Here is a 144,179-nt window from a genome sequence, read left to right as displayed (position 1 = left end):
CATAATTCTGATGTTGGTTCTCTTGAAGTTGTCCCAGAGGTTTCTTACGTTATCTTCAATTTTCTGGATTCTCTTGCCTTCTTGCTCATGCAGAGGAGTGCCTTCTGGCTCTTTATGTTCCAAATCTTTGACTTGATTCTTGCTATCTTCCATTCTGTTTTTAGGACTCTGTATATTATTTTTTATTTCAGACAATGTATTCTTTATTTCTTGTTGATCCCTTATCATTTCTTGTTGATTCCTTGTTAATTCTAGTTGACCCCTGAATTATTTTATGTTCAAACAGTAAAATGATAGGAGGCTCTATCTCTCTCTCCCTTCCTCTCTGTAAAAAATCAGTAAAATATATTAAAAAAAAAAAAAAAAAAAAGCGAACGTCTATCTCATTTAATACTGAAAGCTCTAAGGAATATGTTTTTAGAGATGAGGAAACAGTCTTAGAGGTTGAATAGTAGTTGACATAGTTGAATTTAGACTCGAGTATCTTAATCTAGTAGGCAAACTTTTTCAGCACCCACTCTTGAGTGCTTATATCAATAGTCTTGGGTATAGAATTAGGGAATTTAAAATATCTGCTGAAGTTGGCAATAGGTATTTGTTGTTCAAGAAATGATTTGAGATGAGGGCTGTGGCATCTTAACATCCTTAAAGCTTTATCACATTTTGGCCATCCAGCTGTTCGTATGTAAAGCAAACCATATATTTGCGGCTCTCTCACTTGGGAGCATGCCAGCGCCTTTCCCTTCCCCTTCTCCACTCCCTCCACTCTTCCCCCATTTCCCCGCAGGCACATTACCTTTGCCTTTCTTTCTCCTAAGCTCTAAGGGCTCTTCCTGCCTCTGTAACTTGATTCTTGAGCTTATGCAGTCCAGCTGGCTCACTTCTACCTATGTAGCTTTCTAAATAAACTTTTTCTTATAATTTAAAAAATTAAAACAGCAAGCCATGTATTTGAGTGTTGTTTTTAGCAGCCATAATATAGAATAGGGTTTTACAACCTTGGCACAGTTAATATTTCAGGCCAATAAGTCTTTGTTATGGCTGGCTGTTCTGTGCATTGAAGGATGCTTAGCAGCATCCCTGTCCTCTATTCAGTTGTCAGTTGCACTCCCCATGTGAGAACTGAAATGCCTGCAGGTATTGCCAAGTAGGTCCTTGGCGGGGCAATAATGCCTTTAGTTGAGAACTGCCAGTGTAGGGAGATTTGGTTTTTTAAAAGTCTGCTGTGTAAGTAAAAACTTTTTGTTGGTGTTGCAGGGCTCTGTTGCAAATAAGTTCTACGTTCACAACGATATCTTCAGATACCAAGATGAGGTCTTTGGTGGCTTTGTCACTGAACCTCAGGAGGGTAAGTTACTTGCCTAAATTTTTTTGATGGCATTAATTGACCTGAAAGAATATGGGTTTCATAAATGTTTTCATTATACTCTGTATTTTTCATTAACAACTTGAAATTATCAAGATGTATGAATATTAGTAGAAGTCAGAAGTAGATAGGCAAAAATAGAAGTAGATAGCAAAAATAAGTAGCATTTTTTTTTTTTGTCACAATTGCCACAGAACATTGAAGTCCAAATGATACCTGCATTGTAATGAGATGCATTATAAGAATGGAACCTTAAGTTTAGGGAATACAGATCTTTCAGAATGGACAATAAACATGCCTGCCTTTGTATCTGGAAGGAGACACTGTTTTCTGAAGTTGTTAGCTCTGTAAATGTTCTTAAAAGATAGTATGGAACAAAGGATAGCCATTGCCTCAATTCTAAGATGTGTAGAGACACAAGAGACATATGGAGAATTGTCTCATAATTTCTGTATGGCTGAGAGGATTCTAAGTGCTTTATATTTATTATGTAATCCTATAGCCTTTTAGATAAGTATTTTAGGCACTGTTGTTCCCATTTAATAGATTAGGGCACTGCAATAAAGACAGGTAATTTTCCCGATGGCATATTGCTGCTTTGGTGGTACAGTCTGTATTGGATTACTGGCAATATGACTTCAGATTCCATATTCTTAACCCGACACTACAGTGTCCTTAAAACCTTTGCTATGATTTTACTAAATTGCCTTATTTTCTTGACTTTTTAAATATATATCTGCTTTTTTAAGTCTCCCTTTTTTATTATGATGAACATTGTGCAAGAGAATTTATTTGTGAATTAAGTAAGCACAAAGTGCTTCACGTTTCTTTTCTCACTTAGAATCTGAGGAAGAAGTAGAGGAACCTGAAGAAAGACAGCAAACACCAGAAGTGGTACCTGATGATGGTGGAACTTTCTATGATCAGACTGTCAGGTAAGGAAAACCTTTTCTGTCCAGAACTGCTTGAGAATTGGGGTTGTTTGGTCTTTCCCTTTGTTAGAGGGCAGTCATGTAATCTCAGAATTACCTCCGGAAATGGTGATAATTTCCCAACAGAAAGGTTTTACTTTTGGTACCTTTGAGCTTCCAAAAGTCTATAATGTGTTCAATATACTTTGCATTATAAGGACTATTTAAATAGTACCTACCAGTTGCTTTTTGGCTAAGTTTTTTTCTGGGCAGAAGTATAAAAGAGTTGGATACATCCTAGCAAACCACTGCATTAATTGCTTTGGGGAAGAGGATGGCTATAAAGTTACTAGGACTTGTTTAGAGATTAGGCATAAATAGAAATTCAGACATGATTTGTAGCAGTAAAGAATATCAATAATTAACTGAGACAATAAATGTGCTACGGTATCTTATGTGTTTTTTTAAAATCTGCAACCAGAACAGAAATGTGTTCGATAGGAATAGAAATTACTACAATATTTGTGTTCCCACGTGATACCAGTAATGTTAATATTCAGTGCTTAAAGGATATTTTCATATGTTTCTTAAGGTGCACTGATGAACTTATCACAGTACTCACCTGCGTTGCTGGTTGAAAATGACTTATTCTACCACAAACCTACTGAGTTAGAATTTCAGGGGAGAAAACACCTACAGCTTTAACAAACTAATTTATGTGAAAGTTAAAGAACTATTATTCTGAATCATAACTAATGTCTTTTTTACCTATTTTATTATGAGGTTTTATTTGTGTGGTAAAATCACATAACAAAATTTACCTTCTTAACCATTTTAAGTGTAATGTATAGTAGTGAAAACTATATGCACATGGTTGTACAACACATTTCTGGGAACTTTTCATCCTACAAAACAAATTATCTATTGTTCAGCTCAACTACCCTTGCCCCCTCTTCATAACCTATTAGAGTTGTGTGATTGGAAAATTGTAATACTAGTTTTGATCCATTTTTATGCATTTGCTTATGAGAATTGAGCCAATCTAATTGTAGTTAAGGTTTGCTCATTGAGTCCTTTTCTGTTTGTTTTTAAAAATAAATATTTTAATAATTTCAGAGGGGAAGGGAGAGGGGGAGAGAGAGAGAGAGACAGAGAGAGAGAGAGAGAGAGAGAGAGAGAGATAGATCAGTTATGAGAGAGAATTATTGATTGGCTGCTTCTGCACACCCCTTCCCACCCCCACCCCAGCCTCTGGGGATTGAGCCTGCAACTTGGGAATTGAACTGTGACCTCCTGATTCATAGGTTGACACTCAACCACGGGAGCCACACTGGCTGGATTCATTGAGTGTTTTTCTTAAAAATTGCCTTAATACTCAGACATATATTTCTTACTTTTTTTTTTTTTGGTTCAGGTCTCTATAGTTAATAAATACTTGGGGATTTTTTGCTAAATCAGTGTAGGCAGAATGATAGTTCTCAAATTTTTCTGTGAAAGCAATGACTTGGAAGAACATTTAGAGGAACCTGTTGCTGAACCTGAGCCTGATCCTGAACCAGAACCGGAGCAAGAACCTGTATCTGAAATCCAAGAGGAGAAGTGTGAGCCAGTATTGGAGGAAACTGCTCCTGAGGATGCTCAGAAGAGTTCTTCCCCAGCACCCACAGACATCGCTCAGACAGCGCAGGAAGACTTGAGGGTGTGTAGCATGTCTTTATTTTTATCCTCATTTACTTTTTAAATCTCTCTCTGGTTATGCTTAGTTGACTTCTGTATGTGCATTTTCATATTGGTGGCTCAGGGAAATTTCTTACACATTGAGCTATGCTTTTAGATAAGGGATACATATTGCTTTATAAAAAAATCAAAAGTAGCCGAAACCGGTTTGGCTCAGTGGCAGAGCGTTGGTCTGCGGACTGAAAGGTCCCGGGTTTGATTCCGGTGAAGGGCATGTACGTTGGCTGCGGGCACATCCCCTACTGGATGTGCAAGAGGCGGCTGGTTGATGTTTCTCTCGCATCGACATTTCTGGCTCTCTATGTCTCTCCCTTCCTCTCTGTAAAAAATCAATAAAATATATTAAAAAAAAAAAAATCAAAAGTAACTTTTCTTTCCCATCTAAGGAATCTTGAGTACTTTTTGTACCAGAAATTTCAGGTGTTATTTTATCACCATATCAACAACCCCTCATCTTTTTAACACTTCATCTTTTAAATTGCAGTTTATTATAATAAACAAGTAGTTATGTGTCTTCAAAAAAAATCTAACACAATAGATTTTCCTCCCTTTTTTGATGAAATATAATTGAGGATAACTTTATGGTAGGAGTAGAAGCAAACTGTTGAAATGTAACTACTTTCCTGATGAGAAACCTGATTTCAAAATATTGAAACTTTTCAGTAACTCCTGCCACATCAGGATGATGATAACTGAACTCCTAGAACCTTTGCATTTGGTACTCTGTGAAGAAATATGTTTTTAGTGCCTTGCAGGTAGAAAAGTAGGTTGATTGGATTGAGAAAGAATGATCATTTGTTAGGTGGCTGTTGTATTAATTCTGGAGAGAGAGAAAATGAATGATATTTTGGACTTGGGATATGGCAATGGAAACGGAAAGAAGATAATTAGAAAGAAATGAGTTAAATAACAGGATTTGGTGATTTTTATATGGATAGAAAAAGGGTTTAAGATAATTCTAAAGTTGATAACATTGGGTCAGTGTTTGTATCTTAGCATTTCTAAGAAATTTTAGTACTAAATCTGTAAATGGGTAGGGGGGAGGGTAATCTCAAGATACTTATAAACTACCCTGCCTATGAAAATATGACTCATATATCATGTACAAGAAATCAACAACTAATGGCTTTAATATATGGTATAATTAGCTGGTATTGGTGTTTGTTATTTTAGACATTTTCTTGGGCATCTGTGACCAGTAAGAACCTTCCACCCAGTGGTGCTGTTCCAGTTACTGGGATACCACCTCATGTTGTTAAAGTACCAGCTTCACAGGTAAATTTCTAATTCAGCTTGCATATTAAGGCGAATCTATTTTAAGACCAGAGGAGAAGGGTAAAAGATAGTTTCTAATGATTTTTGTGTGTGAGAGAGAATTGTCATGTTCTCGTTTAAACCTTATTGTTAGCTAAGAAACCTCACAAGAAAAAAGTAAGCATGCTTTGTTTTTACACAAAAGTTAACTTACAAATGTTTCAGCCTCGCCCAGAGTCTAAGCCTGAATCTCAGATTCCACCGCAGAGGCCTCAGAGGGATCAAAGAGTTCGAGAACAACGGATAAATATTCCTCCCCAGAGGGGACCTAGACCGAGTAAGAGCTCAGAAGGATGACTTTCTAGTTTGGGGGATTTTGATGTGGGTGCCTTGTGTTTTTTTGGGGGGGGAGGGTTGTACTCAATATTTTCTTAGATTTAAAATATTACCTGAGAGTTGGAATTACCTGTATTTAGGGTAAAGAGAAAACACTTGTATGGTATAGTTACTGAAAGGTGTCTTCCCTTGTTGCTTTTGTTTTCTCTTAAGTCCGTGAGGCTGGTGAGCAAGGTGATGTTGAACCCCGAAGAATCGTGAGACACCCTGACAGTCACCAACTCTTCATTGGCAATCTGCCTCATGAGGTCGACAAATCAGAGCTTAAAGATTTCTTTCAAAGTAAGTGATTGAGTTTTAAACACTAGATTCATCTAATGCAGCACTGCTCAATAGAAATAGAAGATGAGCCATATATGTAATTATTTAACACAAAGTAAGCTGTTTTTTAACATATAAAAATATGTAAGAGATAGTATACATTTTTCTATTCCCAGTCTTCAGAGTCATATGTTTTTACCCTTAATGCATGTCTTATCTTGAACAAGCCACATTTCATGTACTCTGTAGCCATGTCATATTGGCAGTGTGCGCGTATTTAAAAGAAATGTCCTAATAAGTTATTTGAGAATTTGTATTTCACTTTCAGGTTATGGGAATGTGGTGGAGCTGCGCATTAACAGTGGTGGGAAATTACCCAATTTTGGTTTCGTTGTGTTTGATGATTCTGAGCCTGTCCAAAAGGTTCTTAGCAACAGGGTAAGCATCTTTTTTTGTTTGTTTATAAGCATGTGTGTTGGCTCTTGGAATATTTATACTTATAACTATGTCTGATATATAAAATGCAATTTATTCCAACACGTTTGGGTAATATATTCTATGATGTTGAACCCTTTGTATCAGAGGAACTGCCTGAGAGTTTAGAAAAACAAAGCTTCTGTCTAAATAACTTAGTTTTTCAATAAGTGAATGATGAGAATAATTCCCGATTCACTGAGAGTTATGCAAATTCCTTTTCTTGGTGGTGGCTGGCTTCTGGTGTAGAACATGAAATGCAATGTTGCATTTAGCTAAGATAGCTTAAGAGCCTTTTAGCTAAGATAGCTTAAGAGTCTTTTATTCCAAGACTACCCAGCCTGTTTACCCTGGGTAGTCTTGGAATAAAACTGCTGCCTGGTTATAACTAGGAGGAGCTTTGCCTTTTATTGTATAAATTGTCTGGGTTTGGAGTCACATTACCTGAAACCACTTTTACTAAAATTCTGTTAGTCTGCCCTAGCCAGTTTGACTCAGTGGATAGATTGTCAGCCTGTGGACTGAAGGGTTCCTGAGTTTATTTCCCTTTAGGGCCCATGCCAGGCTTGTGGGCTCAATACCCAGTGTGGGGTGTGCAGGAGGCACTCAGCCGATCAGTGGTTCTCTCTCATCATTAATGTTTCTCCCTCTTTTCCTCTCTGAAATCAATAAAAAAATATTTTTTTAAAAATCACTGTTAGTCTAATTACAGAGGGATTTGTAGAAACGGAATTGTCTGTATAGTTCTAAAGAACTTTTCCCTTCCCCTACATCTTTCATTAGTAGCAAAAAATACTTTTTGTAGCACCAGTACCCTGTTTCCCCGAAAATAAGAAGCGTCTTATATTAATTTTTTCTCCCAAAGTTGCGCTAGGTCTTATTTTCAGGGGATGTCTTGTCTTTCCATGTGCTAGGTCTTATTTTCAGAGGGTGTCTTATTTTCGGGGAAACACGGTAGTAGAGAAGAACAAAGATAATTGTTAACTTTCTGAGATGGGTATGGGAACTTATAAACATCACTTTTTAAAATTTGAGGTAAAATTCACAAAACTAGTCTTACTTAAAAAATATTTTTATTGATTTTTAGAGAGAGAGAAAAGTAGAGGGAGAGCGAGAAAGAGAAACATCAATGTTTGAAAGGAACATTGATCAGCTGCTTCCTGAAGGCCCCCTCCTGGGGATCCAGCCAACAACCCAGGCATGTGCTCTGATGGTGAATCGAACCACCAACCTTAAAATCATCAACCTTTTGGTGCACGGAGCAATGCTGAACCACCTGAGCCACACTGGCTCATCTTAGTTTTATCTTTATTTACTTATTTTTAAATGTATTTTTATTGATTTCAGAGATGAAGGGAAAGCGAGATTGAAACATCAGTGATGAGAGGGAATCATTGATTGGCTTCCTCCTGCACGCCCCACACTGGGAATCAATCCCACAACCGGGGCATGTGCCCCTGACCGGAATTGAACCTGGGACCCCTCAGTCCACAGGCCAATACTCTATCCACTGAGCCAAACCAGCTAAGGCTTGTTTGTTTCTTTTAAAAAATTATTACTATTATAATTGACATTCAATATGAGGTGTGCAGTATAGTGGTTAGACATTTATATAATTTACAAGATACCCCCTATAACTTTATTATAGTACAGTAACATTTATTAACACCTATCTACTTTCAAAACATTTTCATCAGCTCTAGCTAGTTTGGCTTAATGGGTTGAGCATCAGCCTGTGGACTGAAGGGTGTCGGGTTTGATTCCGGTTAAGGGCACATGCTCATGTTGCAGGCTCTATCCTTAGTAGAGGGCGTGCAGGAGGCAGCCAGTCAGATTCTCATCATTGATGTTTATCTCTCATCCTCTCCCTTCCTCTCTGAAATAAAAAAAAAGGGAAGAAATCAGATAAAAACATACACAAAAAAAAGTTCAAACATTTTCATCAATAGTAAGTCCCTTACCCATTAAGCAGTCTCTTCCCTTATCCTCTCTACCCAGCCTCTGGCAACCAAAAATCTGCTTTCAATCTCTGCAAATTAAAACTACAAGTTTTATTAACCATGTAATAGGAATGTTGTACATCATTATTTCCCAGAGGTTCTCCAGAATGTTAATGGCTATATGCTGCAAAGTTTGATGTAGTCATAATATTATGTGAGCCTTAACTTCTAGGTGTACATTATCTTGAGTGCCAGTGAGATGTGTACATTGAGTCTTCTATTTTGTAAAGCATCTCCTGCATAACTTTGAGAAGTGAGAAAACTAGCTTATTATCTCAACAAGGCCACAGAATATTGAACCTATCTTGTTTTCCCGAAAATAAGACATCCTCTGAAAATAAGACCTAGCGCATGGAAAGATAAGACATCCCCTGAAAATAAGACATAGCACAACTTTGGGAGAAAAAATTAATATAAGACACTGTCTTATTTTCGGGGAAACAGGGTAGAAATCACCAGTAGTCTTTGTGGCTAAATCCATCATTGAGCATACAATAGGTCTAGTGGTGCAGCCTTTAATTCTTTGTTTCCTTACAGCAGGGGTGGGGAATATTTGGCTCGTGGGCTGTATAAGGCCCGCAAAATTATTGGTTTGGCTCTGCCAAGACATTAGGGGTGAGTAAATTAAATTTTTGACTAAATATAGCAGCCTGATTTATAAGTTGGTAATTTAAAAAATATATATATATTTTATTGATTTTTTACAGAGAGGAAGGGAGAGAGAGAGCTAGAAAGGTCGATGAGAGAGAAACATCGACCAGCTGCCTCTTGCACACCCTCTACCGGGAATGTGCCCACAACCAATGTACATGCCCTTGACCGGAATCGAACCTGGGACCTTTCAGTCCGCAGACTGACGCTCTACCACTGAGCCAAACCGGTTTCGGCTATAAGTTGGTAATTTTGTATGGCCTGTGAACGATGTTATAAATACCCAACTGGCCTTGAGCAGAAAAATGATTCCTCTCCCCCGCCTTGCAGGGTATGATATTCCCCGTGGGCCAAAGGATGTCAGACTTGATAACTGGCTTCCTAGTTAATTGCCCAAGATAGGGATTTGTTTCTTTTAATGAATGTGTGTAAGCAAGGGTGTCTTTATGTATAAGAATAGTTTGATTTAAATTGTCTCAGGAAAGGGTCGTATGTCTGATACCTTTTCATTCAGATTGCTTCTACCGTATAACTCCCAGTGATGTTTCCTATAACTATGTTTCAAAATATCCCAGCGCAAACCTCTGTCCTTTAATCTTTCAGACTTTAATAGATTTTATTTTCCCATTGTATCTAGAAGGTTGCTTGGAACCAGTGCTTCAGATTGCGTGTGAAGTGTTTTATATAAAAGTATTTGTTATTTATCTTAAGTGTTAAAATATAAATGTACAAATATAAATATATGTTTAATCAGAATTTAAAGTATAAATTAGAATTCAGAAAAGCCTTTTTTTAACTTTATACTTTCAGATTATGTCTTTGTAGTTTGGGAACTTCAAATGTGTTTTGATTTTTCCCTCATCTTACTGTATTGGTAGAAATCCCTTCAGTAATTTTTTATGAGTATAGAAGTAGCTTATATAAGCCTCATGACCATGGTATTTGACATGCTATTGTGTAGCATAGTGGTTCAAAGCTTATACTTTCCAGTCCAGATGGCTTGGTTTACAGTCCTCTCCCATCACTCACTAATGCTGTGGCCCATGAGGTGAGGGTTTCTCAACCTTCCTGGCCCTTAGTTTGCTGGCCCCTAAAATAGGTATAACAACAACCCTTCGAGTGTTTTGACGGTCAAATGAGAGTCATGTGAAGTCTATATACATGTGAAGTATATAGAACACATATCTGCAGAGCAAGTACTGTTAGATATTTATTTTTAAAAATATTTCAGCAAACAAGATTGCTAATGAAATGTGTATATTGAATTCATTAGAATCTGGAGTAACACTTTGCTCCTACTTTAGCTCTATTGAGTGAAAAGGAAAGCCAAAGACTTAGCGTGTATATATTTCCTTTTAATAAGATAATGTTACCTTTATTGTCCTCAGTATTTTCAGAATTCTAAGGCAAATAGCATTTTGTGAAAATTTTATATAAAAGGCTAAGTGTTGGTCAGTCCTATGGGTAACTGACGCATTGACTCTGAGGGGACAGACGCTCAACACAGGAGCTGCCATAATGTGCACTGGCCATTTAAAAATAAGAGACACCAAGGACCTGTCCCGGACAAACCCAACACTTGGCTTCCCCCAATGGGACACAGGCCTACCACCACCCTGGAGTGACACCCCACCAAATTGCAGCCAACGCTGCTAAGACCTCATGGCGCCAAATGCGGCCCACAGCCCAGCCCAGCCTGGAAACGGTGGCTATGGTAACATAAGTAATATTGCAGTACCCGGCTTCCTCTCCCTAGAGATTAGCCTCCTTGGAGTTTCTTCAGCCCAGGAGACTTGCTTTATAGCTGGGTGCAAACATTTTACAGTTTAACCAAATGTTTGTAAAGCGTTTTCCCATGCCACATCTCATTTGATCCTTAACAGAAGTCCTAGAGTAGTTAGGTAGGAGACTTGGTAGAATCCTATTTTTTTCCTTTTTTTTTTTTTTTAAAAATATATTTTACAGAGAGGAAGAGAGAGGGATAGAGAGTTAGAAACATCGATGAGAGAGAATCATCGATCAGCTGCCTCTTGCACACCCCCCACTGGGGATGTGCCCGCAACCAAGGTACATGCCCTTGACCGGAATCAAACCCGGGACCTTTCAGTCCGCAGGCCAATGCTCTTTCCACTGAGCCAAACTGGTTTCGGCCCTATTTTCTTTTCATTAGCAAGACACGAATAGCGATATTAAATATTTCTCCTAATTAATTTCTTCTCATTAATTTCCTTTCAGTGTGCACTAATCTGTGTTTGGTTACACTAGTATTTAGATAAAATTAATGCTTTTGAGATGTTTATGTATTTTGTATAAACATGTGCAGCACAATCTTCCACATTTGGTGATGGGGTTTTATTCTAAGCCTTGAAATTCATAGCGAAGATGAAATATTCTACTTATGTAATTCTTTGGGAAAATGAGATCTACTTTAATAAAGTACAATTAAAGAGTTACTTGTGCTCCTATGCTGTTTAAATGGACATTTTTGAACTTGCCTGCATACTCCTGCATACCAGATCACCTTTCTATGTTTTTGTTAATGGGAACATTATGTATTCTGCATTTACAAGTAAAACTGAACTGTGAGACGTAGGTGATTTGTAAGCTGCTGGTTCTGTATAATAGCTTTGTTTTAACCTTGCCAGTTGGTCGCTGGTCAGCACTGTGTGTAAGTCTTCTCACCTTGACTCTTACAGCCCATCATGTTCAGGGGTGAAGTCCGTCTGAATGTGGAAGAGAAGAAGAATCGAGCTGCCCGGGAAGGAGACCGGCGAGATAACCGCCTGCGGGGACCTGGAGGCCCTCGAGGTGGGCTGGGTGGCGGAATGAGAGGCCCTCCCCGCGGAGGCATGGTGCAGAAACCAGGATTTGGAATGGGAAGGGGAATTGCTCCAAGGCAGTGAATTGCTCTTCGCTGATTGATCTTCACGCAGCAGTACAAACCCTGTTCCTGCAGAATGGTGATTTCTTCAACCATCCTTTGGTATCTTGCAGTATGACCCTGGTCTCTTATAAACTGCTTAAGTTTGTACAATTTTACTTTTTGTGTTAATGGTGTGTGTGCCCTCCCTTTCTCTTTTCTCTCCTCACCTTTTATTCCTTCACTTCCAATTTTGTGGAATGATATTTTAGGAAAAATGGATTTTTAAAGAAGAAAAGAAAAAAAAGACTGAATTTCCTTGCTTTACTTTGCATATACAGACTGGATTTTTTTTTTTTTTAAACAGCCATTTCCCCAAAGGAATGTGTCGCTTATTACTGACATTTGGTATGTTTCATTCGTGGGATATTTCTTACATATTTTCTACATGTTTCAAAAGCCTTTGAGAAATACAGGATTTGATAAACATTTTGAAGGCAGGAAAACCCCCAAAATTGTTTCCTTTGAGAGTCATGACTACCTTCTGGTGTGGAGAAACTGCCATTGGAAAATTTGACAATTTTGATTCTCGCTGATATGGATAAAAACTGAATAAAAGATGTTAGTGAAGTTTTTTCTTTTGATATGTGATCACAAAACAATTATAAAATCCACTCTTCTTACTGTTGAAATTTAAATTGTGAGATAGGTTTTAAATGTCTAGAATGCAACTGATGTACTTTTCTTAAATTATTAGGGGTTATTTTGGAGTAGAATTTATTTTTATGTTTAATTTGTATTTGTTAACAACAGAAAAAAAGACAGCACCCTCCCGCCACAATCCGAATAACACAAAACCAGAGCAAAACTGTTGTGCCTTCTATTTATCTTTGATTCCGGTCTTGGCAATTGTTGAAAGAAAAATGATAATAAAAAATCTAGATTTTTTTTTTCAGGTTCACAGAGTATGTTGGGAATTGTGGAACCCCTCTTTCACTGTGCGTCTTCTGTTCACTTGTTATGCTGTAGTCTGAAATTGAGTCTCAAACTGGAATGCCTTGAGGACGGGTGCTTATGTAGAGGTTCTTTGACCTAAATAGCTCAGCATTTTATTTTGGTATCCAGAATTCTAATCAGCCCACAAGAAGGAATGCGATTTTCATATTGGACTTTCTGATATGCTTGAGTGTCTGCTAGTCTTTTTCCTTTAAATCATAGCCACTTGGTAAATTTTCTATTTTGTTACTGGTTCTCTTTTATGGATGGACATGCAATAGTTGTTTATTTGAAATGGCCAATTTTTATTAAAATATTTCTGGAAGAAAATTTAATCTGGCAATGTAGACTAATACTCGTTTTACATGGTATGCTGAATGCAATGTATGACTTGGGTGAAGGTTTTGTTCACACATTTGTGAAGCAAGCCTTGGTGTAGTATCATGTCATTGTTACTACCATGTTTCCCCGAAAATAAGACATCCCCTGAAAATAAGACCTAGCGGCAACTTTGGGAGAGAAAATTAATATAAGACACTGTCTTATTTTCGGGGAAACAGGGTAGTTGAAGGGCAAGAAGGCTGTCAAATTTAACTTATTTTCTTTTTAACAGTATTCCTCTTTAGGACTGTTGCTTGAGGATAGTGTGAGTAGGAATGTTTGTTTTTCTGTTATGGGAAGCTAGGCTTGCTGAAGGGGGTAGTCTTAAACTAAAATGAAATCTGATGTTATCAGTTGGTCCTCAATACCTCAAATATTTGAAAATTGGCAGCACCTCCTTCATATAAAGAAACTTACATAACTGAATCACATGGCTGTTTTGGTGTTCAGTTTAAATGATTATTTGGTAACCACTTCATTTGGCCTAGCCAGTGATAATTAGGAGAAATTCTGCTTATACTCCTGTAGCTTATATTAAGCTTGTGGAAAAAAAACAAACTTAGCCTGAGTTATTTTTGCAGTAAGTATAAAGGATAAATTATGGATAACCTATAAATCATTTTTCACGAGTGAATACTAAACCATGCATTTCAAAACAGGAGTTCTTTTTACTCAGGTTTAAGGGTACTAACTAGATGCAGTGATATCCAATTTGGGGCTGTTATATCCTAGAGGACATTGGAAATGTGTGAGATTTTGAAGGGTGTTGGAGGGGAACACTGCATTTGGCATTTAGTGAGTAGGGATCAACAATGCCACATGTTCTGTAAAAATGAAGCAACTGCATTAAAAACAGTTTCTACTTCTATAAATGTGTGATGGGCGCAGCGGTGGATTACAACTAGAGTTGAAGACTCATTCCTTTGCAATAAAGCTTCAGATAAATAAAAATAAATGAATTAGCAAATAGATAGCTCAGCAATTATAGTAACGTTTATTATAAGTTATCTAATTTTCCTTCATTTGTACCAAATGTGGTTTAAAAAGTTTTTGGAGAAGGTAGCATTATGCTGGATGCTGCTTGTAACTTGTTGCAGAGAGTTACTGTATAATCCCAGAAAACGAAAGTTCACTTCAGTAACTTCAGCTCATCAGAATTTGGGCGATTTTGAATAGCACAGGACTTTTATATATAGTATTTAGCATCATGTTTTAACACTATAAAAATCCTGGTATCTTTGTTTCCATTATTGCTGATTTAATAAACATGATACTGTAGAAATACATATATTCGCACAGGTAGAAAGTGAAAATAAAATAAAGCAAGATTTTTCTATAGGCAGCATTGGCTCATCATATTCAACCTTTTCACATTTTAAAATACAATTTTTCATTTCTAGGAATGGCCCAGGGTCTAGTTCTTTTCTACTGAGCTTAACACCCTTCACTTATCTACAATAGTATCTTACCTAGGTATAAGATTAGTTCAATGTGCATCTTGGTTTTTTAAGGCTTGTTGAAAATAAATACACCTTGGGTCTTAAAAAAAAGTACTTTTATTTGCTTTTACGGTGAGGTTGGTCTTGACTTGTGTATGCCTGTGTTCTCAACTTTTGGAGCTTTTGCTGTGGAGCAGTGAAAAGAATAATCCAAAAATAATTATTTGAGTAGGTTACTGCACAGTATTATTATAGTTGGTTTGCACTTTAGGTTGGAAAAATAATTTTCACTACTCTGGATTAGGTACTATTTTCCCCAAAGTAATAGATAAAGGAGAAATGGCATCAGAGCAGCTATGTGACTAGGCCTCCAAACCATGTAGCAAGGAGCAGATTGACCTCCGAAACTGATGCTTTTTCTCAAAAACCCAAATGCCTACATATGTACATTTGAATGACATATTTAGATACAGGATATGACCATATCTAGGGTCTATAAAACATTCATAACAAGGTTAGCATTTCTGTTCTTCATTTCCTTAGGATAAATAACAATTAAATGATTTGTATAGGGCTTCTTTTGATTTACAGTCTATTTGGTAATAATAATGACTTGTTTTTAGATTAATTTCTTACCTGGTTTAATAATACATTTAGTACAGTCTTGAAATCTGGAAGTGAATAATATTTTTATCAGCATAATCCAGGTGAGTTTTTTGCAGTTATGCTTTATGCTTATAACTGCCATCCTCTGATACTTTCTTCATCCCTTTATTTGAAAATCCTTGTATAGTGTAATGAGTTAGTGGAAAATGAGGCACTTTATAGAAAACAATTTGTTAGAATCTATATGGAAATAATCTTCCTATGAGGTTTAAAATTGTAGACCATTGTTTATGCTGAGTGGCTTTTTTCTTTTATGTAAATGGTTGCATTTGTCAAACCTACTGATCTAAAGATTATCTTTTATATTGAAGTTTTATTTTTGTGCTATAATACTTAAAATAATTTCTGCAGGAACTACTTACAGTTAAGCAATCTTGAACTTTGAAAAAGAAGCAACTTCAACATTTATTTGAATATAAGGTTCTAGCTAACTGCCTGATTATTAAAAAATGGGCATTAGATAATCATTGATAGTCTTTCACAAATGTTTAAAAACCTTAGGAATGAATGTTACCAACCTAGCAATGTCTTGTGTGGGATGAGGTTGTAGATTTAACTTGATGATCAAGTAAAATGTTGGCTATTTGGTACTAGATAATTAGGTAAGGATTTCTGCTTTAAATTTCCTCTTGGGATTTGCATTTGTATACTGTGATATTGAAGTTCTGGGGACCATAGACAGGCTTATAAATTCTTACTAAAGGGAAGATGGTGGCACCTGTTAGATAAAACTTTCACTTATATTCTTTTTAGTGACTATGTATCTAGCTCAGAATAATGCTGAAATTAGACCGCTTTGCTTGTGCTTTCATGAAACAGTCTCTCATCGTGGCCTGAATGAATAAAGAGTTGATTAGAGGTGGCCTAAAAGCACTAGTTTTATTTTAGTTTTGATTTACGCTAAAGTATGGCTTAGAATAAAGGTTGTTCACTTTTTGATTATGTGACGTATTTTGAAAACCTTGGGCAGTCTTTTCTCCAATTTCCACTTGAACCTGGTAGCTTTTTTTTTTAGTTCCCTGGGAAAAGAAAATAGTATTGGAAGTCAGTTCCACTATTCCATAAACCATGTGACCTGGCCAACTAGAAATTCACACGTTTCGCACTTTGAAGTGTGGCCTATGTCACAGATTCCAAGGGACTTGCATCTACCCATTGTGTCTTTTCTTAAAAAATAAAATTAAGGGATGTTTACCAAAAGTTTACTATTGAATTATTTTAACAAAAGTATTTTTTTGTAAACCCACTTTGGGAAGTTTGCTATACTTTTTGGTGGTAATTTCAGGGATGATCATATCTTATTTAATCTGGATACAAGCAATTTTATTGTTATAATTAACCATTTTGGTTACTGGAACTTTCCCCAAGCTTTTTAGAATCACCTATTTTACTTTGGATTTTATTTAAATTCTTAAATGTCTTTCTGAAGATTGTGTGTGTATACTGATTTAGCCCTTTTGAATGAAGACATACTGAGAAGCTGGCATAAGGGAGTAGGGAGAAGAAAGGGACTTCTCTTCCTTTAAAGATTCAGTGCATACTTAGATTGTAGAACAACTCTTGTTAAAAGTAAATTAATATAGGTAGTTGTTAGATTTTTGAAGATGATTCAGGTGCAGGTGGAACTTAGCTGTTGGTATAGGAATCATTTTGTGATTTATAAGAAAAAACCATAATTTTTAAATGAGAAACAATTGAATGTTTCCTGACAAGATTTCTTCTCATTCTGATTATTAGCACAAGAGACAGAAGAGCTCCTAGAATTCATTGAATTATAGAAAGCTGGAAAGGACTAAAATGATTTGTATAACACCTTCATTTTTCCAAAGATCTAGGTACTCAGAGAATTGATTATTGGTACAGAGTCCCAGATCGCCTTGTAGAAGTAACATGGAGGGGATTGCTAGTCCTCCCTAGGCTGGCTGAAAGTCTGGATATGGGAGAAAGGGTAAGAAGCCACATTTTACATGCTCACTCAGTTACTCCTCTGTAGCTCAGTTTTCATACCTAGGTTTACTCCATTTCCTTAGAACTCTCTTAATGCCCACTTCTACCAGGGCCTGTTAAAGGACATTAACGTGTTCCCCTCAGGGATGGGTTTACTACTAGCTGTCAGAAAGCTATTGGGTATCCTAATGTGTTAATAGCTGAAACTCAGCTGTAATTTTCTCCTAAATCTGTCAGCATTTTACATTCTGTACATTGTGGTGCTTTTCCACCTTGTATTGTTATAACTGTAAGCTCCTAAGGGGCAGCAATTTGGTCTTAGGCAGGTACCCTGTTCAGTGCCTGGCAGTGCCATGTGTGTATCAGGGTCCTAACCTTCCTTTCCAGTGATTTCTCCCATTCTTCGTGGAAGTGATGCTCCAGCCATCCTGAAATACTACTGGCTCCCCTGAGGCCAGGCATTGCAACTCCATGGCTTCAAGTCCCTCTCTCTTCCCTGAAGATACACTTGAATCTGCTTTCCCCCGTCCAGATCCCTTGTCATGGAAGTCATTTTTTGAAGATCCAGTTCAAGAACTAATTGTTCTTTTTCCTCGAGAAAATGTGCAACAAGCGCGGGGAACCTTTATTTGGTGGTTGATCTGGCCAGAATTTGAAATGAGGAACAACAAACTCATTCCCATCTTCTTTCCTTCCACATTGTCTCTCTTGTTCGACAGTCTGTCCCTATCTTCATTTTTTAAAAGATGTGTTCCTAGAGCACTTTATACCTTTCTCCTAGCTGAAAACTTAAGCCTTCAACATGGAATTAGAATGACCTGTATCAGTTTTACTACATCATTAGACCATGACTCCTAGAGAACAAGGACTGGGAAATTAATCCCTGCACTCCACCGAAGGTACAGTGACGAGGAAAGAGGCATTTAATGATGACTCGTTAAGTTGAATGAATTAATGTATTTGTTTTCCTTTTCAAAGGGGAGGTATGCTTAGAGCCAGGACTTAATTGAATAAATTTTAGGCACTATGACATTTCATAGTGGAGGGGATTGTTGGGAAATTTTAAGGGGGGGAGGGGGAGGGGAGACAGGAGGGAGGAAGCCCCTTGTCATTTTGAGGTACTTCCATCCTTGGCTTGACTTAAGTGCCCATTATATCTCAGGCATTTTGTTTGTACGTAGAAGAATTTTATGTGCCAAATTTAATTTTTCCCCCCACAAACCTACTCCATTGTTCTTTCAGTTCGTGTCATCGCCCATGCCCCAAATCTAAGTTGTCTGCTTCCCTTTTTCTTGCTCCCTACATTCAGTGTCCAGCTAAGTCCTATCAGTTCTACCTCAGCAGTCTTTCACATCTCTTTTTCCTCACTGGGATAATTTCAGTGGCCTCAGCTTCCTTGACCTCTTCTTACCCCAGCCTACTGATACCCCATGCTAGATTCATCTTACTGAAACAGCTCTATGGTCCCATGTATGTGTTCTATCTCCCCTGCTAGACTGTAAGCTCCTGATGGGCAGGATCTGTGTCTGAGTCATTTGTATCTCCCTAGTGCACATATCAATAAATATTTCTTGAATTAATATAAAGCCTGTTGTAAGTGAAATGATGATTTCTAGATCATATGTAGGTTTTCTGGGGTAATTGCAAGACTTTAAAAGTTCTCTAACATACAAAGTTGGTTGAATAATAACTATGGATTAACCACAAAGAAAATTTCAGAAAACTTTTAATTTTTTTTTCATTGGAATCGGCATGGATATGTGTTTATGGATGGTTCAATAAATATATTTTTATATACATGTATCACAGAAATTTTACATTCCATCTTCAAACTGCAGAAATAGACTTTTTTTTTTACAAGCCAAAAAAATAATTGCCATAACTTTTATGACTTCATGCAAAAAAGGGAGGAAGTAAGGGGCAAAGGGGAATAGGTTAAGAGTCCTGTAAGAAGTAAAAATTTTACATTAAGGAAGCGATTGCTTAACACGCTGCTTAAGGTGGTAGCCAAACAAATCCTTAACTGCAGCATTAAGGCCATACCAAGTTTATACATATATACAAAGAAATTTCCATATAAAAGACATACTGTCACATTTTCTTATGGGAAAGGATGAGGAGCTTTGTAATTCTGACCCAGTTTTCCAGGCCAAGTAATTGTTTAAGACTTCCCTAGGCTATTTCTTAGAACTCTCTTTTACTTTGGCTAACTGTCAGTTACTACTCTGGGCTTATGACTTTTGTAGTCTCTTGTGGAAGTATGATCTTGAACCTTTTCCATCATAGGTGATCAAGCATCTTGTAACTTAACTAATTCACACTGCCCAGTGCAGCATGTATTTTACATCTCCCTAAAGTATGGGAATCACAGGATTGTAACTTCAGTTGTCTTACCTGTAGCATTCTCCATAACCTGCACAGATATTGTCACCTGAAGAATTGGGTGCCTTTCTGTTCTTTGGGGTTAAAAATTTCGAATATAGTATAATGAAGTGTGAGGTTTCAGGTAACATACCCTGGAGCTCTTTAAAGTTATTAGAGAACTTTAACCCCACCCATTAACACATTTCAGTTGGCAGCTACCTTTTTGGAAAAAAAGGAGATGTAAAGTCACTTGCAGAATAATTCTGCCTAAATATCAAATCAGGTAGCTGTTAAGACAAAGGTAGGTCTTTTGTGCAGATACCTAAGTTAATGAGATGGAGCAAACATGAAGGGTGCGTCCTTTGGAGATGACTGCAGTTACGCAGGAGCCATTTGCTTTGGTGAGACGAGATCGGACGCTGGTTCTATTGGCAGAAACTGGCCTATTGTAGTGGATAATCTTGAATAAAAATAAAACTGATAAATCATGTAAGTAAAATACCCTTTTCCCCAGTGAATGAGTAAGATTTTATTTGATAATTTCTAACTCACTTTGGACTGTTTTAAATCAATCTAATTGCTTTCTCATTAATGTCTTAGCTGTAGTCCTGTTCATCCTGTTTCTAGGTATGCCTCCTGTGTGTTCACAACTATGGCTGCAAGTTAATTTGGTGTCCTCTCATGGGTTCCCTGGTCCAATCAAATTTGAGAATGAGGTCTCTGGAAATGGCCTTCCTGGGAGAGAGGACCAAACAATTTGTGATTTGGAAGCAGTTTAGTGTGTCTGAACACTTAGAAAGTGAGCAGTCACTGTCTTTCAATCATTCACCAGCCTCTCTCTGCCCAAATGACACTAGTTCTTTATATTGAAGTAATTTTCAGTTCTAGAGAAGTGATTTTAGCCAATAGGTCGATCATGACAATGAGATCCAGACGAGGAGACCTGGAACCCTTTGACAACCTTACTAGAGGACTTAAAAGTATTAAGGGTTTTATCTTGGTCACTTTGTGGTTCACTTTGTAGATATCAATATAATTACAGAAAGGGCAGATGGGTATTCTGTCCAGTTTTTCAAACTTGGGAGGCAGCTGAGGTCCTTGCTTTGTTTTGTCTTGAAATTAGAACTTACCTGCATAGTTTTCTTGGGTTCTTTTTGAGATCTTTGCACTATTGTTTGTCTAATATGCACAAGAATCACATTGGTAGGCATTTCATCTGTCCAATAGACCAGCAGGATGCACTCCTTTGGTATTTAACTATTGTTAGTGCTGAAAATACTATAATGGATTAAGTCTTGGAAAATAGAACTATTAAAATATGAAATAGTATGACAAATTTATGGTATAAATTTTAAGCTTTGAGATGCATTTTGGGAACACCCACTTTTAAAGCTTCTTACTATATTTTGGCTAACTGGCATGCTCAGAGCAAGGTACACATACCTTTGAATGAGGTAGAAATACCTAATGTGGAAAAAATTTGATTTTAGCAAATTACTTATTTGATATGTAAGTACCACTTTAAAAAAAAGATTTGGGCCGATCATTTACTAGGGTGGGTAATTAATGAGTTAAACCAAGAAAGGCAACTCTTTCTGAAAGAAACTTCATTTTACATACTAGCAATGACTTGATTAAAAACCAGTTACATTTGTCTTTTAAAAAATTCATATTTGGCTCTTTTCCTCTTCACACTTTTTTTTCCTCTGAACATATCTTCATGCTTTGACTAGGGAGAGACACTCTAGGTTGTGAGAAGTCATTTTAGATGCAGCTGAAAATAAAAAGGGTATGCTAGGCTATATTTTCCTCCAGGTCAGCTCTGTTTTCTAATTCAGAGCAACAGAAGGTAATAGTATTTGCACCACAAGCTCCATGCACTAAGTACTGGCTGGCTGACAAAAGGAAGCTCCAGAAGAAAGTTTTTCAGAGTCACAATAGACTAGCAATCTCAGAATATAATCAGGACTCGATTGTACTCTATTATCTCCTCTCCAGTGCCTACTGAGCACAACCTAAGTGCTTCCTATATGTTGGGGTGCATTAATGCCCTTAAAGATGTGACTTACTCTGTCTACTAAGATGAAGGAAAAGGTAAGTTCCCCCAAATAAGTATAGGAGAATCTGAATAAGGCTGGAAGTGTCAGCTGATGGGAAGGAGATAGAATGAACTCTCAGTCCCTGTGCTGTGCCCCAGGTCTGTCACAACTTTAAAAGTTGTTTCGGTGTACTCCATGCTATATCTGTGCCTACCATTCACTACACTTGAACCAAACGGATAATCACTATACCTTGTATGTGCCCTAGTTTTTTTGTTTTGTTTTGTTTTTACCTCCATGTTTTTTACTCCTGCTATTCCCTCTGTTCTTTAAGGTGCTATTGTCAAATGAGATCTCAGGTCTTGAAAGGCTCCATGATCTGTCTTCTGCATTCCCCATTAGTGATTATTTTGAAAGTTCTATTGTCCCCTCCTACATTGTAAGAAAAGAGGCTTTCATTCTGATGCCCTGCTTTTACACTGCAGTTCTTGCCACAGCCATTTCAGAAACAGCAGGTAGATGGGTGATAGGCAGGTGTAGGGAGGCTAGTCCTGGCTATGACACTATGGAGACCTCCTCCCTGAGCTTCCACTTCTGATGTGCACCCTAAGAGGCTGAGCTGCTTTCTCCATGCTGAGACATTTTGAAAAATATCAAGGCAATTAATTACAAAGCAGTTACCTTCATACCCAGTGATCCTGACGAGGTCACTCAACAGGCCATTCAGAGTGCCCTTTGTCTCACCAGCATGCAGAGCTATGCAGGTCTGGCCCTGGCCTTCAGAGCAGTGGCCTACCTATTCTGGCATTACTGCTGAAGCTCATGGTCCTGTTCTGCCAGAGGCCAAGCTTCTGGATGCAGGCCGAGAGACATGGATAGGCCAACCCAGTCCTGGGAACTGTAGTAAGCAGAGGCCTTGTCCCGTGAACTGGTCTGGCCTAGTTTGTGCACATCAAGCTACCTAAGGGATTGTTAGTTCAGAAGCAAAAGGATAGACAAGCAGCAGCTACTACTTAAAATAAAAAAAATAAAGTTCTCACCCAAGAAATAGATGTGAGAGGAACATGGATTGGTTGCCTCCTGCACGCACCTTGACCAGGACCAGGGCCAGGGCCAGGGAGAAGCCTGCAACTGAGGTACATGCTCTTGACTGGAATTGAACCTGGGACCCTTTGGTCCACAGACTGACACTCTACTACAGCCAAACTGACGAGGGCCTGCCACCACTTTTAATACTCATTTCAATGGCATCTCATACAGAGGTGCTCCCTCTTTACCTGAACACTTGCTTGGGGGAAGTAGTTACTCATATTTAAAAAGGTGAAACCACAATTATATAAATCCAGATAGTAAACTGCTATGGGAAATAGGAGTCTGAGCTCACCTATCCTGTTCTCCAAGAGAGGTTCCTGTGAGACCCAGTTTCTCACCTCCGAATTCTTCCTCTGGTCTCTATTATCACATCTTCCTTTCCAACTCATATCCAGATCACATCTTCAAAAAATAAGTTCTCTCTGGTTCCCGTGCCTTGCCATGTTTGTAAGAGGTGCCTCTTCTTAGTTGAGTGATGTTTTATTTATTTTTTAAAATATATTTTATTGATTTTTTACAGAGAGGAAGGGAGAGAGATAGAGAGCTAGAAACGTCAATGAGAGAGAAACATTGACCAGCTGCCTCCTGCACACCCCCACTGGGGATGTGCCCACAACCCAGGTACATGCTCTTTACCGGAATCGAACTTGGGACCTTTCAGTCCGCAGACTGATGCTCTACCACTGAGCCAAACCGGTTTTGGCTGAGTGATGTTTTAAAGGGATTCCAGATATAGGGAGGTCCTCCAGAAAAGGTTTAGTCCTTACTCTTGATTTCGGGCAAATCTAGGCCATTCCAGGCATACACTGATCTCTCATGCAGGACTGTTAACAGAGAGTGTGTTCTCACTGTCCTCCAAATGCCATCGATAGCCACCTGCCTGCTGCTCATCCCGCTTGTGTTCTTCCATAACTAGTCCCACATCATGTGCCAGACACTGGATTAGTAGGTGCTCAAAGTTTATGTTGCTTTGACCAAGTTCTGAGAAGATGAAGATGGAGGATTGTCTCGTTAGGTTCTTGATCTAAAAGATGATGCATTTCCATTCTAGTACAAGATAGTATTCCTTGGTATTTAACAGATTATAGGAGTTTTTGTATACTTGAAAGTACCCAGGCCAAAGGCTCCATTTTTATTATGTTATAAGATTCAGTTAAAATGGACTAATCTCATGTATTCTGCTTTTTAATGACAAATTACATCAATTATTTTTATAGTCAACAATTTGGGGGCTAGGTGGGTGACTGAGGTCACGGGGTGAAATCACTTGTTGACAATCAAAAAACAAAGTGGAAGATGTAAACCTGTCAAGGCTATTTCCAAATCTTAGCTTCCCAAATCATGTCCAAACTCTGCAAGGCTTCGACTTGGGTTGGTAAAAGGATGTTTTGGAGCCTACTGTCCTCAACTGTAAAATGAGATATAAGATCAGGGCCATTGTGGAAATTTCGTTATTTAATTTAAAGACACACAGGAAGTGTTCAGTAACAGTATTGTGATAGTTCCGGTTTCTTCACAATCCATTACTACTCTGGTTGTGAGTGGCAAATATTCGCAGAGCTTAATATGGTGCCTTCTGTTCAGTGGGTGCTCACATGTCTGGGTAAAAGGGATGCAGGTGCTTGATCAATGTAACCAGGACTAGAATTTAGGTCTCTAAAGCGTGCCCAGGCATGGCAGCGAGCATGGAGTGTAGGGTCCTTGAGTTGGTCATGAGATGTCAGGGCGGTGGACTTGGCCTTTGGAGCCTATCTCAGTAAAGAAAGCTCTTTGATGACCTCTCCTGGCAAACAGGAAGAAGTGATGAGAGTCATAGTGATTGAGATCCTGAGAATGCTTTCCAGTTTGCAATGTAAGGGGTGGAATTAGCAGTCATTATGTCATTTTACCCGGACATTGGACCTGTGATGTGGAGATTACTGTCCCGGAACACATAAAGAAACTGAAAGTCAGAGAGGTAATGGTCTTGTTCAGGATAGTGTGCCTTTGGTAGCTGCACCTCCAAGCTAGTGCCCTTCTCACCATACAAGGGAACCTGGAATGGATTTAGAGGAAAGCTGAGAGGATGAGATGTAGAGTGGAGCCACTTCTCGCAGTCCTCCTACTTTTTTGTAATTAAAAAACAACTAGAAAAGTGGCCTTTTGAAAAACTTCACAGCTGGGAAAACCCTTCAAGCTTGACTACTGTTTTACAGATAGGAAAATTGAGGCCCGAGGAAACCGGAGAAAATGTGGAAGCATTTTAGATGACTATCTATATTAACACCTGGAATGCACAGTTACCATTTTGCTATATTTGTTTTATTGAAACAGCTATCCCTTTTAGAGGGCTCTTTTATTTTATTTACTTTTTGAGGTCTTTTAAAAACTATACCTGATTTGAATCTTTTTCAGGGGCAAAGGAGTGGCTAGCTATATGGTGACGGCAGGAAACGGTTTACAATATGGTTTTCATATTATGGAAAATATGAAATTCTTTACAGTGTTAATTTTAAGTCTTAATTTTTAACATTGGGAACAAGAAAAAAGTTTGTCTGCAACATCCTCATTAATTCCAGGGCCAGATGAAGGGAGACTGAAGGACATTTGTCATGTCACCCTATAGACATTTTAAAGAGATTCCGTTGAAATAGAGCATAAACACATCCCTGTTGGGAAAGACAGGAGCAGTGTTTTCTGATGACAAACAGTGTTTGTTGGAGCAACGGGAGTGTGGAAGCAATTTCAGGGTTGCCAGGGTGAGGTTTTGTTTGGGGGTGAGGAGTGGAGACAGCTGGAGTAGAGAGCGCTGGCCCAACTCCAGCCACACCTGCTATAATATTTTTTCTTTTTATTAGTGTAGCCTAATTAATGGTATGAATTTAGATTGGCCCTCACCTCCCCCAATGGTCTGGAGCAGTACCATTTTTTTCTGCCTATAACTACACCTATATTAACAGGGAAAATATTCTTTAATCTTGCTGAAAGTTTCTGGTTATATTTAAATTATGTCTGTTTGGGGGCTGGGGTCAGGTTGGGAGGAGACTGGAGTCATTGCAGTCATTTCCTGAGGGCAGTTTCAGAGGCTCTGCTCTGACACACTTCTCTTTGATTCTTCCAGAGGCTCTGGCAGAGCGGATTCACACAGGTGCCCTGGAAAGTGGGCCTCAGCCGCCACAGGACATGCCTGCTAAAATGCCTGGTGCAATGTCCTGGTGTTTGATGGCATTCGCAGGTGAGAAGCTAGTCTGAGAGGCAAGTCCTGGGTGCTGGGAAATACCTTGACTGATGGCAGGGAAGTGAAGACTAATCTCCTTGAGGGCCAAGACCCCTGTCTCAGCCTTTCCCTACCTGTCCTCGGAAGGCCTGGGAGGGGCTCTAAGTGTGACATTGAATTGGGGAAACAGTGAAGCATTTTATAACACACCCTTTCCATGAAAGTATCTAGAGTTTGGCTTCGAAAATTCTTCAACCCCCTCTTTTTATTTTATTTTTTGTTAATCCTCAACCGAAGATATTTTTTCCACTGATTTTTAGAGAGTGGAAGGGACAGGGAGAAACAGAGAAACATGGATGTGAGAGACAAACAGAGAGAGAAACATCGATGTGAGAGACACACTGGATTGGGCCTGCAACTGAGGTACATGCCCTTGACCAGAATTGGACCTGGCACCCTTTAGTCCGCAGGCCAATGCTCTATCCACTGAGTCGAACCGGCTAGGGCCAACCCCCTCTTTTTATAGGGCAGTAAGGTAGCCAAGAAAGGTGAGCCCAAGGTAGCGCCAGAACGAGGACCCTTTTCCCACTGACTTCTATCCACCTTGGGCGGCAGATGTCTTTAAATAGAACACTGGGTTTCTAAGGTTGTATAAGAAAGCAGCTGGATCTGAAAAATGCGGGCAGGCCAGGAACAAGGCAATGCAGGTGACTGTGAAGCAGCCCAGGTGTGGGGATGGGGACCTCATTAAGCCTGGAACCTGCATGTAGCCAGCAAGGACCTTTCATCCTCAGACTAGTTAGCTGGTTCTGCTCTAGCTGGTTATCGGCCTTATGTAAAATATCATTTTTGTTGCTGGGCTCTCTGCAGGGTATATTTTTGGCTCTCCATTCTCTATACTCTGACTTCTTGACCCAGTGTTCCCGTGGAGATTTTCAGAGCAGTGAAATTGCAAACTGCATGGGCTAGAGGAGGGAATACAAATCGCAGCCTTAAAACAAACAAGACAGGAGCTCCTGGCCCATTCTCATCCCCACAGAAATAAACCAGCATCCTCTGCAGAGGCCAGTCTCAAAATGAGATGTGCAGACTGATGAGACAGAGGAGATGCAGACAGAGGAAGGCGGTGGGAGGAGGGGAGCAACGGAGGAAGAAGTAATGGTTTGGATGCTGAAAAAGCCTTAATGATCCTAAAAATTATTGGGCAATAATTTCTACTGTGGAATTCATTTTGCTGTTCCAAAGAATGATAAAGCACCTTAATTATCGCTTTAAATAACCACACAGTTCCATCAAAACAGCATGACATAGCACCCACGTATGAGCAAACCCATCTCCTGCCATTGCTGTCTTTACAGCTTGAGAAATCCTTAAGGAAGCAACAGGATGAAAAATTGATAGAGGCATCATCTAGCCTGGGCCCTCATGATTCTAGGCCACTCGGGCCTGGGAGGGATGCTTGCAGGGCACCTTTGAACGCCTTGGTATCCTCAGATCTTCAGCGTGGACAGTCAGAAAAAAGTCAGTGCTTTCATTCTCTTACTATTGGGCTAGGGTGGGGAGGTAGCATTTCAGGATTTTTAAAAGTTATTTAAAAGCTATTTTTAAAAGTGATTTCTAGACTTGAACTAAAAGAGAGAAGGGAGAACAGAAGAGAAACACACATTGATTGGTTGCCTTCTGCACATGCTGTGACAACGTTCAGTCCACAGGCCAACAATATCCTCTGAGTCAAACCGACTAGGACTTTAAAAGTTTAAATCCATAGGGATTTCAACCTGTCTAAGGTGTTCTACCCGTTGGAATTTCAGGATACTGTGAGACCAAAACCTTTCCAACATGCGCTCTTCCTTACACTGATACAAATTGCTAAAAGTAAGCCAGCTCAACCAAGCAAGGCCTAGTTCTTTTATTCCTCTCTTTGGCCAGGATGAGCTCCTGTTTCTAGCTTCATGGAGCTGCAGGAAAAGAAGAGGTCCTTAATTCAAACTTCTAGAGTGGGTTTCTAAGAGAAGGAGCTTAGTGGAGCGAAAAGAGCTAAACTACAATATATCTTAAAAATCCCTTTCCTGCTTGTCTGTTTAGAGAATTTCTGGTCTGGTTGGTTTATGAATTAACAATGCTTTATATCATGGGTAGAGAGCCAATCACCCCTTCTCAACAGACCTCACCAGCCCCTCAGAGAAGCTTTCTGGTTAATCCAAGAAACGGAGCCCAGAGAGAAAGCTCCATCTTCCCACCTCCTTGCGGAGTTGGGTAGAGTGTGCAGCAGGTGCTGGTTGAATAAATCAGCTTCCCGAGGGGTGCTCATTGTCCAGGCTTGGGCTTCCAGCTGGACTGGGGAATGGCAGCAAATCCCAGATTTCCAACCAGTCCTGAAGCTGGCACGATTGCACCACTACCGAGCCCTCTGCTTGCCAGCTGTTCCTACTAAGGAGGCAGTTCCTGCAGACACAATGACAACTCCCTTCAGTGTTGCAATTAACTAAGGAATCTAATTTTCAAAAAGACCCACTTGTCAGTGATTGTATCACCTTAGCTGGGGCACCAATCTACTTGGCAACCTAACATTATAGAGCCTCATAAAGCCACCTCTTTTTAATGATGCTCATGAAAAGGGGGACTTTGAAAGAAAGGAACAATTCCTGCCATATTTACTTTCTCCCCAGTGTAAAAAAAAAAAAAAAAAAAGCCTATGAAAAATACTGGTGAGCTTTATAGGGGCATACATTTCTTATTTATCAAAAGCTTAAAAGAAGAAATAATTTGGATCAAATGACCTTTTGTCTTCCTAGACTTGAACTAAAATTAGAGTTATAGTTAAGGTATTTCTCATGGGCATGCACACTCAATTTTCTTTCTATTTACAGCTAATAGCGGACTTTTGAAGGTTTAAAAGGACCAGAGGGTGGCAGAGCTGAGCCATTTATTTTGGCTGCTCTTGAAACAAATGAGATACATTATAAACTAATAGGTGGGAAGTTACTGGTATTAATCTGTCTGCTTAATTGCTATCGCCTAAATTTGGCTCCCAGGAATAGCTGCAGTTTTGGGGGTGGGTGAAATCAACTCCTCTGTGCCTGTATAAATTCTCCCTTGGCGCATAAATACTGGTCTGTACATGTAAAGGGCTTGAAAACCAGTGAACCACTCATTGTACCTAAATCAGTTTCTCCCTCACAGTGGCACTTGGCAGGTGTAGTGCTAAGCCACGGTATCCTCAGAAAGTATTGTCCTATATGATGGAGCCACCTAAAAGGTATTTGGCCTGAATTATTTAGTTTGAGTTTCTATAATGATGAAGTTCATGTAGTTTATTGCTAAATCCTTAGCGACATTATACATTAATGAGAATATCTTCTTGAGCATGCGTCCTGCCTAGTTCATGATACTAGTTTTGACTTTATAATGGTTGATGTTTACCCCACCAAGGTTCCCCTTTGGTAAAGCAGAGCAAGAGGAAAAATGAATCTGTCAGTTTTTCAAAGGAGGGCAACAAGAATTGTGTGGGTCCACATATGTGTGCACATACATGTGTGTGTGCACTGGGGAGGTTCAGAAATCAGGGTGACATTAAACTGTTTGCTGGGTGAATGTCCCGAAGACCGGCTCAAGCACAGTTAGAGCGAGGAGGGAGTTAGAGGCTACCTATACCACTCTCCCCACATGCATTTAGAGAAAGCAAAGCTAAGTCATTTACCCCATGTCACCCAGCAGGTTAGAGGCAGGCTTAGAATTCAGGTTCCTTTCACTCACATTTGTTTTTTGTGAGGGATGCCATGTTTGGAATAATCTGAGAGATTCCAGTGACATCCCCGCTCTGTGTCCTAAGGAGATCATTCTGTTGTCTGTTGGATACGTTCTGCTAGAACTGACAGCTCCCGTGGGCAAGTTGGATATGGGCAGAAGGTCAAGGCCCCAGCCAAGGTTGGGCAAGTGGCCCTGTGATTTCTGTCTCAGGGAGATTCCGGACATGTCATCCAGGGATCCCAGTCTGAAATCTGTGGGTTCTGAGATTTGGATGGAGGCAGAATGTCTCAACAATTGGCACTGTCTCTAGTCCCCAACAGGGCCTGGCGCCTTCGTTGCCTGACTCACCCAGACTTCAGGCTTTCCGAATTCAGATGAGCAATGAGTAAAGTAGGCAGAAGGGCCTCTTTATTATTTTTTTCATTAGAAAATAATTTTTCTTTTAAATAAAGTGCTAAGTGAAAGGGGCTAATAGCCTCTTCAAAGACTCATGAATGGAGCTTTTCCCGCTCCCTTAAATAAAGTGAATATCGTGCTATATGAAAGGTGCTAATAGCAGTTCAAAGGCGGATATTCTAGTCTTGAACTAGTGGTGGTCCCAATCCCTCTATTTAACTTTTCCTCCACAGACACAAGTTTGTGGTGGGAAAGGATGGTCTTGGACGAGAGACTCCCCCACATGGCTTCCCTCTGTCAGTGCTTCTCAGAAAAGGATTCTAGGTTTTGCCCACATCACCCGGGGCTGGAACACATTCAGCTCTGGTCTGCACAGCCCGAGAAGGGGAGGCACGACTCACTGGCCTCAAAAGCCCCTGTAAACAGCTCTGTCCTCAAGCCCCAGAGCCAAATCCCTTTTTGGCTGCATAGTGCATCTCTTTTACTTAAGTCCTTCTAGATCCTTGTCTTGGCCTCTGCAGGCATCAGCGGTTGTGCCTCAGGGAACAGGAGAAGAGTCCGTACGGGAAGGTGCTTTAGGGAGGGGTTAGGCTCCCAGTGTCTCATCTGGGGCCTGCCCCGGGTTAGGGACACTCTTGATACAAGTGAAACCCCAAGCCGCAGTACAAACTGATTGTCCGCTCCGTCTCACCATCGACTGACTTTGAGCCAAAGCCAAGACACTAAAGTGCAAAGAAAGAAGTGGAATCGGGTAGCGGGGAAAAGCCAAGCCCAAGGTGCCAGAACTTCAGGCCTAGTGGGGTTGGCAGAGAGGGGCGGAGGCTGCTGGAGACAGCCCCTTTTTCCTCTGCAGCCCCCCTCGAGGCTGCCATCTGGGGGCAGCTGGGCCCTTCTGCTGGACCTCCCTCACAATCCATGTTCTAGTCTCTCTCCTTTCTTTCTGGGTGCTCTACCTATTCGGGGATAGGTCTGGCATGTCAGAGTTAGAAGGAAAGAGAAATAGTTGTCTAATTTTCCTAAATGTTAAAGCTAAACAAAGCACCAAAAAAGAAAGAAAAAAGACTTATAAAAATATAATGGGTCATCCCCCCACGCTCCCACATTATTTGCGGTACATGAAATGTCAAAAATATAATGATCAGACTTTCTACACAGTCCCATTTCTTCCCACCCGTATATATGTATACTGTAGCAGCTTCAGTTCCCACCTCTCCTTAAAACTTCACTCTGCAGAACCACCTGTCATAATTCATTCATTCCACCGACCCCACCTTCCCAATTATACAGCCATTCCCTATTCCAAAGAGGCTTTCCAAAAAAATAGACATTTGAAAAAGTGCATTTGTTCACACTCAAGTCTACTCACATTATTTCTTGAGATTATTACTTTTTTTTTTAACCATAAAAAAGATTGCATATTGGCAATATAATGAGAAGACCATGGTGGCATTTCTGGGTGGCGGCGGACAGTAAGAGGGCGGGTGCTGGAGCACAGAAGCGAGAGGGCGCGACCCTTAGCCTGAGGACTGCGCAGGGTTATCTGGAGTCTCCATCCTCGCGCCTCTGACACATCCCATCTCCTCATCACTCCCTTTTGCGCCCCACCTCTGCCCATGTCCACTGCCCACGCCCCGGCCACACGGCCCCGTGAAAGCAGAGGCGGAAGCTTTGGCATGTGACCGCCAGGGTGGGTGTGAAGACAGGCATGGCGTTTGGAGGGGCGCGAAGCGGCCACACACCGGAGCAAGCTTATTTGTGACTGTTTCCACTCGGGGGGAAAATGGTCCATCACTTCCGCGACTTTAACGATTTAAGCAGTTATTAGGCTGATAGGTTAAGAAACATCGTTTGTTCGTGTGGTTTTGCATTAATAGTAAGCATGAATATATATATCATATATTACATTGCTTTCCTTCTGCTCTGGGGCAGGCTGCACTCTCCTTTCAAACAGCAAAACTGCACAGCCCATCACAGCCCATGGACCGCCCCCTCTCCCCCCGCCCCTCTGCACCCTTCCCTTCCTCCCCCCCTCAGTTTCTATGTTAGAAACCCCCTCCCCCCAGCTCCCCGTGGTTAAAAAGAGAGTGCCACATTCTAAGACTTATGCATCACTGCCTCTTGCTATTGCACACGGTGCAGAGAGAGAGTGGGAGTCGTGTGTGCGTGCCCCGCCCTCTCCCGCCTCTTCTTCGCCTCTCAGGTGCCTGTGCTGGTCCCACCACCCGCTCCCAGCCTCCCCCGTCCCGGACCGGTCACTGGTTGTGGACGTCCTCCCTGCGGACGATCTTGTAGATGATCCAGTAGAACATGTTGAAGATGAGGAAGGCCATGGGGAAGCCGATGCGCGATATCTTGTCGATCTTCTTGGCTCTCTGGATGAAGAGTTTCCGCATCTCCTCCGGGGACTTGGACGGCGCAGGAGCGGGGTTGGTGGTGTTGTTGTTGTTGGCGCCCTTGACCGAGATGCCATCCTTGGCCTGTAGACAGGCGGGGCCCATCCCATAGGCAGAGAAGTTGAAGCGGCCCTCTCCGGCCTCATCCTCCTGGAATAGATTCATCATGGGGTTCTACTTAAAATAAGACAGGGGCTGGGCACCCTCCCTGCAAGGCACTCCCCTGGGGCCAGGCCACACCATCTGCACCCCTCTTTCCCTCTCCCCTGCACTGCTCCAGGACTCTGAGGCTTTCTGGCTGGCGGGGGAGTTACGCCTTATAGAGGGGCGCCGCTCACGTGCCTTAAACAGATGCAAACCAGGGGATGGAAAGGGGGCATAGGGTCCTGAGACCCGAGTTCACCTGTGAGCTCTGTTACCTTCTAACGTAGGACCTTAGGCAAGTCTCTTTCTTCTGTGAGTCTCAGTGTTTGTTTTATTGCATTTTTACCTACCAGTGGGGCTAAGAATCATCTCACTATCTCAAAGGTTCTTTTGGATGCTGCTTTATTGGAAATCCAGGGGACAATTTGGAGAGATCCCCTGCTTTGCTTCTGTTGCCTCTTTGCTCTCCTCCCCCATCCCATCCCCAGTTAACATCTTCTGGTGTGTGGGTGGGGGCAAAGGGGCGAATTCTCCAGGAGGGAGCTGTGGGCCTCATCTGCATTTCTTAAGCATGGAAGCCACAGTTTCTTCCCATTTCCATGTCCCCCATAGCCCTGGCGGCTGTGGCTCTGGGCCTGTGTCAGGTTTTCATTCAAGGCCCTTCATTGTTTGGCTCCCACTTACCTTTCCAGACTTTTCTCTCCCTGTGCACACCTGCCAGCATTGTGGCACTTCCTGAGTCATCCCTGTGCACCCCACCTCCCTTAGGCTCACACCAACACGCCTGCTGCCTGTCCTTCTCATCTCTCCCTTCCTGAGCTAAGTCATCTTGCCTGGACCAGAATCATGGAGCCCCACTGTCTGCTCTCATGGCCTGTAGCTTTGTGTCCTTTCCATGTGAGCTTTGAGGGAGGACCCTGTCTGCCTCTCCAGTCTCATCTGTGCCATTGTTTCTCGGGCATCCTGTGCTCTACTCGCCCTGAAACATTTCCATGGGATCGGAAATGCCACACTCACTCTCTAATTCTGGGCTCCTGCCCCATCTGTCCTCTCTGCCCAGGGCACACTCCCACCTCCAGTTCTGCTTCCAACTCCTTCTCTTCCACTGAGTTAATTCTTACTCAGAAGCCTTCCCTGAGCCCAGCAATAGGCTAGGAGTCCCTGCATGTTCTCCATAAGGTCCCTGAAAGCTGCCTCTCCCCACTCCTGGAAGCTCTTAACATGTTGTATTCCTTGATTGATGGCTACCTCTCTCATTAGACTGTAAGCTCCGTGAATTCAGAGTAAAGTCTATCACATTCATTAACCCCTAAACACTGAGTGAACATATGAACAGGGGATGATCACTTAGCTCAGAAACGGAGAGACGAGAAGGATAAGGGCAGCAGGCATGTTGGTAGTGAGCCCAAGGCAGGGAGTTGGGGCCGCACAGGGGCAACAGAGAAAGTGCATAAATAATACATGAGAAGATGTCAGCGTAGGTAAAGGCCAGTCCTCGCTACTTCCCACAACCACATCAAAATTACAACTAAATTACAGAACAACCATCATTCAGAACCACCTGAAAGCTGGCTGAATGGATGTCCTACAACTAGAAAAGTAAAAAAGCATGTTGAGACTGGTAGTAGGGGCGGAGGCATGGAATGGGCTGGTCCAGCATCCATGTGTACCATTGTTTTTCTTTAAACTGAGGGAGATCATCCCCTCAGAGGCCACTGTGAGAAGCAAGGAGTCCCAGGCCCACACTAGACCCCCCACTGAAGGTCCCAGAGCTGGGAAGAAAAGTCCCTGTAACTTCAGGCTGTAAAAATGAGCGGGGATTGTGGCTGAGGGACATGGAGGTTTCCTGAGACCCAGGTGTTTCTCTTAAAGGGAAAGGCATGAACTTACTTAACTCACTTCCTATGAGCTTCAACGCCAGGAGGCATTGGGAGATGTAGACACATACAGGGAGGAACTGGATTGTCTGGCATTGGGGCAGGAACTTGGGGGCAGCTCACAGGGGTCATTGTTCCTATGCTGGGACTTCCTCTGCCCCAGGGCTGATTAGAAATCATATCTGAGTCCCCATCAACCTGGAACACACTGTTTGCTCTGCCCTGCTGGTTCCCTGAGACCCCACTCCATCCAATTTGAAGCCCCAAGCAAGCTGTACACAGCAACTTTTCCATATGAATGGCTTATCTTGGCTCAGGCTTCAGACTTTGCTAATATCTCTCAAACAAGCTGCATTTGGTGTGGGCATGCCCCAAACATCAATAAAAGGCCCAAGCACTAGCTTGTTTTGCTTCCCAGCTAGGCCTCAGCTGGGCACTTCCAAACCTGATACAGATAGGAGGAATCTCCAGATCTCTCTGTAGCTCCTGTCAGGTAGCCTCAGGCAGTGGCTGACTTTGTACCTCCTGGGATGCTCCAGAGCCAGTGCACCTGATAGACAGCTTCAGACCACACCAGATTATAACTCTACACATCCATAAGCTACACTCAAGGGGCAGACCCAGTGAGCACCAAAGCCCCACTGAAACAATCCTGCTCCATAGGGGTGTCTCCTGCACAGCAGCTCTCCCACCGTAGTCACAGCTGGTCCTCACAGCCAATTGGCATGGAGGTCAAATCCTCCCAGTGACACCAACAGCAACCAAATGTGAAGATGAGGCTGGAGAGAAGAGTGGGCTCTCCGATCCTCCTGGGGAGGTAACTATGGATCAGGTTTGGGGCCAGTTTGCTCCCACAGGCTGCACGCTCCCCAGTGGCATTTGGTGGTGGGTGACTTTTCAGAGATGGCCTGCTGAATATTCCTTTATTTAGTCCAGGGGTCCTCAAACTTTTTAAAGTGGGGGCCAGATCACGGTCCCTCAGAGACCTGGAGGGCCGGACTATATGAACTACTAATTCCTACTGTAACACCTTGGCTGCGCTCACTGCCCAAAAAACCTGGCGGGCAGGATCAGACTCCTCTGTGGGCCGCATGTGGCCCGCGGGCCGTAGTTTGAAGACCCCTGATTTAGTCCCTTAGTGAGAGAATCTGCTCATGGGAGGATCTTTCCTGATGGCTCTTTCTTGGAGGTAGAAAGTAGAAGCCTGGGATGTGGACATTCTACTCTAAGATCTCCCCTCTAGAACCATGCCCACTGAAATAGTGCAGTCCTGCAGGAAACACCAATTAGCATTTCACAGCCTGCCATGCTTTGGGTTTTTAGCTAGTCATTATCTTGGTGCCATCAGCATTTGCTCCATCAGTTCTGTCTTTGGGTGCAACCTGATAATTTCTGCAGTGTTTTCACGGTTGAAAGAGTGACTGCCTATAGACCCAATCAGGGCTTTATTTATGGGAGAGGAAGCCAGGACTTCTATGACTTTAATTCCTGTTTCATGCCTGCCTTTTCCACCGAGAAGGATGGTCCAGCAACACAAGTATCACAAAACAAGGCAGCCACCAGCTGTCCCTCCTCCCTCGGGCAGTGACCCAAAGGCCTACCTTGTGGTGTCTTCGCTTCCTCCTGAACCGGAGCAGCTCCTTGTGCTGCCGAGACACGAAGTTGACAGCAGCATACTCAAGCAAGGCGGAGAACACGAAGAGCAGGCACACCGCCATCCAAATGTCAATGGCTTTCACATAGGACACCTGAGGTGGGTAAGAGGGGGGAGGACACAAGGGAGTGAGGGCAGAGGAGGGTGGAATATTGAGTGTGGTGGAATGTTTTCTGCTGCTCAGTAACTCCTCTCGTCCCCCACTGCTGTCCTCTCCTTAGCTGGGATATTAGGGTGGAGGTTACAGAAGAAAAAAAGAAAAACACATCAAGTAGACTGGGCAGAATATTGGGCACAATGGAACACGGTGCCTGGAAGAGTACTGGTGAGAGGAGGACGGTGGGCCCAGCATTAGTATTCTGTGGAACAGAATGCTGTGTTTAGTCTCAGGGAGAAGGAACGGGATGCCACAACTAATGTCAAAGTGGAGAATGACAGCAAATTGTGCAATAAGAGCTTCAAAAACTCGCTCCTCCATCAAAGCAACAAGAGAACCAGCAAAAATGGTCACAATAAACTTTTTTACAGAACTCTGGTAATTAGCCATTAGACCAACAGCAATCCTGTGGGCATTTATTTAAGGAAGACAACTGAATCTCAGAACAGCAAGCTTTAGAGTATTTTAAAAAGCAGTTTCATTGAGATATAATTTATATACTGCACAATACACACATTTAAAGTGTTCAATTCCATGATTTTTTTATACATTCACAGATAATGTGCAACCATCAGCACAGTCCATTTCAGAACTTTATCACCTCAAAAAAAACAAAACAAAAAACCTAGTAACTTTTAGCTGTCATCTCCCTATTGCCCCAATTCCCTTACCCCCAGTCCTAAGCAACTAGTAATCCATTCTGTCTCTATAAATTTCCCTGTTCTGGACATTTTATATGAATGGAATAATATGTGACCTTTTATGACTAATTTCTTTCACTTAGCATAACATTTTCAAGATTTATCCATATTGTAACATGTATTAGTGTCTCATTTAAAAATATATATTTATTGATTTCAGAGAGGAAGGGAAAGGGAGAGAAAGAAACATTAATGATGAGAGACAATCATTTATCATCGGCCTCCAGCATGCCCCACACTGGGGATCAAGCCTGGAACCTGGGCATGTGCCCTGAGTGGGAATTGAACCATGATCCCCTGGTTCATAGGTCAACACTCAACCACTAAACCATGCCAGCCGGGCAGTATTTCATTTTTAATGGCCAAATAATATTCCATTGTATTAATATACCACATTTTGTTGATCTATTCATCAGCTGGTGGGCATTTGGGTTGTTTCTACCTTTTGACTATTATGGATAATGCCACTACAAACATCTGTGTACAAATTTTTGTGTGGACATATGTTTTAATTTCCCTTGGGGCTTTGTGGCGTTTTAAATTGCCCCATTTCCATCCCCTTCCCTCAGCTCCATGCCTGCCTTGAAAACCAATGTCCTGGCAGCCACTGATGGGGCAGAGCAGAGTTGGAGCTTGTGTAAAGCTCCGTCTCCAGAGGACTGTCATTATTGGACCTAATGGGGGGCAGGCAGGGCTCACTGAAAATTGCTGGCCCAGTCTGAACAGCCTTTCCCTGGGGGCACTTGACGAAAACAGTGACAACTGTTAAGCATCAGGTAATTATTGAGGCAAACAATAGGTTGATCAAAAAGCTTAAACAGAAAAGCTAGGGGTGAGATGTCCATAGGGGGCTTGAATTTGTGTTATTCCTAATTCCATAATAATTATTCAATTAATGTTAATTTTTTTAGATGCCATAATATTATTGTGATCCCTATTCTTTATTGTCATAATGTGGGTAGCTTTCAAATACTTGAGCAAAAACTGTGCATCTCTCTACCTACTTCCCTTTCCCACCTACCTATCTATATATAGAGGGACAGAGATGAAGGCAATGAGGCAAAATGCTAACAATTGGAATGCAGGTAAAGGGTGTTATGGTGCTCATTGTGTATTATTTCAGTGTTTCTGTATCAAAACAGAATGTCAAGTGGCATTAATTGGACATTATGCTGCACATTGCACTTAGCATGAGGGAGCAGAAGGTGGTGTCTGGCATTGGGAGCAGTGCAGGATGTTGCTTCTAGTGTTGGATGGATAAAGCAGAATGTGTCTCCAACGACAGCGGGAATGTAGGCGGAAGCAGTGCCTAGCGTTAGAAGAGAGCACAGAAGAATGGGCACTTGGCATTCACTGTGAAGGGAGCAGAACCAAGGATCTCAAGCACAGGGGGACGGAGGAGTATGTGGTATTTAGCACTAAGAGTAAATGAAATAGAACATTATGTCTGATGTTACAGTGAATTAAGGGGAATTTGAGCTCTAGTGTTAATAGTGAAGGGAACAGAATGGTACATTTACAGTGAGGGCGACTGGAGGAGAGTTAGTGTCTGTTGTCAGTAATGAATAAAGCGGAATGCTGTGCCCAGCCTTGGAAGAATGGAGCAGAATGTGGTGTCTGGCCTAGAATGGATGAAGCAGAATGCGTACCTGGCATTACTAGTAAACGGAGTGAAATCTGTGATCTAGGGTTAATAGTGAATGGAATAGCATACTACTTAAGAGTTAATAGTGAATGTATTAGGAAGTGGTATTTAACATTAGAGATATAAGTATCAGATTAAGGTATGTAGAGAGGGTTAACATATCAGGCATAACACATGAGGCTGCTACCTTACAAAGGACCTGCTTGCAAGTCTGGCCCTTGGAGAACATTTGGGAAGTTGGATTTGGGGGTTGTTCCCACTTTCCCTAACTAATATGGGTGCTTGGACTGCTTGTGTAAACAACATGGTTTATGCTGAACATCTGTTTTCCTTCTGGGGGTCTTGAATTTTGTTATGTTCTAGGCACCCAGCATCCAGTAAAAACCTTCAATAATGAATCTTTAAAGAAAAATAAGTTTTTTATTGATTTTAGGGAGAGGAAGGGAAAGGGAGAGAGAGAAACATCAATGAGGAGAATCATCCATAAGCTGCCTCCTTCACGCTCCCTACTGAGAATTGAGCCCACAACCTGGGCATGTGCCCCAACTGGGAATTGAACTGTGACCTCCTGGTTCATGGGTCGAAGCTCAACCTCTGAGCCACACCGGCCTGGCCCAATAATGAATCTTAAATGAATCTCTAAACTTTCTGTCTCTCTGGGAAGAAACATTTCACACTTGTGCTGCCTTTTGTTGCTGGGGTAAGAGGGTGCTCTCTGTGGTCCCTTGTGGGAGGAAGGGGGAGAGCAAGGAAGCCTGTCCATGGATTCCTCCAGATTCTGCACATGTCACTTTCCTTGTCATCTAGCTGTGCATCCTGGATATACCACTGTAAGATGTCTTAGCCTTGAGTACAACTATATGCTGAGTCTTTGAGTGCTATCAAGTCTCTGAACATGGCGGTGGTCTTGGAGACTCCCAATACAGAGTATCTACATTAATGGTGAAAGGGGTGGAATGTTGTACTCAGCACTGAAAGTGAGTGGAGGAGTTGAGTGTTAATAGTAAATGAAGCAGAATGTGTGTCTAATGTTGGTAGAGAATGGACTAAAAGGTGTCGGGATTGTATTGAAAATAATGCTTCCTGTCGAAACCAGTTTGGCTCAGTGGATAGAGTGTCGGCCTGCAGACTGAAAGGTTCCAGGTTCGAATCCAGTCAAGGGCATGTACCTTGGTTGTGGGCACATCCCCAGTAGGGGTGTGCAGGAGACAGCTGATCGATGTTTCTAACTCTCTATCCCTTTCCTTTCCTTTCTGTAAAAAAAAAAAAAAATCAATAAAATATATTAAAAAAAAAGATAACTATCATAGACTCTCCTTAAAAAAAAAAAGTTCCTTCCTTCCTTCCTTCCTTCCTTCCTTCCTTCCTTCCTTCCTTCCTTCCTTCCTTCCTTCCTTCCTTTTGTGTTTGTTTTGAACATAATGTTAAATCTGGAGGAAGGATTTGGTGAATCAGAGTGCTGGACCCTGCCAAGTGTGGTAGATGAAGAAATAGTGACTAATTCCTCGTGCTGTCCTTATTGCAGGCAGGGGAGGGAGATGAGTGTCCTACTTGTCCAGGTGCTCTGTGCGCATGGGCAGTGGGACTTACCTTGGGCAGGGATGCTCGGGAGCCAGAGCTCTGGGTGGTCATGGTGAGCACGGTGGTGATGCCCAGGCCCACACGGGCTGGGGCAGCATCCATGTTGATCCAGAAGGAAATCCAGGAGAGGATGACAATGAGCAGGCTGGGAATGTACATCTGGATCAGGTAGTAGCCCATCTGTCGCTCCAGGTGGAACCGAGCCTCAATGCAGGTGAACTTACCTGCAAGAAATGGTAATGAGAAGGCAAAGTAGTCTAGTGGATAGGAACAACACTTTGAGGTCAGAACAATCTTGTCTATGGAAAATTGGGGATGATGATGAAGATGACAATAATAGTAATAATAATAAAATACCTACCTCACATGTTTACTCATATGGTAACTGTGATGAGAGAATGAGATGGCGCCTATAAAGAACTTAGCACAGTCCTCACACATCATTAGTGCTCGGGAATGTCAGTTGCGATCATCCTCATCCTCACTATTTTGTTGCAAAGAGTGGGCCTAAGTGGACCATTCTCTTTCCTTCTGCCAGTTTTCTTCCCAAAACATGACTGGATCCTGTTACTTCCCTTTGTAAAACCTTTCTTTCCTTCCTTCTCTCCTCAAACAAGAAGATCCCCATTACCTGCAGGGAAAGTTCAAACTCTTTAGTCTGTCCTTCACAATGGAGCTCTGCCTGCTTTTCCACCCCATGTCCCTCCTTTCTTTACCTTAATCGGGACCACCTACACTCCATCCCTTGCCTTGAGCAATTCCTCTGACACAGAGGTCCTCCCAATACTGGCTCTTCCTTCTGCCTTGAATTGGGTCCATTTTGAGTTAGGTGCCCTGCTGCCTGGAATAAAGACTATCTCCCAGCTTTCTTTGTGATGAGCTGGGGCCTAAGTTTAAGTTACTTTTACCCCAGGACTCACAGGAAGAAAGGGTCGGAGCCACTTTAATAAATATATAACCACTAGGAATAAACACAGAGCTCTGTCCATCATGTTGAAGCAATGACTGAATGGATGTTTGAGATGATCTCTGGCCCTGGTGGGGGCGGGGAGGTGGGACCTGCGGAGGGTGGCCCCTCACACCTACCTGTGTTGTAATGCTTGGTGCAGTATCTCAAGTCCTTCTCCTCCTTCAGGATAAACTGGGGCAGAGTTAGTCCATCTGCCACCTGCACAGCTCCCTGTTCCTGCCACTCAAAGATGAGGTCATTCATGGTATAGCCAACTGGGATGGGATCAGAAGAAGAAGGAGCAGTCACCACCTACAAGCACTTATTTGAGGTATGTCTGGCTTTAGGGTTAGAGAGAGAGGCACCAGGCACTTGAGGGAACTCATGAAACCATATTGCTTCTCCCCCTTCCTCCTCCACCTAGGAAGTTAAAACTGGTTTAATTGTTTATATTTACCCCAAACCCTTCTCTTTCTCTCCCTACAACTCCCAGCACCCTACCTTAGCGTGTCCTATTGCCCCTCCTTCTTACCTCCTGGTCAAGTTCAGTTGACATCTGCTATTCCTGCCTGTACACCATCCTTGCAAGCTCCCTCTTTTGCTCACAGCAGACTTTCCTCAGGAGAATGACTCTATGGGGTGTTTTTGTGGTGGGACTATCATTTGGGGCCAAACAGTGAGATGCTGACTCAACTAGACCTTTGCCCCAGGATTTTGGCCCTTGGGTGAGGTCTCAGGAGGCTCAGCGGTTGGCTGATGCTGATTGTCTCCAGAGGTGTTGCTCCAAGGGGAGGGCCCATTAGTTCCTGCTGCCTAAATGCTCTGCCCCAGTTTCTGTGCTTCTGGTTTCTCCTACAAGTCCACGAGGAACCTCCATATCTTTCCATTTAATTCTACCTTTAAAATGCATCTTATTGCTCTCTGGGTTTACAGTCAAAGAATCCAGCTACCTACCCCAGCTGTTAAAATCCTGGTTCACTTGATCTCCATAAAACCTTTCCCAATACTGTGCCTCCTTCCCAATCAGAAGGAGGCCCACTTTCAGCCACAAGGCCACCCTCTTTTCTACTTCTAATAGAACACCTACCACTCGCTGCCCTGTGTTAGCCAGTCATCTGTCTCCCTGCTGGAGGGAGCATTCCTGTAAGTTCAAGGACCATGTCTTATTCCAGATATTTCCCCATCACTCCCCGGGAGCATGTTCATGAAGGACAGGGGACAGTGCCTCTTTGGAGAATGCTGTTGGCTCCAGAGCTGGGCCTCTGACAATATAAGGGGAGTTATATTTCTGAAGCATTCTCTCAGAGCCAAGCTCCTCATCTGGCCTTTTGAGCTATTGCAGTAACCTCCTGGGGCCAGCGGTTGGGAGCAGCTGTGTGGGGATTTCTGCCAGTCCTGTGGGTGGAGGGGAGACTGGTTCTTTCTGGAGGTCTCACGTGAGAGACTCACAGCTTTCCAGTTGCATGATACATGTCTGGACGTCCATGGGGAAATTCTTCAAGTCCATGGGGCAGGCCAGCGTCAGGGTGATTCTGGGGAGAGAAGGAAGTTGAATGATGCTTGGTCCACAGACCAGGGAAGTTGTGCCTCCATGCTAGTTACTACCAGAAGCCACTTAACTTAGAGAGGTCAAGGGGTCAAGGAGGTCAGGGAACCAACATATGTACATTTCCAGGGAACCAACATATGTATATCTCCACACTTCAGATATGTAAATGGGGCAGAGAGATGAAGGTCACAGAATCAATAGAACATCTGTGTTTCCTTGGAGTCTGTCTGGCTCCTCGGGGCCTGCCGCTAGCAAGGTGCCCGAAGACCTGGAGGCTGGGGGCTCCCCCAGCCCTGCTCTTCTGCAGAGGCCTTGGGTCTGGACAGGGCCTGAATGATCCTCTGAGCAGCACCAGGCCTCAGGCATCCCCAGGTACACTGGCAGCAGGTGCTGCCCGTGGTCCCTGACTCCCCCCAGGTCATACCCTATGCTCATCAAAAGTTATTTCAAAAGATCCCTAAACAGTTGGTGTCCAAACACAGCTGGCTCACATCTGTGGGCTCCTGCTGGTGTCAGCTGGGAAGTGGTGGGCATCCCTGGCTTCTGGGCTAGCTGCTTATTCTGGGTTATTCAACCCTTGCAGAGGGCAGTCGCCTTAGACCCAGAGGAAGCCCCCTTAGCAGAGCCCGCGATCTGCTGCTCCTGCCGGGATACAGGCTTTTCTGCTTGAATGGCTTTGCCAACATCTGAGCACCTGCTGCAGGGGACGGAGAAGAAAGAGCCTTAGACCATCAGGCCAACTCCCTCATTTGACAGGTGAGGTGCGCAGGAGGGAAGGTAGGGAGGGGCTCGTGTAAGGTCACACAGCAAGCCAATGGCTCAGGCAGGATTTAACCAGGTCTGCCATCCTTGGGATGCTGAGCGTGGACACTGGCTGGCTGGCTTCCCAGCACTGCTGTCCTGAAAGGCACCGAGTTGGAGGTGATCACTCGGTGCTGGCACCCTGGCGGCACGTGGTGAGGCACCAGGGCCTGTGTGAACCTCTGCCCTCCAGCTCACACCCATAGCTCCCATGTGGGTCCCTTCAAGCACAAATTCGAAGCAAGAGGGGGGAAAGGAGAGGGGAAGAGAGGGGGAGATGAGAGAGAGAAGGAAAGAGGAGAAGGAAAGTGAATGCAGTTGATTTCTGAAGCTGAAACCTCCAAGATGGGGCAGCTGTCACACTGGGTTAATTTCCTGAAGTTGAATGACCTTGGGAATATCACTTTCTGCTGATTTGTTCCTCTGTCATGCTGCACTGGGGCCTAGCTTCCCAGAGACATGAAACTAGCCTGGCAGCAGCAAGAGCCAGGCAGGGTGACCCTCCCTGACTGCCAGCCAGCCACAGCCTTGGTACCATTTGCTGAGCCCATCCAGACTGGAAGGGTGGTGGGTTGGAGTGTGCTCCCAGGTTTGGAAGGCATCTGCCTCTGGTTCCTCCCAGCCTGCCCCTCTGTGGTGATACTTTCCCTGCAGAGATTTCTAAGTCCCCTCTCCCAGCCAGTCTGCTTTTTGGCCACATCTGAGGATTGGGACCTGTGCAGCCTCTCCTGTGAGACTGGACATTTAAAGTTCACCTTCAAGCCCAGTGGTTGAGCATTGACCTAGGAACCAGGAGATCATGGTTCAATTCCCAGTCAGGGCACGTGCCCAGGTTGTGAGCTGGATCCCTAGTAGGGGATGTACAGGAGGCAGCCGATAGATGGTTCTCTCTCATCATTGATGTTTCTATCTCTATCTCCCTTCCTCTCTGAAGTCAATACAAATAATTTTTTTTTTTAAAGCTCACCTTCTAATGGAAATGAAAAGGTTTAGTCCCCTGAGGAATGGGAGGATGGGGAGGCAGAGTCATTTAGGATCAGTGCTCCCTTTAAGCCCTTTCAAATAAAAACATCTTCATTCAGCAAATATTTGAGTGCCCACTGAATGCCACGACCCGGTTCTGAGTAGACATCAGATTATCTGTGGGAACTTTGCTAAGTACTCAACTTTCAGGTCCTCACTTGTCTAATCTGCAAAATGGGCACAATAAAACCTACTGCATTGGGTTGTGAGGAGGATTAGAAATCATCTGTGTAAAGTTACCCAGCTAGTAAGTACATTTCAGTGAATGGCGATCTGTAAGAATCACATGGACATTAGTCGTTTTCTTCATGTCTTGGGGACAAGATTGGGAGTTAGGTGGGGAGGGGCGGCAGGGGACTCTGAAAGCTTGCCTCTGACCAGTATCTGCAGGAAGCTGGGGAAGGGGGTCCAGGAAGCTTCCTGCAGATACTGGCCCCCTTTCCCAGCTTCCTGGACCCGGTACAAGGTAAGGAGGATGGGAAGCATTTCCAGAAGGGATGGAGCAGCCCTGACTGGTACTGGTGAGCAGTGCCACTGACCGGCAGGAAGTTGCTGAAGTTTTTCAGGTTTTATGCCTTTGCTCCTGCTATTTTTAAACATTTTGGTAAGAACATTTAACATGAGATCAACCCTCTTAACAAGTGTAGAAGCATTCAATATAGTATTGTTAACTATGGCACCGTGTTGTCCAGCGGTTCTCTAGAACGTATGCATCCTGTGCAGCTGCATGCTCCTGCTACCCATAGTTGCCTTTGAATTCTCTTTTTCTTTATCGAAATTCTGGGTAAGGGTAGGGGTCTAACTTCTCCCGGATGCTTCCTGGATCTCCCTGGTTAGAATAATAAAATAATAAAATACCTAGGACTTTGCCCGGTATTTTATTCTCACTTGCTGAGTGAACATTGTGGGCTGGCTCTGCCCATCTGGCAAAGGTGTCAGGTAGTCAGGGCCTCTTCACCTGTTTGACCCGCCTCTTCTGTCTGCTCCCAGAAGACAACGGGGCAGGGCAGTGCTGAGGATGGAGGCAACGAGCCGTGGGCTCACCTGATGCTGTAGAGAACGTTCCCACTGCGGGAGATCCGGAGCAGCTTGTTGTCCGTGGTGATCTCGTGGAAGTGGGCCCCCTTCTCGTTGGCGAAGAACAGGTCTGGTTTCCAGATGGAGTCCAACATGGACGGGTCCAGGTCCAGGGAGTCGTCGGGGTATTCGTTGTAGGCCAGCCGGGGGTCGTTCCACTGCTGCCGCAGGAAGATGTTGACTCTGTAGTCCTGCCGCCAGGGGGAAAAGGGTTAGGTCCTGGGTGCCAGCCCTCTGAGGCCCATGTGCTTCCAGCCTGTGTCCCCCAAACCCGCTAGAGGACATCAAGTCCATGCATCAGGTAAAAAACATCCCAGAACGTTCTCTAACTGCCCCATCGAGTATATTCAACTTGAGCTGAGATTCTTTAAATGTTATTCTTTCTTTTCTGAAGTTAAAAAAATATAAAGTTCAGGCTGATATAATAAGTGCCTGTTTTCATCCTGTTAGGTAAGAGATAAAGTTGAAGTCCCCCTTTTATCATCAGCCTGTCAGTGCAATAATTCTCGTGTGCACTCTGGTTCGAGAGCTGCTAGTCTAGACAGACTGAGGAGACAAGAGGAAAGCCTAAAAAAGCTGATGCCTGGAACTAAAGTCCTCAGTTCCCATTCACAACCCAAGAAGCAGTTAGTGGTAGGGTTACGTCTCCAAGGCTGGGAACTGGGTAATGAAATGAAGAAATAGTTGCAAAGAAAAGTTTTAAAAAGTGAGGCATTATACACCTGGGTCCCATGACTATCATGACACTGCAAGTAGAATTTTGGGTACATCTGAGTTTTCCCAAGAACAAGACCATAGTTCTCTCTATTGGATTCCCACAAGAGTTGAAAGTCCTCCAAGATGAATAACCTCTGGTCAAATCCAACTTTAAATGCTTTCCTTCGAGACCTGAGCTCCACTCATGAGCACTCAGTGCCAATCTGTCCCGGGAGGTGCCAGTGAATGAGATGTGCTGCGTCTCCTTTGCAGTGCTGTTCCTACATGCTGATCACTCAATCTGTCCTCAGCCGGGGTGAACCGAAACAAACCCTCCCTGCCCCCCAAGTTCTCCCCAGCACAGGCCTCATTCTGTTTGCCTACAGAAACATCAATAGCTTTATAAATGTTCCCAGGTATTTTACAGGATTGTTCTATAATTTAATTGAAGCCTCTCCCTCCAGTCCCATAGAAAATGACATTTAGTCTCATAATCTTATGTCTTATATGTCCCGTGGTGGAGGGAGACCTTCAGGCCAGATCTGGGTGTTGACAGTCAGAGACAGCTCCCGGTGTGACTCCCTCTGACCAGGGGGTTAGAAACAGCTCTCTCTCTCTTTTGGATTTTTAACAGGAGAGAGAGAGAGAGAGAGAGAGAGAGAGAGAGAGAGAGAGAGAGAGAGAGAGAGAGAGAGAGAGAACACCTATCAGAGTAAACATACTGTGAATAGTTAGGCAGAAAAAGCCTTCAGCCCCCAAACCCCAGCTGTGCTTTTGGTGTCCTTGCCAGTGACATGTCAAGTCTGTTTACGTGGCTGGAAGGAAGAAAAGAAGGTAGCATTTCTTAAAATGATCTGTTAGGCACAGGCGCTGTTCTAGATACTGTCACATGTTTAATCATCAAAAAACTCTTGCAAGTTAGACATCCAATTCCCATGTTGAGCAGGGAAAGGAAGCTGAGGATTAGAAGGGCTGAGAAGCTCGTCCCAGGTCAAGCCTAGTAAGTGGCAGCACTGGGCTCAGCATCCGCAGCGTCTGACCCTGAGTATGCGCACATCCCAGGGGTGGAGAGCGGGCTCTGTGCTGGGCTCTGCGCCTCCCATCCTCACAGCCTAGTGGATTCTGCCCGCTCAGCTTAGCCTCACTCCTGCAGGAGCCTTCCTGCCCTCAGGCTTTCCTGTTCGCTTCCTTTTTTGATCTCCCAGCAAAACGGAATCTCCCAAAACGTTTAATTTAGCACGTCCTCACTCTGTGTGTTTTATCTCCTCTCCTTGATTGGCAACAATTTGAAGGGATGGACTTGAGCTTCTATTTCTCTCGCACCAGCCCACCTACTCACCCAGTCATTTTCTAAGATCACACAGCAATTCAGGAAAGGACCGGGATTAGACCTGAATTGCTTCTCTGGGTCTCACTGTTAAAAAAGGAGTTAGGCCGAAACCGGTTTGGCTCAGTGGATAGAGCGTCGGCCTGCAGGCTGAAAGGTCCCGGGTTTGATTCCGGTCAAGGGCATGCACCTTGGTTGAGGGCACATCCCCAGTAGGGGGTGTGCAAGAGGCAGCTGATCGATGATTCTCTCTCATCGATGTTTCTAACTCTCCCTCTCTCTTCCTCTCTGTAAAAAATCAATAAAAATATATTAAAAAAAAAAAAAGGAGTTAGGCTAGCTGTTCTCTTAACAACCCTTCCAAATCTAATAGCTACGGTAATTGCTATAAGTTGTTTTTTTTTTTTTGTGTGTGTGTGTGTGTGTGTGTATGTAATAAGAACATTTAACTGAACATCTAGTAAATGCCAGGCACTGTTCTAGGCACGGAGAATATACAAGAAAGACATACCGTGTTTCCCTGAAAATAAGACATCCTCCGAAAATAAGACCTACTTACAGGTTTCCTTCCGAGTGAAATATAAGGCATCCCCCTGAAAATAAGGCCCTCCCTAGGCTAAACATGAGAGATTTGGTCCACTGATTCTGAAAGAAATGGAGTCACAAGAAATTCACCAGGAAATTCAGGAATTGGATTGTTATGATGATATTCCAGAAGATGATGACATGATTGTCATTGAATAAATGAGTAAATTCTTGATACTGTAGGATTCACAGTTTGTCTGGTTTGTGTTGACAACTACCGTACTACTGTACCGTATACAGGTAATAAATTTCCTTTATTTTCATTTAACAATAAATGTGTACCGTATTCTTCTTCATGGAAAAATAAGACATCCCCTGAAAATAAGACCTAGCACATCTTTGGGAGCAAAAATTAATATAAGACAACTGTCTTATTTTCGGGGAAACAGGGTATTTATGCAGACACAGAGCCTACAGTGTAACGTCTTCACCGCACTGAGGTAAGGGCTCAGGTGGGGATTAAGTACAGGGTGCTAGGAAGAGAGAGGAGACAGCCTCCTCATCTGGACTTAGGGGTGAAGGGCAGGGAAGGCTCCAGGAAGACATGGTATTTAAGGTGAGACCAGATATAGTTGAGCCTAAGAGGAAGGGCATTTAGGGCAGTTGGACCTGCTAGAGACAAAGCAAGAGTGCAGTTCTCTGGAAGAACAGCAAGTGAATGGGGGGGGGGGGGGGGAGATAAAGAGGGGAAGGGAAGCAGGCAGGGCTCAGGAGCTGTCTGAAGGACTTTGAACTTCATCCTGGGAGCAATGAAGCAATGATGAATTTTAACTATGGAGGGACATTATTTATGTTTTCATTTTATTGCTGATATTTCATTTTTATTTTTAATAGGAAAAGGACTGTACTTATTGATTGTATACATTTATTAAACTGGCATATAGTGGATACTTTAACATACTACACATCATTTAATACTCATGATATAATTAAAAACTAGCTTATTATTTCCATTTTGCAGTTCTTATTCCTATTTTACAGTTGAAGGCATTCAGGCTCAGAATAATTAAGTAATTTTTGTGAATTCATGAAGGAAATAAGTGGCTGGATTCTAAGCCAGATGCTTGCTGTTAGACTTTATACATGCATCATGCATTTCTCTTAGTCTAAGTATATGTATGCAAAACATATTTATAACACCCTTTCATGGACAGGAATAGTCTCTATTTTGTTATTACTGATATTCAAAAAATATTTACTCTTTCTTATTCCAAAAGTAATGCATGCTGATTGTAAAAATATAAATAGATACCACCTAAAAGAAGAAAAAAAGCCCCTATAGGGTCTCATTATGAAATGACGAATGAAAGGCACGAGCTGAGATCTGGAGAAGGTATCTGGGTGTCCTCAGGCAGCCACACTTCCCCTCAGCAGCTGCCATTGACTTCTCCCGTCTCGTTGGTGAACAGCAGTGGGAAATGCAGTTTGGGCGAGATCAATGTCATTGGTGCAATAGCCTGCAAGCTAACTGCTGTTTTGCTCACTTAGCCCTGTGCTCACATGGGTTGGTGTTTGACATGGTGGGGGCAGGGGGACAGTCCATGTTCAGGTCCATGGGCCAGAGAGCAACATTTGAATCCTCCACCTGAGAACCTTGAGCTCCACCCCCAGTAATGGTTTCTAGATTTCACACTCTCATCTAAGTCTGAGTTGGGAGGGATTGATTTCCTGAGCTCTAGCTCAACAATCTTTAGCACTGGCTCACCTTTCTTGCCTCTGAGATTCCCAGATGGTCTGATTTCTGGAAACTGGGCCATTGCCATGCTTGTAAGACCAAGGTGAAGCATTAACTAGTTCATTCTGACATTCATCAAATATTTATCCAGGGCTTTCTGTGTACCCTCTCTCCATTGTGTCTAATTTTGGTTGGATTTGTGTCCCTCCTGACCCCGTTGTATCTAATTTCAGATTCCAACCCTTCCCAGTAAACTCCTCTAAACTCAGCATTGTTGTGAAGTAGCATGCACAAGGTATTTTAGTAGGAAAGAGCTAAGAGCCTGATGAGTGTGTTGGTGGGAAGGGGATGGAAAAGCCATTGCCATCAGAGCCAAGAGGTATCACCCAACAGGTAGACAAAGAACAAGATTCTTACACCTGCTTAAGTCTCAGCAAGCACCTCAGGCCTCAAAGGGATGTCTCTTCTGTAACTCAATTCAATTCTATAGACATTATGCCCTGAGGGAAAACAGTGAGGGTGGAGGCACATGGTCTTGATTTCTACCCTCACTGACCTAGAAGTATCTAGCAGGCCAAGCAAGATATGGACACAAACATCTACCATGCAAAACTGAAAGTAATAAGGGTCATTGAGAGCAATACCTAACAAATGGAGATTACAGTGGTGCCTCGCATAAAGAACGCCTCGCACAACGAACTTTGGACAGGTTTTTCATGAAACCATCGGCCAAAAAGCAGAAAATGGATGAAGATGTGCAAGATTCGGTAGACTCTACTTAGTCTGTCTTAAAATTAAAAAAATGTGTGGTTTTTTTTTTTTTTTAAATTATGTTTTTAGATGTATATAAATAAAAATAATAACAAAAAATTTATCTTTTTTTATGTCATCTTAGCATATTTTATGCTACAGAACGAATTATTTTTTTTAACATGTATTGTTATGGGAACACGTGTTTCACATAACGAACTTTTCGCATAACAAACTTGCTCCTGGAACGAATTAAGTTCGTTGTGTGAGGCACCACTTCTTCCAGCCAGGATGGATGAATCTGGAAGAGCTTTTGGAGAGAAGGTAGCATTGGAAAGTACCCTATCAGTCTATTCCATCCCTCTGAAGTTAGCTTCTCTAGATCTGGTATTGTTCTGAGATGTGACAGTACCTGGTTTCAGCTGGAAAGAAGGCCAGTGATGTGTGAGGAGGTAATTCAAGGTACACAGAGGCTAAAGAACTATTTCTAACATCACACAGTTGGGATTTGAACCCAAAATGTTAATGTCAGAGCCCAAGTACTTAACCACTAGACTACACTACCCTGGATCTCCCAGAATTGCACTGAGCAACCATTTGATGATGCCTCAGTACCATTGGATACTGCCTCTGGCTGCTGTTATGTACCTTTGGATTTGTAGAGACCCACAATCAGCAGGTAGGACAAAAAACCTCTGGCCCAGGTTCAGCAGTTCATGGGCACTTCTACCCTTTCCTGAGCTGTCCCTCCAATTTGACCCATTGTCTGCTCTACACTGGAGTCCAGTGCTGGCCACTCCCCAGATCCTGACTCATTGCCTCTTTGGCTCTAGGTGCCTGCTCTGAGCCCTGAACTCTCCTAAGTCACCAGCTTGCCTGTGCATTCTCATTTGGATCTCACACAATCAGAGCTACATTTGTTGTAAAGAACTGTAGATGGTTTGGACCAGTGGAGCTGAGCATCTTTGTTTGTCTCTAGGGGATCACTAAAGCCCAGCGTGAGTTTAATAATTACATGAACATGCTAATAGCAGCTACTTTTATTGGGCGTCTAACACTTGCCAGAACTTTATATACATTCTATCCTTAAACCTTTCATAAATCCAACACACTGGGTATTATTACACTCATTTTACAGGGCAGGAAGTGGAAATTCAGAGAGGTTAGACAGAGGTTAAGCATCTTGCTCAAAGTTCCATAGCTAGTAGGCGCTAGAGCAAAGGTATGAATCCAGGAGTGGATAGCAGACAGACATAGTGCATTGTGTCCTACTGAACTCATGAGATAGGTTGGCTCATGCATATCCTGATAGTGCTAGGTGGGGAACTTTGCACTGGCCTGTTAAGCAGTGAGACGGATTCATAACTAGTTGCCAAAGGTGGCAAATTGAGTGGCGGATGCTAACCTGGAAAGAGGACAGTGTTGACAGTCCAGGAACCAGAGTAAGACACTAACAAATGTGGAAATATTGAAAACAAGATTGCTCTCCGAGAGTTGAACTAACAGCAGAGATGAGCGTGCAGGAAAGGAACTGGGCGAGGCTCAGCGTCCATCACAGGGACCTCTGTGCAGTCCATGATTGAGGACTGGCATGTGCTGTGATTTAGTAAGTGGAACCTTAATTGATTTGATTGTGTCTTGTTTAGAGGACTATTTTACACACATGTGGGAGACATTTATAAGTAGAATAAGAAAGGAGGAGCAGGAACCTGGCAGCAGCACCTGGGGAATAGGACCCCTCTGGGGCATACCAGCTTTGTTGTCACCGGAAGGAGGGTGTATGTGTGGTGAGGCGAGGATGGTATCTTAGACCTCTCTCTAAAACGGCCTGGTGAGTGTTCATTCAAGACTGTTTTTTTCCTCCAGGTCCGGGTACATCAAAACAACTTTTGATTGGCTCCCCTAATATTCAGAGAGTGGCCAGGGAGGGCATTCATGGAGGACAAGAGCATTCCTCTGATTAGAATGGGAAGATCTCTCATAAATGAAAAGGACCTGTAAGTCTCACTTACCTACTTCAGTCTTTTATGGGCTTGAGTGTCATGAGTCAGCCTTGCTGAGTCTGATCTGAGGGAGAGCCCCTGGGTTGTCATAAACGCATGCTGGTGATGCCTCCCTTGGTGCTGTCAGGAGAGAGTCACCCCGCAGAGGCTACCAAGTCTGCCTATGGTTTCGCTTTCTGCCTGGGACAGACGCTGGTGGCATTTCTGAGAGCTCTCTCTGTGGCCTTCTCTTAGTCTCCAGTTTACCAAGGCTATGAATCCGTCTCACTGCTTAACAGGCCAGTGCAAAGTTCCCCACCTAGCACTATCAGGATATGCATGAGCCAACCTATCTCAACAAGGCTTTGCGGAGTATTGAACCATATCAAGCTGGATGACATTTAATATAATTTTCTTTGGAATCCCCCAACCCATGAGTATAAGAAGTGACCTAGCATTAGCTGTGTAGAAAGACTGAGGGTGTCATGGAAAAAGCAGCCATAAGAAGGGATTTCATCCACAGTAGCAACCAACCCCACAGATTAACCAGGAATAAACCTAGCAAGCAATGTATGAGATGTATGTATTTAAAAAACAACAACTCTTCAACTTTACTGAAAAGAATAAGGGAATACCTACATAAATGGAGAGACACACCATGTTTATAAAACATACTAAAGATGTCACTTCTTCCCAAATAAATCTATAAACTCGGTCTCAAAAATTGGAGGCAATTTTTATAGGCTTTGACAGGTGGGTTCCAAAGTTCATGTGGGAGAGAAAATGGGCTGAAAAAGTCAAGAAGACCTTAAAATAGAACAACAGAGGACTATCTCTACCAGGCATAGAAATATAATGTGAAGCCTAGTAATGAAAGTAGTGTGGCATTGGTGCAGAAAGAGACAAACAGAGCAATGGGGCAATAAACAGAGACTAGAAACAGAGTAGGTATATATGGGGATTTATTTATTTATTTATTTTTATATGGGGATTTACTTTATGAAAAAGAGCATTTGAAATCAGTGGAGAAATAATGGCAACTTAAGAATGATATTGGAAATATTAATATATAATCAGAGAAAAGTAAACCACCACCAAATACTTTACAGAAACCTAAACTAAACCAAATGGATTAAGGAGGTACATGTTAAAAAATAATCTATAATATTGTTCAAACTGCCCAATAAACATATGCAAAGATGCTCAAATTCACCAAGAATCTGAAGTGAAAATTAAAAATGACTATGAAGTACCATTAAAAAACTTATTTGATAAAGTAAAAAAATAAATGGCGATATCTTGAGTTGGCAAGGGTAAAGAGAAATGAACGCTGTTGGGAGGATAGTAAATTATTAAAACTTATTTGGAAGTTAGCTGGGCAATAATATCTGTCAAAATAACGAAACGAAGTGCATGCTTTTATGATCAAGTAATTCCACCTCTGAGGAAATGGGCAAAGAGCTATACACAAGAAAATTCATTTGTAATATATATCCTAAGGAAATGGGCAAAGAGCTATACACAAGAAAATTCATTTGTAATAATGAAAAGCTACATAAGCCTGTAGGTCCATCAGGAAAAGGGTGGTTAAATACCATGAAATGATGTTCAGACCATGGAATTTTGCAGGTAGGCCATAAAGTCTGCAAACATAGATTAAAGTCATTTTGTCATATACTGAATATAATAATACTAGTAATTACCTATTATGTTTCCAAATTTGGTGGTGTGTGGAGAGTTAGGAATGAGGTATACCAACATGTAGTGAGGTGAACATGATGGAGGTAAAAACACCAATTGTACTGCTCCATCCTATTTCTACAGAGATGTGTGTGTCTCCACAATGTATGCACAGTCAAGGGGAGGCCTAGTCGGGTGCACACTGGGTTGTTTGTCTGCATTCCTACTTCTCTCTTTTATTGGACTTATTGCAAAGTTTGTGGTAATAACAACAACCATGTGCCAAATTTTTGCTGTCTATAAGCATACTATGGATAGGCGGTCACTATTCCCCAGGGTCCTGGCCAGTGTATCTGGCTCTGATCCAAGCTAGTCTGACCCCTGGTAAGAGGCTGCAGCTTATAACCTGATAATGGAAATACTGGGATTCATGCCCAGAGGACACCAATACACACACACACACACACACACACACACACACACACACGCCCTCTCATTTGTTTACATATCGTTCCACATGAATTGAGCGATATACATATCACACACTCCCATGCACACCGCACACGTGTATAGACAGACTCACACTCACATGTAAATTCTCTTTCACTTATTCACATGTATTTGAACGTATATTCACATGCACAGACACACACATAAATGCTGCCTCATGCTGATGCATACTTCACTACGTGCTCACATATTTGCAAATATCCACACACAATTACATAACGAAAATAGTACCATTCATGTACACTCACTCTTAAATCCTTTCTCATATTTTTACATATATACATACACAGATACATGCACATTCATACTTATACATAGTCACATGTACATTTATAACCAGAAATACACATACTTATTCCTATGCATGGCCATACACATTTCCCTTTGAGATTACATGTGCAAATACATTCAACCAGCATATACATATGCACATGCCTATGTGTACATTTGTACAAACAATCCCACAATACCCTCATGTGCATACATACTACTCAGACACATAGAGGCAGAAGTGCACACTCATAGTATGCGTGTCCAGACAAGCTGGTGGTTCCTGGAAGATTCTAGCTCCAGATCTTGCTCTTGGATACTGCCAGAGGGAGACTCTCAATCAGGAGCCCCTTCCCACCTCTCCCTCATTCACTCCTGTTCCAACTTCTTCCTTTGTCTTGCTGTTTAGACTTAAAAAGAGTCCCTGGAAAGGTCAGATGAAGGACAGGCAGCCTCAGCCCTCCGCTGGTCTAGAATGGATCAAGACCTTTGCTGCTTTGCTGGCTGCCTGTGTCTGCTCTCAGGTCTGGTGAACAAGGCCAGGCCTTGGGAAGCAGACAGTCAAGCTCGGGGACGCCAGCTGTTTATAGAGCTGCTGGCACCCCTGCTGCTCCTGCAGAGCAGATACAACTTGGGGAGGTCCTGGCACAGGATATGTCCACATTACCGGGGATCCAGGGTGCACAACCTGCTCTTCACGTGATTGGAGAGGTAGAGCCATGGCCTGAAACTGGGCCTAAACATGTCTGTTCAATAAGTTTCCTTTTGGCATGGACTGAAGGGTCCCTGGTTAGATACCGGTCCAGGGCACATACCTTGGTTGCAGGCTTGATCCCTGGTCCTGGTAGGGGTGCGTGAAGGAGGCAACCAATATATGTGTCTCTCTCACATTGATGTTTCTCTTTCTGTCTCTCCTCCTTCCTTTCACTCTCTTTAAAAACCAATGAAAAAATATCCTCAGGTGAGGATTTTTTAAAAAAGTTTCTTTTCAGCTCTAACTCTCTATGACCAAACTTTTCTGATCCTCAGTTTCCTTATCTGTAAAATGGAAATAACATTTCCTGCCTCAGGGGGGCTGTTGTGAGTCTAAAGGAGAGGGTATGTGCAGAAGTACTCCGCATACTCCTAGCACACAGCGGCGTTTAATGTGTGGTTGTTGCTGTTGTATTCGGAGTGATAAGGAAAGAGGTTCGAGAGGGAAAGTGGCCCACATGGTTTGGTTGGTGGGAGCTGGGGGAGAAAGAGCTGAAGGGAGGGTCACCCATGGCTGTTGCGGAGAGTACCCATTCCATGCTCTGGGACCTAGTGACCTTGCTCAAGTGATGTCACCACTAGTCATCAGATTCCCTTTCTGTAAAACAAAGAACTGACTTAGACGGTTTCTTAAGGTTTTTTTTTTTTTTTTTTTTTTTGCTAGTTCAGAGATTTTTAGATTTTTTTTTCTCCCCCTAAATTGTTTACAAAGCAAATGAAATACATATAGATCATTAAGAACCCAGTTTGGGGAAAATGGCAATACTGTGAATGTGCAAGCTGGAGAATGGCAAAACCTTCCTAATCTGGATTAATTTTAATAAGTGAGGGGAACCTGTCACCTGGACCTCTCCCAAGGAAGCACTTCATTGCCAGTCCTGCATTTCCTGTCTAAGATCATTTATCTCCCGGCACGGGGCTTTGTTAGTTATCTCCCTTAGAAAAGTTGAGAGCTCTTTGCAGTAATATGAACAAGACTCATTGGAAGCCTGAAGTAGCCTAGTCACAGGTGGATGTCCAGAATGGATGCTTTAGAGGAGTTTATGGAAGAATCGTCTATAGTACTTGGTGACTGGCTTTTCTCACCCTGCTCATAAAGAGGTGACTTTATTTTAATCCTCACCTGAAGATGTGTTTATTGATTTCATTTTTCCATTGGTTTTTCAAGAGAGTGGAAAGGAGGGACACACACACACAGAGAGAGAGAGAGAGAGAGAGAGAGAGAGAGAGAGAGAGAGAGAGAGAGAGAGAGAGAGAGAGAGAGAGAGAGAGAGAGAGAGAGAGAGAGAGAGAGAGAGAGAGAGAAGAAAGAGAAGAGAGAAATATCAATGTGAGACAGACACATCAATTGGTTGCCTCCTGCACGCACCCCAACCAGGGCTGGGATTGAGCCTGATACCCAGGTACATGCCCTTGACCAGAATCAAACCTGACACCCTTTAGTCCTTGGGTTGATGCTCTATACACCGAGTCAAACTGGCTAGGGCTATTTATTGATTTTAGAAAGAAATGAAAGGAAGAGAGAGAGAAACATTGATGTGGGACAACACTCCAACCAACTAAGCCACCAGCCAGGACATAAAAAGATGACTATAAATGACCTTTGCTATTTTCTCACAAGTTAAATCACTGTCTTCAAAACAAGCACAATGGATTATTTTGTTTTCAAGGACTGAGGAAAAATTTAAAGTATCATTGTACCTATTTTTAGTAATTAATGTAACATTTACTCCTTGTAGGAATTTGAAAAATATAGAAATGCTTAAAGAAGAAAATAAAATTATCCATCAATCTATGATACAGGGTTAATTGCTTTTAACATTTTAGTATTTTTACTTCTAGCCTTTTTTTAATCTAGTATAATTTATTTTAAACTTTCTACTATGGGACTTTTTAAGTACATACAAAAGTAGAGAGTAGAGTAGAATCAACCCAACATATCCATTTCAGCTTCTATACCCAGTCCTTTGCTATTCCACAGTTGCACTTGAACTTTACAAGTAGGTCTTTACGTTTTCATCTAAAACTTTAGCCCATTGCTATGATGTTGTTTTTGCAATCCTGGGTGTTTGGCATGTGCAGGCCCTGCTGGCTCTTTGGCCATTTTCAGGTATATGTGCTCACCTAAAACATGGCATAGGGCAGTAAAAATGTTCAGTCACTATACCGCCGGAAACCCGCAAGCATACCAGATTCCCCACCTCCTTGGGAAGCCCAATGCAGAGGGGAACTATTTCAGGGAGAGAGAGATGCCCCACAGGAAATGGAAGCTTGTGTTTTGACTCACTCACCATAGTTGTCTCAGCAATGGAACCAAAGCTGTTGATGAAAATGTTGCAGCTCACATTCACCGGGGGACCTGCCAATCAAGAGAGATACCTGCTTTAGCTCTAGAGTCATGAAGAAACCTACAGGACAGGACCTGTGCCTGAAACACTGACCTCAGGGATGGACCCCCCCCTCGGTGAGGTGCCCCTTGCTGTTCTCCGGCCTACCCCCAGCACCTGGGACTCCCAGCCACACCGCTCTGCCAGATTCCCTGGCCCCCGAGTGAGCACCAGGTACAGAGTACCAGCGTCTGAGCTGGGATGTACTTTCATTAACACAGGATGATTCACCTTCCTGCCATATGGTTGAAATCCCTTCCCCAAACCCCACCGGCCGCCTTCTAATTTGTGGCTGAAATGTATTTGAGGCTACAACATTTGGAGGCCATCTTGGGAATCACAAGGAACAGTGAGTTCCTTGCCTTGAACTTATGAACCAAGAATGATTGCCTGAAAAGGCGTTGATGGGAATTACCAGCTGAGAAATCCAGAGGGAACCTCAAGGGAAGTTCATAAGTCTTTGTTAAATACTTTCTAGGCAGGCTTTTTGAATCCTGCTGCAAAAGACAGGAGAGAAGTGGAGGAATATTTGCTTTTTGAAATCATATTCCTAGAGGGACCTCTGTCTAGTTGAAGCTAAATATCTTAATTTTATGCTATTAATTATAGCACTTAGCATTTATTGAGCATTACAGGTTTTGCTGCTGGGCTGGTTTTACTAACATGGATCTTCTTCTATCCTCTCAGTAACTCCATGAGGAGGCATGGTTATTACCTCCATTTTACAGATGAGTAAACAGAGGCTCAGAGAGGTTATTTGTCCTAAACCATACAGTTAGTAAATGGACAACTCAGAGTTTGAATTCAGATTTTGTCTAATTCCAAAGCGAATGGTCTTAAAGGCTGTACTTGTAAAAATGAGATTGAGAGAAAAGAAGTGGCATGCTCAAGGTCACATAGTGGGAGAATCCAGGATTTTAAGCACTGGGCATCCACATGAGCTGACAAGAGGGCCAGCCTAAATAATCAGAAAGAAATGTGAGACTGTGGGTAAGTGTGACATAAGCAGTAGGTTCCTGGGTACAATAGAAGTTCTGGCCCTAACCAATTTGGCTCAGTGGATAGAGTGTCAGCCTGCTGACTGAAGGGTCCCAGGTTTGATTCTGGCCAAGGGCATATGCCTGGATTGTGGGCTCAGTCCCCAGTAGGGGGCATGCAAGAGGCAGCTGGTCAATAATTCTCTCTCATCATTGGTGTTTCCATATCTCTCTCTCTTTCTTCCTCTCTGAAATCAATAAAGATATATATATATATATATATATATATATATATATATATATATATATATATATATATATATATATATATGTTCTGGAGACTGCAGTATTAGGGAAGATCTCATGAAGGTGATGACCTTGAGCTGATCTTGAAGGTGGGTAAGACTTAGATTATAGGTCATAATCCTGCACATGAAGATTGCAATGTGCAATCTGTGAAATTTTCAGGTCCACTTTCTTGTTGCTCCCCATGAGGGCCTGGGTAGGCAAGGCAAACTTACGGTCCCTGCTGTTCAGGTGGAGCACAGAGAGTCTTAGCAACTCACTTGGGCTGATTTAGCCAGCAAGTGGTAGAGCCAAGACTTGATTGAACCCAAGTTTCTGATTGTGGAAAGAAGGAGGCAGATATCCTTGTGTCCTGTTATCATGTTTTCTCTGTCCCCTTGAAAATGTAGCCCAAGTATTTCACACAAGGTCAACCATGATTTCCCTCTTTTCAGAAGTCTTGGTGTAGAGGGTGGGACTCAGTCTTGTGGTGAGAATCCAGGTTTTTCCTCCAGGGGAGTGTGAGGATCCCGGGGGTTTTGGACACAGCTCCAGTGCTCATTGGCTGTTTCACCTCAGGCCTGCCCCTTCCTAGTTCTGGGTTGCAGTTTTCCCATCAATCTGGGAGAATAGTTCCTTATCTGGGTAGTCACTCTGTGCCCCAGTGGTTTGGAATTCCCTATGGAAGCTAGTCATTCAACTTACAAGGTTATAAGATTTCAGGGCTGGGAGGTTTCTTAAAGGTCACCCGAACTGATGTGCAGCAGGCTGTTGGGAGGTAGCATCACCAGGAGAACTAGTTAAACTGCAGATTCTTCAGCCCAACCCCAGACCCAGGGAAGCCAAATCTCTGGAGATTAGCCCAGAATCCATATTGTAATGAGCTCCCTGGGTGACTCTATGCCAGCTACCCTCTCAAAGCTCAGAGCTCGAACACCTCCCGTAGTGGGAACTCATTTTGTCTTGAGTGGTCCGTTCCGTGGTGATACCTCTGTCTGCTAAAAAATGTCTCTTATGCTGAGTGGACATCTGCTTCCTTGTCACTTCCACCTAAACAAAGGCCCATTAGATTTTCTTTTTCTTTCTCATTTAGACTCAGACCCAGGTTTTTCTCTCATTTAGCCTCATGCCATTAAGATGCCCCAAAGAGTTACTGCCTGTGCCTTGAATCACGTGCACAGACTTTCCACCCAGCCCCTGCAGTGTCTGGTGCTGTGATTCCCCTATAAAGTAGGTCCTGATTTATGTGTGCGAGAAGGCGCCTGCCCAGAGGACCCCATGGGGAGGTGAGAGTCATTGACATACATCTGAAATGAAATTATCCTCAAGAAAATTACAATCTGGCTGCCTTCGGCAGCAGGATAATGTATATATTTCATTAAATATTAAAGTTTAATTTTGCTTTTGTGTACGTGTTTGCATCAGGCTGTGCCCCTGATCCTGGGAACCATTGTCCAACACAGAGCCGTGGAGGAGATGCAGACTATCAGAGCCAAAGGGGCCGCGGCTGCTGGATCATTCCACAGATGTGGAAACAGAGGCCCGGCAAGTGACTCACTCTGGGTCACACGCATCAGGTAAGTAGCGGGCTTCCTAGAACCCAGTATTCTTGCTCTTTTACTTCCAATTACAATTTGCATTGCCATTGTGTTCTGTGGACTGAGCCTGCTGTTCCACGTCTTCCCTGTCTTCAGGAGAGTCAGGAGCAGGCAACGTTTCTGGTGCTTGAAAAAAACTGTGGAGCTGTTAATCACTGGGTTTTCAAACAATTGCAGGCCTCTTCCTGTCGTGTTGGGTTCACAGAGGCCTTCTCAGGAGCTCTGTAGTTTGTGTGGGGCTTTGTGGAATCTTATTGGTGTCTGGGTGGAAGTATGAAGGGACCGTGGGGGTCAGGGGCTGGAGGTCCCCTCCTCATGCCAGTGTTTCAACCCTCAACACCAGGGAGAGAGAGAAACCTTGTTTCCAGCTCCAGCCTGGGTTCCGGGAAGCCGTACCTTGCTCAGAGCCCTACTCGAAGGGGACTGAAGGGGCTAGAGATGACACAGTGTCAGGAGATGAAGATGACCTAAGTCTGTAGATTTTTGGGCCCAAGTGTTTGGAGGAAGGTTTTCAGAGAGGGGAGAAGATGGACCCTGATTCACTGGGTGACATTTTTATTTCTTAAATATGTTCACTGCTAAGTAAGTAAGCCAGTAAATAAAAGAAAAAATGACTAGCACTAGATAAAGAACTGAGTAAGAGTAGCTAGCTGGGTTAAAGTTCCAAAGCCTTGACAGCACAGCTCAGGAGTCATTTAACTGCTCTAAGCCTTAGTCTATTTGCTTGTTGATTCATTCATTCATTCATTCATTCATTCATTCATTCATTCATTCACAAAAGGTTTATTGAGGGCCTTTTATGTGCCAGGTACAAAGGATAGCTAACACCTGAACCTGGGATGCATGCACATTCAATAAAGGAGTCCCTCCTTTCTCAGGAGAGCAAGACCATGGCACTCAGTATGGAGTTCTGAGAGTGTCCACTAGGGAGCGTAGTGGACTGGAATTCCTGAAAACTAGACACAGCCTGATGGTGGGTTCTCCAATGTGTTTGGTTTGGACAACGGCGTTTCTAAAATTTGCGACTTAGCTGTTTGTAAACTGGCTACCCACAAGGCATGTTTGGCTCACAACAAACATATTCTGTTTGAATGTACGTATTTTAGGAATCAGGGAACTTTGCATAAATCTCCATTTCTGGCTCTTCTCGGAATACTGGGTGACCTGGCAACATGGGGCCTACATTCCTGCTGGGTAACTGTGGGCTGGGGCTGAGGAGAGACTGTCCCCTTTAGAGGGCTGCACCTCTCTTTCTCCACCACTCCCTGTTGCCTTATTCCTGGCTCCCCTCACTCACTGAAATTACCTACCTAATTCCTGTAGGCATTTGAAATTGTGACTCTGGTTTAGACTAGAAAGTTCCAGAAATCATTTGTTAATCCCTGGTACCTTTCCAGGAGGTAAATTTCAGTTGGAAGCCTCTTATCTAAAAGAAGTAGAAGCGGACCGCTCGGGGAGAAGCAGAGTGGTCTTGGTCATTGTGCTCTCTGCTCCTCCCTTTGGAAGGGCAAGGTGGGAGCCCCAGAGCTCCCACAGACAGCTTCATCGCTGCAGAGATGAGGAAACTGAGGCCCCGAGAGAGGAAGAGGGTTATCCGAGTTCAGAGAGTGAGTTTGTGCCTAAACCAACCGTGACCCCGTTTCTTTACATGCCACGTTTATCTATCTGTCTGTTATACCAGAGGCAGCAGGTATACACAGACTCCTGGCAGCCAGAGGGCTGTTACATCTGAGTGTGGTTTGTGTGGGTATGGTGGGGGAGCAGTCCGAACTGATTAATAGTGTCTGCCTAGGGCAGAGGGGAGGCCTGGGCTCCTGCCATGTATGTACCATCCAATCCCATGCTGCTTGCTTCTGAATCCAGGAAAACAGGTGCGTGGGGATCTGGAAGGAAAGTTTTCTCTACCTTTAAAATTGGGCCTGATCCTGGCATCATATCCAGAGGTTCTCCCCATAAGCTTATCCAGGAAGTCCGAGGGAGACATGGACTTGGGCGCAGAGCGAGCGGCATCAACCTCCTTAGAAGCAGCAAGGCTAAGAAAGGAGAGAGGAGAGCAGAGGGTTAACAATGGCCCTTTCTCATGCTTGGTCAGATCCCAGATTGGCCCACCCCTTGTTTACCCGAGAAATAGGTAATACGGGTCCTTAATGAGGGAAGGCCCAGGCTAAATTATTTATCCAGCCCAAATATCAGCCGGCGTGGGATCCTGGCAGGCAGCCGAGTGTCTGACCGCTGCTGAGACGCTGCAGCCTCTTCTAAGACTGCAGGCCTGGGGATTAGAGCAATCACACTTGGCTGCAGGTCTCCCCGGGAGAGAGGAGAGGAGATTGAAGGGCTAACCTCCCAGTAGGCCCAACCCTGTGTTTTGGGTGCCTGCATGACACCCCCCATTTCCCCCATGGGTTCATGGAACAGCGAAAGAATCTTAGAGATCAAGTAGTCCCAAATTTCCCCAAAGCTTCTTTTCAGAATCGGTCACCAAATGAAAAAAAAGGAAAGTTGCCCAAGTCAAGTGCATTTGGGAACACGAATTAACCAGGCATCTTTACCCGAGGTCTTCTCAGAGCCTTTAACTAGCTTAGATGCTCTACTTATGGGACTAGTATCTCATGAAACACACACTTTAGAAAATCTCAGTTGGGAAAATGAAGGCACAGCTGGTGGAAGTGACCGACGCCCCCATTCCCACTCAACAAAATGCTTTTAGGCTCTTACTCATACCATAGCAAGAATTACTAAGGACAGTGGCCCCCCACCTGCCGCTCTCAATCAGAGGCGCTCAGATTTCCAGAGGAGTCAAAATTGGCAGCCGCAGGGTTGGAGGATAACCATTTGTGCAACTGAGCTTTTCTAGTCTTGAAATGCCACCAGGAGACCCCAGGCTAGGCACCCTGTCCTGTGTGCCGAGAGGCTGGTACCTTGGAGGGAGTGCAGGCATAGAGACATGTGCCTATGTGTTGCCAACTAGGACATCAGCTCCCTGAAGATTTGCTCTCCACCCCTCTTGTTCATACCAGGCCCCTTTTCTGACCTCATCCATCCTGATTGTTTCAGTGAGCGCCTCTTACAGAGGACTCTCACATGGATGTCTCCGTGCCAGCTTCTCTCTGGAGCCCCCTGTCCTCATCTGCAGACACCTGCAGGGCATGTCCATCCAGATGTCCTGTCTGTGCCTCCGGTTCCTCTCCCACCCTGAATGCCACAGCTTTCTTCCTAAACTTGCTTCTCTAGACCGCAGCGTCCCTGGAGGCCCCGATAGCTCCCCATCCTCTAGGCATGGAAGTGACCCAGCCATCTTACTTCATCTTACCTCTCCGCGCACAACCCTCGCTCAGTGGTCCTGGCCATTCTACCTCCCAGTATAGTTACTTGTGTTTGTGTCTTAAGATCAGGAGTCATGGTGCTTTTATTTAGTGTTTGTTTGTTCTTTTAATCTCCTACTGTGTCCACGATGATGTTTCAAACACATAATTGGTGCTCAGTAATTGCACAGTAAGTGAGTGACTGAATAATTTGCTACTTTAATCAAATATCCTGGCAAGTAGTGTATTCGTAAATTTGCATACGTGGATCAATAATTTTAAAATGATTAGACTATTATACCCATTAATCAAAAAATACTGAAAGCAATGCTTGGTATTCCTTTGAAGATTCAGAAGGCATTCCAGCATGATGTAGACACTCTTGCTTAATAATCTGGAGGTCCCTTATTTATTGACTGAAGAGCTAGTTTTGATTGACAGGACAAATGTGTTTTACTGTTTTCATGTGTGTGACTATGAATATTTGTGACTTTGTGTGAAGCAGATATGTTTTCAGGTGTGATGTGTATGCATCAGTTGTGTGGGTGAGGATGGATGGGTGGAGAGTAGAGTGTGCATGGGGGTGTTTGGGATGGATAGTGGATCCTGTTATATAGATTTGTATGTGCAAAAATGTGAATACCTGGGATCGTGGTGAAGTATGCTGTTAAGTGTGACATTTAGTGTGGGCACGTGTACATGGAGTGTAGGGTGTGAATGTATAATATGCCTTTGTGGATATATGTATCTGGTGTATATATTGCATGTGTTTGTTTCTCACATGCATTGTGAGATGTAAAATAGAATAGTGCAAAAAAAGAGTGAAAAGTATGGGTGATTTGGAATCAGTGATGTCTCTTACTAGCTGTGTGATCTTGGGGAAGTTACTTAACCTCTCTGAACTTCAATTGCCTCATATGTCATTTTAGTTTTACACAAGGAGTAACTGAGGTAGCATAGGGAAAAAACAACAGCACCTAGTTCTTGGAACAGAGCAGACATTCAGTATATTTATTGTCTTGCTCTTGACTTGCTGTGTGTATGATTGTGTGATAGTGTGTGTGTGTGTGTGTGTGTGTGTGTGTGTGTGTGTGTGTGTGTTTGAAGTAGTTTGGAACTCATCTGGGGACTTCTTTGGGTCCCACTGCTTTCAGCTGCGCCACGGACCCCATGTGGCTGGGAAGTCCTGCCAGGTACCTTCCACGGCCCACATCCCCAGCCTCTTCTCCATTCAGCACCAAACTCACAGCCGCTCTGTGGTTCTGGTGTGAGCAGAGGGGACCACAAGCAGGCAGCTGTTGATTTACGACTTTTCTGCGGCTATAATTCACTTCTAGAACCTCTCCAGGAGTGGCAGTTATGAAGCTTTCATAAGCTCCTGTTCTCTGTCCAGCCCCTCCTCTCAGATAATAAGATTTGAGAACATAGTACTCCCTCCCAGCAGTTACTAGAGCACAGGCGATCCCGTGGCCCTTAGGCCTCTTTCATAAGCCTGAATCCTATTAGGTGGCACAGTGAGAGAATGAATCCACCCCAAATTATCACTCACCATTTGCTATTAGCAAAATGTGCCATTTAATACCTGAATCCTCCCCAGTTACCTGAGCTTCAGTGTCTGCAAGGTACTTGCAGCCTGGTCACCTGGTACTGACTCACTAAAAACCCTGGCGGGGCAAGCTCAACTGGAGGGGATGCAGACTCTGAGAAGTTAGGTGACTGGCCTCAGGTCACACAGCTGTTTAATGAGAGAAGGAATTAGAGCACAGATTCCCAAGTGTTGACTCATCCAGTGCTACCATGCACGGGAAAGCCTTTTATAAATAGTGAAGAGGATAAATCATGGTAGCCACCATTATTACTATTTGTTTTTGAAGCTTGTTATATTCTGTTACATCCAAGAAAACCAAAACATGTGTCTGACTTCTAGCAGTCCTATATACACAACTCTGGATTTATCACACCTAAAAATGGAGGAGAAGTTTCTGTGAATTACCAAACGAGCTTCTGTTTTGCCAAGTGATTGACAGAAGTCTTTGAAACTTTGGGTTCTCCAGTCCATACCCTCCCATGTCTCATGTACCAGTGGTTTCTAAATTGTCTGTTTCTTTTAAACCTTCCGTTGTAAAAAAGGGAACTTTATATTACACCACTCACAAATGAACAACTAGTATTACTTAGCATCATATAAATAGCCATGGTAGTGAATACAATGAATACAAAAGAAGTTTAAAATTTGATGTAAATGCTGTTGATTGCCAACAGGACTACCCTAAGTCTCTCAGGGAAACCATGGAGTGTTGGAAAGGTGTTAGAGATGTATTAACACATAACTGAGATTTTCTCCTTGAGATAATGAGAAGAACTGAAAGAAAACTGGTTCAGTAATAATTCACCGATACTGTGTGTGAACCACCTAAAATCCTTGCCCATCTCTTACTGCCCCGTCCGAAATGTCCCCAATTCTTTGTGAATTACAAAGGCTCTGTTTTAAGGTCAAAATAGCCATACCCCTCCACTTGACAGTCATTGCACCTTTCTGTCTGTATTTAGATACTGTGCACAGAATTAGTCAAGGTCCCTATTGTAAACCTGTGCTCTGTGCACCTGTGCAGAGTAAACAGGCATTAACGGGTCCTTGCTGCACAGTTGGAACCACTACCTGTGCTGAACGCAAACATCTGCTGACAGACTCAGTTATTGGACAGAGAAGCTGGGGATGGAGCTGAGCCATGAAACATGTGATTGTTAGGATCTGCTGACCCTGTACAAGTATTTGGAAGTGATGCAAATTGTTTCAGGGATTACTGCAATGCAATGTAGTGAATCAGACTTAGTTTAGACAGATTTGATTAATAGTAATTTCCAGAAGGACAGTGAGGTCTTCTGGGACCAAGTGTTCTGCCCCTTGCAGAGAAGGCTTATGATGGTGGCTGACTGGATGGAGGTAACTATCTATCACCATTCAGTTAGGGGATTTATCACCCCTGGAAACTTAGGTACTTAAAAGGACCTCCGATTTAAAAAAAAATGTTTTTATTGATGAAAGAGAGAAAAACATGTATCAGCTGACTCTTGCACGTCCCCTCCTGGGGATCAAGCTTGGAATCAGGCATATGCTCGAACCTGGAAATTTCAGGTTCTGGTGACCTTTTGGTGCATGGAATGATACTCAACCAACTGAACCACCCCAGCCCAGCAAGGACCTCCTGTGTGACCTCCTGTGAGTCATTTCCCCTTTTGCTTTCAGTTTCCCAAGCTATAAAATGAGGGGTTTAGAATAATCTCTAAAAGTCCTACTGGCCCTAAATCATCATTTTATTAGTCTACAATATTCTTTCTTTTTTACACATCTGGTCTTGGGATTTCAATTTGTCAGAACTCCTTTGTGGGAATGTGAGCGTGTTAGCGTCTTGGTTCTTCTGCATCCAGTCTCAAGAGTTCTCCCCAGTGGACCAACTCATTTTTCAGGGATTTGTTGGAAGAAAGGCCAGATCAATGCTTAGATTCTCATTCTTCAGTTGCAACATCAGTTGGAAATAGGGACTCAATATGAAGCTGTCAATCTGAATTTCAAATGAGCTGGGGGTAGCAATGGCACTGGGATCACACCCTGCATGGCACCACACCCCCAAGAACCACCTGGGTTAGCAGAGACGGTCCCTCCAGAAGATTCCATCTCTGCAGTTCACCATGGGCAGAGAAGTGAGGAGCTCGGGGGTGGGAAAGGAGAGGAAACGCAAGGCAAGGGTGAAGACAGAGTGTAAGAGGCTGAGGGTAATCAAGGGAGGGTCAGGTAGGGCTGGGGAGGAAGCTGGAAGTGCCAACTTAGAAGGGAAGGGAGATGGGGGTGGGAGGAGGAAGAGGCAAGAGAGAAAGTGGGGGTGTTTGTGGTATGGTGGAGTACAGAGGTCAGGCACCCAACTGCACTTGGTGGAAGTGTGGGGGTTTCCAAGAGGCATGTAGAGAAAGTGGCTTTTTACAGTAAAACTTAAAAGTTGGGAATGAAGTTGGTCTGGAAGAAATAGGGAGGAAGAGTGCTTTGGGTAGAAGGAACATAGCACGCATAAAGTCTAGAGGTGAGAGTGGGCTTGGAGAACGGAAACTTTAGTGTGTGTAGGAGAGAGGAAAGTAGAGAGAGAAGGAAAGAAAGAGAGAGAGAGAGAACAAGGATAAGAGGTGAGGATGGAACGCTGAGTCTGAGTGGTTGGAAGTAGTAGGGCTCGAACCCAGTTCTCTGCCTTACCATGGGTCTGAAAGTTCAGGGAAGATTATCCTCCTTAATCCCTTTGCAGTAAAAATAATACATCCAACTTCTTAGTTGTTTCTGGTTAAAGTGAATTGTGTCCTGGCCAAGCTTAGGAAATGGGCCCTCTAAAGACACCTCCAAAGACACCTTGCATGCAACTTGCCCTCTGACTTGTGCTAGAATGTCTGTTTCCTGTGCTTTGGCAGAGAGGTAGTCCAATGACTACCTGGTCAACTAGTCAAGGTCATTTGAAGGTCAGCCCTATGTTTATATGGGCCTTTACTCAATACACAGTTATGAAGGTCACTGTGGAATAGAGAAGACTCGTTAAAGTGGGGGCTGAGAAACCCAGGGGTAGTCTTAGCTGTATTTCTAGCTTTCTGTGTGGTCTTGGGCTAATTCTTTTTCCCGGATAGTCCTCAGTTTCTTCTTTTGTGAAAATGCAGTTCAGGATTAGGTCAGGCGCAGGGGACAGTTTTACCTTGCGTGCCCACTCCATTCTGGCAGTGGCTGTCCAGAGAATGGAGTCCAACCCAGCAGGGAAGGGTAGCAGGATAGTCACCACTGTCTGCCAAGGGACTGCATTGCAGAGTGGAGGCTTGTCTCATCTCTTGCTCTCTTGCTTAAAAAGCCTCTGATCCTTCACCCACTGCATGCATGAGGCACCATGGGGGAGACACAGATAAGTATGTGGGCAAAGTTTGAGTCTATCTTGTTCTGTGCCTGGCGTGCAGCGGCAATCAATCATCATTTGTTGATCAATAGCCTCTGCCCTCTAATTGTGTATAGTCCAGCAGGTAGAATAGATGAGGCACAGAAACAATTATAAGAAGTTGCCACCCAGCCTCGGGGGCATAATTGGACTGCCAAGGTGGTTCAGAGGAGGGAGGAGGGGACAGATCAGCTAATTTTCCCGAGTTTTATTAATAAGTCTTTGTGCACGTTTAGAAAGACCCAACATTTGGCAACGTTCCTGTTGTATATTTGGGAGAGAAAGCTTGCTTCTGCCCATTGGCTGTCCTGGGGCAAGGTGGTGGGAAGGCTTGGTAACCTAGGCTCCTGGGGTGGGTGGGGCTGAGTGAAGCTAGCACTCAGGGACCCAATCAGCATCCTGTTCCTGGCTCTGACACCCAGTGACTTTTGGGTTTGGGGCAGCATGATCTCTGTTAGGTGCCCTCAGCTTTTCCTGTAGGGTTGGAAGTAGTTGCATCCTTAGGTCAACATCTGGCTTCCCTGGGCCAGCTGTGCAATTTGGATTTTATCTGATTGCAGGAAGGGGCTTAGGCTGATGTGGGAGAGCCTGACATTTTATTACTCTCATTCCATGATCTGCTAAGCACCCCTGGGAATGTCACAGTTGTCATTCTCTGAGCCCAATTCTCCCAGGGACCAAGACACCCTCCCCACTTCCTCACTCGCCTCTCACCTCCCACAGCTCTATCTGCCTCCTATAAAGAACTTTTACCTGGGTAAAAATCACATGCTTGGTAAAATAAAATCTTGGATCTTTGCATCTGGTTCTTCCCTTGCCCCCAGGGAAGTGCGATTCTCTAGGGATCTCTCTCTCCTTATCACTCCTTCCAGTTGCCCCTCTGGCTAGCTTTCTACCCCCTAACTCTCCTGCTTTAGTTGCTGTTCCCCACCAAGCAAGACCAGCATGGGGTGAGGAGAATGAGGTGCCTTGCAAAATTAAAGGAGGCACTCACTCTCAGGGTTGCGTAAGTGGCAGCTCTGCGCTTGCAAGGCCCCGAGAAGGAATGCCACCTTAAATGCTGTAGCCTGGTTCACTTGCCTCACCCCATTCCTGCTACAAAATCGTAGACCCTCAAACCCAATCATGGAGGGTAGAATTTACTATAGATAATCCCATGTGTTCATCTGGAGAGGGAGTTTCTGCTTCTCACAGCCTCTTATGTTATTTCCAAAAAGCTTAGCTTTTATTTTCTTGTTTGGTGGCAAAAAACACCATTATGTATCTTATCATTTTGTCCTGCCAGACAGCAGGAGAGGTAGGGATGTCTGTCCCCATTTTACAATAAAATTGAGACTGAAGATGCGTGTCTTGAGGTAGCTCTGGCATACCACATGGCTTTGGTTAAGTCATGTTGATGTTTTCTCTTTTCTCACATCTCCTTTCCCTGTGTGCGTGTTTCAAGGCTGGAATCGTGGCAGTCCTTGGCTCAGCAGTTAGCTCTCTGACCTTCCTTCCCCTTGGCATTGAGGTGATCAGGTGTCATGTAGACAAGACCCCGAAAGAATGATTTTTGCAAGCTTCTTTCCAGGCTCTTAATAAATATGGTTTTCATGAAGCACAGAGCCTGGCACATGCTCAGGGATCAATAAGTATTCGTTAAATGGTTGACATACACCTTGTATTTCAGAGGAGGTTGAACTTAGCCGTGCAGGGGCTTGGCATTGGTGATGCGATTTGACTGGGGTAAAGAGCCCCACGTTCTGCCCCTTTTGCCAGTCTCTGGGGGAAATACCGGATGTCCTCTGGGAAAGCCCAAGGCAGGAGAACAAGAAATGAAGCCATCCCTTTGCTTTTAGGAACATCCATAGTCTCTCACAGAATGACTCAGGCTAGTGGGTGGGGTCAAACCTATGTCTGCAATAAACCTTACATCCCTCCTCATCGAGGTCGCTACTTATAATTCTATAATGACCATCTCACTTGGCCCCGGCCATCCCTATATGTCTCACTTGGGGACATTTTTCAGTGCCTCTGACTCTCTTGGCTTAAGCCGGTGGACATCATGTGGACATCAGATGAGAATAGGGGGGAACCTTTTTTCTGCCAAGGGCCGTTTAGATATTTATGACATCATTCGAGGGCCATACAAAATTATCAGCTTAAAAATTAGCCTGCTGCCAAAACCGGTTTGGCTCAGTGGATAGAGCATCAGCCTGCGGAGTGAAAGGTCCCGGGTTCGATTCCGGTCAAGGGCATGTACCTTGGTTGCGGGCACATTCCCAGTAGGGGGTGTAAAAGAGGCAGCTGATCAATGATTCTCTCTCATCGATGTTTCTAACTCTCTATCCTCTCTCTTCCTATCTGTAAAAAATCAATAAAAATATATTAAAAAAATTAGCCTGCTGTATTTGGTCAAACATTTAATTAACTCACCCCTAATGCCTTGCCAAGGCCAGGTCAAATGATTTCACGGGCCTCATAGGCCGGATGGTCCCCACCCCTGAGTTACAATGCGAGGAGTCCAGCGGGATTCTTCAGAGGCTTGGATGCTGAAGAGCAGGCCTGTGGGGGTTACTCTGCTGGAGCCAAAGCTCTCAGCAGGCCCCGCGCCATCAGCATGCATCCCACGAGCTGGACAGGAGAGCAAATGGCTCTCATTACCTTCAGTGCCGCCTTCTTTTTAATCAGATAAATCTCCCTGGTAAAGTGCCTCTTAACAGAGAATGGAGCTCAGGGCTTCTGGACAAAAAGTTTGGGGAAAAAAGATTGCATTAATCAGCAGGGATTGGTTATTTGAGGTTGCAGAGACTTGGGAGTATAAATATTGAGAAGTAATAATAGGACGAAAACAGATACAGACATGATATTAGCTAATGATAGCCAAAGCTGCCATTCCCTTAATACTAACTGTGTGCTGGGTACTTTAGATATGTTACTCACTTAATCTTCCCAACATTCCTATGAAGATGACATTGTTGCCTCCACGTTACAGGTGAGGACGGCGACACTTGCATTTTTAGAGGTTTAGCTGAGGTCGCACAGCTTGTGAATGGCAGAGCTCCCCGGGCAGCTGGTCTCTAAAACCGTCACTATTAACCACTGTGCTCTATTGACTCTTCTAAGTGCTAGTGATTTACAAAGTCCCTCTGAGGAGCCGCACTAGTTCACAATAGAAACGTTGGCACGGCTCTTCAGAGCTGCAAGTGAGAGTTCAGGGCCTCCGGGAACTGGAAACGATGGGCTGAGAGAACAATGCTGTGATGCCTTCAGTGTATATGGCACTTCCAAATCCATCACTGCATATGATCCTCATACAATCCCCATGGCAGCATCTCCATGGACAGCTGCTGACACCGAGGCTCACCTGAAAGGTTAAGAGACCTGCTCAGGGTCTCGGATGGCAGGGCCAGAATGTGACCAAGGTCTCCAGATCTGCTCTGGGGCATCTTCTGCTTGATTACGGTATCTTCAAGTCATTCCCAAAGGACTGGAAGGGGGAGGGTGAACCCTTCTTGATTATTTATTAAATTGTCTCTCGGAATTGCTCTGCAGTCAGTTTGCCTTTCACTTTATTTTTCTCCATCTCAGCTCACTCATCTTTAAAATACAACCTGCCTTTACCAATTGTAGACCTTTTTTTAAAAGAGAGAAACATTGATTTGTTGTTCCACTTATTTATTCATTCCTTGGTTGATTCTTGTATGTGCCCTGACTGGGGATATAACCCAGTCATATGGTATATTGGGATGATGTTCTAACCAATTGAGATACCTGGCCAGCACCTTGTAGAGGTTGTTTGAATGGCAAAAGTTCATGGTGCTTTTACAGATGCTGTGGAAATAAATTCTTTTTATTCTCAGGAAAAAGAGTTTATTTCCATTCACTAGGCATGTTGAGACAATCCTCATTTCACTGGAGATAGTATTAATGAATTATTTCATTTATTTACTTATTTATCCAGAATAATCATGGGTGCCTACTTTATGTCAGAGATCAAATTAGGTGATTGAACAGAATATAAATGATAAAATAAAACCTGCTAGCCCCTCATTGAGTGGTTACACAGTACCAGGCATTATACTAAGAGCTTTATCTGCAATAGTTAATCCTGATTGTAATCCTATGGGTTGGGTATCTAATGAAGAAACTGAGGGTCATAGAGGTTAAGTAACATATCCAGTTACCCCTGACCCCACAGACTTCTCTCTTGATTGTATTAGTAATAGAATATGACATAACCCTTGCTTTCCACAAGCTCCCAAACTAATAGAGAAAAACCTATGTGAAGACAAGTAAGGGCTTGAATCCAGACTCTTAAAAAAAAACCCAACATATCTTTTCCCCTCCCAAGTCTATACTAGTTCAAATCTATAGTGAAAAATAAGCCAGGTTGCAATGAACTCATAGGAAATGCATCAGCAAAAAGGGGTTGTTTATTCCAGAGAAAACATGTTTTCATAAAGTGAAGACCATGTATGTGGTCTTCAAGGATCCAAGAGACTGATTCAAAGGAGAATGCTGAGAAAATAAATCATCCTCACTAGGCACTGAGGAAAATGGTTTTAGATTATAGAAAGAGCCACTTGGATTAAAATCTGAAGCTGCCTTTAAGAAACTGGCTGACTAGCCTTGGCTGGACAGCTCAGTCGGTGGGAGCCTCATCCTGTACACAGGGAATCAAACACCAAAGGTTGCGTGTTCGATTCCCAGTCAGGGCATATACCCAGGTTGCAGGTTTGATTCCTGGTTGGAGTGCATACAGGAGGCGACCTACTGACGTTTCTCTCTCACATCAGTGTTTTTTCCCCCCTCTGTCTCCCTTCCTGCACCTCTCTAAAATCAAAATAAAAAATAAATAAACTGAGCGACTAATCTTTAGAAACAGAACACTTAACTGTGAGCTGAGAGGGTTTAGCTGAAGTGGGTATTTGCATGTAAATACAGAATTTACAGAAGCTTGGGGCTCTAATCAAGCTCTAAATAGCCTGGCCCTCTGTTGATTCCCTGAGTCCTCAAGACAGAGAGCTGCAGCTCTGCTCAGTGGGGTGGAACTTCTTTGTCTCACTCAGCAGGTTCCAAAGTCTTGGGGAAGAAGTAGGAAGAAGAGTCTTGGAATTATGGGACCTGATCATCGTGTGCATTAAAAAAAAAAAAGACATTTATTGAGCACCTGCTATAAATGAATGACTGAATTATGACTGCAATGTCAGTAGGGATGATCCTCTTCATTTTATAGAAGAGGAAAACAGACTTAGAGATAAAATAGCAGTAATAGCAATCGCTACCAATGATTGATCTCTAGGTGCCAAGCACCAAGCTTTTCCACACGTGCTTACTAATCCACCTGACAACTCTATGAAGTAGGTACCATTGTCTTGTCTATTTTTCAGATGAGGAAACTGATACTTGGAGAGGTTAAATGCCTAATCAAGGTGCTTGGGTGCTAGAGTGGATACACGAATCTAAATGAGGTAGAATTTGGCATAAGGTTTGGAGCAGCTGTTCAAATGTGCTAGAATAGCTCACTCAACTCGAACATGCATTGTTTTAAGTTCCTGCTGCTCTGTAGTTTAGTATAAGCTTCTGCAAGAAGTATTTACAGAGAGAATGTAGGGAAGACGTGTGAGTGAAACCTATGGGACTTAATGAGATGAAAGGATGGTCAGGGAAAAATAAGGAGCTATGGCCAGTGTCCCTTCCTAGTTTCAGGATGAGAGGGGGCAAAAGGACCACAGGGGTTACTGCTCAGTCTTTCTTTCCCTTCTGTGGTTTCCTTCCTTTCTCCCCCACACTTCAGGATTCTCCGACAGGGGCCACCTCTTTGGAGCTCACAGGGGGACCAAAGCGGGGCCCCAAATTCCATGGCCTCCTGCTTCCTGTTGCATGTTACAGAGGCAGAGAGACACAGCCCAGGGCACGGGACAAGCTGTGTGTGTGGAGTCCACTTCTGCCTGTTCTGATCCTGTCTTGTGTGACCTTGAGCAAGTCCTTTCCTATCCTTAAAGCACCAGTTTCTACATCCATTGAGTGTAGACACCTTCTGTTCTAACTTATAAATTACTATTTGAAATCATGTTGGAGAAAGTATAAGACACTACACAATTAAAAACATTTCTAGACTGAAACAGGGGCATGGATTCCCATCAAATCCAGCCTCTGCCGTTGACCAGCTGTGAGGCCTTGGACAAGTTACTGACGCTGCCTGTCTTTGTTTCTGCATCTGTTACATGGGGACAAGGGTAGCTGTGGCTCATATGATTACAGTCAAGAATAAACCATTCTTTTGCAGTGCTTATATTGGTGCCTGGCAAATAGTAAATGTTCAATGTGACTTTTATTGATTGAGAGAGAATTGGTTGATCTAGACTGCATGATGGGGTTGAGTCTATGGACTTCTAGAGGCTTCTCTGTGCTTTGTGCTAGAATCTTCAAGGACCACCCCCTCTCCCACCTGGAGGAGTCACCCCGCTGTGCTCCGAGTAAGTAGTAAATTAATAGCATTGCTTTGGCATTTCAATCAATAGGATTAAGGTGATCTGATGGCGACAGAGCAGTAATTGCTGCTGCACAGATGGAGACGGTCCAGTGGCAAAGTCTGTGCTTCACAAGCTGGCTGGCCGCCCTCAGATTCTTTCAACCCCCCAAAAAATAACGCTTCCCTCCGCAATGAGAGCAATAAATGCACATTGGAAAAATACAACCAGATTCAAGGAGAAATATAACACCCACCTGGAAATTTCATTATTTCAGTACCTACTGTTAACATGCTTGTAAATCTCTTCCAATTTTTTTCCTTCTTCTAAAGGTTATAATCAGTCTCCTTCCCCCTTTTTCCCGAAGATTCTACATGAGCATTTTTCTCATGTTATTAAACCTTTAGAAACACAATTATAAATGACTGCCTATGCCAGTGTGAGGCTGTAATAGTATTCATTTAGCTGTTTCTACCTTGATGGGCATTTATATCATTTTCAATTTTTAGCTATTATAAATTATGGTGTGAAAAGCCCCTTGGTCATAAACTTCTGCTCATGTCCTAGGAGCAAAATTTTGCCGAGTCAAAGGGTATGAGTATTTCTAAGGCAGAAACGCTCTGTCTGTGTAAAGGAGCACCCCCCATCCCAGCCCTCGGCTCCTCACTGCAACTTAATTCTTCCTGAGCCAGGGGCTGGCTGAAGAAGAATTTTTCTTATTGTACATGGTCCCGCATAGGGCACTGCATTTCTTTTATTATTATTATTATTATTATTATTATTATTATTATTATATTGCCCTGCCTATGTCTTCTGTTTGTATCATACGAGAGGTAGGGTAGTATGAAGACTCAAATCTAATTCTGCCACACGCAAGTCATTTAACCTCTTTGAACCTATGTATCATAAAGCAAAGGTAATAACGGCACTCCTAGGATTGTTGGGGTGAATGGAGCAAATGTGTGTCGAGTGCCCATACAATGCCAGGCACATAGAGACCACTTTGTATGTTAGCCATTATTACAAATAAAAATGCAAGTTCCTGTTCATCAGATTCAAATATTCTTCACTACAGTTTAGTGCCCGTAGTGAAGGTTACACACCCAGCAATTCTGAAGAACTTAGAAACATCTAAAGACTCAGAGTCAGGTAAGGCAGGAAACATTGCATATGGCTGTACTTCAAATCTTGGCTAATTGTTTCTGTTCCACCCTCAGTCCTGCATTTTAAGAGGGACATTAACGGGCTGGAGCAGGTCCAGAAAGGAACAACTGGGCTGGTAAACAAACTTGAAATTGACCTGTAAGGAATAATGAAAGACTCCCTGACTGTTTGGCTCAGAGAAGACAGATTCTTTTTCACAAATCCCTGTTGGGGAAGAAGGATTCAATTGAATAAAATAATGTTCTTGAGTATTTACCATTTGCCAGACACTGAGCTAAGCCTTAGCAAATACTACTTATTTTTTTTTCATCCAAACGGCTTTATGAGGTACCAATTTATATGCGTATTGTACAGATAAGGTGATGGAGGCACGGATGGCAGAAGTGGCTTGGCTGAAGGTTAGATGGCTAGTTGGTGGTAAGGTAGGAACAGAACCAGCTCTTTCTGAGTCCATGGTTTAGGTGCCTTCTACAGCTCACTGATTCCTTCTAGGGAACCAGGGACAGTGGATGGGGCTTTCAAAGACAGAGGCGGCTGCCTAATGCATGGGGGAAAGACTATTTTGACCATTCGATCTACCCAGTGATAGCAGAGGCTGCCTTCTGGAGTTGGTGACTTTCTTGGCACTGGAAGTATTCATGTACATTGTACAGACTGAACTCTCAGTAGCGTGCTGTATACATGGACCGGGTGAGGAAGAGGCTGGGATGGTGACCTTACTACTTATTTGAAAGTTGCTTAACCTCTCTGAGCCTCCGTTTTTCACCTGCAAACTAGGAATACTTAATTCTAATTTTAGAATTATTGGGAAGGGGAAAACATTCAGATACATTGTTTAGCCAAGAACCTGGTATTCAGAAGTGGCTCACCATATGCTAAGTGAACAGTTACCTATGGTCTTGCATTGGTGCTTGTGATGTTCACTTGTAGAGTGGCAGTCTCTATTCCTTACTTCAATTACAGATTTGGAGATGTCACCTGTACAGTTGGTGTCCACCTCCCTTCTGCAGAGGCAGGTGACTGCCAGGTTCTGCCCCCTCAGACAGGACTTTGAAAGAGGGGCAGTGCAGTATAAACAAAAGGATGTTTACACTGAAATGGTAAGCAACGGAATAGATATTATTGGGAGAGAGATTAGCACCAGTTCACCCTATTGATCAGATGGATTTGGCGAGTGCACTGTGTGCCCAGCACTATGCCATGGGGATTAAGTATAAGCAGGTGTTGGAGGCACTGTCTTTGTGGCCAAGGGCCTTGAGGCCTGGGATGGCTCAGACACTGTGAAAAGATTGGAGAAGAGGGCTGTCGTTCTGTGCTAAGGCGTTTGGCAATGGGTGGTTAGGGAAGGGGTGCTTAGAGTAGGGGTGTCGAACTCAATCAGAAAAGGGGCCAAAATCTAAAATCCAGCCTAAATCGCGGGCCGAATGGTTTACTGAACAGTCATAAACTGACAATGTCATAAACTGACAGCGGAGTGCAGTGATGACAGCGCGGTGCGGGCCACATTGCAAGGCCTGGCGGGCTGGATTTGGCCCGCGGGCCTTGTGTTTGACACATATGGCTTAGAGGCAGGAAGGAGGCTGGAGAAGAGGACCTTGGAAGACTTCCTGTCCTGGGATTTTCTTTGTCTGATGGGTCCCAGGATTGAGTCCTCCCAGGCACTGGCCACTGTGCAGAAATGTCGCAGGGGTAGCTCCCTTATGCACATTTCTCTAGTCTTTTCCCCAGGACATCTCCCAGGGCCAGGAATATGCCAATCATTGTTGTCCATGTTCAGGCCGAGAGGAGAGAAGCTGTCCCCCTTCCCACATGAGAACAGGGCAGCATCCGCCCTCCCCGCAGGCCCCTGTTCTTCAGGCATCAGCCTCTGCTTCTCCCAACATCATCCCTGGCTCTTGCCAGGGGGCACATGAAGTTGGCTGCCTGAGGATGAATCTCTTATTGTTAATTCTTGATGTGAGAGTCCTTTCTTCTGCGCTTTCAGTGAGATAAACAGACTCCGACTGGGGAATGCCTGCCTTTCTTTCTCTCCTGGTTTCCTCCTCTCATCATTCCTCCTTAGCATTTGCTTCTGCCCACCTGCGTTTCTCTCCCTTTCTGTTCCTCTAACCCCTTCCTCCCCCCCCCCCCACCAGTTGCTTCTAATCCTAAAATAATGGTGCTAAGAGAGACCTTGAAAACCATCTAGTACAGCCCACCCACCCCTTTTACAGGTGAGAATGCTGAGAGAGAGAGAGAGAGAGAGAGAGAGAGAGAGAGAGAGACCAGTGAAGACCCAAGCTGCCTCTTTATTTCTCTGTGTGCCCCTCTTCCTCTCCCTCTTTGTTTTTCTGCCTTTTTATTTCTTATTCTCTCTTGAAAATATGTCCCATCATTACTTGTTCTAAAGCCCCCCATCTGCAGTATAACCTGGTCTTCCATCACTAGTGACATTTCACTTCCAGTGCAATGATGTCAGTGAGACAGCAACTCCCATTTGCTCAGAAAATCCTTCCCAACACACCAGCCTCAGCCTCTGGGCTTGTTTCTGCTTGTTTCAATCAAGCAGGAACTGGTTCCAATCGCTCCAAATGTGTTTTTCTCTCTACCTGTGCAATTAAGGTGGGCTCTGAGTTTGATTGTGTGTCCACGCTCTCTGATATCCTTAAAAAAAAAAATCTATTTTCAACTTTCAAAAGTAATATATACATTGTTGTAAAGCATTCAAGCATTACTGAAATAGTTAATGTAGGAAATAAAAGCCCCCCATAGTCTCAGTCTCAAGAGATAATAACAACTATAAACAGTTTTGTGTTCATTTCTCTGGACCTCCCCCCCCCGCCCCCAATATGAGAACAATAAAACATTTAAAAAATAAAAATGGGATCCTATTATACATTCTGTTTTGCTACTTGCTCCCCCCCCCCCCCCCCGACTCTCATCCTGGATATTTTGACTCTTCTGCATGGAATGAGGCCATCTGCCCCTGGCACTTATTGGCTGTGAGACTTTAGATAGATCACTGCTCCTCCAGGGTTTCTGTCTCCTCATCAGTAAAAAAGGGACAGTTCCCCCCCCCCCCCCCCCCCACCTGCCATCTCCTGTGATTGAGGCCCAAGTGAAAGTGTAGGTGCCCTGGGCCCACTCCGGTGGACCATCCTCTGTCCCATGATCCTGTTTTACTGGGTTTATAGCACTGACCATGGCCTGAAATTCTGTACTTTCCCAAGTCATTCATTGGTTTATACCCCCTTACTCGTCTGTCCCAGGACTTAGCTGGCATATAGTAATATTTTTTGGGTTATGAACAAATTATCCACTCTTGGCTGGGCTTCCAATTGATGAAATACCCTTTGGGGGAGAACAGAGCAGAGCAGGACAGGGCTGAGCTTGGGTAATGGTAGGACAGCTGGTCCACCCAGTGCCCTTGAGCTCCACCTCGCCCGGCTTGCTTGTTCTGCCAGCCCTTTCCCTCTGCCTGCATCATTCTCTCTTGGCACTCTTTGCCACCTGGTGAATTAGTCATTCTTTATGGCCCAGTTGAAGTGTCCTGACTCCTATGAAATGCTCTCCAACTCTGGACTGTCTCCCACCTCCAGGCAGAGTTAGTCAGACTCTTCTTCATGCTCCCACAATGCTTTGCGCCTATCCCTCTTGAATAATAGTGATCCCAGCTTTCCTGCTTTGCACAATTGCTATGTGCCATGTGCAGTGCAAACACTCTAGGTGCCTTCTTCCATTTCATTCCTAGGGCCATCTGTCAGGGAGGGATCATCACCATTGCCATTTTACAGATGAGGAAACTGAGGCTGAGGAATCTTAAAAACAGTCTTGCTCCAAGGCATTCAGCTAGCAAGTTGTATAACCAGGATGCTAGAACATATCTGGCTGATTCCCAAGCTGCAGTTGTTAACTGCTGGGCCCTTTGTGGGCCAGTTTAATTGAAGAATTATACAACAACAGCTGGGAAGACCCACCGTCTTTATATGGTCCAATCTTATTTTAGGGATGGAAAGACTGACTCAGTTACAAAGTCAGAGTGGGGCTTGTGTGGGGGAGGAAATCTCCTTCTAGTCTCCAGGCTGCCCAGTTTGAGGCAGCATGGGGGTTACATCTTTTACTGAAATCTTGCCACCCTGATTTTTAGGAAGTGCAGCTTTTTATATTTTAAGGCACATTTCACAAATTCCTTTAAGTCCCCTTTGTCCAGTCATGATGCAATCTTTTCTTGGCTCCTGTGAAGGGTTTTTCTTTTTTTACTAGATGGTTTAGGTCCCACAAAGAAAACTATGTCCCCTGAGATCCACCCTCTCCGTAGACCAGGCAGTGGTGGCAGGCAGTCTTGTCTGAGGTGGCTCAGGTGGTTTGAGAGCCCCAGAACTGGGACAGCTCAGCCAGACAGCAGGGTAAGGCTGAACAACTCACTGCAGCGGCCACCGAGCCAGCACCAAGCTGCCATGACTAGCTCACTCACACTGTGACTCATTTCTTGGAGCAAAAAGGGGTCACGGTGAGATGCAGCAGTGCTTTGGGGTTGGCTGGTAGGAAGCCTTCTGATCCTGGGCTTCTGCAAAGCCAATGAGAGGAGAGCGGGAGCAGGCGTGTGGGGACAAAGCCATTCCATGGAACAAGCACTGAATATCTAGTATACACGGGCCACAGGGAGGGTACTACCCACAAGGGGGAAGTGGAACAAGCGGGAAATTCTGGGTAGCACCCCTTGTCCTCTTGTTGGCCTTTCACATGCACCAAGAAATTCATTAAGCTCCCAGCCATGGAAGGGTGTATGATCCCATAGGAAGGTTAGAAGGGCACCTAAATGTATGCAAGGCCACTTAGAGCAAAACAAGTGCCAAGGGTGACTGCATTTCCCAAGGGGTTTAGGAAGGAGAGTCCACGCCCGGTTTGGGGTATGGATGGTGGCCACCCAGAGGATTCCTCATGGAGAAAGTGATGCTAGGGGTGGATCCTGAGGCTGGGATCACAGAGAAGTGAAGAGGTAGCTACCATTTGTAAAGGGCTTGCACTCAGCTGCGGGGAGAGGGAGAGGCTCCAAAGGTGACCTTATCTATCAGTGAGGTTGTTATTTCCATTTTTTAAAGAGGAGGAACGTGAAGCTCAGAAAGGTTGAGCAAACTTCCAAGACAATAGATAGTGGAAATGACAGAGGCAAGACTCAAAATTCAATGAGCTTGAATCCAGAGGGCAGAAGTGAGGAGAGCGGCTTGTCTAGAGTTACAAAGGCACAGACCACAGTGTAAGAAAAGCACAGAGTAGAGAATACTGGGCCTGTTACAGAGACCAGTGAGACTTCGGGCTGGAATTTGGTCAAGGAGCTGGAAATGGAAGTGGGGGGGACTGGATTGTGGCAAGCCGAGGGTTGTGTCATGCTGAAACTGGTGTTCTCGGCGGAAGGCAGCACCAATGCAAAAAGGAATGAGATGGCTGCTTATGTATGATGGCAAGGTACTGACGAGTGAGAAGAAAGAAGTTGCAGAGCATGGTGTTTAGTATAATCCTATTTTTGTAAAACAAAAACAGCTTACTAGTGTAGCAAAGCAGGTGAGGGCTTCCTGAAGCCAGACTGCTTGGGTCTCAGTCTGTCACGCTGTTCCCAAGCGGGCAGCCCTAGGAAAATTATTCCAGCTCTCCGTTTCCACATCCACAACCTCATCCATGCAGTGGATGAGCAATAGTATCTGCTTTATAGGTTTGTTCCGAGAATTACATGGCTTAATACACATTCAACTTTTAGAAAGATGTCAGGCACAGAGTAAGCACTCATGTTTTTGTCATCATTATGTTATTAAAACCATTTGCAAAAGATGAATATCCAACTGTATAAGTGATTTACCCCAGGGAGTAAGATTTCTCTGTATTTCAGTTCTAAGCGAATCTCCCTATGTGGTTTAAATATCTTACAGCAAACATGTGTAATGTTCATTATGTAAACAAACAAACCAGCAAGTTTATTTCAAGAGCTGATATTAGGAGACATATGTGTGTTGTGCTTTTTCTTCTACTAGCAATACGCCTGCGGGGACACATTTAGCGCTGTTGCTGGTGTCACTCGGAGAACTGTTGGAGACAGGTGTCTGCGGCAGCCCTGTTTGGCTTCCCACAGGCCCCGTGACACTCATGGTCGGAAAGGTGAGCTAGCCCAGTCCTCACTGCCTCTCCCCACTTTGCTCTGGGCTGAGTGTGGCTTCCTGGCCTCGGGGTATTACGAAAAGCCCTTGGGTCTGCCTTGGGCGTGGCAGATCCAGAGTTTGTGGTGGAACCCTCCCCCCGCCCCAGCCTACCCCCTATGCTGGAGATTGGGTGGCCTCTCCAACCTCCCTTAGTGAAGATGAAGGGACACTGGGTACACACAGTCCTATGTGTTTGGGGGTTAGAGCATGAGGCCTGAAAAGGTCTTTGGTCTAAGTTAGGGGTGTCGAACTCAACCAGAGAAGGGGGCAAAATCTAAAATCCAGCCTAAATCGCGGGCCGAATGGTTTACTGAACAGTCATAAACTGACAATGTCATAAACTGACAGCGGAGTGCAGTGATGACAGCGCGGTGCGGGCCACATTGCAAGTCCTGGCGGGCTGGATTTGGCCCGCGGGCCTTGTGTTTGACACATGTGGTCTAAGTACTAGGGATCAGCAATTTAAAAAAAAAATTGAAACAGGCCAGAGATCATGCTGTCCTGCTTCTTGATCTCTCAACTCAGTCAGAAATTCTCTCCCATAATCCTTGACAGCTTTTTCAATCGAGTGACTTTGGTCCCAAGGCAGGTGGGACAGAGAAGAAAGGGTGGGCTGCAGTAACACGTCTCTACCCTTAGACAGAGGTCTAACCATGGACCTCTGTGATGGGTGGACATTAGTGCCATCTTCCTCCTGTGTGCAGGATGGAGACTGGACACTCACTTCTATCTGCAGATGTGCATTAACTTTATGGTTATCTAGAACCACCTGCAAACTACTAGGCCTTGATTATCTGGAGAGGCCAGTTCTGCCTCCATCTCCCTCTTCCAGTCAGTCCTGCCCTCCTCTCTCTGGTTCATTCTTGGAGTAGCAGTGGCAGTGCAGTGATTAAAAGAACGTTTTCTGTTTTGAATCCTGGCTCTGCCTCTTACTAGTTGTCTTGCCTTGGGCAAGTGACTAACCTCTTTATGCTTCATTTGTGTCACCTGTAAAATGGGAATACAATAGTATTTATGTCCAAGGACTTTTGTGGGATGATGAGATGAGGCCTATGGTTGTTAGCACAGTACCTAGCATTCAGTAAACACTCAGTAAATAGCAATGGTTGTCATTAGCAAGTTGCTGCGCTCAAGGCTGAGATGGAGCATTAGGAGGGAGGGAGGGAGGGGACAGTTCAGGAAGAAAGGAGTATCTGCCTGCAGCATCTGTTAACATCGAAGGTGCGCATGCTCTGTGCCCCAGGAAGTCCATCTCTTGTTCTTGTTATCTGCCTGGCAAAAAGGCACATGTGCTCACAAAGATGTAGGTGCCCTGTGATCATTGCAGCACCGATTGTGGTGGAAAAGTTAAAAAACTGTAAATGCCCATCAATAGCAGGGTGGCTGGGAAACAATGGGCGATCCATAACCGAGGCCCTGCGGTCATTAAATGAATGAGCTGGAGCCAGTGCCTCCACGGGGAGGCTTCCCAGGATGTGCTGACCCCTGAATAAGACAGACTGCAGGATTACATGGGTAATCTGATCCCATGACATACATGGTCATGTATGCATTTTTCAGTAGATAGTATATGTAGCTCAATAAACTTTAATAGATTTCAACCTGTGTGGATAAATACTGAAATACATATACCATCATTCCATGTGTGATTAAAAATAAAATGACCAAGTAGGACACTCCTTACAGTAGTAAAAGCTGGGATGACCTGGAGATCATTATCAAAGGGGATCTGGGACTTACACCTGGTTTCAGAACAACAACAACAAAAGAATATGTGCATATGCTGTACAATTAAAAATGATCAAGAGCAGAGAAAGAAATACCCATCTGGCTAAGAGTCGGGAGAAAATGACTCCGTCAAACCAAAGCCCTGATGGGAGAGCCCAGCTCTTCTCTCATAGGCTGTCCTACCCCTGTGGCCTCGCAGAGTGTGAGGGCTGTGAGCCTGAGGTCTGCCCCAGCTCCCAGGGCTGCAGCTTTGGGAGGAATCTATGAAGAGGGATAGGTATACGGCACGTGGGGCTGGGGAGGTGTGTGTATTCCACCCTTAAGGGGAAAGAGGCAGTGTGGTCGGCTAGAAGGAAGGAGATCTGTATTTGAATCCTGGCTGTCCCCTGAGATCAACAGTGTGGTCTTAGGCAAGACACTTTTCTTCTCTAAGCCTCAGTTTTCTGAGCTCTAAAATGGTACCCACTGTTTTGTATCTATTTTTAAAGGTGATTGGGAAGCTCACCTGGCGCCATGGATGTGAAACTCTCTATAGATGGTAAAGTGCTCTTGTACGAGCGACTGCATGGCTGCCTGGCAGTCAGGATTGCCGCGTTCCCCTGCAGCTGGGGAGCATTGCAGAACCGAGCGCACAGCCATGAACACGCAGCTCTCAGAGGCCGGAGATGCCAGCAGCTACTCTATTCGGTGTGTAGGACACTAACGTGCTTTTGTGGGAAGGATGATAGGTCAGAGAGGTAGAGGAGAAGGAAGGACATGGGTCTGAGGTCAGACGGACAGATGGTAGATGGGCAGCAGGCTCTGCACACCTGGGAGTGCTCAGTGAGCCTGTAGTTCTGCAAGGTTGGTAGTACAGCCTGTGCAGAAGACTGTCCCCCTGGTCACCTTGATCTACCTCTCCCATGGGTCGTCACAGACTCTCGTGGCTGGGTCCCAGCGTTAGAAGCCCATTCTCTAGGTGCCCCTCTCCTACCCGGGGGTGCACAGTGGGAGTCCCAGGCTGTGGGAATGGAAGCATTTGGGGCTCTAGGGCTTCAGGGGTGGGAACAGCTGCCTGAGGAGCCCTTGTCACCGTGCATGTTCATGCTTCTGAGGGAGGACAGTGTGTTGAAGGGAGGAACGTGCAGTCGCAGAGTCCAGGCCACATGAGCTTTACAGACGACAGACATGAACGAGCTGGGGGGTGTGTGGGGGGGTGTTCACTATTGCGAAGGGCCCTGGGAGCTCTGCCATCCCCTCTATAACCTTGAGGAAGTCATTTTTCCTCTCCTCATCTCCAACATAAGCGGGTTGGTCCATGTCAGGGGCCCCCAGTTAGGTGACTTGGAGCCTTGCTATGCAAACCTTTGGTCACCAGGAACATCAGCACCACGGGGATGGGGGTAGGTAGAGGGGCTGTTAGACTCTCAGGCCCCACCCAGACTCCTGAGTCCCACTCAGCATCTTCATGGCATCCCCAGGTGACTCACACACACACACTGAAGTTTGAAAAGCACTGCCTTAGAGACTCTTGCTAACATTACAGGTTTCTGGGTCCCGACCCCGAGAGCTTCTGTCTCAGTCAGCTAGTATGACGGTGGGAACCTGCATTCTAGTGTCTCTCACCGCTAACTTGAGAGCTGCTGCCTCCACGATTCTGACGGTACTTAAGACACTGAAGGCAAGTGTGATTCTCTGGGGTGAGTGGGTGGAAGATTGAGGACGGACCTTGGGGGGAAAGGGGCAGAGCCTGGCTTTCCAGGTGCCCATGGGCTGCCCATTATATGAGGCAGGAGAGAGCACTGTCCATTTCGCAGCTGGGATTAATGCCGGTCGGTGGCTCCCTGTTAAGACGGTAAACTCATTTAGCAACGAACACTGAAAAACAGCCGAATTCAAAGACCGAGAGTGGTAATCTAATTGCACTGAATTAGCCTCGGGAAACTTGGACAATATCAACTTCAGATAGCCACAAAGGGATCCTTTCTAAGGAGTTTCAAAAGCGTTGGGGCCTCAGCTCCCCTCATAAGGGCTTGCATTACAAAGCACAGGCATAAACCCCTCTCCCCGGCATCTCTGCGCATTGTTCCTTCCAATGTGCTTCTGAATGAATCTGCTGGCCAGCCGTATGGTGTTTTCAGTTGTGTATCAGGCTTACCAGGGAGGTGGTTCAGGAGAGACAGCAGGAGTTCAGGGCTGAGCGGCCTTCAGTGCACAGACCATCAGTCCTGTGAGCACCAGCCATGCCTGGGGACTTGTCCGTGGAGCAGTGCATTTGTTGGTAGTCCTGGCTCTGATATTCTCTTATTCCGAGCTCATTCTCACTGCATAAAACCTGGCTCTTACATAATGAAGGTGATTTCCTGTTAATAATCCACTGTCCTATTGTGTGCGTGTGGTCATTGCCCCCTTTATTCATTATTTAATTAATTATAAAGAAGAAATAGGACCCAGGTGGTGTGCCTCAGTGGCTGAGTCTCAGAGGTCATAGTTTGATTCCTGGTCAGGGCATATGCCCAGGTTGCGGGGCTCAATCCCTAGTGGGGGCAGGGGCGGTGCAGAAGGCAGCCTATTGGTGATTCTCTCTCATCACTGATGTTTCTATCTCTCTCCCTCCCTATCTGAAATCAATAAAAATATATTTTAAAAAAAGAAGAAAAAGATATGGGTAAATGTGTGTTTAAGGCACGTCAGAGAGCTTACAAAGATCAGATGTTAATTTGGGAATCAGGAAAGGAGGGAACGTAAGTATATTGAAGATTTGCCTCTGACCTGCATTTTATTTAGTTTTCTGGAGCAAATTACAAATCTCAACCCACAGAAGCAGGTTACATTTCTTCTGCGTCCCTCCTGGAAGGAGGACATCGGTCTCTGCTCACATACCTGCACTGCAGGGACCCTCACTACCACCCAGGCAGCCCCGTTCGCCATGTGACAGATCTGCCAGAAAGTTTGAAATTGCATTGACTCAGAATGTACATATGTGCATTAAAAAAATTAATCTATCAATTCACCCCAGTTCTCTTGGAGCAATTAAGAATAAATCAAATCTAATGTTTTCTAAATGGGGTCCCTGCATACCTAGGGGGTTCATGAAATAGTAATGAGGACTCAACATCCATTTCAAACATTTCAGAGTCTAACAGATTGCATATTTACATCTGGCAAGGCTCTATGGACTAACTAAAAACATCACATATCTTAAATTTTGTTTTTTCTTAGGTCAACTCAGTGTGGCGACATTGCTTATTGTATGATGCTCGTACTTCTGGCAGTTATGGGTACCTTTGATTCATAAAGACAAGGACAATAAGTTAATTATGAATGGGGATTGGTAAACAAAAAGCTTAAAACGTAGTCTTGATGTGGGAGAAAAAAACCCAAGCAGAATCATTGATAAAAATACAGAACACTTTTGTCTTTTTCTTAGACCATGCTTGTCATCTCTGAGAATAGTGATCAGGCATCATGATTTCTCATCAAAAGAAGCAATTTCTGAGGAAACTGACATATTTATGGGACCTGTCAATAATGGTGTCCAGGTTGAGATAACTATCCAGAGAGGGAAGTTGTTAGTGAGATCCTCAATTCTTTCAGAACTCTGAGCCTGAATAGAATTCAATGTTACTTTTTCTTATAATAATTGAAATATGCTGATAGCTGTGCCCCAAACTGTTCTATAATGGAGGAGATGGGGAGAATATAATATTTTTGGCTGACACAGCTAAAAATATTTCAGACAGAGTGGTTTGTCAATTCCCCTTTTTTTGTGGCTAGGGAAACTGAGGCTGGAAGGTCATGGGATCCTCTCAAGGTCATGCCACTAGCTAAATTCTGGATCCCAGATCTCCTCCCTTTGGGCCAAGGCCACTTTGCCCAAAGCAGCAGAAAACCTGCAGGAATAGAGTCAAGATGGCCAGGCGGGAGACAGTGCCATCCATCTTAAAAATCATTCTGGCTTCTGTCAGCTGATGAAGGAAATAAAGTTAATGATGCCCACATGAATGCGCTGTCGCAGGACGTGCGCAGGCTGCGGGAGGGGAGCTCTGCGGGTCCTCTGGAGAAGGAGGTAGGGCTTTGATGTAGCCTTACAGGGAGCAGTGTCTCCCCTTCCTGCAGGGACAGGGGCTGTGGCATCTGCTACCTCTGTCTCCCCTGCAGAGTGCCTAGTTTCAGACTGGACACACGAGCCATGATAAATAAGTGCCTGGTCAAGAAATGAAGGCAGTGTGAGCACTGAGGTAGATTCAAACTGAGCCTGTGTGGGCACGGCCTCTGTCTCATAAAGACCTGAGATGAGGCTGCAGGGAACTGAGAGGTGTCGAAGTCAGTCATTTGGTAAGAAAACGAGAGTCCCCGCAAGGGAAAGAGACTTGTCAAAGCCATGCTGCAGGCTGGGAACAGAACTGGCTCTGGGGGTGGGAGGGGGGCTCGCAAATCATAGTCTATCTGCTCTTCCCATTGTACCCCATGGATGCAACCTCCTTCACAAGGTGGTCTCCACAATGAATTCTCTGAAGGCCCCCTGAAAGGTCACATGGGCTTTACAGATGACAGACATGAACAAGGTGGGGGGATGTGCACTATTGTGCGTGTGTGCCGATCCATAACTCCACTTACCAGTCTAGGGTCCCACTGGTAGTGGGGCCAAGTCCCACGGGGACTTAAGACATGATGTTTTCTCTTTCTCATGGTTCCTAAGCCCCCAAAAGGGGGTAGAGTGACATTTTGATGGGCCCTACTGCAAACTTGCCCCAGGGGCTTAGGAAAAAGTCCTTGACCCATTTTAGGAGCTCCTAGGCACTCTCTGCAGTGCCCCCACTACCGCGGATGAGATTTCAGGAGGCCCCCGCTGTGCTACCCGGAGGGAAAGATCCAGGTGGTCCTCTTCCCCTTTGGCAAGCTCGGAGATCAGGAAGCCAGAGGGGCCACTTTGATGGGAAGCTCATTTATCTTTCAACTGGGTGGTTTTCCAGCACCGAGATCTGAGCAAAAATCTATTTGCCATGTTTCTTTTGACCCCAGTGTGCTAGAAACATCTTCCCTTCAAGGTTTCGGTGACCTTTCTTAGCCAATGAGCGCCGCATTGAGTCCTGTGCAAGGAAGCATTTGCTGGGACGGCAGGTGGAATTGGCACATAAAGAAGAGCTGTCATCATTTGGGGAAGCCACGCATGGCTTAGACTTGGTTTATCTCCTCTGCCTTTATTCCCTTATCAAGCACAAGCTAGGGCTCTCTTTGCTTCACTGCGATGCTTTAAGTATTTCATGAGGGGTATTTTCTTCCTTCCTTATTCTAATTAGTACATCAGAGCAACAGATTAAACAGTTGTCACTGTATACCAGTGGTCTTCAACTGCAGCCAAGTTGGTCCCCACCCCTGGATTTTTGGCAGTGTCTAGAGAGCTTTTTGATGGTCAAGGCTGGGGAGGAGGTGCTATGGTGCTAAGGAAGCTGCTAAACATCTTACGATGCACCAGACAGCCCTCATAACAAAGAATTATCCAGTTCAAAAATGCCAACAGTGCTGAGATTGTGAGACATGGTTATTTGCCTTGAGGTCTATTTGAGTAGGTGAGAAAATTGTGGGGTTGTCCCCGTACTTTCCCACCCATAAGCCACTGTAAGGGTTCTGGGAGTCAAAGCCAGTTCCATTGACTCAAAAGGAATGGATTTCTACTATAAAACAACACATTTTCTGGATGCAAAGCCCCATTCCCATTGATAAAAATAAAGAGACAAAATTTTGGTTATTGCATCCTAGAATGGCACTTCTGGAATTTTAGACCCACAGGCTTTTCAAATATCAGAGCAGGAACTTCAGCCAAATCACCTCATTTTAGTAATGGGGACACAGCTGATGAGCACCGCAGTGCTGCCTGCTTGTCTCCCAGGACCCTAGTCTCTCTCCCCCTCAACTCCTTCTAAGGCCTCGATTGTTCTCTGTGTTGGCACTTGAGGAGATTTCTGCCTCACGCACTCTGATTGTTGTTTTGTTGGTTTTGCTGTCATTATTGCCATTTCGCTGGTTATGTGCTGATGCAGCAGCATTTCTGTTATCCAGGGTCTTTCCTTCTCTAGCCCCCAGATTTCCCTACAAGGTGAGCAGCTGGCATCATTCAATATAAGGAGTACCTGGGCGCCTGAGATTATTGGATTGTCTTATTTCAACACAGTGCCTGTCCTTTGGGGGGAGAAAGGATTATTCACATGGAACCTTCTAGGGAGCTGCCAGTCTCCATTTACCCCCACATGCATTCTATCGAACCCCCAGATTTTAATGCTTCCTTATTTTCACCTAAAATTTAGAAAATGAGGGAGTTAGAAATGAAAATGCCAATTAGACAAAGATAATACTTTTCCTTCTTGTAACTCACTCCCTCCATCTCCCCCGACACCTCTCTAAAAAATTGCTGGGGGAATTTTCCTAGTTCAGTTCCCATTTTTATTATTTTATGTCTCAGGACATTTCTGAAGCAATAATGACTCCTCAATGTTGCCATTTCTGTATTTTGAAAGTACAATGGTACAAATCCCTTTCCAGCCCTTCAGTCATGACTCTTCTTTCCTTATAAACACATGGAGTCATATCCCATACCCATGGTAGCTCATGTATGTCTTGACACATGCAGGGAAGGAGATGTAGAGTGATGCTTCCTGATAGGCCACCATCACTTTACTTAAAGTCTTAACATGGCGCATTCACAACGTTATCAAACAATTATAATGCAAACCTTTTAAACTGTGCTTTCCTTTTGTGAAAGACAACGTCTGGAAGAATAAAATCAACCATACATACTGTTCACCAAGAAAAAAGAGTTGGGGGTGGGTGATGTGCTTGGTTTTATTAATTTGCTCTTTAATCTTTCTGGTTCAGTTCTGTCCTCTTAAGCAAAACAGAGAATCAATTTGCATACAAATGTGACCAAGTACTTCACCTCCATAGCATTTTACAGTTCTACTATGTATATAGGGGAGAAAGGATTTGATATTGTTAAATTAAGAGGGTACTTTCTGCCCTTTCCCCCATAAAGTAGCTGCATTTCACAGGGCCCTCGATTGTTGCACTTTTAAAATTCTATCTGACTCTCTGACTATTTGCATTCTGAGCTGTGGGCAGGACTGTGGCCTATCAAAGAATGATTTGAACCAGGGATTAGAAGCTTTAGCATTGGGTAGCTCAGAGAAGGAGAGAGTCTTCTTTTCATCTCAAGAGAAAGACATGAAGAGAGGCTTCATATAGATTCTTAAAATATAGGGGGAGGTGTCATTCAAATGAATTTATTAAATAATAAAGCACCGGACAGATTAGTCAAACCAACAATTCATATGCAGAGCTCTCTAAAATGTAATAAAACAAAACAAAAACACCCCAAGAATTACTTGCTGATTTATGGTAAGAGAGAATAATATTTGATGGTTACTTATTTTAAAAAGAAAACTAGAGTAGGTTTTTCAAATTACTGTTAACCTAATGCCATGGTAAGACATGAGAGGCAGGCATCTAAAATGAGGAAGATTAATGATCCCTGCAGGACATGGAAGAAGAATAATTTTTTTCAATTCATGTAAATGGAATTTATCATAACCATCTCTGAAGATGGCATGATTCACCCACTCTCAAAAGGACTATCAATTTCACTGCTTCCTGAAAAGGCGATTTTTCACTTTTTGCTTGTATTAACATAAGAATGCTAAGCCTGTAGGCAAAAAATTTTAACCTGGGAGACAATGGGTAGGGGAACTCAGCTATTTAGTCAGGAGTAGATATAAATTAAAAAAACAAAACACAGACAGGAATTGCTAATCAGGCCAGGATCTTCAGCTAACAAAGTAGAGTTTGGAAAGATGAGTGGGGGAGAGGAGGGAGTCAAAGTTTCGAAAGGGAAATGTTTCCCAGGATCTGGTTCTAAATCAATCCACTGTACACCCAAGTTTAGGGCTTTACAACCTGAGGTCGTAACACTATTTTTCCCAAGCACGAAGCCTTAGTAACATTCACCCACACCCCGCAGAAAATGGGAGAGAGAGAGAGAGAGAGAGAGAGAGAGAGAGAGAGAGAGAGAGAGAGAGAGAGAATGAAATTTTCTGTGTCCAGTGAGTTCGAGTGCAACCTCCCCCGTCACCACTAGTTGTCACTTGGTTCCCCCAGACAGGAGAACTGAGATTTTCGGCACTGCGGTTAGAGAGAATGCAGTCCTAATTAAACTGAGTAACTCCTAAAGCTTCCCCTTAAAAGTCCCCAGCTGAGTGAGAGCCAAATGCAGGGAGCCAGGGGGCCAGTGAAGGGGTGGGGGTGTAGCAGGCGGGAGGACAAACAAATCACAAGGAACAGGTAAACAGCTGCCAGAGCAACGGCTGTCTCAGACCTAACCACGCACAAGCCAGACACCCTGCGGGCGGGGTGTGGGGGGGTGTGGGGGTAGCGGCGCATGGAAGAACCCCATTGCAACGGGTACGGCATCCCCTCCCTCCCCCCCACCCCCCAAATAAGGGGATCACAGACAGAGTCAGCCTCCGTGCTCCTTTCCCCCATTTTCATCTGAGCGATGTGGTCAGTAGAAAATTGCATACCTGAAGAATACAATGGTCTCCCAAAGGTAGAGTCGAAGAGTATTGAAGCTGTACATTTTCAGGTCCTTGTGCTTTGTAGTCCACGCGTTATGGGGCCAAAAAATGTTTCAAATTGGTACTTACAAAACCAGCGAGCGCTATTGAAAAAATAATCCGGGTGCCGAGGGGAGGTGGGAAATGGGCGCGGAGGGAAAGCCCCAGGGGAAATTGGAGCGAGGGGGCTGTAGGTACCACGGACAGCCGCCGCCGCCGCCGCGGCGAAGCGTTTCAGCACCACGGAGAGCGTCCAGCCCTGATTTACGAGAGCGCGAAGAGTATTGCTGCTCGTTAAAGTCCAGCGTGTCTGTTGGCTCCCTGCGGCGCTGGGGAGGCACGTTTGGGGGTGGGTATATTTTCTTTTTTACCCGTTTTTCTGCTTAAATGGCCAGCTTCATGCAAGAAAAAAAAATACCTTCTGTGGAGATCAGAGCGCTGGCCGCGGACGGTCAGATGGAGCAAGCATCTTGGGCAGAGAGTAGGGCTTAATGCTGAGGGGGTTAGGGGCGAGGGGAAGCGATTGACGGTGCTGCCTTCAGTTAAATCCCAGAGATTGTGCCAGGCTGGCGCATCGTGACCGAGTCCCGGAATCTCGTTCCCCTGCCTGCGTGTCCGTCTGCTGTCGTCTTGCGATTCCTGTTCTCTGGCCCCAGACGAATAAGTTATGATCACTGCAGGAAAGGTGTCCCATTGCTCGGGGCTGCAGATGTGAGGGAGCTCAGGGCAAGTTTCGGGGGCTGTCAGGGTCCATGGCGACTCCTCGGGGCTCAGGAACCTTAGGCTTCAGATGCATCTTGGTTTTCTGAGCTTGCCCATCTTCCTTGTGCCAGGACTCCTTCAGATCTTCAGACTTTCTTACTGCATTAATTTAACAAACTGGCGGCGTCAGGGATTGGAAGGGGGAAGGAGGGGGGGGGGCAGGCAATGGCGATGGGAGGGGGTGGAGAGAGAAAAAAGGGGGGAAAACTCCTTAGTATCTTCAAACCCTCCCACTCGAGATGCTCATTGGCCAACGGCTGCAAAAACCAGATCTTTCCCTAGTGTTTGGCCAATCGCGTGTTAGACTCTGGGTTGAGTTTAACGCTTTGAGTGCTGGAAGAGATTCCATCTTCCCTCTCCTTTGCAGGGGACGGTGGGGTAGAGGAGGTTATGGAGTTAATCTCTCCAGGTCTCTCAAAAACAATGTCTTGTTTTTTTTAGAATGTAGTTGTATGTGAATAAAACAAATCCACAGGCCCCAGTTCAGACATGCGTCTGGGCTCATTTTGTCATCTTAAATGGGAAGAATTGAACCAGGTCCTTGAGTTTCTTTAAAGCTCTGAAGTTATAAGATTTGACCCCAGGAAAAAAAAAAAAGAGAGAGAGAGGTTTCGAAAAGAAGCCTAGTCGATAAAAGAAGGCACCCCCCTCTTAGTTCCCCAGGACCACAGCAGCAGGAAAATTCCCTGAGCAATTTTCAGGATCAAGAGAGAGCAGTCCTGGCCTCACTGCTCGAACCCTTTTGGAAGACAAGGAAGATATGCTGTCTCCCAACTAGACAGGAGCCAGTTTTATTTACATCTTACAAGCTGGGGAACCAGAGCCACAGAGAGCTGTGGCTTCTTCCATAATAATGGTGGGGCCAAACAGTACGTACAGTGCTTACCAATCCCATCCCTTTGCTTTTCCTTCCTCCTGCTGCTGTTTTCCCACCTTATTGGAGTCTCAGAAACCAGCTAGCTATACATTTCACTCTAGAGCTCAGCTGGGGAGGTGGAGTTAATCAGATTTTCTCCAAGCTACCGGGCTCTAATGGATTGCTGGCCTCTAAGGGTTTTCTGGCTGATTTGAATGGGCTGGGACTGTGGGGTCTCTCCCTCCCATCCTACTTTGCCTCCCTCTTATTCAGTAGCTCTAGGAACTCCTTCTTTTGAATTTTTGGAGGCTGGTTCTCTCTAGAATAATTCATAACAGTTCAGCTCCCTCCAAGTCCAGGCCTTCTCCCCAGGAAAACAAACAAACAAAACAAAACAAAACAAAACAAAACAAAACAAAAACACAACCAGGAAAGCTTTGTTTACCAGCTTCCTCCCGCCCCTAGGATGATAGCACACCCCACATCCCTCCCTTTTTTATTGGCTCCCACACACAAGAAAGTAATGAGCTACTTAGAATTTCCATGAGGTTCTGAGTAGTGACTGGAAAGAAAATTTTGCTTGGAAGGTGGGTATTCATGTAAGTCTGATACAAATTTATATCATGTATCTATCGATCACTAACCTTTATTAGCATGCTTTCTATGTACCAGGTATTATTGTACACTTCACATAATCTCATTTACTTTTACAGTCGTACCTTGAGGTAAACATTATCTTTGTGAATGTGTTTGTGTACTTGTGTTTTTACATTTGTGAGAATGCTTGGGCTAGACAAGCATGTATATTTCTGTGTACATAAATTTATTTGTGATTTGCAAAATGCCTAATTCTGAAGTGAATGTTAAGTGCATATGTGCATTTGTGTTTGTAAATGGGTGTCTGTCCACAGAAGCATAAAAGTAGGTGTATAGTTGTTTGTATGGAAAATACAGCAATTAATAAATAGTAATACCAGAATAAACTCTGTTTCACATACTCACAACTGTGGGGCATTGTACCTCTTGAGGTACCAAAACAAACTGTGAGCTGGCAACTTTGTCCTTGCTTCTCATCTGGTTAGGAAGCACCTCTGCAGGCAGATGTGAATACAGTGTGTAGAAGTTACTTTTTCTTTTTTTTCTCCTTCAAGGGTTGCGGGATGTTTGTGTGTGTGTGTGTGTGTGTGTGTGTGTGTGTGTGTGTGTGTGTGTTTGTGTGTGTGTATGTTGTATGTGTGGTGTTGCTCTTTGTGGATGTGAATGTCTCTGAGGTTGTGGCCTCTGCAGGAGGTGAGAGTAATTATTACCTTAGAATAAGTATATCTAGTAGGCTGCTACTTTTATGGAATCAGTACACATGAATTGAGCATGTGCCAAGCATCGAGAATAAGACAATATGTAAGAGAAATAGTACCTGGAATGTGCAAACACTTCAGAGGTTCCATGGGAAAAGCTCCTCATGGTTATGAATATGCACTTTTTACTCCATATCTCACATATTTCTTTTGCCTGTAAAGAGTACACCCAGATCTTCCTGTCTTGTGTAGGTCACTATTGAAAATAAACAACTGTGGGATTGGAGGTCAGGGACTTAAGTTCTTATTGTATCTCTGCCTCAAAAAGTCTGGATGATGTGGGATAAATGACCAAACTTTCTGGGCCTAAGCCAAATGAGGACAGTACTCTTTGCACCCCATGAAGCTGCATAAAAGAAATAGTGTTCAGGCCTCATCTTATTGTGAAACTATCATGCTATGAAATAGAAACCCAAATGGAAGGGAATGGACCGTTTTCTGCTGCTGATCCATTTCTGTTGACAAGTATTCTGTGTAGCTTAATTCCAATACTGGACTGGTCCCTCATCGTCCCAGTAGCCAGATTTGAATCCTCCTATGTAGAAATAAATTTTGACACACACACTGAGACTTATATTATTATTAGAGGAGATTCAATCTTTTATTAATTCAACAGATATTTATTGAGCATTTACTGTGTTAGGCACTGCTCTAGGCAGCAGGCCAAAGAAGGTAAAGATCCCTATTCTAATGGAGTGTATTTTCTAGTGGTAGGAGACATAAGATAAGTAAGTAATTATGCTGCATTAGGCAATCATAAAGATGGAAAAGAAGAAGCACAGTAAAGGGGCACAAAGCACAGAGAGTGACATGAAGGGGCAGTTTTATATAGGGAGGTCAGATCAGGGAATGGCTTCTGAAAAGGAGCTATTTGAACATATGACTGAAGGAAGTCAGGGAATGAGTCATGTAAACCTCAGGGATGGAAGGGTGAGCTCCCCAGGCTGTGGAAAAACAAATACAAAGGCTCTGAGAGGGAGGTGTGCTGAGAGTATGCAAGACACATCAAGGAGACCAGTATGCCCAGTGGAGTGAATGAAGGAAGAGTCCCAGGATAGAGAAGTAGTTTGGGGATAGATCCTTTACTACCTCCAAGGCATAAACTTTGGGTTTTATTCTGAATGCGGGGATGTGAGCAGAGGAGTAACAAGATCTGACTTAACATTTTAATAAGATTAGGCAGGCTGCTGTATTTAAAATAAAAATAAAAAGTGGGGAGGGCCCTGCTGCTGTGGCTCAGAGGTTGACTGTTAATCCATGAACCAAGAGGTCACTAGTTCAATTCCCAGTCAGGGCACATGCCTGTATTGTGGGCATGATCCACATGCAGGAGACAGCCAATCAATGTTTTTCTCTCATCGATGTTTCTATCTCTCTATCCTTCTCCCTTCCTCTTTCTCTCAGATTAATAAAAATATATTTTAAAAAACTAGGGAAGGGAAGGGCCAAATGAAAGCAGGGAGATAGATTAGTTAGGAGCTACTGGGAAAAACCTATGCAAGAGACTTTTAAAGTCTACTCTTGCTCAACCACTGAGCACACTGGTCAGGCTTGTTCAATACTTTTATTTATAGAAGAAGAAAATTATATCAAGACAGGATAAGTGACTTACCCCTTAGACTAGTAGCGGCATTGGGACAAAAATACAGGTGCCCTGATTAGAACAAAGGAGTCTTTCCACTATTTTTTGCTTCAACTCAGATGAAAGCATGCAAGAGAAGGTCAAGGAACTCTCTGAGAGAAGGGACTCTACCTGGTTTGTTACAGATATATATATGGCACATGGCACAGGGCCTGGCACATAGGAGGTACTCAAGTAGATATTTCCTGCAAGGATAAATGGCCAAATAAGTGAAAGAAGAAAAAAGATTCATGAGGGGCCTGAAGAGAGGAAAAGAAGAAAAAGGAATAGTGTTAATTGAGTGAGATTGTGTTGTCCCCAGCCATCCAATGAAATCAACCAAATGCCAAGCCTCTGACCCTAGTGACATTCATAGATGAGAGCCCTGGATGCTTCAACACTAGGTTGACAGGCTTCAATGACGCTTTGTAAAGAGAGATGGATATTTGGAGCAACTGAGTAGCTTGCCTAATTGTACTGAAGAATTATGGGTCTGAGCTTTCATTCATTTGCTTAAAAAGTCCATATATAATAATTCTGGATGCAAGTCTGACCCTGGTCTGAGGTTTTACATCTCTAAGAAAAGATTTGTTCAGTTTTGAACAAATATTAATTAAGTACTTTCTCTGTATTAGGAAATACAGCACACGAAGCACAGGAGAGTGGAGGGAGGAGGTGATGAAAAGAGTTTCCTGTACTGCATGATAAAAACATTTAAAATGGAAATGCACATATATCAAGTGCATACATTTTGATAAATTAATTTTAAAATGGATGCTGTCCATATCACTATGTAGTACATTACCAGCACTCTAGACGTGTGCCTCTTATTCCCTTCATGTCATTATTTGCTGAAGGTACCTACTATTTAATGCCTGTTTCTTCTATTTTACTTGTTTTTGACTAAGTGAAATTATCTTTGTTCATGAGTGGGGCTGACCTATAACTTTCCTTTTTAAAAATCTCTTTCAGGTTTTCATAGAAAGATGTGGCTTCATCTACAAGGTGTGAATACTTTCTCTTTTCTATTCTTTAGAAATGTCTATATAAGATTGTAATTATTTCATATATATACATATAGATAAGTATTATTTATTTCAATGAGGAAGGGGGAGGGAGAGAGAGATAGAAATATCAATAATGAGAGAGAATCATTGATTGACTGCCTCCTGCATGGTCTCCCCACCCCACACTGGGGATCGAGCTCAGAGCCCCAGGCATGTGCCCTGACTGGGAACTGAACTGTGACCTCCTGGTTCATAGGTCGATGCTCAACCACTGAGCCATGCTGACCAGGCTGGATATATTTTTAAGGAACACAATGGATTTGAAATTTATCCATTTTATGCCCTGTCTTCTGCTATACTTTCAACAGAAAGTATAAGAATATGTGATGCATTGTGACATATTGTAATGATATGAAGGATGATTAGATTTTGTTTATATAAGGACATCATAATACATATTGAGATAAATACCTATTATTACTCAGGTTTCAGGTTCTCCAACTAGTAGCAGAAATGTCTCAATTAACCTTATCTTTCATGCCAATCTGTATTGCTTTATATTTTTGAAACAGATTCTTCCAAAGCAGAAAATAATCCTGATTATAAGTTAAGCCTCTTTCAAAACTGCATAAATTTTTTGAGACCAAGATAGTTCTATTTAAGAAACCCAGTTTGGATTATGTTACTAAGAATGTAACCCTCATTTTTATGAGATAGATACAAGATAATGTTTTCTTATGTATTTATCAACTTTTAGTCTTTTTTATTGATAGTTAATATATATATTTGCAAGTAAAAAATGCATATAGATTTATACACAATAATTTATACACAAAAAGTTTGCTGATTAAAAAAGTGTCACTCCATTCTTTTTTGTCTTATATCTTTGAAAGGTCAGCTATAAGTCTTATTTTTGATACCAATGCACCTTTCAAAATATTTATTATTGAAAGTATTACATAGGTCCTCCCTTTACCCCCATTAACCTCTTCCAGCCTGCTCCTGTTCACGCCCACCTCTCCCCAGGCCCTCAGCACCCCATTGTCTGTGTCCATGAGTTATGCATATATGCATTCATTCAAGTTCTGATCTCTTCCCACCCACCCTTGCCTGCCTTCCCTCTAAGGTTCAACAGTCTGTTCATGCTTCTATGACTCTGGTTCTGTTTTTGATAATCAGTTTATTTGGTTCATTAGATTCCACATATGAGTGAGATCATGTGACACTTACCTTTCTCTGACTGGCTTATTTCACTCAGCATAATTCTCTCCAGGTCTATCCACACTGTTGTAAATGGTAAGAGTTCTTTCTTTTTTATTGCCACGTAGTATTCCATTGTATAAATGTACCATAGTTTTTATTTTATTTTATTTTTTATCCATTTATCTTCTGATGGACACTTAGGCTGTTTCCAAGTCTTAGCTATTGTAAATTGTGTTACTATGAACATAGGAAGTGCATATATTCTTTCTAATGAGTGTTTCAGATTTCTTAGGATATATTCCTAGAAATGGGATCACTGGATCAAATGGGAGTTCCATTTAAAATTTTTTGAGTAAACTCCATACTGTTTTCCATAATGATTGCACCAGTTTGCATTCCCATCATCAGTGTACTAGGGTTCCCATTTCTCCACATTCTTTTTTTTTTTTTTTTTTTTTTTCATCTCCATCTTGTGACTTTTATTTATTTTGAATATATATATATATATATTTTTTTTAAATAAATTTTTATTGTTCATATTATTACAAGTGTTCCTTTTCCGCCCCCTTCCCACCCCACCCTCTGCCCTTTCCCCAACCCCCATTGTCCTCATCCATAGGTGCACAGTTTATGTTCAGTCTCTTCCCACATTCCCCTGTCCCCTTTTCCCCAAGAATCATCAGTTCACTCCCCTTCCATACCTCTGATTCTATTATATTCAACAGTTAATATTGTTCATCGGATTTTTTTTTTAATTTCCTTGGTTTTTAGATTCACTTGTTGATAGTTACGTATTTGTTGTTCATATTTTTATCTTTATTTACTTTCTCTTCTGAAAGAACCCCCTTCAGCAATTCATATAATTCTGGTTTGGTGGTGATGAACTCCTTTAGCTTTTTTTTATTAGTGAAGCTCTTTATCTGACCTTCGATTCTGAGTGATAGCTTTGCTGGGTAGAGTATTTTTGGCTGTAGGTTCTTGCTATTCATCACCTTGAATATTTCTTGCCATTCCCGTCTGGCCTGCATGGTTTCTGTTGAGAAATCAGCTGACAATCGTATAGGTGCTCCTTTATAGGTAACCACCTGCTTAGCTCTTGCTGCTTTTAATATTCTCTCTTTGTCCTTTGCTCTTGGAATCTTAATTATGATTTGTCTTGGTGTGGTCCTCTTTGGATTCCTCTTATTTGGAGTTCTGTGTGCTTCCTGGACTTGTAAGTCCAATTCTTTCCCCAGGTGGGGGAAGTTTTCTGTCACTATTTCTTTCAGTATGTTTTCGATATCTTGCTCTCTCTCATCTTCTGGGACCCCCATGATTCTGATGTTGGATCGTTTGAAGTTGTCCCAGAGGTTTCTTACATTATCTTCAATTTTCTGGATTCTCTTGCCTTCTAGCTTCTGTGGAGGAGTGTCTTCTGGCTCTTTATGTTCCAAATCTTTGACTTGATTCTTGCGTTCTTCCCTTCTGTTTTTAGGACTCTGTAGAATATTTTTTATTTCAGACAATGTATTCTTTATTTCTTGTTGATCCCTTAGCATTTCTTGTTGATCCCTTTTCATATCCTCATAGGTCTCATTTATTTTATCGGCCTTTTCTAGGAGTCTCTTGAAAAACCCTATAAGTGTGGTTTTGAACTCTATATCCAGTCGCTTTTTGTCCTCCATTTCTTTCCTTTGTGATCTATTTGGTTTAGGCATTTTCACAGGCAGCTTTCCTGATGGGGCGGCGTTTCAGGGTGGAGCCTACAGCCTCGGCTTCCGTCAGCCCCGCCCTATGCGACTCCTGAGACTCAGGGTCCTTCAGTACTTGTTGCAAGCGCCTCTGAGAGAAAGGTGCCCTCGATTTTCGCCTGCTACCAAACAGTGTAAGCTCTCCCGCAATGGGCCCGAAACTGGGGTTCAGTTCAGTTGGAAGTGGAGTTGGAGGTGGCGTTCACAGCAGTCTGGAGCCCCAGTCTCCTTCCCGTCAGGGCAATCCCGCGGCACAGCCGGCCGTCCCTTCTCTGGGGGCAGTGAGTGCGCCTCCGGGACCTCCTTTCTCCGCTACCCCGGGGTTCCGACTTACAGCCCAGCTCCCTATGGCTGAGCCTGAGACCCCGGGGTCTGGCCCAGAACTGGGGTTCAGAGCAGTCGGGGGCCCAGCACAGTCGGAGTTTTATCTCCTTTCCGCTAGGGAACGCCCGCCAGGCACTCGGCCTCCCTCCTCTCCGGCTCCGTCCTCTCCGCGTGCGCCGCGTGTCTCCGTACCTTAGGCTTTTACAGCTCCTCCGTGCTTCCTTCTGGTTTTCTCCTTGCTTCTTGTTGTAGGATTTCCAGTCAGTCGACTTTCCTGTAGTTCTGGGTAATGTCCATTTTATATTTTAGTTGTATTTATTAAAATTGTTGTGTGCGGCTGCGGCTAGTTGCCTACCTGAGCAGCCATCTTGGATTCTCCTCCCCATTTCTCCACATTCTTGCCAGCACTTGTCATTGGTTGATTTGTTGATGATAGCCACTCTGACAAGTGTGACGTGGTCCCTCATTGTTGTTTTGATTTGCATCTCTCGGATGATTAGTGACTTTGAGCATGTTTTCATGTGTTTCTTGGCTTTCTGTATGTCCACTTTGGAGAAGTGTCTATTTAAGTCCTTTGCCCATTTTTTTAATTGGATTTTTTGTCTTCCTTTTATTAAGTTGTATGAGTTCCCTATATATTTTGGAGATTAACCCCTTATTAGGTGTATCAGCAATGCATATTTATTCTGGTAGTTTTAATATTCAACTGTCTTTATATTTCACCATTGTTATATGATGTGCCAGGTTTGTTTTTTCCCTCTAAGGCAGGGGTCTTCAAACTACGGCCCGCGGGCCACATGCGGCCCACAGAGGAGTCTGATCCGGCCCGCCAGGTTTTTTGGGCAGTGAGCGCAGCCGAGGTGTTACAGTAGGAATTAGTAGTTCATATAGTCCGGCCCTCCAGCTCTCTGAGGGACCGTGATCTGGCCCCCACTTTAAAAAGTTTGAGAACCCCTGCTCTAAGGAATCAAACACGATTTATTTTAGAACTAAGTGGGACAGATTGAATTGCAGAAAATTTTATTTGCAAGTTCCTCAATGGACATTTCCTCACCAGGCTGCATGCTATTGCCCATATCAGTCCCACCAGTGGCCTCAGAATATATTCACAAAAGTTCCACAAATTGTGCCATTTGGTTGAAGAGTCATGTTTTAAAAGAATAATCTTTTCATTGCTTGTGCCTTATAATTCTCAAAACACATTTGTTATGCTCCCTGCCCCAAATTGTTCAATTAAGTTTTTCTTCTAAAAATAACTGAGAGCAAGAGAATCATTTACTTCATACACATTACAAAACAGAACTCATCCGTTTTCTCCAAGGTTCCATGGAGGGGAACCGGCTCAGCCACATGCAGGTAGCAGAGTTATGTCTTCTATTTGGCTTCTCTGTTGTAATGACTGGAGAAAACGGGGTGTTGTTTTCATCTTGGTTTCAACACAATGGTATCAATATGCCTTCCTTCCTCTGAACCTTGATCTGGCATCTAACACTGATCTATTACATTAAAAAAATAATATTTCAAAGCTTTTGGTTTCCTTTCTTCTCACCTGGTGGTGGGCTTTTCCTTCCTGGCCAACATGTGCCCAGGTCCCCTGCCCTGTCTGCTGCCTTCTGTGGCCTGATCCCCTTCAGTCAAGCTTTGGTTTTCTTTATGAATATCCTGCGTGGAGCTCATAGAGCCTTTTGAATTTGTGACTTGGTTTATTTAATCAATAGTAATTCCTTAAGTACTGCTTCTTCACTCTCTCCTCTCCATCTAGAATCCCAATTTCATGTTAGATCTTTTCATTGTGCTCCCCAAGTCACTAACCTGGATCTTTTCTTCTCTTTTGTCTAATCTTCCCTTGGCTGTGTTTAATCTGATTTTACACTTACCTGCTGAATTAATTTCAGTTAATTTAATTTTCAGGTTGGTGGGGGTGGGTATCTTGGGGATGGGGTATTGAGCAAAAAGAAAAAGAGAGAACTCATAGACATAGACAACAGTGTGGTAATTTCTGGAGGAGGGGTGTGTGAGGGTGGGGAGGTGGAGGTGGAAAAGGGCATAGAGGTAGATAAATAGTGATGGGGGAAAAAGATTCTCTAAAGAAATTCTTCATCTTTTTATCTATTTTCTGGAACATGTTCATCATAATCATTTTATGGTTCCTGTCGATAATTCTAGAACCTGGGTTATCTATCGGCATGCTTCCATTGCCTGCTATTCGATTTTATGGGATTTAGGTCATTGTGTCTGATTACTGGCATGCTTACCATTTGTGCAGTGAATATCTTAAATCGAATATAAATAATTATAGTGGCTCTGAATCATGTTATCTTCTAGAAAGGATTAAATTCCTGTGTGGCTGGCAGAGTTGGAACAGATCACCTTGATCCAGTCAGGGGCTGAGATCATCTGAGCTGTGTTTGAGGCTTTGAGGGGTGCTATTTCTGATTTGCCTTATCCTCGGGCATAGCCCATCAGGGTCTCAACTGAAAGCCAGTGCCTCTTCTTTAGTGGGCTCTGAACCCCAACTTTTGTTCCCCAACTTATGGGACTACTAAAATCATTGCTTAGCTATTTCATTCTTAGCAGCTGCTTTAAAAAAATAATCTTTTTATTTACATATTTATTTCTTTGTATTGTAGATGGTTCCCTTGACTGGAATTGAACCTGGGACCCTTCAGTCCCCAGGCCAATACTCTATCCACTGAACCAAACCAGCTAGGGCCTTATTTTATTTTTGTAATAAAGCCTTCCCTGATCATACTGCCTGAAGAATGCCCCCCATTACTGTTGTTTATTTTTTAAATTATTTTCAGATATACAGAAAACTCAGATATACAGATATACCCTTCACTCAGTTTTCCCTAATTTAACATGTTTCATAACGTGGTACATTTGTTGAAACTAAGGAAGGAATATTGGTATGTTACCTTTAACTAAACTATAGACTTTATTTTATTTATTTATTTTTAAAATGTATTTTATTGATTTTTCACAGAGAGGAAGGGAGAGGGATAGAGAGCTAGAAACATCAATGAAAGAGAAATATCGACCAGTTGCCTCCTGCACAGCCCCTACCGGGGATGTGCCCACAACCAATGTACATGCCCTTGACAGGAATCAAACCTGGGACCTTTTAGTCTGTAGACTGACACTCTATCCACTGAGCCAAACCGGTTTCAGCTAGACTTTATTTTGATTTCTTCAGTTTTTCTCTTATTGTTCTCTTACAGTTGCAGGATCCAATCTAGGAGACAACATTACATTTAGCATCAGACTTTTTAGTCTCTGAATCTTGAAAGATCCTCAGTCTTTCCTTATTTGTCAAGGACTAAACAGCTTTGAAGAGTTCTGGTCAGATATTTTATAGAAACATTACTCAACTTGAGTTTGTATGAATGTTTTCTCATGATTAAACGGAGGTTATGAGTTTTCGGAAGAATACCACAACATAGAAGTGCCCTTCTTGCCACATGATATCCGCCGGTACATGATATCACCATGATCTGTCATGGTGGATGTGCCTTGATCATTGGTTATGGTTGTATCTGGCAGAGTTCTCCATTGCACACTTTGTTCTTTGGAAGTGAGTCATTCAGTCCAGCTTTCACTCAAGGAGAGGAAACTTACTTCCGCCTCCTACAGGAGGCTGTCAGTGTTCACTTGGCTTCCCAGACCCTCACCACAAATGTCCATCTGAGAATTTGGCCAGTGCCCTGAGGAGAAATTGCATGCAAAATGTCTGTCTCACTTGTCTGTGGTTCTTTTTTTCTCTTGGATACCAGCTCCTCAGTTTCTGGCTGCTTGTAACTTACAGTTTTGTTTTTCTATTTGTCTTAGCCTGGTGAAACTGCTGTAAGCTCTAGGCCACTGCTTTCTGTCTTGACTTTTTGTTCTGCAATGACAAATCCGAAAATGCCCCTCGTGGAGAAAACACAGATATAAGACCCACTTCACTACGTTTTCCTTTCCTCTGGCCCTTCAAGTCACGGCTGCCTTGGCTGCTCCCCTGACTTTATTTCTGATCCAGTTTTTATAGTTGTTCTCAGTAGGAGGGTTTGCCAGATACGAATTACTTCTTCAGAGGCAGTAGGCGCTGGGGAGCCACTGCGGGGTTTCCACCACCGCTCTGCACTGTGCTCAGGGCTCTGCTCAGCTGGCTCCCTGTGGCCCGTCATTCTCTCTCTCACCTGCTTTCTTCAGAGTTCAGCTCCTAGTTTTCTTCCTTATGTCTTTCATCAAGCATTTTCCCTAATCTAGCTCTTACTGCTACTTTTATACCTTCCCCAAAGTCCATTCTTTACACAGTAGCCAGAGCCATCTTTAAAATATCAAGTCTTTGCATTGAATTCCCTTTACACCTAGAATAAAACACAATTCCTCACCACAGGTTTATATGATCAGCCCTGGCCTCCCTCTCTGACCATACCCCATGCCACTCTCTTTTTATATAATGGAACTACAGATTCCCCACTTGTCTTTCAGCACAGATCGTCCTACAATTAGCTCTTGTCCTTCATATCTCAGTTACAATGTTACCTCCCCGGCCATCCTCTCTGAAGTACCTCTGCCCCATCACTACCATTCATTCCCTTTAATTTTTCTTCTTAGCAATTATCCTTATCTAAAATTATTTTGCTCATTTACATATTCACTGTTTTAGTTTCCGAATCCATGCAGCATAGTAATAGGAACACTCTTCTTTTCCACTGTATTGGCAGTATCTGTAGTGGTTCTTGGCACTGTAGTGAGCCTGAAACGAATGAGTGAAATCCCATCAGGTGTATTTACTATGTGACATGCTCTGTGCTTCACTCCCCTGCTATCCTCTCCCATTAAATTATCACCGTAACCCTGTGGAGGGGAGTCTGTTACTGCCTCCATGTTGCAGAGAGATCAAGTGTCTTGTTCATTCAAGCAGGTAACCGGTGGTCCTGGGATCTAGCCCCATGCCTGCACCTTAACCCCTAATGTCATTTTATAGGTTTATGCTGTGTGGTGTACACTTTAGGTTATTTCTTACAACCAATTTGTGTTTTTTTTTAAAATTAATTTTACAAGTGGCAATTTTGTCTCAACTAAAGAACAGTTTCCTTGATGACAAAAAATATGAGCTTATTATAGATTTCCTCCAGAAGAATTTTGAGAGTAAGACATATGTTGTTTTTGCTCAACCAGCATCCATTCATCCTTCTTTTGGTAACAGCATATGAAGTTTCCTGGGGGAATACCCCTCACCTCCCCCACTGTCAGTCCAGGTGGTCCTGGGTGGGCTGAGCCCAGAATCCAAAGATGGGAGGGCCTGCCTGAGGCCCATCTTCATCAACCACCCAGCCCCGAACTAGGGCCCTGATGAGGAATAAGCAGAGAACCCAAACCCGTCCAATCACTTAGTGCTTCGAGGATGGAGCTAGAACACTCTACCCCCTCATCCACCAGAAGGAAAGAAAAAGCCGAGGACATGAGAATGAGAGCTGGAGAGAGCCGAGAGCCAGGTTCCCCATGATATCGGCTGCATCCAGCCAGCCTCAAACCTCCATCTCCTCTGGCCTTTTTAGTTAAATGGGCCAATTAATGTGTTTTGTGCTTAGACCAGTTGGAGCTCTCTTCCCTTTACACCTGTGAGAGCCCTGGTTCACACGGTGCTCCACAAATGCCCCTTGATGGTTGGCAGACTACGTTGACATGGAACGTGTACCCAGCTTGAGAGTGTATCTGTATGGACCGCATAGAGGCAAAAGGGCTTCTTGTGTGACCTTGAGGTGAACTCCATCTCGGCCCCCCAACCCCAGCTCTCTGCTTGGGGCCCAGGACAGGGTGAGGGCTGGCTCCACGCTCAGGTGGTGGTAATCATGAGCCAGGTGGAGTGGTGGCCGAGCTTGGCTATCAATTAGTGAAGCTCTGACGGCAGGAAAAGCTCTCAGACGTGTCCTAATCTCTCAGTAGGCCTTCTCCTCTGAAGGCTTCAGTGGCTGACAACATGTTTGAGCTGTTGATCCTTTCTTTGATCACGCCTTATAGGATTATTCTGTAATGAGACGGGGCCGAGGAATCTAGGCAGTCATTTGGTTGCCTTGGCTCACACTTAGGCCACGTGGCTTTGCTCTGGTGTTTCAGCTTTCTTTCTTCTCCCTCCGCTTGTGCTGGGACAGTAGCCTCTCAGTGGGCTCTCGCCAAAGCGTGTGTCTTTTTGTTAGGGGCAGAAACACAATACTGGGGACTAGCTATTATAAGAAATAAAATAAGAAATATCAATCATGCTCTGTTAAACATGATTGTTTTGTTCTGATGAAAGAAAGCACATTCTAACCTGGCTGGAAGCTATACGCCCTGGGACATGGGAGTCAACATTGGAATGCAGTCTAGCCTCCTGTCCCGAGAACTGCCAAGCATTGTGGTCGGCAAACTGTAGCTCGTGAGCCATATGTGGCTCTTTGGCCCCTTGAGTGTGGCTCTTCCACAAAATACCACGTTTGGGCGCACACGTACAGTGCAATTGAAACTTCATGGCCCATGTGCAGAAGTTGGTTTTTGGCTCTCAAAAGAAATTTCAATCGTTGTATTGTTGATATTTGGCTCTGTTGACTAATGAGTTTGCCGACAACTGGCCTAGCATTATGGAAAGATTTACAACCTCGTGGCTAAAACAATCTAGTCCTGGAGGCACATGCTCTTTATAACCCCCAGCCCCTATTGCCTGTAATCTGGTCCCCAGGTCCCCATGTAATTTTTGTCCCACCCAATGTAAGCAGCTGGCTTATGGGGAGAGGCAGAGCAGATTTTTGTGGACGACCTGCTGCTCTCCCATGCTACCAGCAATATTGGAATAGATGCTCATATATGATTCAACTCTGTCTCTGCTTAGTTGGCTCAAGTAGTGCCAGGCAGCCAGGACCCCTTGTTTGTCCTGTTACATTCTGATTCCTCCAGCTTTCAGCAAATGGTGGAGACCCAGAGTACTCTTCAGGCAGGAAATGGGGTTTAAGAATTCCTTGCACACCCAGGGCATTCTTTGCTCATTACCATCTTATTTCAAAGCCCCTGCACCTGATCCCATATGGAAACGTGGGGATGGTCAGGACAGGTGTTACCAATTCTAGCTCCCAGTTGAGGAAGATTAGGCACAGGTGTGCGTATCCATGCTCAGTCCAGCAGTAACTATTGACCACCCCATGGCCCTCTCACCACCCAGTTCTTTGCCACAGCAGATGGCCCGTGATAGTTCTTCTTCAAGGCCAGGCTTGAGTCCCTCTCTTCTTGGTCGCATGTGACCGGCTGGGCACCATCTCTCCTCAGCACCCATGCTGCACTCTTTCAGGTGTGTGTACAGTTTCACAATGTGATACCTGGTAATCAGATCATTTGCGTGTGTTTTTGTCTTCTCTTCTACCACTTAGCTCCCTAGATCCCTTGGCACATAGATTGCACAGTGTTTGGTCGGTGGCCAATGTTGAGGCAATGTTTATTGAGAGTGTCAACAAGTAAACAGATGTCTTATTTATTTATTTATTTATTTATTTATTTATTTATTTATTTTGTGTGTGTGTGTGTGTGTGTGTGTGTGTGCGCGGGGGGGGGGGGGGATATAAGGGGATGTAAGAGTGGTATATCTGAAGGGTGGTATAACTGTTTCCAAAGTTGCAAAGAGGACTGTTAGTTGGAAGGAGGCTTGAATTTGTTCTGTGTCATCCCAAAGAGCAGAAATAACCAATGGATAGACATTTAAGGGAGAAATATTTTAACTCAGTATAGGATTTCCTATAGCCAAAGCTCTTAAAAGGCGAAGGGGCTTTCTTATAAGACGGTTAAGGTCTGTGCTGTTGAAGGTATGAAGGTGGGTAGTATTGGGTGACCACTTGGGAAGGATGGTGCAGAGGAGAGGCGGGCATCTTAGGAGCTGGGATTCAGGTTCCCTTGTTGGGCACACAATAGTATCCAAGAGGTCTTTGGTGCAGTTGGCTTTTGGGAGCAAACCCATACGCAAGAGGTAAATCCTCACTCACTTTGTTATACGCACAGGCAGTGGTCACAATGACTAAGAATGTGGGCTCTGGGGTTCAAATCCTGGTTCCCCTACTTACTAGTGTGTGGCCATGACAAAGTCACTTAACATCTCTGAGCCTCAATTTCCTTATCTATAATAACAACACCTGTGTTGTTGGAATGTTGCGTAGACACCCACAAAGAGCACAGAGCCCATAGCCTGGCACAGAGAAAGCGCCCAGTTATTGTGGTTGTTATCTCCACTTCCTTCTCTCACCACGATCCCTAGTCTGGGTGTATGTCCTCTTCCTGGGCTGTCTCAATTCTTCCCTGCTGGCAGCATCTCAGGTCTCAGGCGGAAGGGTCAGGGAAGGCCCCCCAGAGCCCCGGGCTGTGCCTCTGAGCAGGTGGTGGGTGAGTGACAGCTGCCTGTGAGACTGCAGAGGGAACCCTTGGAGGCTACTGCCACCTTCCAAAGCCAACAATGCAAGAGAAAAAACACAGGATAGTTTCTCCAGTCTCCTCTGGGCTTCTGGTTGTGGCACTCATTAAAGGCAGTTTTCTTCTAAATTTCAGAAGCAAGGGGTATTATTTATTTATTTATTTTTGCTTTAAAAGCTTATGGTCTAACATTGGGTTCCCAAAAGGCTGGCAGCATTTTGTTCAGTTTCCCCCGCAAATCCCTGACCCGAATTTCCAGTGCCTGGGTTACTAGTGCTTCAACCAAACATGTGCCCCGGGGATAGGAAACTCAGGTTGTCCTTCATTTAGGGACTGGCAGGAGAGACCTCCAGAGCCCAGCCCACCCCTTGGCTGAGAGCACTCTCGCTCCCAGTTATCTGTCCTGCGAAGTTGGAGATTTAATAAGGGTGAAACAAAATGGACTCGAAGGCTCTCTTACATAAATTCTTCTTTTATATAAGCTCTTTGATAAGAAATTATTACACATGGTAGGTAATTAATAAAATGTATTACCGACTTAATAGCATCTCCACTTAAAAGAAGATAAATGAAAAAGGATGATCACTTCTGCTTTAAAGATAAAGAGAGAGGCATAGTAGCTCACCCTGCTCAGCTAGTAAAGGAGAGAGTGGGGGCTCGAGGCAGAGCTATATGACTCCAAAGCCTGGGCATTTATGGCGAATCATGCTGTCTTCTGTTAGTAGGGCTACAGGAAAGGATTTGTTATTTATAGATAATAAATTTAACAAATTAGCAAAACACAGTGTGGAAATCTCAGACATGATGACATACATGTATGATGAGCTAATATGGACATCTTCACATTTAGCATCTGAGAGGTCAGTGTTCACGTCCCTGATTTATATGTCGGAAGTACAGATGAGGAGGTTGAGGAGTTTGCCCAAGGGAGCAAACTAGCCCAAGGAAGCAAAGCTGGGATGCAAACCCTGCTTCTTAAACAACGGGGTGATGGATTTTCTATCACATCACAGTGGTAGACCTACAAGAAATACATTTAAAAAATCATCCTCAAAATATACCTTCTTTAATTTGTTTTCATGATGACTGGCCTGAAGCTAGGAGTTTGCCTAATGTCAAACAAGGAGATCAATGAGCAAGATAGGTTAGGTAGGGCCAACCGTTCTCACTAACACGAGGCTCAGCTTTCTTTCTTTCTTTCTTTCTTTCTTTCTTTTTTTCTTTCTTTCTTTCTTTCTTTCTTTCTTTCTTCCTTTCTTTCTTCCTTCCTTCCTTCCTTCCTTCCTTCCTTCCTTCCTTCCTTCCTTCCTTCCTTCCTTCCTCCCTCCCTCCCTCCCTCCCTCCCTCCCTCCCTCCCTCCCTCCCTCCCTCCCTTCCTTCCTTCCTTCCTTCCTTCCTTCCTTCCTTTCTTTCGTCATGCTCACCTTGCCAATTCCCTGAGTTGTTTCTTTTGACCATTGAGTTCTCCAACCTGGTGCTTCCTTGTGTCTCTTCTTCCCAGTCATCCATTCAGTCAACATCTTGCTTGCCAGGTGGTTGCCTAGGGAAGAGTGCCTGAAAACCAGTTATCCTGCATTACTCCTCACTTCTTAGCTCTCTCTCCAGCCCCACTTACTGGTACCATCTTACCCCCAGGGACCTCAGAGTTCATAAATTGTGTTTTATAGATTTTAGGATAACCTAAAATGTTACCCTGGTGTAACAGGTCAGCCAAAGGTGGGAAAAGGTCAATGACAAGTTCATAGAGACAAGAAGAGAGCTTGGTTTTGAGACTAAGGGATCAGTCTTTGGAGCCCTGTGTGTGCAAGGGTCTGGCCCCTTGTCAGCCTTGTGATCTTAGGCAAGTTAAGTAACTCAGCCTTGTTTTCTAACCTACCAAATGTGCATAATTTGTAGTGTTATTGTGAAGATCACAAGAGATAATTAATATAAACTGTTTAGCACAATCCATGTGCTCTTTTATTACTGTAGTAAATGCTGAATAAATGGTAGCACCATTAATAGGGCAGATAAGACCTACATAAATACAATAATTCAAATACAAAGCAGGGGCTGTATCTTAATGACGACCAAATCTTCAGTACCTAACTAGGTACCTGGCATAAAGTTGAGGTTCTATGTCTACAGCTATGGGGACCCCCTATTGAATGCTTTTCTTGCTCTCGGCACCTGCTAAGAGTTTAGCATGCATGATGTCATTTAACCCTCCCAACAACCCTTGAGGGGAGAATCTTTGGGCTCTCTTATACACTACAGACCATGAAGTTGAGGATTGGAAAGTTTGAGTCATTCATGGTCACATGGGCCACTCTAGAGACTACACACTGACAGGGCCAGGGCTTGAAGCCAGTTATGTCTGACTCCCAAGCCTGTGCTCAACTGCTTATTCAATGAGTGTTTTATTCTTTTGAGAATCTCCGAGTTTAATGCAGTGGGAAAGATGGCATAGTCCTTGCCCATAAGGAATTCATCATCTGGAAAGTGGACTTCTATAACATGGGGATGAGAGGATGAGTGCCATGGGGAGGGTAGTGTGAGGGCTCTAGGCACACTCAGAGGGCCTTGCCTCCTGGTGAAGATGGACTTCAATCTTTGGAGATGAGTCAATGGTAGATCAATGAGAAGAAGGCATATTAGGGAGTAAATATAGCCTGTGGGTTTCAGCAGAGGGCATAGAAGCTAACAACGAGGAATGAAGCTGTGGAGAAAAGTGAGGACGGAACTGGGGGAGTGCTGTAGAGCAGGTTAGGGGTGAAGTAGAGTGGGCAAAGTCGAGGTTGAAATTAACACAGACTTGGGCATGTGGGCACCAGAACATGGAAAAGTCACGATGACTTTGTCACATTTTTGTGGGTTTTTTTTTTTTTTTTAGCAGACAATTTTCCACACCAAAGGTGAAAACTATGAATTGCAGCAGGTGGGCAGGATCAGAAGAGGTCATTTGAGGCAGTGGGAGTTGTGGAGTCATCTCACCTCAGACACTGGGTCTCAGTGGTCTAGTCCCACCTCTCTCCCAGGAGACTGAGAGCAAGGAATGAGATAAGGAGATCCCTCTACAAGCTTCAAAGCCCTCTGTTCCTGGGGGTGGAGTGAGGGTCAGCTAAGGAGGTGCAAGGATGGGCCTTGTTTCTCCTAGATTCAGCCAGTGGCTGTCCTGCTGGTCCGTGGAGCTCCTTGGAGAGGCCCTGCTAGGTATTTTCTGCAGCTGCTCTGCAGCCACATTGCCTTACACTGTTATGCCTCCGACCAAACGTGAGGTTATCGAGTTATCGAACACTCCGGGAGCACTGCAGGTGGGAGGCAGCTCTGCAAACTGCATTTGCTTCTCTGTGATTACATTGCAGTCTATAAAGGAGGAACAGATCCCATATTTATGTATGGGTTTCCAAATGAAGATGAAAGCAAGCAGTTGAGCATATGATGCTGTTTTTTCTTTTCAAAAATTACCTTCAAGGCCATTCTATTCCCATTCCTTTGCCAGTTCTGTGCAGGATAAAATAGTTAGTTGGTGACCCTGGAGAACTGGCCCTGAATTCATATTCTGGGTTTGAAGCAGTGGGGCCCAGCATTGAGAGCACTTGATTTGGAACCAAAGTTCCTCCCTACTGTCATACAAATGAGACCTCCCCAATTCTCTCCTGAAAGTAGAGCAACTCAGTATGGTCCATGCCAGTCTCTCGTGGTGACTGGGGAGGATGCCTGTCATTGGTTCAGAAACAGGAAGACAGTCATCAAGACTTAAACCTTCAGTTTGGTATTTGAAATAGGTTTAAGCCAGGAATACAAATAGGCCCTCATGGTACACAAGCCAAGAGCCACCAGTCCTGATCATCCCGTCTGTTCCCTGGGTCTTCTCTAGAGCCCCTGGTCCACATCTCCTTCTCTCCCTCACATAGAAGAACCTAGAAATATAACCTTGAGCCTCCCCTGACATGGGGACATTTGAGAAAGCAGAAAAAGGTTGTGTTTCAAACTTGTTTGTGGCAGTCCGGGCCACTCTCAGTTTAGAAGCCACACCTCTTTTTAGTCTCATCTCCAGTCACTTTTGTTCAGTCAGCCTGGAGGGTTCTTCCTGAATTTTCTGTCACGTGAAGCCCTAGATGCTACCCAAAGCCCTGCTGAAAGACCACGCCCCCCTGAAGCCTTCTCCTCCACTCAGTCCAGATGCTTCTCTCCTGCTTGTACACACTGATGGCTCTTTGCTTGTGTGGTTCCCAGAATGTGGGCTTCATGAGCCTGGTGGCTGGGAAGGTGGATTTACATCGACAAAGACAGAGACATGGAAGGGAGCACGTGGTGAGGAAGTTGTTTCTGACTGCAGCCGGGAGCGGGGCTCATGTTGCCACTGATGTGACTTCAACGCCTTTTTGTCACTTGTCAGTTTCTTTTCTTTCTTCTTCTTTTTTTTCTTTTTTCCAAATAAAGGCAAAGGGCAGAGCAGACCTCAGGCTCAGAATTTGAGGCATTAGCTAGAATTTGAAAGCAACCATTGAATTGTATTGTTTTTACTTATGTTCATCTTCTGTTTTGGCAAATAACAAGGGTTTTTCATTTATAAAGGTATTATAACATGAAAAAAGAAACTTAAGTAAAAAAGTGAGTTGGGCCCAGCTGGTTTGGCTCAGTGGTTGAGGGATAATCCATGAAGGAGGAGGTCAATGGTTCTATTCCCGGTCAGGGCACATGTCTGGGGAGCATGCAGGAGGCAGCGGATGGATGAGTCTCTCTCATCATTGATGTTTCTATCTCTCTCCTCCCTTCCTCTCTCTGAAATCAATAAAAACATATATATATATATATATATATATATATATATATATATATATATATATTTTTTTTTTTTTTTAAAGGTGAATTGGTAGGGAAATAAAGGATTAAATAACAGCAGAAGTTTCCCAAAGTTAGGGCGAGTGCGTGGAAGTTGTAATGCAGTGACTGAAATTGAACTGAAATTCTCTCGGAGCAGAATTGGTTATGCCTCCTGGCCTCTCGAGTCTCTGAGGGCTGGACTCCTCCTTGTACATCTCTGAGATATTCCAGCACAGGGTTGGCCAACTTCCATCTGGAGGCCAAATCTGGCCCACTGTCTGTTTCTGAATGTCCCACAAGCTGGGAATAGTTCTTACATTTTTTTCTTTATTATTATATATGTGTCCTTCCCCCCTCCATCTCCTCCCCCCCCCCCCCCCCCCGCTGAGATCTTACATTTTTTTTAAAAGGTTATAAAAAAGCAAAGGAATAATATTTTATGACACGTGAAAATTACATGAAATTCAAATTTCAGTTCTTTTGTAAACACGCCACCCACTCCTGTTCCTGCGTCATCTATGGCTGCTTTCATGCAGTGGTGACCCTCTGGCCTTTGCAGAAAATGTTTGCAGATCCCTATTCTGGAGGGTTACCAGGCTTGGGGTCAGGAGGCCTGTGGTTGACCCTGGCCACTCCCACTTAGTCACTGGGTGACTAAGTTGAACCAAGTCCTATCTCCAGGCTCCCGTTTTTCCATTTATAAAGTGAAGCTAATAATAGTGCCTACCTCATAGGGCTATTATGAGATTGGATACGTGTGAATCCACTTCACAAATGTGAACGCATTATACAAATATGAGATATTTTTATTCCCCTCACTAGTCCTAACTTTTGTTTTGTGAACACAGTGCATACTCATAAATACCAGCTCAAGCTCCTCATGTTTTCAGTGGAATCTGGTCTATTTTTAAGCTAAGGAGAGATTATACACTCCCCTTTTCTGCTTCTAATATTCATTGTCTTGCTATATTCTGCTGTTTCATTATTTCCTCACTGGAAATTAAGAAAGTACTCCCACCCCACCCCTTTTCTTCTGAACTTCTTCCTCTTGGCCATTGTAATCAGCTAGACCCCAAGCCAGAATTCCTCCTCCAGACCAAACTTTACTTAAGGAAATATCAGATCAGAAACAAAGTATTTCTATTCAGTGCTGTCTTAGACCTGTTGTGTGCTGTAAGAAGAACATACTTAACCTCTCTTTGGCTTTTCAAACAAAATTTGCTCAGACAGGAATATTTGGATGAACTTGCGTGTGTGTGTGTGTGTGTGTGTGTGTGCGCGCGTGTGCGCGCGCGCGCGCGTGTGCATGCAGGTGTGTGATAGTACTTGAATGAAAGATGCTGAAAGAGATTATTTAGCATTTATTGAGCATTTACTATGTGTTGGGCATTGTACTAAAGCATCTACATATATAAAAAAATCAGCAATCATAACGGCCATAACGACCCTAACAACCAGTCACTATGACACCTACAGTGGCCAGTGAATTGGCCTGATCAGAGGGTGGGGCCAGCTGGCCAACCTCATGGCCCCTCCCCACTGCCAGCATGCCCCTGATCAGACTCTCCTACCCTGATCAGCAGTGGGCTGCTGGCCAAACGCCCCCTCCCTTTCCCCTGGCCAGCCCTGCCCCCAATCAGCCCACCCCAGCACAATAGGCCTGCAGCATTTCTCCTTGGTTGGCCCACCCCTGATTGCACCCCCCACCCCAATAGGGGGTTGGGCCAGCCAGCCAACTTCCTGCAGCCCCTCCCCCCACTCAGCCCCACCCCAGACTGGCCCCCCACCCAAATCAGAGGCTGGGCTGGTGGCCAACCACCCATGGCCTCTCCCCCAGGCTACTGGCCCCCAGTCAACTCCCCAACCCCAATCGGGGGCGGAGCCCACCAACCAATCACCTGTGGCCCCTCCCCCCAGTCTCCTGGCCGTGATCAGCCCGATTAGGGCAGGCTGACTTGACAACCTCTGGCCATCTCCTCCTCCTGACAGGCCCAGCCCTATCCGCTGGACCCCATCTGTGCATGAATTTGTGTACTGGGCCTCTAGTTTGAAAATATAAACCACTTCGGGTGCTATGTCATTACCTTGTTTAATCCTCTCAATACTGTCATGAGGGAGAGAGAGTTATGATGCCTCCTTAATGGACTCAGGTCTCCTTGCAGGAAAGGGCTGGTGCTGTCCGGCTACACTAGAGCTGGTTGGCTTAGCAGGCAGACTGCTGCCTGTGCCTGGCAGGCCTTCCCCGACTCCCTGTGTGCTCTCAGTGTGTGCCGTCCCTCCTCCTCCAGTCTTTGTGACAACACACAGCAGTTCCCCTGTAGTCCTCCATCCCCCTGGCTGGCCTGTAAGCCTGAGGAAGGCGGCCACCTGGTCTTTTCTGTTCATCGCTGCATTGTGGCACCTGGCGCAGAACTGGCACAGGGTGGATGCCTGCTAATGTTACTAAATGGATGATGAACGGCATAAGGAGTGTTTATACAGCTCAAGGCATTTGCCTAGTCCTAGAATCTAAGGTGAAGAAAAGGGATATAGACATACTTCCTGCCAGCCACAGACTTCTCCTGCTCAGGCAATCCTGGGAGGGAAAGGGACAAGGAACCCGGGGTACCTGTTTTCACTTCAGCTGGAAAACAGGGCCATGAGACATGGTATTTAACTTGAGGAAGTAAGAAAAATATTTTATGCTATAAATTTCTTTCCGAATAATCCATTGTTTCTCCAATTTTCGTCTTTGTAGTCTGTCTTTATGATTCTTGCTGTATCTGTGAGCCAGCTAGAATATTATTAATTAAAAAAAACCAGACCACTTAAAAAACACGTGTATATTTATTTTGAAAGAATTTTAATAACATTACAATAAACGGGAAAGCTATTGCCACTTGCTTTTACAAGTAGGTGATGTGGAAATAAATAAAACAAAAATAAAAAGTAATTACATTCCAGCAGATGCTGTCGCCTGCTAAAAGGAAGGACCTGCTCCCCTATTGAAAAAGATGATTAAGAAGCGGTCGCACAGTGTTAAGGACATGCTAGTACCAAGCCGAGGCTTGCTCTCTTGTAAGGAGAAGAATTTAAAGAGAGCGAAGGAAATAACTTCTTCCCTAAGTGACTCAGCGCGATTTAATGTCGCGTCCGCTGTCCTACCCCAGACCGGCTCCTGGTCCATGGAAAATGCTGAATATGGAGCAGGCTTTCGCTCTCCTCTTGTGATATCTTGGACAATTCTTCTAAAAGCTATCTTCCTCCTGAAAAGAAACAGGACAGTTTGTTTCTTCCTGTCTCCATTTACAACTCTCTTCCCGAGGGAGGCAGGGGGACAGAGGGCGAGCTGCCAATGGTCAGAGCCCTTCCGCCCACGGCCACCTCCACTGGGAGGCCTCAGGGGCTAAGCCAGGCCACGCCGAGAGCCGGGAGATGAGCTGCAGTCCCAGAAACAGAGGAGGTCTGGGAACCTCTGCAACCACAGCAGACCTACTTCAAGTCACCTCTTCAGCTCAGAACATTTTATTCCAGTGAAATCTCTCTCTCCTGCTCCAATTCACTCACTGCACAAACCAACGTAATTTATCTTCTGGAGGGAAGGGTGCAGATTTCAGCCTGGGTTTTTGTTTTGTTTTGTTTTTGGCTCAAGCAACGGCTCAACCTGTCACTTGAAGCAAAAGAGGGAAGAGCCAAGAGAACGTTGCCAAGTTGCAAGTTGGAAAATAAAAACGCACACGGGCGTTATCTCCAAGGTTGGGGAGAAGATTGCCTTGGTGTTCCTGAGAGGCAGCAAAGGAGCTTTCTGTGTCCATTTGGTTTGCCCTGTTTGCATCAGAATCACAAACCTAAACAGTTTTACAGTCTTAGGGTCAGGAGACCTAGGCTTCTGAGGCTCCCTTAGAAGGATGGAGGGAATTAGTGCTCACCGAGCTCCTATGTGCCTGTAGGGTGCAGGGTTCACCCTCCACCCATTGTCATCTCATCCCCAGCACAGCCCAGAGGGTGGAGGAAGAGCCCCTCTTACCCATCAGGACACATCACCCAAGGTCACAATAGCAGGACTCAACTGCGTTATCCCGATTCTGAGACCTCTGCTGCTCACACTGCTGCCCTCCAAAGGTCAGGGGACTAGAACCCACGATTTGGAAGGGCCTTCGAGGCCTCTGACTAAGGCTCTACCCAAAGGATTCAGCATCCCTTTGACTCTTTGTCCTATGGAGCCAACCTACCCAGTGACCAAGAACCTTCATTGTTAGCAGGCTTTCAATGAGTGAGATTCACCTTTCTCCTACTTCCCCAAAGGCCTCTGTATTCTCCACTGATATCGCATCAAAGACTTCTGAAGTGGGGTTACCATCCCTAGTCTCCACAGCAAAGGCACACCAGGAGATTGGGCATTTAGTGTTGTGCCCTAGCTGGTTTGGTTTAGTGCCTGAGGACTGAAGGGTCCTGGGTTCGAATCCAGTCAAGGGCAGGTACCTTGGTTGCAGGCTCCTCCTCATTCCAGGCCGGGGTCAGGGCGTATGCAGGAGCCAATCAATCAATGTTTCTGTCACATTGATATTTCTCTCTGGCTTTCCCTCCCTCTTCCACACTCTCTAAAAATCAATAAAAAATATCCTTGGGTGAGGATTAAAAAAGAAAAAAAAAAGAATATAGTGTTGTATAAAGGCATACCAAGATAGGATTGTTGTTGTTTTTTTCAAATCAATAAACACTCCAGGATTTATTCTGTGTGTGTATATACTATATGTGTGTGTGTGTGTGTGTGTGTGTGTGTGTGTGTGTGTGTGTGTCTATGTTTTCCTGTTGCCAGGATTTTTTAAAAGTATTTCTCTGACCAAGGGAGCTATTTATTACAGAGCAGATGAGAGGAGTCCAAGGTGATTTATTCGGGCCACACAGGGGCTAAAGGGCTATGTTAGGTTAGGCCAGAGGTGATCACCTTCTGGGACTGGCAGCCTGGCCACGGCATCAGAAAGCCACGGGCCTCTTGTTAGGGGTCCGTGCAGACGGTGGCACCCAGCCCTCTGGCACGTGCGGGGTTGTGGGCAGAGGCTGGGGGCGCGCTGGGACAGAGGCCAGATGGCCGGGATTTCCCAGGCTGCCTGTCCAGTGAGTGACGGTCCCTGTCTGGGCCTGCTGGCTGCTTTGGAGGATGTATCTGATGAAGAAAGGCCAGCGGGAGGAGCCCTGCATTTGGTTCTTTGTGCTAATTTACTCTGTGGTCTTGGTCAAGACCTTGCTCTCTCTGGGCCTTCGTTTCATTTTCTCTAAGAAGACAATGGCGTTCCTGGCTCTCCCAGATCACACAGTCCCCGGAAAAGAGAAACTCCCATGGAATATGGCGCCCGGGGCTGAGCACGGCAGCCCGCGCCTTCCACTGGAGCCGATGGGATGTCAGCGTTCGTTCCTGGGACCTCCTCTCCTGCCACAGGGGTGTTGTAAGGATGACCTTTTACGTCTGTTAAGCAATGAGAACTGAGCCTGACATCGACTTGGAAGTCAATAAAAGCTGTGATTGCTGTGACTGTATTCATATTTTTATTACCGTTCGTGTGGGCTCTGAACTGTGTAGAGAGGGAGTTTCAAGTCTGGGCAGAGAGGGATGAATCAGCAGGACTTCCTGGAGGAGGGAGGCTTTCCCTGGCCCTTGGAGCCTGGAGAAGTCTAGGCAAAGGGAAGGATGAAGGCAAAGGCCCGAAATGGAGAAGAGGCCCATCGGGAAGTCCAGCTGTGAAATGCTACCTTGCTGAATGTGTCTTTTTTTCTGGGGGCCTGAGGGTGGGGGTGCTTATTTGTTTTGCTCCCTCAGGGTCAGGCTGTCACTGACCCCTTTTGGGGCAGGGAATGAGAAGGAGCAAGAGAGCAAGGGCTTCTCATTCAGACAGATCTGGGTTTGAATCCTCTGCTCCTCCCTGGCAGAGGGACCTTGAGCTAAGTTATTTAACCTCCTTGAGTCTCAGCTTTCGCACAATGAAGAGATCTCTTTTCTCCCCCCCATTCCACCCTCGTCTTCACCTTCCTCATCCTCGCCTCTCCCCGTCACCCTTTGGGGAAGGCAGTCCATGGGACTGCTCCAAGGCTGGCTCCCATGAGCACCCCTGCTTCCCAGCGCTGGCAGGGTGCCCAGGAGATGGTGCCCTGGGAGAGAATTGTAGACACCACTGAAACACGGAGAAGGGATCCATAGAATTGGAAAGATCTGAAGTGGCTCTTCAGTGAGAGTCACATACAGGTGAACAGAGTGTTTGTTTTGCTGTATCTTCTGTTTACCCCTCTGGAATTTTAGTCCGTTGCCAGTATAAGCAGCTTAGCGCTAGTACTATCTGCTTACCCTTCTATATATGTATGTATGCATGTATGTAAACTGACCCCCCAGCCATTTACATTTGTGCTCCCTGACCTGATTCACCTTTCTCTTCTTAATGCTGAGGAAACTGAGGTCAAGAGGTCGGAAGTGACCTTCTCAAGGTCACAGTGGTTGGGCTCTCAAGTCTGAGCTCTTTCTCTTGCCCCAAGACTGATGTCTAAATGATAGGACAGGGCTGGGATGTGGGGAGATACTTGGCAGGAGAAGGGGAATTTGGCTTAGAGGTGAGGTAGATTTTTTCTTAGATTTTTTTCTTAGATTGTCCAGAATGTTCCTCTTTGGATCATGCTCACAGCATCCTGCGGATTGGATGCTTCTCACCATCCCTCTTAGGCTTGCTGAAAAAGAAAGAAGGGAGAAAAAAAGATCACAAGCCTGAATTTTCCCGAGAACCTGCGGCTTCGGCTCCCCTGCCTCGGTCCTGGGCCCCTCCCGCCTGCATGTTTTTAAACATGATGGATTGCGTGGTCAGCGCGGCAGCCTGCAGTGCCCAGGGGAGCCACCCCCGGCTCCTTGGCCAGCCTGTATCTCCCCCGCGGGCTCGCCTGCTGCATGCGCCCCGGCGTAGACACTGTCGCTCTGCTGCATTGCCTCCGTCCTAATGCAGGCGTCACAAATCACCGAGAGGGACGTGTCCACTGCCCGGCTTGGCAGAGCGGGGAGAAGAGGTGGGTGTTGCAGAGTCGGGAGAAATTGACCTGGGGCTGGAGTTACCCCCCACCCCCTTCCCCTGGGACTCCTTAGATTTCGCATTGTTTCTTGTTGGAATGGATTCAACCTGGGGCTGTGCTGTGGCCATGCCTGGTGTCTCGGTCACTGTCCCACAGGCACAGCCAGTGCTTTGCTGTTCATTCAGGGATCTCAGCAAGCATTTATCGAGCCTCTAATCTCATGCTGCATGAAATGGGGGACACAGAATGGAAAGATAGATCCTGACCTTCTGTACTTACATCCTATTTGAGGAGCATGTGCAAGAGTTGTAATGTTGTAATCCTACAGGAGAGACATCACCAGGTAGCATGTTAACCCACATATTAAGTGTTATTGACTGCCTACTGTTTGTGGTTTATTGGATTATTAGGGTGGACGTTCACTGGTCAGTGAGCTCCAGGGGTCTGGAGGAAGGAGACATAGCTGCAGGGTGTACATTTTCATCATCCTTGTAGTCACTGATACTCATTTATCACTGGCAGGGCGTCACTCACAGCATGTGGAGACCTCATTATCCCCTTGAGAGGGCGGGACAGCCATCATCCCACTTTACAAATGGACCCCAGGATCAGAGACACCTCCCCCTCCCCAGGTCGCCAGCTGGTGGGTGTCGGGGCTGAGGTTGAGCCCCACATCTGTTTGACCCTAAGGCCTCGATCCTCCAAGGCCTGGCTCATCCTGGGGGGAAGTGAGCTGGACATTGACGACCAGGCAGGGCCCAGGAGGCAAGCTTCTCCTGGGTTGGGCATCTTCAGAGGTTGGAATTTCCTAAGTGTTTCAAACTTCCTTTCTATTCCAAAGATGGAAACGAAACTGATACCAATGTAACCTTCCAAATGCCCCCTATGAGGACATTGACTTTTGCATGGTTAAACTTGTTCCTATGGAAGAACAAGCAAGAAATGGTTCCACCTTCCCGGGCCCATTTTCTCCGTTTGCCTGTGATGACCCTCTGGCTGCCTGGCTCCCCAGGGATAATAGATACTGCCTTCTAAGGTGTTGTGAGGTTTAAATAAGATAATACTAAACGGGCCTTTTCTAGAGTAAGAGCTCAAACAAGCTAGCTTTTCTTTCTTTATTTATTTTATTTATTTATTTTTTTTATTAAATTATTATCTGTGTACTTATTTTAAGATTGCCCCCCCTCCCATACATACCCTCACTCCCCAGAGTTTTGTGTCCATTGGTTGTACTTGTATGCATGTATACAAGTCCTTCGGTTGATCTCTTATCTCCCCAGATCTCCCTACCCTCCCCGCTGCAATTTGACAGTCTGCTTGTTGCTTTACTGTCTTTATATCTGACTTTTGGTTCATCAGTTTATAATGTTCTTTAATATCCATAAATGAGTGAGGTCATGTGGTATTTCTCTTTCATTGACTGGCTTATTTCACTCAGCATGATGTTCTCTAGTTCTATCCAGGTTGCTGCAAATGATGAGAATTCCTTCTTTTTTATGGCAGCATAGTATTCCATTGTGTAGATGTACCATAGTTTCTGGATTCAATCATCTGCTGACGGGCACCTAGGCTTTTCTTAATTATTATTCTGTATATTATATTTGGCTTTAATTTTGATTGCTGTATTAGACTCTAATCTCCCTATGTTACTTCTAACCTCCCACAACCTAATACCAGGCCCAAAACACAGCATGAAGCAAAAATGAATGGATGTCTAGTAAAGAGATGCTTTCATATTTATGTTGGACAATCTCTGCAGGAGCTTAGTTAACCGTTGGCCTCCTGAGCTTCAATCAGTTATATTTGTGTTTAATTGTTCATTTTTTCACTCTTACCCACACACTCAGCAATCATTGACTTAATTCCTACTAAAGACCAGTAGTGGTGTTAGTACTTTTTTTTGAGCATAGCCAGAATGGCTCAGTGGTTGAGCATCAACCCATGAATCAGGAGGTCACAGTTTGGTTTCTGGGCAGGGCACATGCCTGGGTTGTGGGCTTGATTCCCAGAGGGGGACATGCATGAGGCAGCCGATCATCATTGATGTTTCTTCTATCTGAAATCAATAAAAAGAAAGTAAAAAAAAAATTTAAAAAAATTTATAGATAATGGTATAATAAGCTCATCACTCAGTTTTAGCAATTATTTATGTTTTGCTGATTTTATATTAACTGTCCTACTTTTTTTTTTTTTTTTTTTAAACTGAAGCATTTTAAACACTGGAATCATGCCATTTTAGTTGCAAATATTTCATATCTAGATTTACCTGATAAACACAAAAATTATTGTGCCTTGTGACATTTATAATAATTCCTTAATATAATCTATAACCAGTCATATTTCAATTCCCCACATTATCTCAAACATTGCTTTTGAATCGTTGATTTGTTGAAATTAGGATTTAAAATCTATTCTCACATTTAATAATTATCTGTCCTAAGTCTCTTTTATTTTCTAATAGTGTCTGCTTCTCTCCACTTTTTAATGCCATCGGTCTGTTGGAAAAATTGGGTCTTTTGTAGACCATCCCATATTATGGGTCTAGGATCACTTCTTTCTGATGGTGTTTAAATTATTCTTTCGGACTCTGTGTCTCATGTAGAATGGCATTAGTCTAGAATGTGATTATCTTTGGGCTCAATTGTTTAGCTAGGTCAGTGGTCGGCACACTCATTAGTCAACAAAGCCAAATATCAACAGTACAACGATTGAAATTTCTTTTGAGAGCCAATTTATTTTTTATTTTTTATATTTTATTGATTTTTTACAGAGAGGAAGGGAGAGAGATAGAGAGCTAGAAACGCCGATGAGAGAGAAACATCTACCAGCTGCCTCTTGCACACCCCCTACCGGGGATGTGCCTGCAACCAAGGTACATGCCCTTGACCGGAATTGAACCTGGGACCTTTCAGTCCGCAGATCGATGCTCTACCACTGAGCCAAACCGGCTTCTGCTGAGAGCCAAATTTTTTAAACTTAAATTTCTTCTAACGCCACTTCTTCAAAATAGACTGGCCCAGGCTATAGTATTTTTTTGGAAGAGCCACACTCAAGGGGCCAAAGAGCCACAGTTTGCCGACCACGGGGCTAGGTGACCTTGTAGTGAGTGTTTTCTTCCTTTTCTTTGAGGTCCTAGAAATGTAATGTTAGGCTGTCCTGAGTCCTGTGATGGCAGCCCGGTCCCACCCTGACAAAGCTCTCCATCAGCTTTCACCTGTGGGTTTAGGATTCACTGATCATCTCATTCACACTCACCTTCCCTTAGTGCTTGCAAATGGTGCCTTCTAAGTCTTTCCTTCCTTCCAAGCCCTCTTTTGTCTCCTTGTCCTACCCTGATATATTTTTGGTAATACCCAGCAATCTTCAAATGTGAATACTTATTGGTGTTCCCAAATGTAGCTCATGGATTGGAGTTGGGCTGGTTTCGTAAACATCCAAGGGGATCTTTATAACAATACAGATGCTAGGGTTTTTTTTTTTTTTTTTAATATGTTTTATTGATTTCAGAGAGGAAGGGAGAGAGATAGAAACATCAATGATGAGAGAGACTCATTGATTAGCTGCTTTCTGCATGCCCGCTAGTGGGGATCAAGCCAGCAAACCAGGCATGTGCCCTTGACCAGAATTGAACCTGGAATCTTTCAGTCTACAGGCTGACACTCTATTCACTGAGCCAAACCAGCTAGGGCTGTTTTCAGTGTTTAAAAGAAGTTGCTAAAATGCAGCCAGTCCAGGGAAGGGGAGGTTTTTAAACCTATCATCACTTAAGACAGCAAAGGGTGAAATTGGCCGCTATATACAGATATCCTTGTTTGATGGGACATCCATCTGGGGACAGCAAGGGTGAGAGAAGCTGGAATGAATTGGGGATGTTCCAGGGATCTCGTGACTTCCCTATGATGCCCCTTTGCTGGTCCTGATCTCCCTCATTGCATGAACCTCAGAAACTTTAAATTACATTAATATATTATTCCTTTGTGCCTCTCCCTAGTCTAGGTCTAATTACTCTGAGCTGTTGAGACTTGCACATGATGACAGAGGATTTTCTAGGATTATGCTCAACATGTGACATTCAATTACCACTCCCCAGGTGGGCAGGGGTTAGCTGGGAGCTGGGAGGGACGGATAGTGTTTGCAGATGAGAATGGCAAGGGGCTCAGTTTCCGGAGAGATACTTGAGGAGGGCTGCCTAAACTTTAGTGTCAGCTTGTTGAAAAGCAAATTCCAGAACCCCACCCTTGTCAGTGGAATTTTGTAGGGGTGGAGCCCAGGAGTTAGCATTTTGAGCAAGCTCCTAGCTGATTTTGATGTGTGAGGCTCATGGACCTTAGAGAGTCATTATGATAGGCCCTCAAAATCCTTCTGAGATGGGGACTCTAAGGCATCTGGAAAAGCAGAGAGAGGTGTGGAGTATGTATTGACCTAGGAACTGGGACACCAGGTCCTAACCTAGGTCTGTCGGTGACCCCCAAGGGATCCTGGCAAGAGCTTCTCCTCCCCAGGCCTCACTCGTCCTTGTGTAAAACAAGGGGGTTGGTTGGATCCATGATTTAATTTTTCAAAGCAGTAGACTGTTTCTGCACTCTTGATATTTAAATGGAAGATTTGGCGGCTGCTGAAGTGGTCACAGGGGCATGAAGTTAGCTCACTCAGCATAACCACTTGCTTCTCCCATTGGACTTTGGGGCACCTGCCTCCTGACAGCCACACAGCCCTAGAACTTTGTGGAGTCAGTTTGAAGACCACTGGACTGGGGATGGCTGAAGCTGCTTCTCACACTAACAGTCAGTGGTTCTGTTTTAATCCTGTGCACGAACTCAGATCCAAATCCCAGGCAGTGATCTTTGCATGAACCTAACGAAGGAGTGAGACTGCTGTGAGGCAACTTATCAGTAGCCCCCAGTATAAATCTAACCTAAGTGCATGTCTGCTGGTGATGGTGTGTGTGGGGATGAACTTAGCAGGGCTTTCTGAGTTCCTGCTTAATTTAAAAAAAACCCTGGCTTTTATTGATTTGAGAGAGAGAGAGAGAGAGAGAGAGAGAGAGAGAGAGAGAGAGAGAGAAAGGAGGGGAGGGACACGGAGAGAGAAAAAGAGAGAAATATCAGCGGGACAGAGAAACATGGATCCACTGCCTTCTGCATGCCCCACACTGGGGATCGAGCCTGCAAGCCAGGGATGTGCCCTAACCAGGAATCCAATCTGTGGCCTCTTGGTACACGAGATGATGCTCAACCCATTGAGCCAAACAGGCCAGGACTTGAGTTCCTCCTTTAAACAGTGCATGGTATTGGGCATCATGGAATAAGGTAGACATAGCTCCTTCTCAATGAATTTTCCTTTTATTTGGGGAGGTCCTGACATATGAGAAATGAGCTAATAAACATTATGTGGGGAGTATGGGGTACAAAATTGGTGCTAATGAGAGAGAAGCAAGCGATGAGGACTACACTGGTAGCTTGAAAATGACTGGATTTACTGTTGTTCATAACAACTAGTGTACATACCCAGATAGTTGCTTATTAGAAAACATGTGTTAGACCTTTTATAGAAATCCAATTCACTGCAGTTTAAGAAGGGAACTATTAGACCGAGTGTCTGGGAGCTTCAGGGCTGACTCCAGCTTCAGGCATGACTGGATCCAGAAGCTCAAATGATGCCCTTAGGGCTCTTTCTCCATTTCCTGAGTCCACTTCCTGCTCTGTCTTGCCTAAGGCAGGATTATCTCTAAGTAGAAGTGGCATAACAAGCCGCCCAGTGATTCTTGGCTTATTGTGATCTTTTCAACTTGAAACTCCAGGGGGAGATCATGGCCCTCTCTTTTAAGATAACACGTCTTAGAGGCTGATACTGGGCCAGGAGCTCCTGCATGAGCCATCATCTATAGGGGAAGAGGCACTTGGTTAGGCTGGGTGAGCCATGTGACAGTGTCTGCGGGGCTGGAGGCGATGGGAGTGGACACAAGAGCACTATGACTGCCCTGACACAACTGTTTGGGCAGGATGGCTGTTCCCCAGGGAGAAGGAGGCACGCAAAAGCAACAGCTGCCCCCTAACCATGGAATAGGAATGAGCAAATCCCTGGCAACCTAGCATGAAGAGGCTCACGCACACACGCGCCTGTGCAGGAGAATGTTATGGTACTTCAAGTGAAAAAACACACAAAACAAAACCAACCAACACACGGATAGAACACAGCACATACATTAACATCCCACTTTTATATTTTAAGAATTATGTGTAGTTTATTTGTATTCGGATAAATATATGTGCTTTGAAAGTATCAAAAGAAATGTGCTTTTTTTTTTTTTTTGTTTAGGGTTTTCCCAGTTGAGTTATGAACGCCATTCTTTGCCATAATCCCCCTGCATTATCCTTCTCGGGGTTGTATTCGTTATATGGTTGTAGGATGATTTGGCTGATACCCGAGTCCCTTTAGGGGAGCTGGGCGGCACTGAGAGCTGGCATTGGGATCTATAGTCCCTGCTGTGCCCGCTCACCTGCGTTCCAGGTCAGAGAATGTCTACGTGGCATCTTCTTGTCCACTGAGACCCAGCCACTCAGGTCCCATGCAAGCTTGGGGACACTTAGGCAGGGGTGTATTGATGACTGCTGACGTAGGAGCCTTGGGCCCAGGCATTTATATATATAGCTTTTGTCCCAGCAGCCTTGTGCAGTGCGGCGTTTTGGGGGTCAAGGCAGAAGAGATCAGGGATGAGTAAGGGCTGCAGGAACTGGAAAGTAGGTTGTTTCTGCTGCTCTTGGAACCAGGTTGTTCCCAAGCTGAGGGTTGGGTTTGGGCTTGGCAATGACAGTGTGACTGCAGAGCAGGTGTGCGCACACTGAGGGTCCAGTTGTCCCATCCATCTTGCAGAACTGTTGCAGGTGTCCTGCTCCGGGTGAAATGGGTGAGGAAAGGGAAGCACGGAGGAGGTGAAATAACTGCCATTTGCGTTGGGCTCTGAGCTGCCCAGACTGGATGCTGTGGTGGTCATGGTGACGGTGCCTTGGTGGCAATGGAAGGCCTGTCTGTCCACTAGCCTGGGTCAGGCTGGTGGAGGGCACAGTTTGGTGAGACCCTTCCCTGGTGGCCATGCAGAAGGCCACCCACTTTCCTCCTGGGGAAGACTGATGTGTTGGCTGACTGATGCCTGAGCAAGGAGCTTGGAGAGGAGAAGCTGGCTGCTGCCGCCCCATCTCAAGGCCTTACAAACGGAAACAAACAAGCAAAGAGGGGAAAAATGGTAGGTGGGCTGTGGGTCCCTTTGTTCCAAAGAAACTGCACTTGACCCTGGCCTTACTTCTTGCTGGCTGTATGGCTTTGAGCAAGTTACTTAATCTTTCTGACCCTCAGTTTCCTCATATCTAAAATGGGAATAAAACTAAAATCTCCCGCCTGGCCTGTGTGGCTCAGTGGTTGAGCGTCAACCTGTGAACCAGGAGGTCGCAGATTCAATTCCCAGTCAGGGCACATGCCCGGGTTTTAGGCTCGATCCCCAGTAGGGGGTGTGCAAGAGGCAGCCAATCAATGATTCTCTCTCATCATTGATGTTTCTCTCTCTCTCTCCCCCTCTCCCTTTGTCTCTGAAATCAATAAAAATATATTAAAAACAAACCCAAAATAATAACATCTCCCTTGCAGGTTCACTGGGGTATTAAATGAGATAATGCACTTAAAAATGCTTAGCATAGTGTCTGGCAGATAGTAACTGCTCAGGAAATATTATGATGCTAAAACAGGCAGCAGAGCTCAGTGTTCACTCTGCATTCAGTCCATCTCTCCACCTCTGCTGAACCGTCAGGCTCTAAGGAGCATCATTGGAAAGCAGGTTTCCAGAACGCTGTATTTTATATCATCCACATACAGTTCCACTAAGGAGAAAGAATGGGCAGCCAGAATGCTGTAAGAGGTCACTCAGTCAGACCTTGTGAGCCCTGCACACTGGTCTGCATTCTGTCCTGAAGTTCACTTGGAGACTTGGCGTCACTTCACGTCTCAGTTTCCCTATTTGTAAAATGGGCTCCTCGCTGGCTAGACTGCAGACTGTTCCCTGGTGCACTCAGATTCCAAAGGTGATTGCTGGGGTCAGGGTGGGGGCTTCCTGTGCCAACTATGGCAACCAGGGCAGCAGCTCAGATGTGCTCCGTTTGACATGTTGAGGTTCTACATAAGGTTCCGTCTGAGAATAGGGTCTACCCCACCCTGCCCTGCCGGTTGCTTTCTGAGGGTTCCTGCAGCTTTAGCCCTGGAGGAAACATGAGAAGAAATCCAAGGGGCAGGTCCATGTTCTTATCGCAGCATTGTCACAGCAGTAGCTCACACTACCTCCTCACTTTGTTTTATTTATTTTGTTAATCCTCATCTGAGGATATTTTTTTCCCATTGCTTTTCAGAGAGATTGGAAAGGGGGGAAGAGAGAACAGGAGAGAGAGAAACATCGATATGAGACACACATTGACTGTTTGCCTCCCACACTCGCCCCAATGGGGGTGTGGGGAGTAAACCTGCAACTCAGGTACGTGCTTTTGACCGGGAATCTAACCTTCAGCCCTTCATTGTGGGGCCGATGCTGTAACCACTGGCCAGGACTCCTCATTTTAAAGATAAGCAAAGGGCGACTGAAAATGTTTTAACAACAAGGTCCAAAGCCCAGCACCTGACCCTTCGGCTCGCTATGCATACTGGGTTTGCTGCCTTCTGGTGCCCACATCTCTTTATTATTCTGCCTTTTGTAACTCATGGACCCTGCATTTTATAAAACGGAGCTGCCACAGGCGGGTGAATTCAGTGTCCCCAATAAGCATCCCATCTGATGACATCCCCCTCTCCCTGTGCTATCTCTCAGACACATGTGTCATGGAGGAAGGGCAGCCTTCCTCTGACCTTTAAGTCACCCCTCCTCACGGCACTGGCTGATCTGCGGCTCTTTTTGAGAGCAGGTGGGTGGACAGGAGATTGATTGGTTTTCTCTGCAGGGGATGTGACTTGGCCCCCTCTAGCCTCTGTCCTCTGAGCTCTGAGAGCCTCAGCTCAAAGCAAGGGCATGGATTAGCCCAGCAGGATGGGGGTGGGGGTGAGAGGGCCTCCGTGCCTGGATCCGGGATGAGAAGAGAATAGCTGATGAGGACTCAGAAGCCCAGTCTTTGGGACCTTGGACACGTCCCTTGGTCTCTCTTGTTCCACGACCCTAGGACGTTTCTGACCATCACACGAGGTTAGATACGTAGGCAGAGACTCAGGGCCAGACTCGTGCTGTGTGGGACCATGTGGATTTTGGGGCCAGTGGACCTGGACTGGGATCCCAGCCCTGGTGCCTGCAGGAGAGAAAGTATGAAGGCAGCGGCGAGGCCTGGGGCAGGCGATGCACCCCTCCGGGCCTCGGTTTCTTCATTTGGGAAAAGGAGATGATCATGCCGGCCTCGCAGGATTGTCACTAGGGTGAGGGTGGTCCTCTGGCTGGTGCCTATCTTCCAGTAGGTGCTCAAAAGGGAGTTTTTGTTATTGATATGAACATGTTTTCTAAAATAAAGACCTAAGGGCTTATGAAAGGTGGTGATTATTTTATTGGTTAACAAGATGTCTGTTCCTGCTGGACTAATTGATAACAGTTAGTCATGTCAAAAGAAAAGAGGATTTTGCCTGACTGGCATGGCTCAGTGGTTGAGTGTTGACCTATGAACCAGGAGGTCATGGTTCAATTCTTGGTCAGGGCACATGCCCGGGTTGTGGGCTCAATCCCCACTGGGGTGCATGCAGGAGGCAGCTGATCAATAATTATCATCATTGATGATTCTCATTCTCTCTCTCTCTCTCTCTCTCTCTCTCTCTCTCTCTCTCTCTCCCTTCCTCTCTGAAATCAATAAGATATATATTAAAAAAGAAAAGAAAAGAAAAGAGGATTTTAAATGGGATGGAGCATGCGACTTTCCTTGGTGGTTTTGTCTGGTGGGATCTGTTCGGTTGCGTTCTATGAACCAAGGAATGGTTGAACAGTGGAGCTGAGTCAAGCAGTGGCTGGAAAAGGCCACTTTGAAAAGACGCAGAGAGGTCTAAGCTGTTCGGGAGCTGGTCATCATGAGCCAATAGTGACCTGGCTGCCGATAAGAGCACGGGCTGTTGGGAGTGCATTAGCAGAGGTAGCAAGCCTAGAATGAGGGAGGCAATGGCCCTTCTTCACCCTCCTCCGGCTGGGATACACTTAGACTCCTGGATTCCATTCTCTAAGAGTCCCATTGTCGAACCTGAGTGGGTCCTGGAGAAGGTGATTGATATAGGAAGGTTCCAGAAAACTTGCCAAACGGAGAACAAGAAAAAGAAAGGGATTTTGATCCTGGAGCAGAGAAGGGTTGGGGTGATAAATGGCTTTAAACCTCCAGAGGGCTGTCAGGAGGAACAGGGAGGTGCTTGGTTCTGCAGGACTCCGAGATCCCGGGGAAGGGTAGGGGAAGCACAGAATCAGAAGGGAGCACATTCAGCTCAATTTAGGAAGCTGTCTTGTAGCAAAGAGCCCTCTCTGCTGGCCTTGAGCCACCTTCTGGGTAATGTGCACCCTGGCAATAGAGACACGGAGCCGGAAGCCAGCCAAGTGAGGTGACATGGTTTGGAGGTTTGTGAGGACGAGATGTAGAGTCAGAGCTGGTTCACGTCCTAGCTGTCATTTATTTACGAGCTGTGTGGGCTAGTAAGGCAGCCTCCCTAGATGTTGTTTTGTATAGCAACACAATGGCCATCGTGTTTATCTGTCCAGATCTCGAGGATTAAATGAGATAATATATGCAAAGCCCCGCACACTGGCTGGTGCTCCCCAGGGGTCCCTTCCCACCACATTTCTGAGCTCCGAGGAGTAAACGGGTGCTGCCTTTTCTCCTCCATTGTTCTCCACTTTGACTGATTGCTGTTTCATTGCATTTTGTTAATAATATAATTCTAGAGAAAGCTGGCCTGATGTGGTTGTTTTTAGCGTTTCTTCCTCATTAATTTAGATCTTTTTCCTCAACTGATGAAGTTCATTACTGCTCCCCTCCCCCACTCATTCCAGCAACACAATTTAAACAACACCAAGCCTGTGTTTAGTGAGAAAATAGAGTTTTAGGAAGCACTCAGTTTGAGAATTAATCTTCTCTTTTCCTTCTTTTTAAAATTATTTTATTTTAAATATATTTTTATTGATTTTAGAGAGGAAGGGAGAGGGAGAGAGAGATAGAAACATCAATGATGAGAGAGCATTGATTGACTACCTCCTGCACGCCCCCTACTGGAGGTTGAGCTGGCAACCCAGGAATGTACCCTTGACTGGAATCGAACCTGGCATCCTTCAGTCCACAGGTTGATACTCCATCCACTGAGCCAAACCAGCTAGGACTCTTTTTTTTTTCTTAAATAACATGTTAAAAAATATTTTAAACCATCACTTGTCCTGAAGGAACATTTGGGAAGGGATAATACCCTGTTTCCCCGAAAATCAGACAGTGTCTTATATTAATTTTTTCTCCCAAAGTTGCACTAGGTCTTATTTTCAGGGGATGTCTTATCTTTCCATGCGCTAGGTCTTATTTTCAAAGGATGTCTTATTTTCGGGGAAACACGGTAGATGCAGGTCATGGAGTTCAGGAGTCGGATGGATCCTCGTCCAGCCCCTCTCCTGTAGATGAGGAACGTGGGTCTCAGGGAGGAGGCTGAGGTATGGGTTCTGGGCCCCCAAGGAAATGGCACGCTCCTGGGTGTGACTCTCTTCTCCCTGGTCCAAGGATGTGTCAAAGCCATCCCTCCACCGTCCAGCCTGCACTTGGCAAGTTTCTAACTTCACCGAAGCCCAGTGCTTCCATCTATAATATAACTGCCCACGTGACAGCAGTATCTTCCTTGTTAAGTATTAGGGGCAGGAAAATACATGTGAAGCTACTACAACATCGCTGCATGAAGGGAGAATACGGTTGTTACTCTTCATAGTTGTTATTTACCCAGTGTCTTCCATGTGCGAGTCTTCCCAGCAGCCTCTGCGGCAGGCAGCAAATGCCTACTGTTAGGAGAACTCCAAAACTGAAGTCATTTCCCCATTTCTGCCTGGATCATTGCCCCTGACCTCACCCATTTCCTATGGAATTAACAGTGAAGCCTTTAAAATGGAAAGGGTTTGGGGATCTGTTTCAGGACAGCAGGGAGGTAGTTCCTGGGGAGAGGTGCCTCTGAGTGCAGAGTCAGGGGCGGAGGTGCCTCCCGTACAGGGTGGGGCTTGGCAGCTGTGAGAAGTCGAGTAGGAACAATCACGGTGGGTCCAGGAGTAGGACTTTGGCTAATCAGACCTTAAACCAGTGGATCTCAGCCAGGGCAGATTGATTCTCTCCCCCCCGGACATTTGGCAATGTCCAAAGACGTTTTTGATTGTCACAACTGAGATAGAGTGTGTGTGTGTGTGTGTGTGTGTGTGTGTGTGTGTGCGCGCGCGCGCGCGCGTGCACGCGCACCCATGAGCTATTGGCATCTTGTGGTTTGAGACAGGGATGCTGCTAAATATCCTAAAATGCTCAGAACTGCTCCTGCAGCAAAGAATGTTCTGACCCAAAATGTCAATAGTTCCAACGTTCAGTTGTCCTGCCTCAGGCCCATCCTATGATTTGATCTTCATAACAAATTGTGAAACTGGAGGAAGGGAGCTAATATTTAATAAAGTTAATGGGATCGGCCTCTTTTGTGCCAGGCATTGAATTAGGATGAAGTTGGGGAAATGGATTTCAATCTGCTTGCCAACTTGACCCGATTGTAGGGGCTTCTTGGAACCGGCTACGGACATGGGTTCTGAGGCTCTGTAGGAAGGAAGGCTGCATGCACTTGGCCCTCAGTCCCATCCCCTTTGATCCGAGCAGCATTGGGCAGTTGCTTATAGCCTTTCTGTGCATTAGTTTTCATATTTATAAAATGCTAGTGACAATAGTATCTAGTTCTTTGGATTGGGAGGATAAAATGAATGAATCTACCTAATATACAACAGTGCCTGGTACCTGTTAGAGACCATCCTTCTCCTCCTCACTATTAGGGACATACACTTGCCATGTATTGGCCACCTTTGTTCTTTTCTCATTGTGTACAATAGCCTATTCACGTAGGCCCGATGTGTGAGTGGTCCCATTTTCAGGATGAGGAGATTGTGCTTCCCACTGGTTAGAGTTCAGAGAACAGGTTCACGCTGCTCAGTGCAGAGGAGAGCCATCCTAAGTCATGAAACACTTTGTCAACCATCGCTACCCTTTGCCCAACTCAGACATGTGCAGATCCCCAGGGACTGCTCTTTATTGCTCCTTTTCATTGTTCAGACTGGTCTGAACCGTGTTCTTGTCATCAGTCAATAAAGGTCACCGCAGCGCTGACCTGCCCATGGGCTGCTGGGAAAGGGAGGTTCACACAGAGGCAGCCCACATGCAGCATTCTTTTGCTTGTCTCTCAAAAATTTTCAACTTCAAGTTTGTGGTCAACATTTAAAAATAGAAAGATAGCAAATAAAACGGTTAAGTCCCAGTGTCTCCAGGCTCACATGACCGAATTGGCAAAGATTGCCTAGGGTAGCCACTCTCCTCCCTTCAGATGCCAGACTTGCTAATTTGCCCCACTCCCCACCAAGCCTCAATGTATTCTCTGCACTGAGACTGAGGGTTAGCTGCCAGCTGTTCACTCACACCTGGCCTGCTTCCTTGTTTCCATTGCCCCTGCCCTGCAGGCACAGGAGTTCATAGCTGTTGGCACAGGGCTGATTATAACGACCGCTTATATTCAACACATTTTCACATATGTTGACCTTCGCTACTGGTGAGGAAGTCAGGGCAGGGATTATTGTGCCCATTTTCCAGATGGAGAAATCTAGGCCTAAAGTTAAGCCACTTGCTCAAGATCACACAGCAACTTCTGTGTTGAGTGGGGATAGTTTCAGGTATGTTCACGCTTTGGATTTGGTTTGTAATCAGCTATGAGAACATGGACACACTTTACTTTTTTTCAGGGTCTTCTGGTCCCTCAGGTGTAAAAAAAAATAAAATAAAATAAAATAAAAAAAAGAAGTCTGTAGTTTCCAGATTTCATAGATTTCTAAAACTTGCCCCAAATTGGTATACTCTAATATAAGCTTTTCAACTTTGCTGTCAACTTTCATTCTGCTTGTAAGAATATTAAAACAATACCCCAAACCAAGTACCATCTGCTGCCACCACCACTTCATTAAAGAAGGGAGAACACGATTAAAGGAAGGTCTTTCTCAGGAAAGGCATCTTTGCAGACATACAAGCATCTTTTAAACATTTCCTTATTTTTTCACTTCATAGCAGATAGAGGGACTAGTTTGGGGCTGGAAGAGATTTAAGCTGCTCATTCTAGATCTTTCCTTTTTCCTGTGCTGAGGGAGAGTGCAGAGGGAGGGTCAGGGCTGCGTGGTGTAGGCCTCACAGGTCATTTAAGGGACTTGGGTCTCCCAAGAGCAATGCCCGGCCATGAGGGGGCTCCAAGTGGTTGGGAAACATGACAAAGACTTGCCTTTTAAGTTTACTCTGACTGCTCTATGGGGTCTGAGTGCATGTAATGCTTTGGGATTGTCATCTCTTTTAATTGTACCCTCTATCCTTTAGTATAAAAAGCCAAAAACCGCATTTGCTCTTTGGGCGGTTTTACAAAAACAGTGGCTCATCTCCAGGGTCTCCTTCCAGAAGGGCCTGTTTTTCGCTTACGGGCTTCAAACTCCTTAAAGAATTACGTGACACAATGTCAGCAGTCGTGAAGCTTCCAGCATTATCCCATTCAGGCGCTGAGGACCCTGCAGGCTGGAAATCTTTAGATGACAAAAGCCCACATCCCAGTAGTGCGGGTTCAGGCATTGTAGCAGGTGGTGAGGGTGACAGATCTGGGCAGGGGGATGGTCACTCTGTCCTGGAACCCCGAGGCAGTCCTAGACCTCTGCTCTCCAGGAGTGGACACCTGCCATTCCGTGCCATTTGGGATGCCCACAGAGTAGAGGGAGACCTTTGAACCCAGCCTTGTGGAGAGACAAGCCTTTTGTGAGCACTTTGCCCTCATCCCTTTCCAAGAAGCTGAAGCCCTGCTCGGAGCATCTCCTCCTCCTTTGTCAGTGGCACTGGAATATCAGGGCAGGAGTCGGGTAGAGTGTAAGTGACCTGCTAACATCAGAGTGACAGATCAAATAATGTATTTTCTTCTAAATCCGGATTATGTTGCTGTAACTCCCAAAACTATTCTTAGTGCCCGTCAGTCTTGTTCTAGTCTCAAGCATTTGTTGAGGCGTGCACCCATGCACACATGCACACTGCTCCAAGGAACACACACACTCAAATGGAAGCGGGTATGGACGTGTGCACATGAACCACCTTCATCTCAGTACACGTGCAGCCCTGAACCCACACTGTACTGACCATAAACCCCTTGCACTGACCACACCTGCCCAGGCTGCCTTCAGATCTGCAGGGGCCATTTGGCCATCCCCTGCTCTCCCTTGGGTCTTGGCCAACTGCCTGCTAAGTACTTAGGATCTTGGTGGACCAGCAGGGTGGGCACCACCCCAGGCCTCTGGGTCAGAGTCTGCCTTTAAAAAAACATTTTTATTTTTATTTTTATTGATTTCAGAGAGGAAAGGAGGGGGAGAGCGAGAAACATCAATGATGAGAGAGGATCATTGATTGGTTGCCGTCTGCACACCTTAACTGGAGGTTGAGCCCACAAACTGGGCAAATGCCCTGACTGGGAATCGAACCGTGACCCCCTGGTTCATAGGTCGATGCTCAACCCCAGAGCTACGCTGCGGGCAGAATCTGCCTTTTCAAAGCGCTGACACTCTATCCACTGAGCCAAACTGGATACTTTCAGTAAACTTCTGACCCCCTTCATGCACATCTTACTCTCTATTAATGTGATCTTGGGCTTTAGGCCTAGATTATTTATGCTAAATTAGTACTTTCATACTCTATTTCAGTAATTATTTTCTTTTTGGTTGCAGTTGGCATATAATATTATACTCATTTCAGGTATACAACATAGTGATTAGACATTGATATACCTTATGGAGTGACCACCCCATAAGTCTAGTGCCCATATGACACCATACAACAATACTTCTCACATTATTTACCTAGAATTATATTATTGAGATTCATGTCTTGTTACCTTTCAGTGTTTAATGTCAATCTTTTAAAACCATTAACCCTTCATTTCTGAGGGAGGTCTTCCTATTTTTTTAAAGGAAGGGAAGGTGGCTAGCATGGTTTTCTGAGCTGTTGCCTCTCAAATACAAATTGGCTGAGGATTATAATTCATTCAGAGTAGAAATATGAAAACTGTCTGATGCTTGTTCCTTTAAAGAAGTTTTATTAAAAAAATCACTGCATGTATGTAACATTTAACCCTATATTCATATAGTTTCTAAAATGATCATGCTGTTTTTTTTTTTTGTTTTTTTTTTTTAATGTGAGGGTGGCTTTTAATTGAATTGATCTGGAAACCGATGGACCTTTTCAAGCTCCGTATTCAGGAGTCTGTTCCATCTGAGCGCATTTAATTTCTACTTTATCTTTGATTATTGCCTCGATTTCTTTTGTTCTAATCTTGTGTTCAGAAATGCTGTCCACACAGTAGCCTTTCTGTTTCTGTCTTCTAATTTCCTCGTGGTTTTTATCTTTCCCTTCCCCTGTGCTGTCGGGAGAGCGCCTCGCATTACTGTCGTGATTTCCTGCTTTATCAAGTCCGCTCTTTTGCTGCCTCTCCTGTGTATGTTGATTCTGTGATGATATTTTTAGTTTCTGTTAAATCTTTTAAAAAGTCTCATCCATTTCTATTTCGCTCTACCCTTTATCTTATCAGGTCATATTGCACCGCTATCTGTCCTCTCCGGCCAGGCGGCCTCGTGGGTTCCTGATGCTGTTTCATGGATGCCAGATCTCTGTTGAAAATCGAAAAAAAGACACCAAATTTTTTGAAATTTTCTTCTGTATCTTGCAGTAGATTATTTCTGAGGTCTTTAGGAAAACTTTCCTTTTCCTTTGTTCTGCATTGTATTCCCCCCTCCTAAAGCCTGTAACTTTTTTTTTCCCCCCCACCAGTTATCCTTCTAAGTATCTCAGGACCTTTAGTTTGTCAATATCTGAGGGCGTGGCCTTCCCTGGCTCTCATCCAGGTGGATCTGTGTGAGGATGGGTGAACATCACAACCAGAGGGCTATCCGACCTGAGTAGCTGCCCCTACGGTTTCTAGTTTCATAAACCTTCATCTTTCACAAACCTCAAGTGAGGGTGGTTTTGTCCTCCAAGGGACATTGAAGAATGCCTGGGGACATTTTTAGTTGGTACAGAGTGGGGATGGGTGTGTATGACACTGGTATCTGGTGGAGAGAAGCCAGGAATGCTGCTGAATACCCTACTTCATGCGATACTCCAAACAAAGAGGAGGATGTGGCTCCACGGTTAATAGGGCCAACACTGAGCAACTCTGCCCCATGACACTCTGTTCTGCTAAGAAGGCATCTATCCTAGTCTCCCCACCTTTCTTTCTCACACTCTGAAGCAACAGAACACACATAAAATTCAATATTTAGCACTTCTGGAGTGGGCAAAAGTCAGTTTACAACTGTGAGTACATAGAACAGTTTATTCTTGTATTATTTATTAATTCTTGCATTATTTATTTGTATTACAACTGTAAACTGACTTTTGCCCGCCCCTGTATTGCTACCAGCAATGCTTTTGTTCTTTTCATATTGAATGACTTTCCATATAAGAAGGACACACTCCAGGGCACAGTTGACCATGGCCAGCTCTCCCTGCTCCCTGCCCACAGTGCGGCTGTCTCACCAAGTATGGAGAGGGAGGGCATTAGGAGCAGCAGTGGAGCATGGGGTGAACCAGAGGGGTGTTGGCCATTTAGCAGAGATTTGGTGACTGACCAAGTACCAAGCACCATATTCTAGGCACCGTGCTCCAGCTCCTCCCAGGGCAGCGTCCGTGTGATAGTGGGACAGCTGTTTGGTGGTTGGCCTGAGTCCCGAACAGGGAAGACAATGGAGGGACCTTCGCAGGGTAGCCTGAGATGCAGCCTGGCTATCTTGAGGCAAGGCTTTGGTAGACATTTCTCTAGCACAAGCACGTCAAACTCACAACCTGTGGGCTGCATGCCTTGTTTATTTGGCCCATGTTAGCCTTTGAGCTTGACATGCTTGCTCTAGCAGCATCAGCTGCCTCACCATTGGAAAACATTTGGACTGGATTCTCTCTTTCTCTCCTCCCCCCCCTCTCTCCTTAATCTTCACCCAAGGATCTTTTTCTATTGATTTTTAGGGAGAATGGAAGAGAGAGGGAAAGAGAGATAGACATTGATGTAAAAGAAGCACATCGATTGATTGCCTTCTGCACTTGTCCTGACCAGGGCCCTGAGCCGGGGAGGACCCTACAACCATAGTACATGCCCTTGACCGGAATCAAACCCAGGACACCTTGGTCTGCAGGCTGACACTCCATCCCCTGAGCCAAACCAGCAGGAGCTCTTTTTGTTTTTCATTATGAATTTCTATGTGTTTCCTCTGTCTCCTGGATATTTTAGTGGGGAGTTGACAAAGGCTGCATCAGGGCTTGTAAGCAGATGCATCTTAGAGTTGTTAGATTTTTATTAAGTACATATTGTGTCTCTCCTACCAAACTCTCAGCTCCTTGAAAGAAGGAACTACATTTTATCTGTCTTTGTAACCCTCATGGAGTCCTGTGCATAGTGATGCTTGGCCACTGCTTGTTCAGTGATTAGAGTTTATCTGCATTCGTTTTTAAAATATGTTTTTATTAATTTTAGGGAGAGAAGAAGGGAGAGGGAGAGGGAGTGGGAAATAGAGAGAGAGAGAGAGAGAGAGAGAGAGAGAGAGAGAGAGAGAGAGAGAGAGAGAGAAGAGAGAGAGAGAGAGATATCATCTGCCTCCTGCATTCCCTCTACTGGGGATCGAGCCCGCTGTACCCTGACCAGGAATCAAACCCGTAACCTCTTAGTTCATAGGTTGATGTTCAATAACTGAGCCACAACTGGCTGGGCTTCATCTGCATTCATAACATAAGGACCAGAGAGGACTTTCCACATTTCTCTTTGGAATTCATAGTGTGGCTGAAGTGAGCGTGAGTGACTTGGTTTACAGATAGGGTTTGTAGAAAATCTGGGCAGTGTTGCCTAGGGATCTAAGATGGGCATTTTGACTGTCATCTCTGCAGAATATTTTAGGCTGCTTTCCTCAACATCATCTGCAAAAAAGCCCGTATGAGGGCCAGCAGCAGCAGCAGCAGCAGTTGTAGCTGCTTCCTTTTTGTATTTTATTGGCTAGAAACATATTAACTCCAAGACCATCTGGCCAATAGGAAGAAGCCAAGGCATTCACCATAAACATGGGGCTAGATCATCTTTAGATAGCCAAAGAATAACCTCTTCCTTCCCTCTTGGCTGTGTCTGAAGCTCCCTCGCTTTCCGGGGGGCCCTGCAGCAAGGATACCAATGGCATGTGCATCTGGAGCCCCTCAGGGAAGCATGGCATGGGGGCATTGTAGAATCCAGTGGGCCAGACAGTCTTTAGGGCATGTCTGCAAAGCACTCGGGCACGGCAGCTGAGGAAAGACAGCAGGGAGGGTGAAGGGCAGATAAGCCTCTCTTACCTTGATTTGGGGTGGGGTGGGGTGGGGTGGGGGGAGAGCACACCTGCTTATTCCAGACTCCACTTTCTATGCATTTCCCTCTCACAGGACCTGTTTAAAGACACGGGGGTCACTTCCTGGCCCATAATTTCCATTTCTAAGCACTTGCCCTTGAGGATGTGATCTTGGACTTGGGTTCAGAAATCCTGGCTCTAGTCCTGACTGCCACTCATCAGGTGTGTGAGCTCCCGCAAAAGCCTTTCCCTCTCAGGTCCTCAATTGCGTCGTGTGTAAGTAGGGAGATTGGAGGGAGAATCCACAAAATTCTCTGTGACATGGACAGGCATTTCCTGTCCTTATGTAGAAATGAGTTTTTGGTCAGCAACTTGGCAGGCTTTGTCTTGCTGCTAAGTAGACTCAAGCAGAGGGCCAACCAGCTGCGGAATCCCTGTCTGACAGCAAAGCTGCTTCTCTTGCTCTCTCTTCCAACCCCTTCCTTCCACTACCTGCAGCACCCTGCACACTTCAGCACTGCCTTGCAAGTCACCGAAAATCCTAAGAATGCCGCCATGCCCACCCTGTCACTTTGATTTTTAAGGGCCCAAGTCATCCTCACATGGTGGAGTATCAGGAGCAGACACCATTATAAAGATAACAAGGATGACACTATTATATTACAATAATGACATTATAGTAATGGCCATCATTTATTTAGTACTTGTTCTGTCAGGACTGGTACCAAGGGCTTTGATTAAATAGCCAACACAAATAATGTCCAATGCTTATCAACGCTTATTATATGCTAGTGCCAGATGCTGTTGTAAATATTTTACATATTTATTAAATCACTCAATCCTCATAACTAGTGATCGTTTTGGGTACTGTTATTATCCTCTAATAACACAGAGGCACAGAGAAGTTAAGTGACTTTTCCAAGGTCATACAGCTATTAAATAGTAGAGCTGGGTCTACTACACCCATATAATCTGACTACAGAGGGCCTGCTTTATCCACTACATTATGTAGGCTCCATTGTCTTTTTTAGTTTTCTCAACCCCATGGAATACTTAACATTTAACTACCCTGTGTTATCAGCAGACAAGCTGAGCCTCAGAGGGAGGAGGTAACTTGCTTTAGGCCACACAGCTAGAGCTAGGATTTAACTCAGGTAGGAGTGACTCCAAGCCCAGCTTTCTAATTACTGCATTTTGTCAACAAATTCTCCTGTGATTAAACACCCCTGAGAGAGCTCTGTCAGATTTTGTCATGCCCACTGGTCACGACTGGAGGCTCAGAGGAGTGAAGTCTCTTGCTCAAGGTTACCCAGGACTCCCTGCTTCCTTCTCCAGTTTTATTCATCCATAACTCATCCCATGGCCCCAGAGAAGGACCGCCCTCCATCCACCCGAGAAAGGGGACTAGACATGAAAAATTCTTAGTAGCAAAATTCTTAGTGGCGAAAGCACGGGAACTGCTGTTCTCAGTCTGTCGGAGAGGACAGACATGAGCTACCTTTGGCGGAGGCGGGCTTTGAGAAAGGGAGAGGAGGGCGACGTGAAGACAGCGGTGGGAGGAGAGGCATGATGGATTGCGGAGAAGGCGGAGGCGGAGGCGGAGGCGGAGGTGGCTGATGTCACACCTGCCCTGCGCAGTGTTAACTGGGCACTGGCTTCATGGGATGCGCATCTTTTCGGCATCAAATCAATTTCTCTCGGCGAATGTGGGTTTCCTGCAGCACAGAGACGTTTCCAATCCAGCCTCATTGCAGTTTCCGCTCAGTCCATCTCTGTGAGGGCAGAGGAGCCCCCCCAACCCCATCTCCATGCCCTGGCAGCCGAGGGGGGCTGGGGCGGGGAGAGGGGGGACA

General features: G+C 44.4%; 2 protein-coding genes across 6 annotated transcripts in view; one reads left to right on the top strand and one right to left on the bottom strand.

The window, feature by feature from the left end:
* G3BP1 (G3BP stress granule assembly factor 1) overlaps positions 1 to 12,871 on the top strand; it is a 34,843-nt gene extending 21,972 nt beyond the window's left edge. For all 4 annotated transcript variants that reach the window (XM_084884062.1, XM_084884060.1, XM_084884061.1 and 1 more), the window contains 8 exons: positions 1,258 to 1,348; positions 2,208 to 2,301; positions 3,775 to 3,976; positions 5,188 to 5,289; positions 5,494 to 5,605; positions 5,818 to 5,946; positions 6,254 to 6,363; positions 11,747 to 12,871. In XM_084884062.1, the coding sequence (XP_084740188.1) occupies positions 1,258 to 1,348; positions 2,208 to 2,301; positions 3,775 to 3,976; positions 5,188 to 5,289; positions 5,494 to 5,605; positions 5,818 to 5,946; positions 6,254 to 6,363; positions 11,747 to 11,953 (1,047 nt within the window). In that variant the 3' untranslated portion in view covers positions 11,954 to 12,871. The remainder of the gene's footprint in view (positions 1 to 1,257; positions 1,349 to 2,207; positions 2,302 to 3,774; positions 3,977 to 5,187; positions 5,290 to 5,493; positions 5,606 to 5,817; positions 5,947 to 6,253; positions 6,364 to 11,746) is intronic.
* A 19,536-nt stretch (positions 12,872 to 32,407) lies between these two features.
* On the bottom strand, positions 32,408 to 93,587 carry GLRA1 (glycine receptor alpha 1; the record flags this gene model as incomplete). 2 transcript variants are annotated; one of them, XM_084884066.1, is made up of 9 exons in its annotated part: positions 32,408 to 32,743; positions 36,192 to 36,338; positions 40,338 to 40,552; positions 41,415 to 41,552; positions 42,727 to 42,809; positions 45,695 to 45,918; positions 58,247 to 58,314; positions 63,108 to 63,235; positions 93,532 to 93,587. In XM_084884066.1, 9 exons carry the CDS (start codon positions 93,585 to 93,587, stop codon positions 32,429 to 32,431), a joined length of 1,374 nt encoding a protein of 457 aa, XP_084740192.1. In that variant the 3' UTR covers positions 32,408 to 32,428. The 2 variants fall into 2 exon arrangements, with proteins under 2 accessions (XP_084740192.1, XP_084740193.1); XM_084884067.1 differs by having other exon boundaries at positions 32,408 to 32,719.
* Between the last annotated feature and the right edge of the window lie 50,592 nt (positions 93,588 to 144,179).

The sequence above is a fragment of the Pipistrellus hanaki genome, assembly GCF_964339955.1.
Source record: "Pipistrellus hanaki genome assembly, chromosome: 5".
In the NCBI taxonomy this organism is placed as follows: Eukaryota; Metazoa; Chordata; class Mammalia; order Chiroptera; family Vespertilionidae; genus Pipistrellus; species Pipistrellus hanaki.
The sequence above is the reverse complement of the archived record's forward strand: the minus strand, read 5'-3'. Positions and strand labels throughout refer to the sequence as shown.